We start from the raw sequence: 144,179 nt of genomic DNA, 5'->3' as shown, positions 1-144,179 counted from the left end.
ATATATATATATATATATATATATATATATAGATGTATTCTGATAAAGGAATACGTTGATTGAAAAACTTGTAAAGTTTTTAAGAAAGTGCTAATATATCTTAAACTCTAGTTGAGAAATTAACATTGTTTTTTTTAAAAGAAGTGTTATAAACACATATTTCTTTTCATTTTCGATGCATTACATAATTTTTTAAAATACTTGAATTATTGACTTCGTATACCATCATCTTAAATCATTTTCAAGGCACTAAGTAGCTTTTACTCAAATAAAAGAGTACATTAATTATAACAGTCACACTTTAATTAATATTTTATTTAAGTAATGGATTTTTATAATATCTTTATTTTAATTAATTGATGTTTTATTTTATTATTGATATTTTTAAGATATTTTTTTTTATGATTCTTGATTTGGTTTAAGATCTAAAATCTTAAATAAATATGAAAAATTATTTAAAATTTAAGATCTTAATTTTTATATTATATTAATAAATTTTAATAAAAAAAGTCTCATAAAATGTAATGTTAAACTCACAAAAATTAAATTATTTATTGAATATAGACTTGCATATAATCATATAGTAATCTGCACTAATAAACTTATTCATAAATATATTTTTATTGATATTATAGACTTTAATCTAATTTTTTCTTAGAGATATTTATTAATAGGTATATGTTATGTACCGTTTTTGTTAATATATAAGTTTTGTTCTAATTTCTTCATATTTTCTTCTTCTTTTAATAATACTATATTTTCATGTAATAGCAGATGATTATTGTTATTTGAAGTTTATTATTGTTATTAACTTAGTTGAAATGTCAAATTTTACAATAATATGTATAACATAAAGGTTTTTATATTAATAAAATTACAAAGTTCTTAGTTATTTTATATTTAAATTATTTTATTTTTATATATAAACTTTACATTGAATTAAATTTTTGATTTATTTTCGGTTATAATATGATAGGTTTGTAAAGGCATCATTACTTGAAAGAATAAGTATGATGGTAAATGGTTAATGTTGTGGGGGAAGCTAGCTGCTGTGTGGGGTCAGTGGGAAACACTTTTTAATTTGGGGATAGAACATCTATTCCTTGAATGTGATTGGATGAAAAAGAAGGCATGAGGAACGTGGCAAGGTGCTATTGGTGATCTAGGATCTTAGTCTGTAGTGTGTGGTGGGACCCAGAATTTGGGAATGTTAGTAACACGTGGCGGATCTTCCACCTAGTTATGCTTCTGAGGTCTACGTTTACCCAACTCACTGTCTCACGCTGTCTCGTTCACTCCCATACATTTCACGTCTCCTCACATACCCAACTCTGTCTTTTTGTCACTCACTCATTACTAGTTACACGTTTGCTTACAACTTGCATGAATTGCAAACTTTTTCTTTAAGTAATCATATATTTCCAATCCAAATTTTTTACACAATCAAATTACAATTTTTAATATTATTATTTTATTATATTATTTAATGTTGGAGATCCCACATCGACTGGAGATCCCACATCGATTAGAGATTAGAACCTTTCATGGTATATAAGTGGGTGCAATCCTCACCTCATGAGTCGGTTTTATGGGTTTGAGTTAGACTTAAAGTCCACTCTTTCTTATATGGTATCAGAGCCATTTTGAGCCTATCTTAGCAAATGCTTGTGTTGGGCCTATCGGGCCGCTATCGGACCACCCAAAATATATAGTTCCACCTAGAGATTAGAGCCTTTCATTGTATATAAGTGGGCTCAATCCTCACCTCATGAGCCGGTTTTATGGTCTTTAGTTAGACTTAAAGTCTACTTCGTAATATTTAATTCTAAATTTATCTTTTATTATATAAAATTATTTCTAAACCTATTATATCAAGAATTATATACAATTTAATTTTATAAATTGTCAAGGTATCAATTTCCTATCTATAAATTACATTTCTTTTTGTGTCCATTATGAAATAAAAACTAACATCACAAATGATTAAAAAGCTAATTATATTTTTCCGGTATAAACAATAATGTTATAAGCAGCCATTTTTTTCAATAATATCCTAATCAATGGTATTTACAATGCTACATAGTAAATTTTAAAAATTTAGTTAAATTTTTGTAATTAATTTTCTAGTGCAAAATTTCAAAAAAGACTGTACTATTTGTAAATGGATCTTGTTATGGCACCCTAAAATGTAAGATTTCATAAAAGCTTGTTTTAGGATGTTGTAGAACCCCATAGTGTATAGAACTTGAAATAAAAGTATTAATTTATTTTGTAAATGTTGATAAATTAATGCTTAAAATTAATGAAGGGATGATTGACATTGATGGTAAATTCCAGTGGAGAGAATTGGTGTCCCTCTGCATCCTATACTACTTTATTAACCCATATATGAAGAAATATTGATAAGTAATAATGATTAATTGAAGGGATAATATAAAGTGATACGGTCACCAAACAAATCCAAAATAGTTGAAAAAGACAATTCTTAAAGTAAAGCAGGCGGTTGTGAGTGGTAGTAAACTGAAAAAAACATATCTCTTCCAAACACAGAGAAACACAGAGATGTAGATGAGAAAATGAAGAAAAATGATAATTTAAATTTTTTTGTATATAATTTTTTGATGTGATGGATTTAGAAACAAACATATATAATATATAATAGAGGGTAAGTTTAGAATTAAATAATATAAAAAATATTAAAATAATAATATTATATAATAAGGATAAGTTTAGAATTAAATAATATAAAAAATATTAAAATAATAATATTGAGAATTATAACGTGATTATATAAAGATTATTAGTGAAAAGCAAATAATGAATGAAGATACGAAGATGTGAAAGAAGAGATAGGATAAGGAAGTAACTTTTTTATTTTAATGTCTCTCTGAAGAAAAAATATGGAGGTGCTGTACATGCATGTAAGTCAAGGGCGGGCACATGATTGTGCTGGTAGAAATAGAGCCAATGGGAACTTGTTTTCTGAACTAATACAAGGAGATTAAAAAGGACAGCACAAGTGAAAATGACTGCCAAAATGGAAAAGCCTCACAGAAAAGATAACAAAAGTAACATATCACATTGGTTAACATCACAAACTTGGACCACAAATCACAAATCCTCAAGTTCATCCCATGAAGATTAAATCATAATAACAACTCATCCCCTACAGTGCCCAAATTCCCTTTATAATAGCCCCCACCATGCAACCCCTTCCCACTCCCAATCTCATCTCATCAATTCCATTCCCAATCTCCTCTCATCAAATTCCATTCCCATTCTCTTCTCATCAATTCCATTCTCTTTGCCTACACCTACTTTTGTCCAATTCCCACCCACCCTCCCACAGAAGTTCATGGCGACTCCAAATAATAGGCTCTCCCTCGCCATGGAGAGAACCGGGCAATGGTAAACATACTCAACTCACTTCAACTCCATGCACCGTGCATGAATATGCTTTATACTCTACTAAATATAATTAATAACTTAACTTTTTTTTTGCAGGGTTTTCTCTCAAGACATACCAACTGATGTTATAGTTGAAGTTGGAGAAACCAGTTTCTCGCTCCACAAAGTGAGTATATTGTGATTTGAATGATTGTTACCAATTATGTGCCTACTGGTTCATGCGTGATTAAAGAAAAGGGTTTTGAATATGTTTGGTGCAGTTCATGTTGGTGGCAAAGAGCAACTACATAAGAAAACTGATACTGGAAGCAAATGAGAACGAGGTCACCAGAATCGATCTCTCTGATATACCAGGAGGTCCTGCAATCTTCGAGAAAACCGCCAAATTCTGTTACGGCGTCAACTTTGAAATAACGGTCAACAACGTCGCCGTTTTGAGATGCGCCGCGGAGTTCCTTCAGATGACGGATCAGTACTGCGAAAACAACCTCACCGGACGGACGGAGGAGTTTCTCACGCAGGTAGCATTCTTCACACTCACCGGCGCCGTCACCGTCCTGAAGTCCTGCCGCAACCTCCTCCCCTACGCCGACGACATAAACGTCGTGAAACGCTGCGTCGAGGCCGTCAGCGCCAAGGCCTGCAGCGAAGCCAATTTCCCCAGCTGTTCGCCCCCTAACTGGTGGACGGAGGAGCTAGCTGTTCTTGACATCGACTTCTTCAGCAGAGTCATCGACGCTATGAAGCAGCGTGGCGCAAGGACTCTAACCGTCGCCGCCGCGCTCATCACCTACACGGAGAGAGCGCTACGAGATCTCGTCCGCGACCACACGGGCAACGGAATCCGATCGTCAGATCCTGGAGATTCTGATTCCAGATCCAAACAACGCAAGCTTCTGGAATCAATCGTGGATCTCTTCCCTGCCGAGAAAGCAGCGTTTCCTATTCACTTCCTCTGTTGCATCCTCCGCTGTGCGATCTACCTCCGCAGCTCCACAGCCTGCAAAACGGAGCTTGAGAAGCGGATTTCCGCTATCCTCGAGCACGTGACCGTCGATGACCTCCTCGTGCTCTCGTTCACCTACGACGGCGAAAGACTATTCGATCTCGAAAGCGTGCGTAGAATAATTTCCGGATTCGCGGAAAATCAAAAAAGCAACGCGGTTTACACCACAAGCGAGTGCAAAGAGCCTTGCTCCGCGGCGATGCAGCGCGTGGCGAAAACCATCGACGCGTATCTCGCGGAGATCGCCGCACACGGCGATCTTAACATTTCGAAGTTCAACGGCATCGCTATCCTGGTTCCTAAAAGCGCGCGTAAGGTCGACGATGATATATACCGCGCCGTAGATATCTACCTCAAGGTACGTAACAGTCTATTTGCGTTCTGAAACAGTGAATCAGAGAAAACGACAGCGTGTAACGGTTTACCTTCTCTTTCTTGCAGGCGCATCCGAAGTTGGATGAGATAGAGAGAGAGAAAGTGTGCAGCGTGATGGATCCATTGAAACTTTCATACGAGGCGCGATTGCACGCGTCGCAGAACAAGCGTTTGCCGGTGCAGATTGTGCTGCATGCGCTTTACTACGACCAGTTGCGGCTGCGGAGCGGGGCGGAGGAGCGTGAAGTGGCGACAGAGAAGAATGAGCTTCATATGGATGTTTCGTTGGTGAGAGAGAACGAGGAATTGAGAACGGAGTTACTGAAGATGAAGATGTACATTTCTGATATGCAGAATAAGAACGTTAATAACGCTGAAAGCACTCATGGGAATGGAACGACGTCGTCTGGAAGCACAAAAAAGGCGACGTTCTTCTCCTCCGTTTCTAAAACGCTGGGGAGGTTGAACCCATTCAGAAACGGGTCCAAGGACACGACACATTTGGAAGATGGGAACGTTGATTTGTCCAAGCCAAGAAGAAGAAGATTTTCTATGTCTTAGAACTTACAAGTTAAATCGATTGAATTAAATTGTTATGCGAGGTGCTTCATCGTGGTTATGGTTACTTCATCTTTTTTTAGTTTTTGCAATTTCTGTGTTGCATGTGCAGAATTCATATATAGTTTTCGGGTAAATTTCACGTGGGATCATGGATCATGCCAGTTACAAATGTGTTCTCTTCTGGTTCTTGTCAACTTCTATGCGTCATATTCTGTAAACTATTTTCTTTCTTTCTTTAATGCACTCTGTATATATAGTGTTGAGGATACAAAATTTCACATTTTTGTTGGAGTGATTTTAATGTTCAAAATATACATCATATTTATTCTTATCAAAAGAATAAAGTTTGTTGACAATCTAACACTAAAAAACACTATTCTACAACTATTAAAAATATTATATTATAATAAAATAATAATTTATTTAGATTTCCACTGAATTTAATTAGAGTGAATCTATCATTATTCTAATCATAAAAAAACTATTCTACAACTATTACAAAAATTATATTATAATAAAATAATTATTTATTTAGATGTTAATTGAATTTAATTAGTGTCAATTTATAATTATTCTAATCAAAATGAGTAAGAGTTGTAACACAGAGAATAATTTCATCTAACTATTACAATCAAAGTTCTACCGATTTCTAGACAAATTTGGAGTTTTCAAAATATTCCTAATACATGAGTAGGACGTATAGAAATACAAATATTTACAATATAAAGTTCAAAAGAACATCCTAAAGCTTTCCAGGACCTCTAACACCTGTATGATGATCTGCTCATGTACACATAGTACCGTCATCACAGTTCACAACACAATAAATAAAACAATGGTAAGCTAATGAAAATAAAACTTTAAAATATACACAATTAAATTAAAAGAGAAAACGAAATTACATGGATCAATTTCTCAATTATTCAATCTTCTTGAAATCCCAACATAAAACAATCACATAAATCTCACATGGATTTACACATCTAGGATATTCAACAAACAAAATAATATCTGACGCCTTCCCGGAGACCCGTATTAAGTAAGTCCTACTAAAGACTAACACTTGATCCAAAGATTACCAGTGAATTCTACAAAAAATGATCAGGGTAAGTTCAATACATCTCATATGTCATGGTGTGCATGAACTCATTCATAAGCTTCTCACCACCTCATATCTTAGTCTATGTGACTTAGATCATCAATGAAGCTCAAAGATCTTTGTTACCACATAGACATCAATATTTAATACACATACAAACATCAGTCCATACATTATCCCAAATGTATGAATTCAATTTCATTCCATTTTCATCATACAATATCATTCAAAACACGATCTACAACATTCAAAAGTCTGTTTAACATAAAAAAAAAACAACACTTAAATACTAAACCATCAACATCTAATATTTTTAAGTTTAAATAATATATAAACAAACAACACAATATATAAATACACAACATCCCTGTAAGAGAAATTGAATATTGGGACCACGTCCCTTCCACATTTAGATCTTCTATCCTAGGGTGCTATTAAAAATTAAATTTAGCTTCCCTTACCTTAATTATTTGCTTTCCAAGCAACCTTTAGAATTTTAGCCTCTCGGATAAGCTTTAAAATATAAGGACCTAATGCAAATATCCGAACAGAACAAAAAATTAATATATAATAGAATAAGTTGAGAGAATTACTTTTCTCAACTGACTCCACTAAGACCGTTAACTAAATCATAGAGAAAAATAGAGAATAAGAGATATTTAAGAAAAAAAAATGAACTTACTCTATTTAAAAATTTAATCGGGTAGGGGGGGGGGGGGGGGGTCTGTGGCTCTGTTTCTTTATTTTTTTTATGTGCCATTACATTATATCCAACTACAAAAATTTTCGTCATCGAAAATGAACTTACCAAGAAAGAGATTAGGGTATGATGCTCGTATCACCTCTTCAATTTCCCAAGTGGAATCTCTAGAGATGAGATCCCACAATACTTTCACCATGGGAATACTTCTTCCACGAAGTTGTTTCACTTGTGAATCTAAATTTCTGATTGGCTTCACTTCAAATGACAGATTTTTTTTCACATGGATTGTGTCAGATTCTAGAATGTGGTTGGGATCAGGTATGTACTTTCTAAGCCGGAATACATGGAAAATGTTATGAATGTTCGCCAAAGGAGGAGGCAAAATAATTTCATAAGCCACATGGCCTATTCTCCTTAAAATTTAATAAGGTCCTATGAACTTAAGAGTTAATTTATTGTATTTGATTGCTCTTCCTACACCAGTGAATGGTGTAACTCTCAAAAAGACATGCTCACCAGCAGAGAATTCTTAAAGGTCTTCTTCTTTGATCTGCATAAGATTTTTGCCTCCTGAAAGATGTTTTCAATCTTTCCTGAATCATTTTGACTTTCTCATTGGTTTGTTGTATTAATTATGGTCCAATTAACACAATTTCACCATCATGAAACCAACACAGAGGTGTGCTGCAATTTCTTCCATACAATGCCTCGAAAGGAGCCATTCTTATGCTTGCTTGGTAACTGTTTTTGTAAGTAAACTCTACTAAAGGTAAAAGTTCATCCCAACTGCCCAAATGATCTAACACACAAGTCCTAAGCAAATCCTCTAAGGACTGGATAATTATCTCTGATTGTCCATCAGTTTGAGAATGGTATGTTGAACTAAGTTTAAGTTTAGTCCCCAAAGCTTCTTAAAGTGTTTGCCAAAATCTGGAGGTGAATATGGGATCTCTATCTAATATTATGCTGGAGGGTACACCATGAAATATGACTATTTCATCTATGTAAATTTGGGTCAACTTCTGCATAGAGATTCTCAAATCTATAGGTAGGAAATGTGTCGTCTTTGTCAACATGTCCACTATGACCCAAACAGAGTCATGCTTCCACAAAGTACGTGGTAAGTGGGTAACAAAATCCATTGAGATAGTGTCCCACTTTCATACTAGAATGTCTAACTAGTTAACATGCCTCCAGGTCGTTGATGTTCAATCTTTGATATCTGACAAGTCAAGCAAGCAACTACAAATTTGGCTACATCATTCTTCATGCCATGCCACCAATAATACTTATTGAGATCTTGATACATCTTGGTCATTCCTGGATGTAAACTATGTAAACTGAGTTTGCTTTTATGACTTTCAAATAAAACTATTTGCTTTAGTTCATTACACCTTCCCAAGAGATTTAAAAAAAAACTCTAAATAAATAATTATTTTTTGTAATCACTGGTTACTAAAAATAAAAATATAGAAAGTTACAAACTTCCTATATCAACATATGAACAAGTCTGTCTTTCACACATGATTCAACGTACTCCCGATTTTACCTTTCAAAGCAAAATATGCTACTAAAATTTATTTTTTAATTTCCTATGACTCGTCAAGAAAGGATGTTGATGTAAGGCATTACTAAACCCTAGGTTAGTGCAAGAATTAAAATGTAAAAAGAAGTCCAAAGTTAAGAATTTATATTTAATTGAAGAAAAAGATTCATTCATACCATATTCAGATTGTATAATTTTTTTTTAATATTAATTTTTGAATTATATAATTTAGAATATAAAAATATAAAAATATAATTATAAATTATAAAATCTAAAATTTAATCATAAATTTTTAAAAAAGACAATTGAATTAGATAATCTAAAATATTACTTTAGAAAAATATATTATGAATTTCATAACACGAAAACTATTTGTAAATTTGAAAAACTTTCAAACTATAATCTAGAATATATTTTTAAAAATTGTTTTCAAATTCTACATTTCCAAAGAACACTTCTAATTTAAAAATGACTATGTAATCTTAATATTTTTTAAAAAAATAAAAAAATGAGAAACACTCAAATAAATGATAAATCAGTGCAAGAAAAAGTGAAATGCAACTAAAAAATTAACATTTTCCACCAAAAACCACAAATAGACTATCCCAGATTCCCAAATTGTATTAAGTAAAAAATCTTTAACCGTTTTGAGTTAATTTACTTTTTTCTTAAGGACAAAAATGTATTTTCCTGATTGTTATTGGGCTGCCGCAAGAACGTATGAAGTCTAGGAAGAAGCAGCCGTAATAAGACTTCAGAGTCAAGGCCCAAGTCCAATACAAGAATTTGTTTTCTTCGCTGACACGCCAACGAGGTCCTTTTGGTCATTACACGTTTTTCCCATTAAATATCATGAAAACCCAAAAAGGGAAAAACAACAGCAGCAAATAGAAACAATTTCATTCCATTTCATTCCGTTCCATTCGATTCCTATTTCCCACTCCAAACCCTATTCCCAAAAGTCTCATCAATGGGTTCCTCCGCGATGGTATTGGACCCAAAGCCCTCATCGGAGCCACCGCCATCGTTCCCGGCGACAAAATCCGACTACCTCCAGGGCAGCTTTGGTGGCGGTGAAACAGACGAGGATGACCTTTACAGCCGCCTTAAGTCCCTCCAGCGCCAGCTCGAGTTCATCGACATTCAGGAGGAGTACGTCAAGGATGAGCAAAAGAATCTGAAGCGCGAGCTGCTGCGGGCGCAGGAGGAGGTGAAGCGGATCCAGTCGGTGCCGCTAGTGATTGGCCAGTTCATGGAGATGGTGGACCAGAACAACGGCATCGTCGGATCCACAACCGGATCCAACTACTACGTACGGATCCTCAGCACGATCAACCGCGAGCTGCTCAAACCCTCGGCCTCCGTTGCGCTTCACCGTCACTCCAACGCGCTCGTCGACGTCCTCCCACCGGAGGCTGATTCCAGTATTTCGCTCCTCAGCCAGTCCGAGAAGCCCGACGTCACTTATAATGTCAGTTTCCTTACGTTTTGTCATTTTCACTTGCTGATTTTAGGTGGATGATGATACCTAGGGTTTTTGGTTAGTGCTGGATCGGTTTCTATTTATTTTTGATTTTCCGTTGCGGTTTGGTTAGGGTTTGTTGCGGCTACGTCACTCCTTATTGCTAAATTGGGTTATTTTGGGGTTAATTTCGTTTGTTTCTTGATTATGGTTTGTTGCGTTTAATGAGAGTTTGGGTTGATTGGAAATTTTTAAAGTGATTTTTAAGTTAGGGATTGGTTAAATTTTTTTACAGCTAAATGAATACCTAGGTTTTGTATATGTGGAGAGGAAATTGTTTTTAGTTTAAATGTTATTAAGGTTTTAAATTGCTGTTGGCGGTTTCTTGATAATCTGAGCATTTTCTTGATAGTGGGAAATTGCAGGCAGTTTCGATAGTTTCTTGAAATTGTGGAACATGGTATTGCGGGTTGTTTGGATAGTTTGATTAAATTGTGGGACTTGATAATGTGAATAGTTTCTTGATAGTGGTAAATTGCGGGTAGTAATGATAGTTTCCAGATATTGTTGGACTTGGTATTGTGGGTAATTTCTATAGTTTCTTGATATTGTGGACAAATGTGGCTGTTAAGGTAACGGTTGCAGCAGCAGCAGACACCCTCGGTACCTTGATCTTGCGAACGAAATTGTTATTTTAAAACCTTGAAGATAATAGTGTTGTATGATGGATGATTTGCTGAAGATAACAATAGATAGATTTGTGCTATGGTTTTTATGTTTTAAGTGGAGGTTGATTTCTGTATGTCGTGAAATTTAATGGTGGTGTTCTGGATTGAATGTGATTTAAAATGCAATGGCTGAAGCATATGGGGTTTGATTTACTAGTTGTAGTGAGTGTTGCTCTACTAATAAACTTCTAGAAAGCTACTTGGCCTCTTTAAGGATGTTGATGGTTTCTGAGAGTGAGTGTTGCTCTATTATTAAACATCTTAAATAGAACGCTTTAACACTTGAAAAATGAAAAGTCTTGAGTTTTTAGATGAATTGAAGTGTTTTGTTTAGTCATTGCAATTTAAGATAAAAAAAATGTTCTTAAATATGCAGCATGGATTTAATGTGATTTAAAATGGAATGGCTGGAGCATATGGGGTTTACTTACTACTGTTACTATTCTGTATGAAGCACGGACATGGCTCTTCAATGACATGTCCCCAAGTTCAACATCGGCATGTGCCATACACTTAGTTAAAGTGTCAAATTTAAAAATGTTATTTTTTGCCACTCCAGAACAACTCTGACACAGTGTTAATTAGGGTATACACGATGTTTTTTTGTTATTGTGTAAGTTTCTCTTATAATTGTAGAAACAAGCAGCAGATTCTAAATAATCAGAAGTATCTAGATATGTATTATTAGGAACTGAGGGTTTCTCTATCATTAAACATCTAGAGAGCTACTTGGCTGCTTGAAGGTTTTAACTGGAATCCTTTTAGAGGAATCAAAATGTCTTGCAATTTAAGATTAAAAAAAATTCATACTTCCAGACTTAATGGGACCCATTAATACACTTCGGGGTGTTTCTTAAATATGCAGCTTTGATTATAGGAATCTGATGTTATATGTTAAACATGTGGATGATTAGATGCTTGTTAAATTATGTGCTGTATTTAGTCTCAGAGGTTCCAAGGTGGTAACATTGACACTGAAAATTTTGGTCCATCATTCTGTTTTTAGGACATTGGAGGATGTGATATCCAGAAACAGGAAATCCGTGAGGCGGTGGAGCTACCCCTTACACATCATGAACTGTACAAACAAATTGGTATTGACCCTCCTCGTGGTGTTTTACTTTATGGACCTCCTGGCACTGGCAAAACAATGCTTGCTAAGGCTGTTGCGAATCACACCACTGCTGCCTTCATCAGGGTTGTGGGATCTGAATTCGTGCAGAAGTATCTTGGTGAGGTATGATTTTTAAGTCATCTTGCATTTGGATGTGATGTTGACAATGTTGTAACTTACTTTTCTATCTTAGTTTCTTTTTGAAAATGATGGTTTTCCAATTAGTAACTACTGATGCTATTCAGTTATTTTGCTATATATATCCAGTTATGCTTCAAATTTGGGGATTATATGTTTTTATTGGCGTTTTGTTGCAGGCCAATGTTTTTAATTAATGTTGTTCATCAAGTTTCCCGAGTTTCAAGTTCATGAATTGTACATGTTTTTTTTATCAACGGCTTACTGCAATTTCTTCAAATCTTCCCTTATATTTATATTTCAGGGTCCACGAATGGTTCGCGATGTATTTCGTCTTGCAAAAGAGAATGCTCCTGCAATTATATTTATTGATGAGGTTGATGCAATAGCCACTGCCAGATTTGATGCCCAAACTGGAGCTGACAGAGAAGTACAGCGTATCCTTATGGAACTTTTGAATCAGGTATCTATGAAATGATATTTCTGTAAGGTGTTGTGTGTATGTTGTGTACTAGTATTGGTAGTCACTAGGAGGTTGTGACTGTTGGCGAATTAATTTTTGTTTATCTCTTGACCTGTGGCTATTTGGCTTGACTACATTCTCTTTGTGTTCAGATCTTCACTGAAGTTTTGGTTTAATTACCCCTGTTTTTTCTTCAGATGGATGGTTTTGATCAAACAGTTAATGTTAAAGTCATAATGGCAACTAACAGAGCAGACACTTTGGACCCTGCTCTGTTGCGTCCTGGAAGGCTTGATCGTAAAATTGAGTTCCCTTTGCCTGATCGACGCCAGAAGAGACTTGTATTTCAGGCAAGCATTTTTGGTTATTTTATATACCTTTCTTTCCTACTCTGAAAGTATTCATGCTTATTGAAAGTTTTATATTATAAGTGGGAAATTTCATTTTGTCTTGCAGTATCTGAAAAGTTTTAATTTATTTATTTTCAGCTGTTTGCTAACCATATTATTTGATGGTTTCATCAGGTTTGCACAGCCAAAATGAACTTGGGTGACGAGGTAGATCTGGAGGATTATGTTTCCCGTCCTGACAAAATCAGTGCTGCTGAGGTTTGTTCCTGTTGTATAATTTTTGTGCCAATATTTATGTAGGGATGCTTGTTATTTTATGATCATTTGTCTAACTATTTAGTTTTTATTGTTTGTTCACATTCATCATCCATCTTAATTGGAAGGCTTGAACCAAATGTTAAGAAACACAAGGGTTTGATTGGCGGCTTCTTTTAAAACCATATCAAATAGCTAACTTCGTTTAACCGATTCACTCAAACTGAAAAGTAATGTTTTTTTAATGAAAAAATATCAAATGTTGAGAAACACAAGGGTTTAGAACCATATCAAATAGCTAACTTCCTTTAACTGGTTCACTCAAACTGAAAAGTTATGTTTTTTTTTTATGAAAATGTCATATCACATCTTTATTTAATGTTTGTTTATATTAATTGACCATCCCACTGGCATCATTCTATGGGGAAATTGTGGAACAGAGGTTAAGGTACTAACTAGTTATCAATTTTCAAAATAAAATGTGTAAGAAAGGAGAACTATGAGAGAGAACAATTGTTATCACCGTGAGAAAGATTATGTTGTGGAGGACCTATTCTTCAAGCTTAAAAGCTATTTAATTGAAGAATAATATTCCATGTTTGGATTAAAGTTGACAAACTTATTATTTGATGATTGTTGGTGCCTGCAGATAGCAGCTATTTGTCAAGAAGCTGGAATGCATGCTGTTCGTAAGAATAGATATGTCATACTGCCAAAGGACTTTGAGAAGGGTTATAGGACAAACGTGAAGAAACCTGATACTGACTTTGAATTTTACAAGTGATGATGTAGCTTTTAGATTGGTTTGTGCTTGTTAAGTTCATATACAGGGTACATTTCTAGAGGAATCATGAGTCATATATTCACGAGAAATGACGCATTGTTTATGTTTCTTGTGGACCTTGCATCTTATTATGAAATTTAGATGATTTAATTTACGAAATATATTAATTGTGGCAGCTTAATATTCATTACGTACTGCATGTCTCTGATTACTAAGCACCCTGAAGCATTGAGATGTCCTCACTTTGATGCTTTGATGAATGATTGCCTAAGGCGCAAATGTTTCTGATTAAAATCTGTTCTTCAGAGCACATCTGAAATTACAGTAATACTTAGTAGACTTGAAATATTTATCAATTATTCAAAATCTAACATCTATCTCTTTCTCAGAAGGTTAAAGTGTCTCCAGAATATTTGTTGACTAGATGAACATGCATAGTTTCTCTTGTAATCCCATGCATTTGAAAGTTCGTAATGAATGAATCTATAACAATGAAGATAAGCTATTCCCAGTTGTTTGTGCCTCCAGCAGCAATTTGTCTAGCAGTATTGAGTGCTACTGGTAAAAACGAAAAGTTGTAACACGTGAACTCTCTTGGACCAAAATAATTGGGGCCAAAACATCAACAGATAACAGTTGAGAGGCAATTTCTCCCAGCACCATATAATATATGATATGCACCTGACTTAACTTTTTAAATTCAAAACATATACTTACGGTCCGTAAGTCATATATTTGTTTATGGATATTGCTATCCAGAAGTGTCAACTTTATGATATTGGTATCTGGAATGATATTGGTATCTGGAATTGTTAGCTTTCTCTACATTGGTTAGTGCGACGCGTACTGTGCTTGGTTGCTGAGTGCTGGATGCACTAAGTGTAACTTATTTTCCACTTGATTAAAGGTGTTTTTAGTCATTTTACATGAACATGTTGGTGCCGATTCAAGGTGATATTGTGTAGGAGAATTTGCCCAGTTGAGATCTATTAATCTTGGCCATTATTAGGGTGTTGTGGGGGAAGGTTGATAGGCATTTTGGTCCCCAACAACAGGGAAATAAACAAGGAAGACACTTAGGGTTAAGTAACAAGTGATGAATATATACAAGGGGACCATTTGGGGGACCATGAAAGAAGGCATTTAAAGGATTTGGAGGAACAGTGCCCGTGGGCTCAACTCATTAAATTTTCCAATATAGCTAGATTGGATGAAGCAGAGCAGATTCAAATATGGATTCATGCTTAAATGCTCATACGATATAAGAACCATTCTTTTCCTAATTTTATCAGAGTTGGTATTCTCTTAAGTTATTATCAACCTTTTACTTGCTAGTTTTGGAATCCTTTCACTTTATAACCCACAGACATAATCCTTATTGTCATTATTATGGCATTTACCTTTTTATTCCACCCTTGTTTAATTAGATGGTTGATTACAGCTTCAGACAATGAATGGATGGGATCATTTCCTGAAACATTTGCTTGCAGTAATTACTATAACCCCCAAGATGGAGTGTTGTCAATAAAATATAATGGACTCTTCTTCTAACTTTTTTTAGTGTACATTATAAGTTTCTTTGTAGTTTAAAGACAACAAAAACTTGCTGCTATGATAATGATTTATAATGCGGGAAGAGTTGCTTCTTTGTAGTTTGAGGACAGCAAAAACTCGTGGCTTCTTGTAATCACCACTTGTCTATTCCTTGCTTCTCCACTCAAGGCTGTTTTACATCATACTTTGTGCACTAATATATAACATTCCTTTACTAATTATCTTAAAGCATTATGAATAATACTTCATTCAAAATTACGTCAAAGTGCATTAAAAATTTGGATACGAATACGCTCTCTGTTTCTAATTATAAACACTATTTTGTATTTTTCTTGTCTTTTTTACAAAATCTTGTTTATATTTTACATTAATTATTTTTGACCAAAAAATTACCCTTAACTATTTTAGTTTATATTTCAAGATTTTAATTTTGAAAACTAAATTTCACTACTACTATTCAATCAATAGATGAATTACTTAAGGGTAAATTTAGAAAAATATTATAATTATAAACAAATTTAATTTTGTTAATAAATTAGTCAATTTTTTAATAGATGTAAAATTATTTATAATATTTTAGTGGGGATAATACGTTCCTCGATATTTATAATATTATAATTATACACAATGGATCGAAGATGTAGAAATCATATAGTCATCTATCTTGGTTGGCAATGGATCCATTTTTGTTAAAATCTCAGGATTTTGTCTTGTGAAAATTTTATCTCTCTCTGCTTTATTACTGTATTCTGATTTTTGATTTGTTGATACCCCAGGTTTATTCTCTTGCAAATTTTACTTCCACATCCTCACTTCATGTCAGCAGTGATTTTTTTCTTCCAAGATGATCCAACTTGAAAATCAGTTGCTCTCTGGACTTTAAGTGCCTAACACAAATACTCGTTAGGATAGGCTCGAACCTGGCTCTGATACCATGTTACAGAGTGGACTTTAAGTCTAACTCAACCCCATAAAACCGGCTTGATAAGGTGAGATTTGTACCCATTTATATATTATGAAATGTTCTTATCTCTAGTCGATGTGGGATCTCCAAGAACTGTTTTTTCTCCATATCAGTGTCATGTGCAAATTGAGTCATGAAAGTGCTTCTTATTTGTGTCTACTACACTGCTCAGCAATTCCCCTTCTTCAGAAGTTATTATTTGTTAATTCTACAAGTTTTGTAATCAGTAAATAGAGATGCTGGAAGGCTTTCACGTTATTCTCAATTTGGTTGTGTTTGGTGAATGTGGTTAGCAGAAATGCCAATTTTTTCACCGTTGAATTGACATAGGCATTGTCACAATTATATATGTTTTATATATATGGGATGAGAATTATACTTAAGGGATATAGCTTTTGAGTAAACTTGACCATGAGATGATATCATGTATTGGAAACCTTTCTGGATAATCATATAATTAATTAGGAATAAAGTATGATTTATGATAATCACTATATAAGAAATCTATTGTTAGAAACAACTCAATAAAATGTATATATGAAGACTTAGTTAAGATTTTAATGATGTTGAGAATTTTCATTTATTATTTTTGTTAGATTTGGAGAGTAATTTTGAAGTGATTTTTGTAAGAGGATAATAAGTTCTAGATACTTATGAGTTATTTTAAAAAAAAATGAATTTGAAACAATTCTTCCATTAGAGCATTCTGACACATGATATTTGAAGTGTTGCTTATAACTTGTTGAGTTCCTTTTATAAGTAACGATTCATAAAGAATCAAAATTAATATCTTGTTCAAGTTCATAAATGATAAAAAATATAGTTTATTAAAACTATTAATAGTATACTTCATTTAAAAAGAAATATAATTTTTTAATAATAAGATGTGACATTACAGAAATCATATTTTTTTTCAATATATAAAATGATTGTGACTTACTTCCAATACTTAAATATCTATTCCAAATCCACCTTTTAGAGTTAAACATTTCACATATATAAAATCATCTTGAAAAAAATTCTATAATATATTTCCATTTTTATCCATCAAGCTTAATCATGGATCAAAATAATTTTTTAAATCATGTAATTTCATTTATTATTTTTTAAAATAGAAAAAAATATTTAAAATTTGACGTGTGAAATAATATAAACTACGATTTTAATAAAATTTGATATAACTGAATTCGTATCTAACAAATAAGTTTAATATAAAAATTAAAATTGTAATACGATTTGAGAAATTTTAAAATAATTTTTTTCATTTCAAAACATATAAAATAAAATTATACCATTTACGAAAAAAAAAACAAAATATGTTAATGTTGACCCAACTTAAAAAAACAACATATTTTTTCCTCAATGATGCAGTTTGTATAATTGCAAACTGGTTCTCAAATATACCCTATTATATTTGTATATTTGTAAAAATGATTGACTTTTGGAAAAAAAAATGTTAAAATTAAAATGAATGATTTGATGATTGGGTGGTGGTTCCATGCACCCTCTAAATAAGGGGTTGATTTGACCTGCATGTGCTCAACCAACCAACCTTCATTCTTTATTTCCCTTCTCCACTTTAACACTGTTCTCACCCAATATTTCATGATCTTTTCTTTTGAAAACAAATGAGAAAGTTGTCACACACAACTCATATGTGAAAAAAAAATAGATTCCTTAAATAGACCCAAAGTTTGGCCAACTAGCATGCATGCAATGTAATTAATAAATATTCATAATCATGTGCCTTCTTTGTAAAGCTTCTCCCTTTCCATAACACTACTTTAATATTATTGTATAACACATAAGCTTATGAGATTTAAACACTTCTCTTAAATGACGTATTCGTGTCGGATACACATATCAGATACATACACTTATAAAATACGTATCAGTGAAATATTCAATTTAAAAAATATTTATTGAATTTATGATAATTTTAGTCCGATTCTAACATAATTTTAAACAGGAAAAATACATTAATTTTCTAAAACTCAAATTTATTGTATAAATTTATATTATGATTATAAAAATAAGGAACAACTAGTAATGAAAAATATTTTTTGTTAAAAAAAATTAAAACATACATGTGGAAATAAATTTTTATTATCAATTTATATAGTTCATAATTTTATAATATATATATATATATATATTCGTGTTCTAGACTTTAGAGATTATACATATCTCTCTGTATATGTGTCGTGTCTATATCATATCAGCATCTGTGGCAGTGTTTATGAATCAAATAAGTTATTTCAACAAAACAAAGCAAAGGATGAAGGTGCTATGTTTAAACACTTCTCATTCTTCTTTTGGAGAGACACCTATGTGACATTTAAAGAACTATATCCATTGAAGTTTTTTTTCTTTATTAGTTAAAAGTCATGTAAATATATAGTAACATAGTTAAGCAATGAGAAAGGGATATATAATCGAGTGAGAATCATCCATGATCTTTCAATGACCCCAAAAATAAGTCAAACTGTGAACTTCAAATATAATTTACATGTAATTTAAATAGCAAAAAAATTACAGCCACTTTGTATTAGGATTTAAGAAACTGTAATTCTTTAAAAGAAGAGAATAGCATAAAAGATAACTAAGGAGTACTCTGTATATTTATTTGTAAGAATTAAGTTATAATAGGAAGGATTTTGATAATTTTACATCCAAATTTTTTTCACAATAATATTATTATTTTAATAATTTTTATATTATTTAATTATAAAATTATTTTTTATTATATATATATTTTAAATTATCAGTTATATACAATTTTAAGCTGATATATAAAGTATATTTTTTTTAACTATGGAGCTCCACATGTCAGATCACTTATAGTAAATAGAATTGTCCAATATTTTTATATATCATTTGATAAACTAAATTGTCTTGATTTAGTCATGTTCTTTCATTGTACTTAGTGGTTCAACTATTTCTTGAAACAAAATGTTAACGGTAACATTAATAACTTTAATAATAATAATATATAATAATAATAATTATATATCTTTTGATAAATAATTATGATTTGGTATTTAGAAATCTATCTCACAATGTAGTATTAATCAAAGTAATTATTATATAGTGAATCATTTTATTTTATATGGCAGTTTACAAATAAATAATAATAACTTAAAAGTCTTTCTAATTTGTATTCTAATGAAATTCATATTAAGAAAATTACACTTGGACACCTTAAAGTTGTATTGTAAAAAAATAGAATATATATATAATTTATCATTCTAAATATGCCATATTTAGAAAAAGTAATCTATTGTCATGGTAAAATAGATTCACATGTGTTGTAGTGGTTGGAATAGTAAAAATAATTGTAATAGGTTCGGTAATATGGATGTTGGTGGTTCTTTGGTAATGTCAACAAAGATGATCTTTGTTCTCTTAAAATCATTGTATTAATGTGTGTGTCCATATTCCACTACAATTCTAGGAATGTAACATTTATCACTAACAACGAGATTTATCAATTTCACAAAATGACAAACTTTTGCATAAAAGACAAGATTAGAAGAACAAATGAATGACAAAATTAAAATCCGAAGTAATATTCAAACTATAACTAAAATACCAATATTGTCTCAATTATGTTTCCTCGGAAAATTGTTAGTTTCTTAAATTTTTTCTGACATTTTAAAACATTCTTACTTTTATAATAGAACACTAGTAAACAAATCGCAGTTAACCTCAGGGTATGTTTTTTTCACCTTTCGTTAAAATTGTGTGAGACAAAAAAATCATCTATTAATTGAATAAATAAATAAAATTCAAAATTTAGTTAATTTTCATTTTTTAGTAAATTGACCGGATACTTTTTTTTTTATCTTACCACAAATATATTACATCATATTTAATCTCACTTACATGAAAAGATGATTAAACGCATTTTTCCCGTTATTACGGGAACCATCCATTTTTAACCAACAAATTTTAATCATTTTAACGTTGAGAAGAAAACCCAAAAGTTCTACAATATGCTATTTATATCTATTTTATTTAGAGAAATAAATAAATAAAGAATGTGTTTCTGTTATTTGATAATAATATCAAGCATAATTAAATATAGGGTCCCTCCTATGTTCTCCTTTGTGATAAAGTTCCATAAATTAAAGCACACTTCTTTATGCAAATTACCAAATTTGTTAAATATGGAATTAGAAAATGAATCATAAACAATATATTTTTATCATTTTTCCATAGCTCTTTTAAGTTTCTCTCTCTTATCATCATGGTGATGAAATGTTGAAATTATGGATCAGGACTTCCACAAATTTGGTGACCACCATTTGTTTTTTGGCTAAAGTTGAGACATAATGATACATGGAGTTGAAGCTTCTTATTCAATTGATTTATTGTTTATTGTTTAGTGACCATGGTAGTTCTATAGTTCACTTCATTCAGATTTTGAACAAAACTACCCTAAATTCATGTTTTTTTTCCATATTCCATCATCATTGTTGCTGGCCATTCCAATACTTAATTTCCTAGAATTTCTGTCTGCTCCTGCCTTCTCCTTTTTACCGCAGTTTAATTTTGTTTGAAATTTCACAAAAAAAAAATTATAAAATAAATCCTAAAAATAATTAGTTACTATAGTAATTAAATTAAAAATTATTTTAAAAATTAAAAAAAAATATATTCTAAATTAGTTTCTATTATTTTTAAATAGTTTCTAAATTGGTATCTAATTAACTATCAATGTTTTAACTACCAATTATTTCTAATTTAGTCGCTATAACAACTAATTATTTTTTTCATGATTTTCTTGTAGTGATCCCTCTTAAATATTAATTGAAAATGTTACCTATTAATTGATTTGACCTCAAGTTTCTTCATCATTAGAGTTAATCGCCATATTCGAGTTATATCTTGAAGGGACGTATTGGAACAACCAAGCCTCAGTCGAGGTTTAAGCTAACAAATTCTCACATACGACATCAATAATGTTTCGATCTCAAGTTCATTGAGATAATATTACTAGGATCAATCACCGAATTCAAAGTATTATTGACTTTGAAGTTCGAAGTTTCGTCACGATTTTATCTTAAGAGAAGGTGTATTTGAAGTGTTATTGAATTGGACTCCTAATATTATAAGAAAATAATTAAATATAAACCAATTATAAAGACAATTTAGTTATTTATTGACTAAATTAGATATTATTTTAAAAACTAAAAAAATTATTGATATATGAATTAATTTATATTATTAATAAATACCAACTTTAGAATCTAAATAAGTCGTAGCTAAATTCTTTGATAACTAATTAAATATTAATTTAAAAATTATTTATCAATGAAAAATTAATTTAAATATAATAATTTTTTTAGTCTTTAAAATATAATAACTAATTATATTTTATATTGATGTGTGTTTAATGAATTTTCTATTAATTAATGTAAGCAATTTGAAACAATTGAATTGAGTGTACCATACATTCATGCATAGTAATATTGTTAACTTAAAACAATATAAATACTATTTAATTTTCATTAATTTTATAAAATTGAATTACAAATAAGTTGAAATTTAATTAATTTTATGAAGTTATTTGTTAGCATATTCCATTGCAATAGTTGTAAGTTGGTTCGTGGATATATTGTTTGTCTTTTATCTTGGTTTTAACAGTGTATACAGTCTTAGCATAATTGAGTTATTTTTTGATATCCATTTGTGCATTCTTTAATATTCTCTTAGTTGGAGTCTGTTTGAGAAGTTTGTATTTATAAATTAAAGAGATCCAGATGGATCCAGCAAAACCTAAAAAAGTGGTTGAAAAATAGAAAGGCACATTAGTTGGATGTGGATTTTGTTCTCATGCTCTCTCCCCAAACACGTCACAAATAAATATCATTATCAAACTTCTAATTGTGTTTTATATTACTTAACCAATCACTCTAACTCCCTCTAAAAACAAAATAATGCATTAATATTTATATCACACAGTTAATTATGCTATTACCTGCCTTTGACTATTTTTACCACATAAATTATTTTGAAATATATTTGGCAGCTTACAAGAGAAAAATATAGATTTTTTTAATATATATTAATCCACAAACCTTCAAATTCAATTGCATTACTAAAAATTATTTTACTAAATCAAATTTAATTTATGATGGAAGGGGAACTACATAAATCTCTCACTTCTAAATGCTCCTAAAATTAGCTCTGTTTTGCCTTTGAAAATGCATTGCTTATTGTTTATGATGTTAAATATGATATATTATCAATGTGTTTTTTCATTGTAAATTTCTTTCAATGAAATTGGTTGTAACATTCTTCCATGGTTGATCATGATTTCATTGTAATTAATTATGTATTTCAAGATATTTGATTTTTATATTAATTTTATATATCATTATTATTATTAAAAAAAATATTAAATAGAAACTAATCTTATAAACCAAAAATAATTAGTTAAACTGAAAATTTATTGGTATCTAAATTAGTTTCTACGAATAATTTTTAAATTGATATCTAATTAGTTATCAAGATTTTAGTTATCAATTATTTAAATTTTAAATTAGTAGTTAACTAGATATATATTTAAAATTTATTTATTAATAATATAAACTAATTAGATATTAATAAAAAAATTTAGTCTCTAAAGATTTAATTTTTATTTAATGATTTTTCAGTATATGACTAGTTATCATGTTTCCAATAAAATTTAATTTTAGATTTTGTTTATTTAAAAGGAAAATACAAAAATGAAAATATAAAATAAAAATAAATTTGTTAAATTATGTTTTTCTCTCTTTTCTTTCCAACCAAATGCATAAATATTTTATTTTTCATTATTTTTTCTCTCTTTCCAATCTACTTTACTTCAACTAAACAATTTTATTTTACATTTACTTTTCCTTTTTCTTTCACTCAATTTCTTCCATCACAACCAAACAAATGCTTAGTGTCTTTTTTATTGTCTTCTCTTTTACACTTTAGGTAGGATGATGATGAAAAGCAAGAGAATATAAAGAGAAATAAAGAAAGAAAATTTTGAATAAAAAATAAGATTGTGTGAATTAAGTAAAAGATATTGAGAAAATGAATGAAAAAACTGTAAGGAAATGTTTTTTTTTAAAAACATAATAATAATAATAATAATTTCTTATATAACGAGTATACCACTACAAGAAAATCATAAAATAAAAACTAATTTTAGAGAAAAATAATAATTAGTTGCTATAGTAATTAAATTAGAGAACATTTTACAAACTAAATTTTTTTTTGGTTTATAAATTAATAACTAAATTAGATTTTTGTTACCAAATTTAAAATCTAAATAATTGGTAGTTAAAACACTGGTAACTAATTAGATACCAATTTATAAACTATTTAATAATAATATAAACTAATTTAGAAACCAAAAATATTTTTAGTATTTAAAATGATTTCTAATTTAGTCATTATAGCAATTAATTATTTTTTATTTCTAAAATTAATTTTTATTTTATGATTTTTTTTTAGTGTACTGTCATTACAGAAAAATACAAAGATAATATAAAAATACATACAAAGAAGAGACAATCCATTATTGGATTAACATAATGAAGTATGTAAAAAAATATATAGTTGATTATGTGAGAGAGATGATGAAATTTTAAAGACATATTTTATTATAAAAATACACGTCTACATCCAAAAACTCTAAAATAATATAAAAGATTAGTTTAAAGACATGTACTTGAAAGATTTATATATTCCTTATCTGGGAATCAAATTCCAAACATGTACTTAAAAGAAAAAAAAAAATAGTAATTAAGTTCCACTTGTGTGCATGACTTAATTCTGTCATTCTGTATTGTTAATGGTTAGTCTTTGTCTTTGTCTATAATATTCCCTGCACTACAACTAAAGACAAATTGTGACTAAAAACAATTTCTAAATTTCAAAAAGTTCCCTTTCTTTTTCAATCAATATTCTTCCAAAATGTAGCTAAAGACAATTTTAGTGTGCAATTTCAATTTCTGTGGAGATATTATTCCATTGACTCATTTCAATCTCCACAAAGTGCATAATTTCAAATTAAGAGCATAATAAGATGCAGACTCATTGATTTGATGTTATCAAATGAATTGACAGAATGACAAAACATTTTATTTTGGACATTATCTTTGTAGAAAAAGAGAGAGAAATTGTTAATAATTTTGGCACGTGTAATAAAAAGGTGTTATTCAAATACTTTTATTTTATAATTTTATTAGTAATAAATTATTATTACATATTTTATTTTATAAATATACTTTTTTTAGGACCATAGCTAGTTTGATATTAAATTAAAATTTTCTTTTTAACATTTAATTTATAATGATCTTTAATTAAATTAAGTTTGATAATTTTTAATTTATAATGATCTTTTAAGTTAAAAGAAAAAAAAAGACAAGTTGTAACGACACTTTTTTTTATAAAAAGCAGAAACAGTGTGCCCACTATCACTTTCTTCTTCATTCTTCCAAACCACTTTCTCTCTCTCTCCAATTCTCTTCTCTCCCTCTCTCTTAATTTCTCTCCCAATCTTCATCTATTTTAGAATCTGATCATACCACGCTGTAGCAGAGGAGTTAAGGAACATTTCTACCCGATCAGATTTTCAAACAGAGTAAGTTCATTTTTACTCTAAATATCCTGTGTTCTCTGTTTTTCCTTAGGATTTAGTCATCAATTTTGGTGGGGTCAGTTGAGAAGTTTAATCCTCTCAACTTATTCTATTATATACTGAAATTTTGTTCTGTTTGGATAATTTGCATTAGGCCCGTAAATCTTGAAGCTTATCCAAACGGTGGGGAATAAAATTCTAAAAGTTGTTTGGAAAAGCAATTGAGGTAAGGGAAACTAATTTAATTTTTAATAGCACCCTAGGATAGAAGATCTGAATGCGGAAGGGACGTGGTCCCAATATTGAATTTCTCTTACAGGGGTGTTATTTGTTTATATATTGTGTGTTTGTTTATATATTATTTAAATTTGTGGAAATATTGGGTTTTGATGATTTAGTATTAAAGTGTATTTTTTTTATGTCAAATAAACTTTTGAATATTGTGGATAACTTTTGAAATAATATTGTATGACGAAATGGTATGAAATTGAATTCATACATTTGGGATAATGTATGGACTGATGTTTGTTGTGTATTAAGTATTGATGCCTATGTGGTAACAGAGATCTCCGAGCTTCACTGATGATCTAAGTCACATAGACTAAGATATCAGGTGGTGAGAAGCTGATGGGGGAGTTCATGCACACCGTGACATATGAGATGCACGACTTGGGTTGTATTGAACTTACCCTGATCCTTTTTGTTGGATTCGCTGGTAATCTTTGGATCAGGTGTTAGTCTCTGGTAGGACTTACTTAATACGGGTCTTCCGGAAGATGTTGTTTGTTGAATATTCTGGATGTGTAGATCCATGTGAGATCTATGTGATTGTTTTAATGTTGGGATTTGAAGAAGATTGTGTAATTTGAGAAATTGATCATGTAACTTGGTTTTCTCTTTGGATTTAAGTGTGTATATTATAAAATTCTATTTTCAGTAGCTTACCCTTGCTTTTCTTGCTGTGTTTGAACTGCGATGACTGTACTATGTACACGAGCAGATGACCATACAGGTGCAGGAGAGCCTTAGAGGTTACAGAGTTTTATTTTGAGCTGTGGATATGTAAATATTTGTATTTCTATAAATCCTAATCATGTATTAGGAATGTTTTGAAAAACTCCAAGTTTGTATAGAAACTGGTAGAACTTTTATTGTAATAGTTATATGTAAATTATGGGTGTTACACAAGTAATTTGTATTTTGTTAAAGTTCTTAATTGTATCTACCTACTGAACTTAAAGATAACTTTTAAGTAGTAAAATGTAAATTATACTTGCAATAAACCATTACCCTATGAAAAAACCATAAACTGTCATATACAATGATATTAATTACTTAAAAGTCATGTATATGATAATTTATAAATCTTTAGCTAAAAAATGTCTTTCTATGTGCATTAATTGATGAATAAAATATTTATGAATATTTTTCTCATAATAGAACCATTACACTGTCGATTTCTTGATGAAAGAATACCGATAGTAAATAGGAAATCATAGATTTTTATTTTAGTGTAATTATTATATAATAAAAGTGATTTTTATAATAAAAGAAAGTCATGACAAGTAATTTTTTATTGCATTTTTTGTGTGAGTATGGAGAAATTTATTAAATATTACTCTGAGTTTTTTGAAGTTCAGACTGCTCTGGTTGTTGAGTTTTATGGGGCTATACATATTGTGAGCGAAACTTAAAAGATGGGGCTTACTAATGTCTGACTGAAATGTAATTTTGCTTTGGTTTGTTTTGCGTTTAATGTTAGGATCAATGTTCTTTGGATGCTTCGTAATCGACGAAATACTTGTTTTAATAACTATGGGAAAATCAGGTTTATGTTTACTCATATATTTCGTGAAGGGAATGTGTGTGTGTTGATAAGTTGACTAATTTATGATTTATTCATATAGAATCTTTTCATTTGGTATAATAGGCTATCATCTAATATGTTATTATAATTTTTTATGAATATGTATAGTATACATATGTATCGTTTTTGTTAACATATAGGTTTTGGTCTAGTTCCTCATATTTTTGTATTTTCTTTCTTAATAATACTTTTTTTCTGTGATAAATAATTGTTGTTATTTAAGATGTCAACATAACTGAAATGTCAATTTGCATAATGATATCTATGAAAACTTTTATTTAAAAGAAATAATTTTTTTATTACTGACCAACTATAAATTAATAACTTTGACAAAAGTACTCACTAATTATCACATCATACACCCCTTCAAAAGGTGTTTTTTTGTTGAACTAAAAAATACAAGGAAATAGACAATTAATTTAACTCACAAGAGATTGACATAATGAAGTAAACATTATGAATGGTAGACAAAACATGAGAAAGAATGAAGCTTTTATTTTTTTCTTCTAATTCACATTTTCATGATTAGATAGAGATCTAAAAATGCGGAAAGTTGATATTAATATTATAATGCTAAACTTTACGACTTCAAATTATTCATTGCTTTAATTGGTTTCCTCTTAGCTTCATTTTATTTTAGTTGTAAAGTTTAATTTTAGTCAACTGCGAGATCTTTCTTTTCTTTTATATGAAAATATTTTTTTTTTCTGATTTCTCACCAAAAATCTGCATAAAAATATTCTTATTCAAAATATGACGGACAATAAAGAAGGCAAAATTTTAATATATTATTTTATTATTATTAATTTAGTCTATCTATTTATTTGATAATTACATATATTTTTATTATTATTAAATATTTTAATTTAGTCCCTTATTTATTAAAATTGATGTAACAATCATTTCCATCCCATTTCAAAAAATAACGTATTGCGAAAACTAACGGTAATTATTTGTATACATAAAATAAAATGACAAGTTTACAAATTTAAACCGTGTTAATGAAAAGAATAACATTTTAAAAATTAAGAGAGGCAATTAATTATTTATAATAAAAGAAAAAACAAATTAATTAATTATATATATAGACACCAAATAAGTATTGTAACATTAATTCTTCCTACAATAAATTTATTACTTATTAAATAAAAAAGTATTAAAAATTATATTTTTAGCACAATAATTTATTACCTGATACATTTTCTTATAACGTATTTACAAAAACTATTCCGATCAAACAATTCACTCTAACACAACTAAGTAAACTAGACAAAGGTTTATTTGTATATATTAGTTATTTTTTTAAGAAAAAAATGTTTATTTTTATCGCTCATTTTTTTTATAATTTCAATATAATATTCCGTTTCAATTATATCTTTATTTTTCTTATAAATTGTTTGAAGAGAAAAATCTGAAAAAATATAATAATTAGTTTAACATTATATTAAACATATACTAATTAAACACTTTTCTTCGTTTGAGTAAAAGAAACTGGATAAAATACATCTATAAATTTTCTTCACTTGTTTTTTTTATTTGTATAATTTTTTTTTAGATAATCTACAATATTTAATCAAATTTACCTAAATCTAATTAAGATTGGTTAATTTTTATATTGATGCCGACAAAAAATACTTAAATTGAATTACCAGGAATGTGTGTACTAATTTAAAAGAGAATATTAGGAGAACTAAAAATGAAAAAGAATAATATGAAAATTAAAATTAATCCTCTTGAAATATTGATTACTTTTTACCTAATAAATATATGAATAAAGATTATTATTAAAATAAATTCTTAATAACTATTAAGATGTGTCAATAAATGAAATGGTATTGAAGTGTGAAAGAAACATAGGAAATAATGAAATGTGTTGGTCACTTGAAGCATGTGATTTGGTGATAAATTATTTTGTAGGATTGTAATAAAGACATTCACAACCTTTAGTTAGGATCCAAACTCATTAATTGAGAGTAGTAAAGATGAAAAGGAAGAAAGAAGAACATGAAAGTGAAAGCAAAGTTCGAAACTTTTCATGTTTCCAAACTCCATTTTTTTACCAAGAAAAAAGGGATGTTCTGGATTTTAATTTTGGTTCTGGGTAATGAAAATTAAATTACCTTGTTTAAAGTATTTTTTTTATATATAATTAGAACAAATTATTATTTTTATTGATACAAATTATACTTGATCCGTGAAGTTAACGTAAGTGCCGACCAAGTTTACACACTAATTAAAGGTGGTCCTTACGTAACAGGAAATAATTTTTGTAGACTTTTTCAAATCTTGCTTTTTTTAGTGTAAGTGTCATGAGTATAGAAATAAAAGAAAATAAAAAATAAAAAAATGAAATATAAATAAAATATAATTACAAAATTACAAGCATAAAGATATAACTAGCAAAGGGGTGTCATATATAGTAATATAATGTTTTATTTTCTTCATTTTAAAATAACTTCAATTTTAACTTCTCTAAAATTTTAAAACTAATTGATACTTTCAGTTTTTAATAAAATGATATTTTTTTTATTCTCACGTGTAATAGATAAAAATATTGTATTTATGATATTTTAATAAAATTGTTTTAATAAGTGATAAATTTATTATTATTTGTAATTTGCATAAAAAAATCAAATTAACGTTATTTTAGAATAAAGTATAAGTGATATTTCATCTGTCTTTTTAATTGTCAGCTTTTTAAAAATATTTTCTTTCATTTGTTATTTTTAAAATTTCAAGATAATATTTTTTTCAGTTATATTCTTAATTTAATTAATATAAAGAAAGAGAGAGAGAGAGACTATAGTTATAAATAACAAAAAATATAATACATAAATGCCCATTGAAATAAGAAAACAGCAAATAATAAATAACTCTTTTATGCTATATTAAAAATAGGAAGTTAAATCTTTTTTAATCTTAAACTGCTATTATTATAAAAAAAAAGAAAAAAGAGTAAACAATCATGTCATTTTAATATATTCTTAAATTTATATGTAAAATGATTCTCTCACATCATTAATATTATAAGAAAAATGATATGATGAGAAGTAGTAAATAATTTTTGATGTAACTGTTTAAATATATAATAAAGAATATATTTGTAATTAAATAATATAAAAAAGTATTAAAATATCTATATTAAGGTTTGTAACGTAAGTGTGAAGAAAAGAAGAGAGTTGTTGAGGATCAAAATCCATGTGACAAATTGAAGTATGAATTTTTTAAAGAGATATTAAAATTTAATACTCCACATGATTGAACAAAACTATCTTTAAAAATATATATATATGTAAAAAGGAAAAATGTTTATTTAGAAAAATTAAAATTTTAAATAAATATTGAAAATTTGAAGATTTAGTTTCTAGTTTCTGGATAGCTTAGAAAAAAATGGTTGGAAAATATAATGAAGAAGAGAAAACGAGAAGAAAGTCACAAAAAAAAAGAAGCATAAAACTGTTTTCTCTATTTTGATGTTGCAGTTTCCATGTTATTGATTTAAGGTTTTGGCAAAAACATAGAAGTGAAGTGATGTAAGACATAAAAGAGTTTTCCATCTTTGCCGTTGAAGAAGTCGTCATCATAGTACGTGTGCACTGTCTTTTCTCTCTCTCTTCTCACTCCACTCGTCTCAAGTCTCAAACTTTCAGTTCCAATAATAAATGATTAAATGAAGAATTGAAGAAAGTCTCAAACTTTCTCTTTCTCTCTCTCTGGGTCTGGGGTAGGTCAAGAAAGAGAAGGATAGTGTCCATTCTGCATTGCCTTGCTGTGCTGTCAATTTTATTCTTTAATCTTTATTTTTGTTTCTTCTTTCTCTATTTTATCAGCAAAAACAAAAAATTAAGTCACTTTCTCCAATCCTTTTTCCCTTTTTATGAAGCTTCTGCATTCTGTACCTTGCTGCTGTTTCTGCTGCTACCATTCTCTTTTAGCTTAAAATGCTCCTCAATTTCATCCAAATTCTCTGGCTTTATGGGTTCTCAGTGTGCTACATGCTACATGCTCTTCCCAGTGAAACCCACTTCCAGATTTTGATATGAATGCTTTTATTCTAACAAGTTGCTACCGACAAGAACTTGAGAACCGAAGCTCAAGCACCCCACCAACTTCAATTTCAGTGCTACTTCATTTGTTGTTTCATTTCTCTGAATTAGTGAATTCTCAGACTAGCACATCCTTCTGAACTCTCCCATGCTTCCTTTCAGGTAATTGCTCACTGAAAAACCTGTCCTCTCTCTCTCTCTCTCTCTCTCTCTCTCTCTCTCTCTCTATACTCCTAATTTAGCATGCAAATCTGAGTTATTTTGAGTTTTTTTTTCTCAACATTGACAGTGGAATGTGTTAAAAAGCAGTTTTTGGTTTCTTCTTGTTGATAATTCTAGTGTTTTGAACACTTGGTTTTGGTTTTTTGGGATCTGAAGGTGCGTGAGGATTTTTTTTTTTTTACTTTTCACATTATTGTAAATTTTGTGATTGAACCTCTTTGACCTTTTCTGATCTTGTGATTTCCGTCACAATCCATCAAAAGGGGTGTGTTTTTGAAGAAAAAATCAATTCTCTGTGCAGTCATTTGTTTCAAAATTCAAGTCATTCCTCTTACTTTCTGGGAGGCCAAAAAGGGGGAAAATTGGACGGAATTGCGTTGGCTGTGGTCGGCTAGAAAATTATGTGTTTCTGAGAATAAAGAGCAGAAATCTTTGTTGTAGTTATCACAGAGCTAAACAAGCCTACTCCTAACTTCTTAGAGCCCAAGTTAATTTTATAGTAAATGTTGTCCTTTCCTTAACTTCTCCCTCATTTTTCTTTTTTTGCCAAAATCTTGAGAAAATTCTTTTTGTTTTTCATGAATCATATTCTTCTTATAGCAACAGACAAATTTCACTCGCTTTATAACTTGATCTCTCTTTGTGTTGTCTAGTACAATCTTATGCGTGTAAAAAATTAGAAGGGATTGGTTAGTTTGATAAACAGAACAATGTTCACTTCCTCTCCTTCCAAATCTTTCTTCACATATTGTCTTCACTGCTGTTTATTCTTTGTAATTGCTCAATAATTTGGGATGGACATATTGTAAATAGGGATTATGACTCTTGTAAATGATAAGCTCAAAGTTATCGAAATTAAATTATTGTTCTTCTAGTGTAACTTTATAAAAATGAAGCTAAAGTGAACTCTGCTTAAACCTTTTCAATATGAGTCTGCAGTTTTAGGGGATTTAATTGTCTAGAGAAGACACTTACAGGTTCAATGTGATGATCTTCTGGAAATAAATTTTCTTTTTATCTGTATTTAATTGTCTGCTGATGCAGTATATCTCTTGATAGAGGTAAAACTACAGTGTCATTTCGATTTTGTTTTATTCATGGAAAGTGCATTCCCTCACTGTCTCTCTCTCTTGATGGTGAAGATCTTACAAGTAAGCAAAAAGAGACTGCAAAAGTTTACCCTTGGCTTGCAATTTTTTGTCTGTTTGGTGATCCTCAATCAAGATGCTTCCTTTTTATTAATCATGAATGGTTATGTTTCGGCTTTTTGTTTTCTGAAATGTTGTCATTTCTAATACCTAGTATATTGTTAATTTCATCATGCTACTGGATCTTAACTTTTTCATTTATGGTTATGGTACTAATACAGGAACATATGATGACTGACAAAGTTTACTCCAAATTCAATTGCCAATATATTATTCCATCCAGAAAACAGCTCTCCATGAAGTTCCTTTCTACTTCAGTCACTTCTTTTCTTTTTGTCATAGTGATTCTTTTCCCTTTGGTTATTGGTGATCTAAGTTCAGATAAGCAAGCCCTTCTTGATTTTGCTAATGCTATCCCCCACCGCCGAAACCTTATGTGGAATCCATCCACCTCAGTCTGTGAATCTTGGGTAGGCATCACTTGCAATGAAAATAGAACTCGTGTTGTTAATGTTCGGCTTCCTGGAGTTGGACTAGTTGGCACCATCCCATCCAATATACTTGGCAAGCTTGATGCTGTGAAAATTATTAGCCTTCGCTCCAACCTACTCAGTGGAAATCTCCCTGCTGACATTGCTTCTCTTCCTTCTCTTCAGTATCTCTACCTCCAGCATAACAACCTTTCTGGTGACATACCTGCCTCATTGTCTCCCCAACTTGTTGTACTTGATTTGTCATATAATTCCTTCTCTGGTGGCATTCCAGAGACATTTCAAAATTTTTCAGAATTAACTAGTTTGAATCTCCAAAACAACTCTCTATCCGGACAGATACCTAATCTCAATGTAACTCAGCTCAGGCTTTTGAATTTAAGCTACAACCATTTGAATGGCTCTATTCCTAAAGCTCTTCATATTTTTCCAAATTCTTCCTTTGAAGGAAACTCACTTTTATGCGGACCCCCTCTAAAGCCATGCTCTGGGGTTCCTCCTACACCTTCTCCTGCCTTGACTCCACCTCCATCATCAACTCCAGGGAGACAAAACTCAAAATACAAGTTGAGTAAAATAGCTATCATTGCAATTGGTGTTGGGGGAGCTGTGGTGTTATTCTTTATTGCTCTTGTTATTGTTATTTGCTGTTTAAAGAACGACGGCAGAGGCTCCAATGTGATTAAAGGGAAGGGCTCTAGTGGTGGCAGGGGTGAGAAGCCAAAAGAACAGTTTGGGAGTGGGGTTCAAGAACCTGAGAAGAACAAGTTGGTTTTCTTTGAGGGCAGTTCTTATAATTTTGATCTTGAGGATTTGCTGAGAGCTTCAGCTGAAGTCCTGGGAAAGGGTAGTTATGGTACTGCCTATAAGGCCATACTAGAGGAGTCAATGACTGTTGTGGTGAAAAGATTGAAAGAAGTTGTGGTAGGGAAGAAGGACTTTGAACAGCAGATGGACTTTATCGGAAGAGTTGGACAACACACAAATGTGGTGCCCCTTCGCGCTTATTATTATTCAAAAGATGAAAAGCTTTTGGTTTATGACTATATCCCTGCTGGCAACCTGCACACACTCTTGCACGGTATGCATTTCTTTTTCTTAGTTTCTATCAAATCTTCTAAAATTAAGCTCTCTTTTTTTCATTTTTTCTTGAGTGATGATATGTTAACAACCATGCACCAAATTATAACTCAAAATAGAAACAACCTTCTGCTGAAATGGAGCAATTTTGAAATTGTATTGGTCAAATCGCAGATGCATTTTAATTTGCAGTTGTCTAAGTAACATTTTCATTTTTTTCTTAGAAAACATGTTTTTTGCTGACCCTTGTGTGGCCTTGTTTTATTTCTTTATAGATCATTCATTCATTTGGATGTTTTCTTTCCCCTACAGCTGTAATTGTTCATATTATTGTATCTACCAACACCAACTGAAATGCTTCACTTCACCTTAAACTGGATCTGAATTTCATTACAGGTGGAAGGACAGGTGGAAGAACTCCCTTAGACTGGGAGTCCCGAATAAAAATATCCCTTGGAAGTGCCAAAGGACTAGCCCACATTCATTCTGTTGGTGGTTCTAAATTCACACATGGAAACATTAAGTCCTCAAATGTCCTCCTTAACCAAGATAACGATGGCTGCATTTCTGATTTTGGCCTCGCCTCCCTTATGAACGTTCCTGCTACCCCTTCTAGAGCTGCGGGTTATCGTGCTCCAGAGGTGGTTGAAACCCGTAAACACTCTCATAAATCAGATGTGTACAGCTTCGGTGTCCTCCTTCTTGAGATGCTTACTGGGAAGGCTCCTCTCCAATCTCCTGGACGTGATGACATGGTTGATCTCCCTAGGTGGGTTCAGTCTGTTGTTAGGGAAGAATGGACTGCCGAAGTTTTTGATGTTGAGCTTATGAGGTACCAAAACATTGAAGAAGAAATGGTGCAGATGTTGCAGATAGCCATGGCCTGTGTGGCAAAGATGCCAGATATGAGACCTAGTATGGATGAAGTAGTAAGACTGATCGAAGAGATCCGGCAATCTGACTCAGAGAACCGACCATCTTCTGAAGAAAATAAATCTAAGGACTCAAATGTTCAGACTCCATAGATTAACTGTGCTTAGTGACGATATAAGAGTGAATGTTTTGTCAAGGTTTCTCAAGCTGTGTTCTAATCTTTCTGTCCATTTCTTTAATATTTCTCACAGATGTTGTTTCTTGAGTTATTTTCTCTTGTAGGTAGGTTGCTTTCCCTGAATTCTTATGTATTAACATCATCATTCAATTAATGATCTTCATTCAAGAACATTTTCCTAAGAAAAATTGAATATCCAGCATTCCAACCTTGTGAAAAAAAGGTTACCATGTGACCATGTCACTATACTGTGCTGCTAGATCATTGTGTCGCCCCCAAAGCAATGCCCCATCTGCAAATTTGGTCATGTGTTAAAATTGTACCATTTTTTTATACCAAATCTGACTTTTTTGTTATAGAAATATATTCTATACTAAAAGAATCAGTTAAAGAATTAAAATACTTTTGACAGAAAATAATTAAAATCTTATGTAATAATAATGTAGCATTCCTACTTCTATTTACCCTTCTTCACCTTTCCTCTGTTTTTTTACATTTCCACTGTAATCAATGCTGAGCTTAATTTGTATTTTGAAATGAACCATCTATAATAATTTTGTACTTTTAATGATTGAAATTGTGTAGGTAGAATATGGATAAAAGATTAGTATCTGCATAATATATGTTTAAGATAAAAAAAAAACTTTGACGCAGCCTAAGGTATTATCTGCATAATATATGCTTAAGGAAAGTTTCTTTGTATGATTATTTTAATGTTAACAACAATGAACATTGATTTTCTATTTAAAGGTTGTTGACACGGCATTTTGCTGTGTAACATACTCTCTGTTACTCAATTGTATTTGTCCAATAATCTCTCTTTCTCTTCCCTAATCGGTTAAAAAAATTGCATTACATTTCTATTATAATAACTAAGTATATTTAACTATACAATCCTCCGAGAACCTCTATTTGTTTATCCTCCAACCTTGATTTACCACAAATAGCTTTGTGCCTTTGTGGTGACAATAACTTAGTAAAAAAAGCCATAATACAAATAACCCACCATCTAGGTTAATCATGTGAAACCAAGTAACGTTCATTGGACATAGGGGTGTGTTTGCTTTCCATTGAGGGTGGTGGTGACGTTGATGGAGGCAGCACCGAGCAACTCCGCCTTGGAGAAGGATCGGAGCAGCCAGGGGCACGTGGCCGTCATTGTGCCCTCTGACCACCACAGAAGCTCCACCCTCAATGATTCCTCCATTGACCACCTTGACAAGGGACGTCACCACCCATATTGGTTTGTATGTTGTGCATGGTCATGCCTTCTTCTGTTCTTCCTCGTCATAGCCTTTCTCTTTGCATGCATCACCTACTTGGCATTCCTCAAGTCAGGAATGCCATTAGTTTACGTGAGAGCCTTCAACATAACCGGTTTTCAAGTTGATGAAGGGTCACAAAAGATGGATGCAGTTATAGGGCTAAAGCTATTGTTCTCTAACAAGAATGATAAACTTCAGCTGTTGTATGGACCACTTTCTATTGATGTCACAAGCGAGAATATCTTGTTGGGGAAGAACAAAGTTGATGCCTTCACTCAGATGCCCTTGAATGACACCAATTTGGACATGATTATGACAGTGAACAATGCTGATGTCAACCCTTATGCTGCTGAAGACTTGAAAGCAGACATCAAAGCCAATGAAATGGTGTTTGATGTTTATGCTGGAGGGCACATTGGTTTTAAGGTTGGGAGTTTAGAGATGAACAATGTGCCATTTGTAGCTTGTTGTCATGAAATCAATTTGATGGATGTGGATTTTGGAAGAAGACCTTCATGTGATGTTAAACTCTTTTCTGGCAGGTAACATTAGTTAGCTAAATGTGTATGTTTCTGTTTGGAATTGGATGCATAATTTTTTGTGGTTAACAAGGAGGTATGGTTTAAGAGAATGCTATGTTTGCTTTTTAAATTTTGATGTGCTAATTTCTGTCTCCAGAAAGTTTGTATAGAAGCAATGTTAAATGATTTTTTGTATGGTATGTGACACATTTTATTTGGAGGAACAAGAAGTGATGTGAAATAGACACACAGATTATTTTAATCTTCTAATAAAAAAATATATTTTTGTGATTATTTGTTTGAAGCTTTAAAAAAATAGAAACTAATTTGTGTTTGTTCATAATTATAAAAACCACTTTTTAAAAAAGTAGTTAATGTTGTAAAAAAATATTCAAAAAAAATGTTTTTCCTATCAAAATTTAAAATATTAGAAGCAAACAAATTAGTATATTAAATAGAAATCAGTAATAAAAAATAATTAATTATTATATTGATTAAATTAAATATTATTTTAAATATTAATAATTTTTAAATTGGTATTTAATTAAAACTAATTATTATCAATTTTTTTAGTTTTAAAGTTAATAATTAAAACTTTAAAATATTGATAATTAAAATTTTGATATCTGAAACTTTAATAACTAATTATATATTAATTTAAAAATTATTTATTAATAATATAAATTAATTTAAATACCAATAATTTTTTAATTTTTTTAAAATAATATATAATTTAATCAATATAATAATAATAATTTTTAATTTTTAAATTAATTTTCATTTAATAATTTTCTATTATAATAACTAATTTATATTTGTTGATGGCTGTACAATCTTGGTGCAGGCCTGCAACAATTTGAAGAAAGCAACTACAAAAAAGGTTAGCTAAGCAACATTTTATCACATCCTTGAGGACAAGTAATTTATTGATAGAGATTTGTGAGTTTCAGAAAATAGCAAGTTTATTCACAAATCATTAGAGACACAAACATCTTTAAGCTTTTTCATTCTAGATAAACTTCTGCATTGTTCATTGTGAACATGTATATGGGTTTTTTCTTTTCTGAAACTAATGTAATTTTATTTTAAATTTTTAAAATGGATAATTTTTTTTTATTATTGAAATGGTAAAATCGTCAATTCAAATATGTTTTTATAAGACAAAATTGTCATACGATTTTAAAAAAAAATTAAAAAATATTTTACGTATACGTATTTAATATTATAACATATTTTAATATATTAAATTTTTTTAAAAATGTATATGTAAAATAATCGTATTTCCCAATTACGTTTTAAATATTATAATATATAAAATTTTAAAAATGTATATAATATATAGAAATACGTTTTGAATATTTTAATATATAATAATTTTAATATACATTTTTATAATATTTAAAATAATAGAAAATTAGTTAAATTTAATTTACTATTTCAACTTTATTTTATATATAATTAAAGAAATTTAAATTTTAGTATTTAAAATAAAAATAAAAATAATAAAAAATTAGATGAATTTAATTTATTATTATAATTTTTTATGTAATTAAAAAAATATCTATAATAAAACATTAATTTTAACACTAAGATTTATCTAATTTTCAATTATTTTTATATTTATTTTAAATACTAAAATATAATTTTCTTTAATTATATATAAAATAAAGTTATAATAGTAAATTAAATTTATCCAATTTTTTATTATTTTTATTTTATTTTAAATATTAAAAAATTGTATACAAAAATTATTATATATTAAAATATTTAAAATATATTTCTATATATTATATATTTAAGTTTTATATAGTATTAATGGAAATACAGGCAACAAACCCTCTCTATATTTTTTTTTTTTACTCAACTTTTACGATGATAATAATAATATGTAAAAGAAAAATGATAAATTGATTAAACAACTTTTTTTTTCTTCTCCGATGTGAGTCTCTCTTCTTCTTCTTCTTCTTCAAGTTCTTTCTCTTCTTCCATTGATAGTTTTGGGATTAGAGAGTATAATGATGTTAACGTTAAAAGTTAGGATTCACTTGATGGTAAATACAAAAGAATAATGGTTTTTGAGTGAAGAGAGTGATTGAAAATGAAAATTATTTTATTTAATATGTGAGATTTGGTGTAAAAACGTGTGAGATGATGCTCTCTCTTTCTTCGTGTTGTCACCTTAAAAGTTAGTTTACGCATAAAATGAGATATATTAAATAAGAGTAGAATTGAAAGAAATTTGTATAAAAAAAACCGGTTATACGGTTATAGTAAGAAATCCTTTTTATATATAAGAATAGATTATATATTATAATATTTAAAACTTATTTGTGAAATCTTATTTTACACATTAGATTTATTTTCTTATATCTAATTAAATTAAAGTGTACACCATTTGTCTATTTTAAAAATAAAAAAATTACACTACAAGTTACAACAGTATATATAATGTTTGAGCAACAAAAAATTAACTAAAAATGAGATCTTGGTAGCCAACTTTTTACTCAGGATCTTCAAACTAATAGTGTAATTAATCAGTCTCAAGACCAATTTTAGTTTCCTAACCCACAAAATGTTGGATTGCTTTAAGTGATTATCTCATAATCCTATTGTCATCACTAAAAACATGAGAATAAATTGATTTGGAAATGAGTTATCAAATACATGATTAATGCAAAAAAAAATAACCAAAAAAACAGAATACAAGGGATGCATGAGAAGAGAATTCAGTAAAGTAGCTATGAAATTTAATGTGTATGAAACTCATTATTTTAAAGACACTAAGGATGTAAGAATGTTATTCAGATCCTAAATTTAAAATTTAGATTTCATTAAAAATTTATTACACTATATTAATGTGGAATGAGAGAATATAAATTTAAAATATTAAACAAAACTGATCTAGCATAATGAGACACACAGGAAGAAAAACAAGACCTCATGATATAACATTTATATTAAAAATGAGTTGATACTTTATACCAACTAAAAAAAAACATATACAAATCTATTAAAGGAATAGTAAAATTTTATTGATGTTGTCTAATTAGAATTAAAATTTTACTCTGTAATATAAATGTAAACTATTTTTATATATCACTAAAATTAAACTTTAATTCTAATTAAATAACATTTAAAAAACTCAATATAAGTTTTCTCTTCACTTAACCTTCCATATCATTAGAGGAAAAATCAAAATTATAAACTAACAAAAATGTGTTGAAAAAAAAATATTTAGGGTAGTTGTTAAAAACATAAAAATAACTTTTTTTTTATTGAAATATATCTAAAATGTATATTTTAATATATATATTTCTAAGGAGTTAGAAGGATGAAACCTTTCAGATGTGGGACTTTGGTCCTATGCAAACATAGAAAACTAACACAGGAACCTTTTAGAATCCAAGGCACCTTCTCTATATCTCTGTATCCGTCTCTTCATTTTCTCTTTCATTTCTTGCACAATCAATGAATACCCTTTGAATTTGAACCCTATCTCTTGTTTTGGGTCTTTCCATTTCCAAGTTTCGGTTGTGCCATCGAAATGCATAGTCAAGGAGCTAAAAGAATTTGCAGAAGGATCCTCATACGTCCTGCAGTGCAGGTGACAACTCTTTTCTCTTTCATCATAAACTATGATTTTAAAGCTTCGAGTCCACTTTCAATTATCCAACCCTTCATGTTGTTGTCTCTGCAGGCATGATCTACCTTTTTGGAACCATTCGTATTTTGATTCTGGTGTTTTGTTACTTTTTTTTTACACTCGTGTTACTGGACTGATTAAACAAAACAAAACCTAAATCGTTGTTTGCTTTTGTATGGTATGGTTCTTGCGTCTACTTTTTATTTTACTTAGCCAGATGTGGTTATACTGATATTGTAAGTGATTTTTAAGAATTTGTTGTCCAAAATGGCTTGAGGATGATTTGGGGGTAGAAGTGAATTTGAGTCTGATGGACAAATGTGGATGACTCTGATTTTAGGGAATATGCAGAAATACTAAATTTAATGGAACATTCCATAAAGTATTATAATTTTGAGGGTTTCTAGTGTGTGCGTTTGGACCTTGTTGAAGTAATAGGCTATTATTCTTTGATGGGAATGAGCTTGAAGCCCACTAAGATGGTGACTCTAAATCTTGGTTGGGGATTTTTTTTAAAACCTTTGAGTAGGAGTTTACATGAGCCTTCAGGGTTTCCTAATATTGAAGTTATTGGTTTACGAAGATAGTTATTGTGATATTTTTCTTGTGTTAATTTGAGAATTTGATGTTGTCTAAATTTGTTAGATCCCGTAGTTGAAGTATTCCTTCTATAAATGTTCATCTGATGTTGTAAACATGTTGAGATTTGTTCGATGTATGTTCATATTGCTTGGAAATAAGTCTGCATCATCCCACTTTGTTGTACTATTTGAATTAATTTTTTATTTTTATTTATAAGTTTTAATTATATAAATGTATTTTGCATGACAAGATCAGAGTGTGAAAACTAAGTGAGGAATGGTGTCTCATTCTGAAATTTTTGTTGCGTTTTTTTATTTCTTCTATGTTTTATTATTATTAGTATATAAGCTTTTATTTCATCATTCTACTTTAAAAAGCGTGCATTGTTAGTTTATAAGTTTTTACTCTATCAACTAATCAGAAGAAATCGTCACCCTTGGTATGACTTTTAAAGTAGTTATTTTACAAGTCCAAATATTATGGGGCCAAATATTAAAGTAGTTATTTGAAGACATGACATCGAAGGCCAAAAAATAGTATGGGGCCTAATATTATCTATTAGGGAAGAGTTGGTTAGAGGTTCTTTTATGTTGGGATTGGGGAATCGTTTGTGAGGGGATGATATCAAATTTTGGAAATAAAAATTGGAGGCAAGGGAACTTTACTCTGATTTTGGGGAATATTGCTCTCATTCCATTACCTATTTTTCTTTCTGTTGTTTTTTTTTTTTGTTTTTCTGCAGTACCTCTGATGATGCAAATTATATTACCTTTCATTTTCTTGCACATTTAGTACAAAATGGTGTTGGAAAGCATTGGTAGTAGCAAAATTAAGTTGTTGGACGTTATTGATGAGAACCACTCCCTTGATTTTTCTGATGTTAAGAATTTTCTTGTTCTTTTCTTCTTGATATGGTGACCGATAATCTAAGCACCCATGCTGGCTGCTAGTTAAGTTTGTTAATATCTTGAACATCTGTCAAGTGTAATAGTTTAGAGATGTTGAATTTAGCATCTTTTAAGTACTGCTGGTTGCATCTAGGACTAAGGTATTCCACCCAAACATCAACAGTAATGGAAGTATATGCCTTGACATTCTAAAAGAACACTGGAGTCCGACCCTGACCATTTATAAGGTGTGATATTACTTGTGTTTCTTGATATTTAATGATTTTGCTTTGCAAAAGGTTTCAGCATTTGTCACTTACTATTCATATCTAGCTGTAATTTCTGTGTTACCTTGAACATTTAGAAAATTTAAGTAAAGACTTGCTTACTGTTTAGATTTTAGAATTATATTGAAAAGGCTGTGAACCTTATTAGAAAGAGTGATGTTATTCCTTTCCTCTTAACATTATCGTGTCACTTTTTGTACGGTAAGGAGGGCAGTGTGGAACAAGTTGAGTGATGTAATGGAAGATGTTGAAAACAATGTTCTGAAGTGAGATTGTGGAAATAACATTACTCAACTTTTGGAAATTTATTCATTTTATAAGAAGAATTCATTGTAGTAATCTAGTGGAAAGAAATAGATGAAATATATTTCTGAGATATCTTACAAATGTGATTACAATCTCTATTTATAGACTGTTTTACAACCTAATTAAAGAAAGAAATAATAGACAATGAAAGCCAGAAATAATGAGTGTTTAAAGCTGTACAAATCAAATAAAATCAAATCACTACCAAATCTGTCCTAATAAATATAAAATGGAATCTGCACTTAATTATAACATAATTCTCCTGATTATGCAACACTCCCCCTCAAGTTGGTGAATGTATATCTATCATTCCCAACTTGCAAGTAAGATCTTCGAATTGTTTTGTGGAAAGTCCCTTAGTAAACATATCTGCCAATTGGAGTCTTGAAGGGATGTACTCAGTGGCTATAAGACCATCATCCAACTTCTCTTTAATAAAGTGTCGGTCTATCTCTACGTGCTTTGTTCGATCATGTTGAACCGGATTGTGTGCAATACTGATAGCGGACTTATTATCACATGCCAAACCCATAGGAGCTTCATATTTTATTTTTAGGTCGTCAAGTATAATCTTCATCCATAAGAGTTCACACACCCCTTGAGCCATGGCTCTAAATTCTGCCTCTGCACTTGATCTTGCAACTACATTTTGCTTCTTGCTCCTCCATGTCACCAGATTTCCACCCAAGAACATGCAGTACCCTGTGGTGGATCTCCTATCAACAATCGATCCTGCATAGTCAGCATCAGTATATACTTTCATGGATAAGTTTTCCCCCTTTTTGAATAGCAATCCTTTTCCTGGAGAGGCTTTTAAGTACTGAATAATTTTATCTACTGCCTGCAAGTGTCTTTCTCTTGGATCATGCATAAATTGACTAACCACACTAACTGCATAGGCTATATCTGGCCTAGTGTGTGAAAGATAAATGAGTTTTCCCACAAGTCTTTGATATTGTGTCTTCTCCACTTTTGGGTTTTCCTCATCATTCCCAATCCTATGATTTTGCTCTATTGGCACTCCAGTGGGCTTACAACCCAACTTACCAATCTCTTTGAGAAGATCAAGGATGTATTTCCTTTGAGAAATAAAGATGCCCTGTCTCGAGTAAGCAACCTCTATCCCAAGGAAGTACTTCAGCTTCCCAAGATCCTTCATTTCAAATTGAGCAGCTAGTCTCTCCCTCAAATTTTGTTTTTCAATCTCATCATCACCTGTAATAATCATATCATCTACATAGACCAAAAGTAGAGTGAGTTTACCATTCTGAGAATGTTTTATAAACAGAGTATGGTCACCTTGGCTTTGTCGGTACCCCAAAGATACCATAGCTTGAGTAAACCTTCCAAACCAAGCACGAGGTGATTGTTTAAGACCATATAGGGCCTTCTTAAGTCTGCACGCCTTATTCCCTTCATTAACAATACCATAACCAGGTGGAATCTCCATGTATACTTCTTCCTCCAAGCTTCCATGCAAGAAGGCATTTTTAACATCAAATTGATGCATTGCCCAACCAAAGTGTGCTGCCAGGGAGAGAATAATCCTGACGGTATTCATTTTTGCCACTGGAGCAAAAGTCTCCTCATAATCGATCCCATAGGTTTGAGTGTACCCTTTTGCAACCAACCTTGCTTTATACCGATCGAGTGTGCCATCAGACTTATACTTAACTGTGTATATCCACCTACAACCCACTGCTTTCTTATCTTTTGGTCTCTCTACAATCTCCCAAGTCTCATTCCTTTCTAACGCGCTCATTTCTTCATTCATGGCTCGAATCCAGTTCTCATCTTTTAAGGCTTCTTGTACCGATGAAGGGATTTTGATAGAATCAATAGCTGAAAGAAAACTCTGGTGCTGCATAGAAAGTTTTTCTGTAGACACAAATTGGGATATAGGATATTTGGCACAAGATCTTTTTTCTTTTCTCAAGGCAATAGGTAAATCATTTAGGTTAGGTTCAAAAGCAGTATTTAAGGTGTCCTCAAGAGTCTCACTGGTATGAGTTCTTACCTCCGGTTCAGACAATTGAAGTTGTTGTTCGACCAGGACGGGTTCTTGTTGCCTTCGCTGATATTGTTTTCCAAAATATTTGTCTTCATTATTCTTCTCTGGTAATGATGTTGGTGCAGGGTCTTTGTCATCCTCCCTAAGAACGAAATCCTGCAACAAAGGAAAAGGTGGCAACTCAAGGTCCTCAGCTTCTTGAATACTCTCCCCCTGAAGCTGAGAACTAGGAAAGAAAGACTCTGTTTCATGGAAGGTGACATTTTTGGAAATATACACTTTACGACTTTGAGGATGATAACATTTGTACCCCTTTTTGTTGGGGGCATAACCGATGAAGACACATTTGATGGCACGAGGATCTAACTTACCCCGATAAGGACTATGAACATGGACAAAAGCAGGACAACCAAAGACACGATTCTGAAGACTATTCAACATGGGAATAGAAGGATAGAATGTGGTCATAACCTGAATAGGAGTAACACCCTCTAAAACCCGAGAGGGTAATCTATTAATCAAATAAGTGGCAGTCAGGACTGCTTCCCCCAGTAAGATCTAGGAACAGATGTTTGGAAAAGTAAAGCTCGAGTAACCTCAAGGAGATGACGATTTTTCCTTTCAGCAACCCCATTTTGTTGAGGAGTGTCCACACAGGTTAATTCATGAACAACTCCATTTTCCTCAAGGAACTTGGAAAGGTTTTGGTTCACATATTCTCTTCCATTATCATAACGCAATCTCTTAATTGGACTTTCAAATTGTGTTTGAATCATTCTGTAAAACTTTACAAACAAGTGAAAAACTTCAGACTTATCTTTCATGAGGAATATCCAAGTAACTCGAGTACAATCATCAATAAATGAAACAAACCATTTTGCACCCGAGATATTAGGAATAGGTGAAGGTCCCCCCATACATCTGAATGAATAAGATCAAAAGGTTTAGAACTTTTATTACCATTGGGAGGAAAAGTTGTCCGATGGTGTTTAGCAAACTGACAAACATCACAATGAAATGACTCAGCAGACACTTTTGTAAATAAAACAGGAAATAAGGACTTTAGGGTACTAAATGGAGGATGACCAAGACGTCTGTGTTGAAGCCATATTTGAGAGGATGACCAAGATTCACGACCTTGCTGAAAATTAGAAGTGTGTGCCTGTAGTCTAGCACCCTTTTTACTTTCTTCATGTTGTAAATAATATAACCCGCCCTGCTCTTTAGCAATTCCAATAGTCTTCCCCGTGGCAAGATCCTGAAAAACACAATGGGAAGGGAAAAATACCACTGCACAATTTAAATCTTGGGTAATCTTTTGAATAGACAAGAGGTTATTGGATAGTTTGGGAACATGAAGCACATTTTTTAAAGGAAATGAAGGTTGAAGGTGAATGTTACCACAACCATTAATGGGGGTAGTGGAACCATTAGCAACAGTAATATATGGCTTACCGGATAAAGTAGTGTAGGATGAAAAAAAAGAGGAATGAGGTGTCATATGATCAGTAGCACCAGAGTCTATAATCCAGATATTTTCAGTACTAGAAGCATTAAAGGATAAAAAACTAGAACTCTTACCACTCATAGTAAAGGAACAATAGCTAGATGGCTTACTAAGGGAGTCCATGAGAGTTCAAAACCAACTTTTTTCAGATTGGCAAAATTTGATCCTGTTCACGCACAAAAAAAAAATCCGCCGGAAAAATTTTCCGGTGGCGGTTTCCAGCGAGCAGTGGCAGTTCTGGCGAGCGACGGAAGTGGTGGTCGGTGGTGGTGGTCGACGGTGGTCAATGGTGGTGGCAGTAACGGTCAATGGTGCAAGGTGGTGGTGGTGATCAATGGAGAAAGGATAAGGAAAATAAAAAGTTGCAGCAATGAAGGCTGTCCAACAAAAAAAATAATTGCAGCAATGAAGGCTGTCAAGAAAAATGATTACAGCAATGAAGGCCGGAAAATGATTACAGCAATGAAGGCTAAAAAAAAAATTGCGGAAGCAGAGTCTCCTAGATCAGGAGCTCTGATACCAAGTGGAAAGAAATAGATGATGAAATATATTTCTGAGATATCTTACAAATGTGATTACAGTCTCTATTTATAGACTGTTTTACAACCTAATTAAAAGAAAGAAATAATAGACAATGAAAGCCAGAAATAATGAGTGTTTAAAGCTGTACAAATCAAATAAAATCAAATCACTACCAAATCTGTCCTAATAAATATAAAATGGAATCTGCACTTAATTATAACATAATTCTCCTGATTATGCAACAAATCTTTTAGTACATAAGTAGCCTAAAATAGACGTTTATTCGTTTATTCCTTCTGTTGACTGGATATATAATTTTCAAGCCACCTTGATGAGATGAATATATGATTCATAGATGTTTAACTTCTTTAATTGATCTGCAGATGGAATAATATCAACCTTAGATACGACATTGTTGTTATAGTGATGTTTCAAAACTTGAAAAAACTGACATCCACTATTAATATCAACCTTTTGTCTATTTGCTCACTTATGCATGAAATTGCACACATCTAAAAGACCGACAAGGCTAAGTATAAAGCCACTGTTCACAGCTGGACACAGGAATATGTTATGGGATGATCATGTTCCTCCTGTAGCTTCTCAATCATGTTTTATGAAGAAACAAAAGATACTTTTTATGTGAATTAAGTATCACTTGTGAATATTTCTTTGGAAGACATTGCTCATGGATGAAATTGTATGATAATGTCGCACAAACTTTTTACTTGTAGACATGCTATTCTAAATGAGTGGTAATTAAAGAAATTATAGTTTTCTTTTTTTTTCTTTTTTGGGTAGAAACAAAAGAAATTTGGAGTGCAGTTATAGAATCATTAAATCGACATGATAGACTTGTATTGTATTTTGTTATCGCTCAGACCTTGAGCTCATTGTCCAAACAAACCAAGAGAAACATTGTATTTTATATTTTTTTTTTCTCAAGAACAATTCAGATTTTGATAGTACCGACTTATCATCATGAGATTGAACATTATCTGACAAAAGTTAATCATGATTTGTGAGAAAAGAATAGTCCTTCTGCAAACTGGAAAATTAAAGGACTGGGCAAGTAAATTAAAGGATCTCTTCCACCAAGGAAAATACTCCTATTCTTGTTCCAAATTTTTGCAAATGAAATGAAAAGATACTGACACACTGTTGTACGATATTGGGTTTGACCTCTGAATTTAATATGTTTAGTACAAAAACATGCCTACTGGAAACTACTAGACATGCTGCACGATAGAGGTCATCACAAGTAGCTTCAGTTGAAGTCAATGCTAAATAATATAATAATAGCAGTGCTGATAAAAGCAATGAGAGGACTAATCACCATTATATGGCTAATGGCTAATTAGAAGAGTCATCACTTAGTTTACAAGCAACAAGTAAAGAAGGGGTGATTCATCAGTACATGAAATACAACTTGTGATTACCTAGCATGCTTACTTGTCTTTGCTTCCTCTTCAAGTCAAAACCTAACCTAACCTAATTAAACTTTTTCAGCAAATTCCTCCTCCCTACAATACTTGACCCTTCTTATGATGTTAACCTTTTTTTTTATGTTGTTTAATTCATTCTTAGCTATTGTGCCTCTTTCCTCATGTGATGATGATCAGAACTAACAAAAAAAGGTACCCATTTCTCTTTATCTTTTTTGGTAATGTCTCTAGTCAAATTTATAATCTCTTTAATACATCCACCCATATGGAAATTCCCCTTATTAGTTTACAATTTCATATCATTTGGGTGCTAGAAAATATGTTCAAACAAATTTGAATAAAAAGTGTAAGTTGAGGTCACAGGATCAGAGCTGCATGTGTAGCATTACACTTTGTGTCCCTAAATTACGTGACAATATTTTGCCTTGTAGTCACACAAAAGTAACATTACACATCAAAAAATAAAAGAAACCTTGACCTTGATTGATATTTCAACTCAGTGAGGTACTGTTAATTAAGTATCCCGTCCAACAGTATCACACACCGAATAGACAAACTCTGCAAAATATTGTACTGAAAAGATATTACTGCCATCTGCAAGATCATCATGGGTTGGATAACCCCAATGCTCAACGGTATACTATACTTTCTCACTCACCCATTTCTCCCTTTTCTTTTTTATCTTCTTTTATGGATTTTATTTTTCTTTTATTCATTCATGGCTTTAAAAAATAAACTATAAAAAGTCACGTCAATTTCCCAGTTTCGAGGTCATTGCTTCGCCTCCTTCTACCACCCACTCTTTCCTAAAATCATTTTTCAATTCCTCATATAAACCTTCTTCTATTGTAAACATTCAACAAACATCTATACATAATATTAACCACGTTTTCAATAATATTTATCAAAATACCACATAGAAATACAAATTTTGAATATTTGATCAGTAATATCTACCATAATTATATTGTTTTTAATAACTGTGAAACATAAAAAATTGAAAATGGTTTTGATAAAAGAGTGTTTTTAATAACTGTGAAACATAAAAAATTGAAAATGGTTTTGATAAAAGAGTGAGATTAAAGTTTAGTTAAGAGAAATGGAGACATAAAAGAGGAGAAGAGGTGAAAGGATTTTTTGTATTGCCGACAGCGACATGAATGTAGACACAACACACAGAGAGTGATTCATCACACTCACTCACTCACTTCATTTTCCCTCTAATCTTCTCTCTCTTTCACGAGAAAAATATTTGGTTCATCCCCCAATGGGACACACCCCGTGGTGCACCATAAATACCCTTTAATCCTACCCTCTTCTTCTCTTTCCCGCCAACCTCACTCACCAACAACATCTCTCTCTCTCTTCCTTACCCTTTTGAATAACCACCCAAAGCCTCTCTCTTTCCTTTTCCCTCTTCCTTCATGCAATTAAAACCTTCACCTTTTTCCCTTTCTTCATCATTCTCTTTGTTCAGATGACTCACACATACCAACCTTTCATCTCCCTCCAACCAACCATGAACCTCCACCACCCCTTTAACCCACCCACCTCAACCACAAAATTTTACACCCACCCACCTCGCAAAACCCCCCAAAAACCCCAACCACGCCACAACAAGCTCCTCCGGGTCATCCTCACCGACCACGACGCCACCGACTCCGACTCCTCCGGCGACGATGACACTCCAAAAAACCCTTCAAAACACAAAAAAGTCAAAAGAGAAATCACCCACATCACCATAAGCTTTCCCTTTATCCCACAACCCCCAACACCAACCCCAACTGTAACACCTCCTTCTTTTTCCACTAACCCGACCCCTTTAACACAACCCGAGAAACGACCCGCCGCCCCTCGCTGCCGGAACAAGTTTCGAGGTGTCCGCCAGAGACCGTGGGGACGGTGGACCGCCGAGATCCGTGACCCGATCCAAAGAAAACGGGTCTGGCTCGGCACCTTCTACACGGCGGAGGAAGCCGCCGCCGTGTACGACGAGGCCGCAGTGAAGCTCAAGGGCCCTGACGCCGTCACCAACTTCCCCCAAGTCGCCACCGTTAAAAGAGAACTCAAAGTTTCGCCGCCGGAGGCCACCTGCTCCGGCGAGGGTTTCTCGTCGCCGACGTCCGTCCTTGCCTTCTGCGACGGTGACTCCACGCCGTTCGACGGTTTCCGTTACGGTGAGGTCGATGCGTTCGGGTTTGACATCGAAGCGCCGTTTAGTATGACAGACGTTAACTTGGGCGTGGTGAGTCAGCGCTTCGCGAAGGAAGAGTTCGGCGAGTTTGACCCGGACGAGTTCCTGACGTGGCCAAGTTAAGGACTATTAAGTCTTTTTCGCGAAAAACTCAAGGACTGTTTAGTAATTCTACTAAGTTTTTGTCGTATTCGGTGTTTAGTGGAATTCCGAAACTACCCTCGTAACTAAGTTTTTGTGCAGCTTAGAAGAGTGTAGAATGCTAGAACAATAGTAGTGAGCATTTTGGTAATCTAGTTAGATAATTTTGTCCTGTGCTAGCTAATTTGTGTAACTAATTTCAATCTTATGAAGAAAAAGAAAAAAGAGAGTGAAGAGTGAGTGAATATGATGGAAAATATTATATATATTTATAAAGTAAAGTGTTGTCAAACATTATTACATTTTGCTACCATACATGATTAATGTTTTGTTATTCTAATTCTTTGTTTGGTAATGATTGGGTTTTTATTTGGAAGATTTTGGTCCTATGATTGGTCTTTTGGGATTCTTTAGGTGGTTGGAGGGTATCAGAATCATATGCCTAATATTATAATTATTTGGATAAAGAATTTCCAATGTACAATCCTTCAGATATTTTGCCAAAAAAATAGGATGGAGTATAAGTACTACAACTTATAAATTTATAACGGTGTAATTGGTTAAAAATAAAATGAATTTATAGTATATAAGGATATCTAAATCTTATTTTAATCAACCATAACATTAAGTTAAATTTAATTAGTTTAAAAAGTATTAGAAGCATTTATCTTACTTTAACAAAATCTTCCACAGTATGTGGAACAGATATCTCTAGTGAGGGTTTGCTTCCTCAGAGGTGGCCTTTCACTTGTAATTATACTTTATTCTCATTTCCATAAAATCGACACAAATTAAAATTAATGTTTTATTTTTATTTATTTTATTATTATAATTGTCATTTTTTTGGTATATTTTCTCAACTGTTTTTAAGTCATAATTAGATTAATTTAAAGATTTTTTTTTCTTAGTGAATCAAATTATAAATACCTATCATGTACTTTCTTTTCCGTACTCTTAAAAATCTACATAAGATCACGGCTTCAATAATTTAGACATAACATATCTCTTTACGAGATCTGGGCCATTCATTTAAAATGGAAAATTACCATATTATCATATTTTAGAAATAATTGTATTGCGTGTATAAACTGGATATGAATATAAGAGAAATGTTTAAATTAGCAGGATAAGAATATAAGTATACAGTAAAATTTAATTTCTTAATTTGGTATTAAAACGGAAATAAGTATGTATATATTTTCTGAATTTTATTTTTCATTTTAAATTAATAAATTACTATAATTTAGTTTAAAATTTATGTAATTATTTTTTTATTTAACATTGAAACAAATAAAATATTATATTAAGTTTTTGACAATTATAAAAAATTTGTTCAAAAAATACTTGGATGAATACGAACATATATAGGAAATAAAATATGAATATAAATCTTTACTTCACTTCAATACAAATATAATCAAACTTATATAATTGTTATACATACATAAATTATAAAACAAATAGAATCACATTCTCCACTAAAAAAAATCATTAAAAAATAAATAAATTAGTTTAAAAAAATATAATTAATCACTTAAGTAAATTAAATACTAATTTAAAGATTAAAATTTATTTATGTTTAAAGTAGTTTTTATTATTAATAAAAATTTATAAAATGATTTTTAAATTTGTATCTAAATTAACTAGTAAGTTTTAGTTACTAATATTTTAAATTTTTAATTAATCTCTAAAAAACTAATAGAAACTAATTTAAAATATAAAGTAATAATTAGCTAAAACTTAATTAATGACTACATATAATTTAAAAACTATTTTATTTAAAATGAGGAAACTAATTTAATTGTAGTATTTATTCATAAAGTTTATAAAAATAGAAATTATTAGCTAAGATGGTCCTATGCTTGGTCATAAAACACTGTCAAGAGAAAAAAAAAACCCAAATAGACAATTTTTAAAATATTATAAGTAAATGGGGAAGAAAAATAAAAAAATTATGTGATTATCAAAAGAGGGAAATATAAATTATGCAAGGCACTCTGTAAAAATAAATGTATTATACATTTAATTAGTGTCTAATACTATATATATTTATATTTATAGATGATTTAATAATTAACAGATAATCTAATAAATTCTTGTTAAAATAAATTATAAATAATTCTGATATTATATTAAAAAATGAAATTTAAAATAATTTAATTTTATACAACTGAAGTTTATATATATATATATGAAACTAATATATGAAATATTATTCATATTACTGGTTGAGTTGTATCTCCAACTATGTCATTAATTATAATACCGTGATGACAACCCAAATGCAGAAATTTTGCAACAATGCTGAGACATTGTTTAGGTCCATTTCAATATTCATAAGTTCATAGAATTTGTGCAGCTTGCAGTTGAAGATAAGATTAAGAAGAGACACATAAGAAATAGAGAAAGTGGCATTGGCTCATTGGGTGCCTCTGTTTGTCTCCTACTTCACTCATTGGATCCATTCTCCACTACAAGACAAACTCACCAAAAAACCTCATTCATTCTAACCATTTTCAACTTTGCATGCTTCAATCAATAATCCACCAAACCACATCTACTGCTGCACATGTCACATAATTACAATTTCAATTACATGTTTCTATGTTTTCCTATATGTGCTTTCATTGATGGGAGACAAAGCAAAAAAATGGTAATTAAATGTTAATTTACTGGGTTCATAGGCCACCCTAAGATATAGCAATGACAAGTGAGGAACATATTCATGGAGAAACCATCATCTAATTAATACCACAAACCTATTTTTCTTTCACAATTACCATGCAATTTATTTCTTTATTTTTAAATTTCACACTTATTAAAGAAAGACTAAATGATGATTATTAAATTTATGTAGAATCATCATTTCACTTGGAAGAAACCATTACTGTGGTCTCCCTGGTTTGAACTATTGAAGACTCAGGAAGTTATGTCTAACCCAAATTATCATTATTCAATAGTATTAGCTTTTGTCTAAAGTATAATTTGTATCTTATAAACTATAAGTCAAAAGTATAATTTGTATATTATAAACTAAAAAGTCAAAAGTGTATATTATAAACTAAAAATATGATTTAGAGAAGAGATTCTACTTAAAAAATAATGAGTTAATTTTTGAATAAAAAAATATAGAAAAAGATCAATGAATATTCCTAGCTAGTATTATTAAAAAAACTTTAAAAAATCAAATTTTTAGACAAATATGATATGACATTAAGGATATTGATTGAATGATGGAAGAATAGAAAGTAATAAGAAAGCATTTGTGCCTTACTAATGCTATGGAGGAAGCTCAAAAAATGGGACTTACTAATGTCTAGTTTGAATGTGATTCTGCCTTGGTTTGTGCTGCGTTTACTGCTAGGGACTAATGTTCCGTGGATGCTTTAAAATCGATGGAATACTTGTCTTAATTTTTGTGGGACAATCAGGTTTAGGGTACCTCATATTTTTCGTGAAGGGAATGCGTGTGCTGATAAGTTGGCTAATTTATGATTTATTCATAGAGAATCTTTTCATTGGTATAATAGACTCTCAGCTAGTTTGTTCTTAGAATTCTTTATGAATAGGTATAATCTACCTATGTATCGTTTGTGTTAACATATGGGTTTTGGTCTAGTCCCCCCATATTTTTGTATTTTCTTTCTTTTTTCTTTTTTTTTAATAATATTTTTTTTTTCATGTGATGACAGATGATCGTTGTTACTTGAGGTGTCAGCTTAGCTGAGATGTCAAGTTGCATAGTGATGTCTAAAATGAAAACTTTATAAAAGAAAAAAAGAAAAAAAGAAGAAAGCATTTGAGTCCCCGCATAAGCAAAATAATGAAAAAATATATGAAGTCTAATTAACATAGTTAGTCTTTGATGAAATGATGAATAAAATTCAATTTTCTATGAAAAGAGGTGCTTATATTGAATACACACTTTCTTTGGCTTTGAAGGAAATTGCATAAGATACACGTGAAAGAAAGAAAAAAACTAAATGTTGAAAAGTGCAGTATATTTAGTAGGAAATTTCAGGAAAAGTGAATGAGAATAGTGGCAGCACATGGTGAGAGAAAAAATGAAATGGTTGGTAACAAGAACAAGTACATAAAAACAACCAAAATAATGTTAAGGAGACATTTGATAAAAACCAAAAATCCAAAACTCTACCTTCCAAGAAACCTCCCAACACTTTTGTTTCCATTTCTGATTCAGACCCTTCCTTCCAATTTTCAATTCTTTCATTTCAAACGACCTCACTCCTCCCACCATTCAAATTTCAAACAACAACATTTGGAAAGTGTACATAATGAACCGAGACTCTAAAATAAAACGAATATTGAGTTTAACTCAATTTTACAAAATCGACTCATAATAAGGTTTACATTCACTATTCTAACACACTTCCTACTCACACTCTCCAAGTCATACATAAGAGTATATATTGATGTGTGATTTAATAAATCAAACAAACTTTCGCTAAAATAAATTCTAAATGATTTTGATATCATTTTAAAAATTAAATTTTAAATCTAATTAACTTAATTTTACAAAACTAAATCATAAATATATTGTGAAATGTTTTTTTTCAATGTAAAATCTTAAACAATACAAATTATCGTATTTTTTAATATTAAAGTATGATTTTTTTATAGTGATCTTTTACTGTGACATTCTAACTAATAATATGTACTAGATTATATCATACTTAGATTACTAATTCTGTAATAAAATAATTGAAGCACTTAATCAATATCCATTCACAAAATATTTAGAATATATTTTTTTACTCAAGTTAAGATAACCTCCAGTAATAAATAAACAAAACAGTTTTTTTAATATTTTTTTGTTGTTCCTGCGTTTTCTTACATTCCCTCTCTTGTGCCCTCTCAATTAAAAAAATCTAATTGAAACAAAAATTTCTCTGTTCTAAGTTTTTTTTACCCTCGTCTCTCTGTTTTTAACAAAACAAAATTCACATTTTGTGCTTTTCTTATGCGACCTCATCCATAGTTGTTAAATTTCTTATCACGTGATAAAATATATTTTATTCATTAATTACAGTCATTATATACACAGTTCTAACAATTTCAGCATTAGAATGTCTTCATATACATACTCACCTTCCATTCAAGTGAAAAAGGTAAATCTAGAATAAGTTATTTTGTGTTTTAGAAATTATATGAAATAGAATTGAAAATTTGAAAAATGTGAAATACAAATAATATATTCGGGAAAATAAAATTTAGAAACATATTTTACAAAAACTATTTTGCAAAACCTAATTCAGAAAGATATTTCAGAAACTTAAATTTGAAATTGTATTCCAAAATACATTTTCACGACACCATTACTTTTATTTAAAAATTAAAAATATATTTTCATCATTTTAAATTATTGGATCAAAGAAAGCAAAAGGCAATAATAATTGTTTAGCATGTGAGAATGGAAGGGTTCACATTTAATTTGTCTATGGGTTGACAAATGATGGTTTGTGTATGGGCTATGAACACTCAAATGCCAAAGTCTTGTAGTGAAGAAAACATCAACCCACAATGAACAAATTCAAAGTATCTAAATCACATCTTCAAATTAGTCACATCAATTGCTCCCAAAAGTATAATATTAAAGCATTTGGAGTAGAAAAAAAAACTCAGCTGATATTCCTTCGAAAAAATAAATAGAAACTAATTTTAGAGACAAAAAATAATTAGTTACTATAGTAACTAAATTAGATACCATTTTTAGAGACTAAAAAATTTTTTGTTTCTAAATTAGTTTATATTATTGTTTAATTGTTTCTAAATTGGTATCTAATTAAAAACCAAAGTTTTTCTACCAAATTTATAATCTAAATAATTGGTAGTTGAAACATTGGTTTCTTGGAAACATTGGTTTCCAAGAAGATATCAAGTACATCTCATTATTAGAATGTTGAGTAAAGAACAAAATAACAATCAATAGTGCATTTAATGCATCATTCACATTTGTTTAGGTTAAGAGGGATTATAGGGATTTCCTTCTTACCTAGTAAGTTTGTGTGCATATAGATGTTTGTGTGTCCCATCTAGCCTAAAGCCCCTTATATTTATTTTTCAAAAAGGTTTGGAGAGACTCTTAGGTACTAAGAAAACAGCATAGTGCAAATCCGGAAATGAAAGATAAGAGATTGTTTTGTCTTATTTTGATAACAGAATAAAGATCCAAAATTCTCACTAGTCGCCTAGGTTGGCCTTCAAGTGATCGAGGCAGTTTTAGACTAAATTTTATATTATCGACTTATTGTTGATCTTACGGGTACTTTAACCGATCTATGACCACTTCGATTTTTGAGTAGGAACTTTCATGACAGTACAACATTCAAGCTCGTCAAACACAAAAAAGACATTCAAGTAAGTAAAACTACTCAAAGGCCAGAAATGGATTGACAACAAATATTCTTCTTTTTAAAGTCATCCATCGAAAAGAATAGCAAGAGGCCTCGTTGGATACTATTAAAACATTAGAAGTCTCATAGAAGAACATTGTTCATGTTCACTTAAGAAACTAGAAGAGAGAGCATAAACCTTGTTACATAAAAAAATATTATCCATCTCTAGTGAGCAACCCAGTTATTTGTGGATCATTGATTAGATCATTTCTTTGTTGTAATCAGAAATGACTATTTGGCAAAGAATACTCAGTTATTAGTCAAGAGTGGTTGTTGTTAAAAGAATACTCTTAAACGGGTTAGTCACCACTAGTTACATTTTGGAATAATACTTAGTTTTAGTTAAAAGTGATTGTGTATCAAACAATACTCGTTTTAGTTAAGAGTGATTGTATTTCAAACAATACTTGTTTTAACTAGAAGTAGTTGTGTTAAAAAAATACTCAATTTTAGTCCAAAGTACTTGTATTTCAAACAACATATATACCTTATTAAATTAAAAAAAAATACAAATACTTGTCTACATCTTACTGTCATCCTTGTGTATTACTTGTACATACTTCTTAATTAAGCTAAGAATGTTCTTAAGATGATTTTCAATAATGTTAAAACCCAAATTTAATTTTGTAGAACGTTATTCATTTTTATTTTCTCTGTAATGGTTTTTTTTTTATAATTTCAACATTACAATCACTATACTATTAATTATTTTCGTCACAATTTATAAAAATGTCATTGCTAGCTCTATTCATTTAATGATAATGATAGGTGTAACTAAAAAATGTCTCAAATATCTATGATTATTCAAATTCAAGTCAAAGAGTTTAAATGAATAAAACATTGCAAAGAAGAAATATTTATAATTACAAAAAAAGTTTGAATAATTAATTTCCGCACAATCTAAATTAAAAAATACATTAAAAGAAAAAAATATTCTAAATTGTAAAATGGTAAGTTTGAAAGTTCAGTCAATAGAAAATTAACTATACATACGTTAAAGTTGAAATTTTAATTCATGATTAATATTTTTAGATGTATTTATATATAAAAAAGTTAAAGTAACACTCAGAATATTAAATTGTATAAAAAATAAAAATACTTTTCTATTCATTAATGATTTTTCAATATAAGTAAGTTTGACTAAATGGTTAATTTAAAAATATGGCAATTTTAAAAATAATTCTCAAGAATATGTATATTTTTTAAAAATTCGTTTTTTATTAAGTTTTTCACTGATTTTTTTTCCTATGTTAATATTTTAGACATGTGAACATGACATTTCCAAAAGAAAAAACATTATTCTTAGAAATAAAATAAAAATATTTTGTATATCAAACACTCCTTACATTTAAGGATATAAAAAAACAATATCTATGAAGTTTTCCTTTCTTTTATTTAAGTCTCTTAATGTGAAGATGATGTTTTAGTCACTGAACATAAATATGTGTTAATATTATCAATTGTTTGAACTTTTTCTCTTAAGACTATTTTGTGCCCTTTTTTTTATTCTTCTTAGTTTCCATATTTAATTAGAAGCATTACAATAAAGAGGGATAGATGTTGGAGAGAAAGCAAGGTAAATACTACAAACACTAATCCTTTGGATATATCCCTACATATCTTATTCTCCATTTTCATCAAAAGTTTTACACACAACAAAACACAAAGTCTAAAGTTTAGAAACGGGTATTTCTTTCTCATTTTTAAATTTTGATTCTTTTTTCATCATTTTTATTTATTTTCTTCTATTCTTATTTTATTTTCTTTGTATATGATGGATTCTTAGGCTTCACCTCGTGCTATTTTAATTCATTTTGTTTCATTTTCAGTCCATTTAATTTAGAGAAACGTAATCATTCTTACTGTTAAATTCATTTAATGTAGGTGCAATTTGGTTGCTTTCATTTTTATTATAAGTTAACTCGTGTGTGGAACTATACAACAGATAGTCTGATAATAAGTGGTCTCATAAATCCAACAAATTCTTAGTATAATAGACTCTGAATGACTCTTGTATCATATTAAGAAGTTAAGAAGTGAATTTTAAGTCTAACTCAACCTTATAAAACTGACTGAGATTTGCATACACCTATATAATATGAGGTGTTCTTATCAGGTGGGTCTCCAACAATAACTTATATTTTATCAATAATAATGGATTTATCTCTAAATTTTATTGCAAAAAAAAAACATTTTATCATACAAATTTTTAGTGGCTGGTTCTATATTTCAAAAGTAAAAAAGAAAAATATTTTAAAACATTTATTCTATATTATTAATTTGTGTCTGTAAAATGTCAAATATTCTTAAGTCAAATCTTGTATGAAAGTTTTCTTATTGAAAAAAAAAATTAAGGATGAAGCCACGCATCGATATTGTTAAGAGTAAAGACTTTATACTATTGCATGATAGCATTCTTTGATTTTTAACATTTGTAGACCATTTTTTTAAATGTTAAAAACTTTCACCTCATCATGCATTCAACGATATCATTAATTACATTAATAATATTATTGATAATAACATAAAAAAATTAACATTTTCAAAATCAGTTTGATAGCTAAATTAGGACAGTTATTAAAGATGAATAATGTAATTGTCATTATGGTAGATCAAACAATAAATTACATAATATTATTTTAATGATAATATAATATATTGTTATTTCATAATAAATAAATAATAAATGTACTTTCAATCCTTCAAATTTTGAGTTATTATATTTTAATCTCCTAAATTTAAATTTGACTCTTTTTTAGTTTCTATAATGAGAAAAAAAAACGTTTGTTTTAATTCTTCACATCAAGTATCGTCAAAAAAACTTATTTATATAACCAGTAATTACAAAAAAAAAAATATTTCATAACTTACTCCAAGTTTACATTACTGTTGTTATCAAACACCCTACTACATATAATTTTCTTTTCATATTTTCACAACGTTTACAAAGGATCTGAAATAACTTTTTTTTTTCAAAATTACAGAAACCAAAAAATTAATTTTATATTTAAAGAAAAAACTGAAATCATATTCAAGTCTAACTACAATTAAACTTCACTTGCAAATGTCAGAACCTCTAACAGTCAAAATTAATCATGAAACTAAATTTCATAACACTTAAGGCCACAAACACAAAATAACATTTATTAAAAATAAGCTAAATCAATATAATTGACATAATTATTTATCATCACAGTCTATTGAGTTAAAGTTATATAAATGATTATAATGTTTTTAAATAATAAAAAAAATCCCACAAACAAACTAGATTTTGGCCCATTACTTAATTTTGAACCAATTCAAACTAGTTTTAGTGATTTTTAACAATAAAATTTTCAAGGTTAAATCAATCATCTAGTGACCAATTCCCAATTCAACCAGCTCAAGCAACTAATTTGACCCAAAACTGTAAAAAACATGTTATCACTCTTAAGATGGTATAATCTAGGTGCTTCTTCCTGCACCTCCATAGATTTTCATATTTTAAAAAATGTCAATATTTCGGATTACACAATCTGAAAGTCATTTTTTAAATTTGTTATTAGCTTCTGGATTATATAATCTGGAAGTCTTTTTTTAAATGTGTTTTTGGATTACATAATCCGAAAGTTATTCTATGGGGTAGCACAAGAAGGATAAAAATATATTTTCATGTTGTGTATGGAGGTGACATAAGAAGATATGGAGGTGCAGGAAGAAACAGTCTATAATCTAATGTTCAAAAATTTTAAAAAAAAGAAATCAAGTTCAGATAAAAATATGAAGCAGGATACAATAACATGTGTTTTTCTTTTAATTTTATTTTCAGATTGATTCCAACAAATTAATAAAAGGATGGAATCAAAAAAGTTGCAGTCTTGGATGTGGGGCAGACTCATCAAATCCAAGACTTCTAAGTGGCATTCAGAAAATCTTAGAAGTATGTAAAGCAAATTACAATTAGAATAATCTTGTGATCTGCTTTTCTTATCATTGTCAAAAGCAAAAAAAAATAATGATTCAGCTTTTACTAAATATATTTAAAATAAATATAATTATAACTATATTAAATATCACTTAATTAAGTTCTATATTTAAAACTTGACCACACCCATATTAGTTGTTGACAGGATTTTGACCTTTTACTACATTAATATAGTTATAATGATGAATAAATTCATTTAAATATTTTAATTACTAAAAAAACATTAAATAATTTTAATAAAAATTGCATGATTTTGTTTCCTGAGTGTTATATTGTTATTTTTTATGATAAGGAAGAAAGTGAAATATTTTGGTTAATTTATTATTAATATTGAAGTCCATGAAGATGAGAAGAAGTATTAAGAGGTTGTTGTGAGAAAAGTAGCAGTGGAAATCCTTAATTAAATCCATCTGTATTATGTGAAAATTAAGAAACGAAAAGGTTCTTGTTACCAACAAAGCCATGTATCTTCTGTTCTTCCAAACCGACATTTGTAGCTAGCTTTAACAAGGTTAAGGACACTTCTACATTCTAAACAAGGAAAAGATAAAACAAGAAAACAAAAAATAACGTTGGTGTCATGTTATGACCTATTGTTTCAATACTCTTCCTCACAAAACATACTGGAAAAAAAAGGATTCACCCTTCTTAACTTTGAAGTTGGGAAGGGTTGTTGGAATCTCGTTTTTTTTCCTAGTTTTGTTTTTGGTTTCTCATCCAAACCTCAAAGCAACATAATCATATTCCATAATCATTTATATATATATATATATACGTACATTCCACCTTGCTGATGATCATCAAGAAAATGACAAAACGATCCTTAACCACAGAGATGGAACGCAACGTGAGGCAAATGCAGAAGCTGATTGAAGATGACGGAGATTCCTTTGCCAAAAAGGCTGAGATGTATTACAAGAAGAGGCCAGAGTTGATATCTCTTGTTGAAGAGTTCTACCGTGGCTACAAATCTTTGGTTGAACGTTATGATCACATCACCACACCTTGTGATCTTCAATCGCAAGCTTCTGGTGTTTCAGATTATGGTTCTGAGCCACCTTCTAGCATGCCTTCTCCCTCTCCTAGGAAGATGGGGCGTCGCATATCCCCCAACCGTGCTGCAGGGTTCGATGTCTTTCTTGGTTCTGGTGGGAACGTGAATAGTTTTGATGCATGTCAAAAGGATGGAGATGGTTCTTCTACTTTGACAGAATCTGATGAGGATTATTATGATGATAGCTCGTCTATGAACAGTTTTTCAGGCTTCTTTGGGAATGGAAATGATCAGAATAGTGTCAACAGAAGGGTGATGGAATTGGATGTTGAGATACCACCTGATGGGAAAGAAAAGCTGTGCAATGAGGAGGAACGTGTGAAAAATGCTGAGGATTTTCGTGCTAAGATCAATGCCTATGAACAGGAACTAAGGAATGTGAATGAGAAGTTGAGGCTTTCTGAAGGGGAGATTAGTAAGCTGAAGATTGAGCTTGAAATATACAGATCAAAGGAATCGACGAATTTGAAGGGTGGCTTTGGATTATCTTCAACTGTAGAAGGGGTCAGGATGGGAGGGGAATCCTTGGAGTTGAAGAAACTTGGGGAGGAGCTAAGGTTGACCAATGAAAAACTTGAGTCTGCAGAAATGCAAGTTGTTTCTTTGAAATTTGGGGCTACTAGAACATTTGAAACTATTCAGCAATTGCAGGAACAGCTTGACTTGGCTCAGAAAGACATTTCTTCTTGGAAAATAAAGTTCAACTCCCAGAAAAGAGAAAACTCAAAACTCCAAGAAAGGCATGCAAAGATGAGAACTAATTTAGCAGACCGGGATCATGAGGTCAGGGATTTAAAGACCCTTCTATCTGATGTAGAACAGAAAATGTTCTTTGAGAGATCAAATTTGAAGTCTGAAATAACCAAGTTGTTGGGAGAAAAGACTCTTTCAGAGAAGAAGATCAAAGAATGGGAATGTCAATGGCAATCTTTGGAAGTAGATATAAAAAGAATCCACTCTGAAAAAAGAGAGAGGGAAGAGACCCTCAAAGGAGAAATGGAGCGGTTAAAGAAAGACACTGAGGACAGAAATAAGTCTGCAAAATATGTCAATGAAAGTCATGAGGCTTTGAAATTAGAGAGAGATAACTTGAATGCAGAAGTTGGTTCACTTAAGAAAGTGATAGATTCAAGAGATAATGAGATTGAAGAGGCTCATAAACAAGTGGAGGAACTAACATCAACAGGTAAGATGCTAGAGGAAGAGATTGAGAGGCAAAGGGTTGAGATCTTAGGAGGAGCTGAAGAGAAACGTGAGGCCATAAGGCAGCTATGCTTCTCACTTGAGCATTACAGAAATAGGTATAATATACTTCGGCAGGCTTTCAGAGGAAACAAGAGACTTCCTCTTTGGGCCATCTGATATGTCAACATGCTTGCCTCACTTGCATGTAAACTTGTACAATACCACCCTTCCTTCCTGTTCTGTATTTATTCTCTTCATGTTTCTGTGTCTGTGATGTATTTCTTATACTTTGTGGTGTGATGTATATCACCCAAGGTTACGAGAAGGTAGAACTTAGAAGTCGCAGTCATGTTTCATGGTTTGTAATATTTTGGTTTGTTTTCATATGTTGGTTCTAAGTGTCATCAGGTTCAGTTAGGAAGCTCTGCAGGACCATCTCTTCTTGAGAAGGAGGCCCGTTAGAAGATTACTCGAAAATTGGTTAGGTTCATATGCTCCCCTTCTTTCTGTTGAGTCGGAAGTTGGTTGTGTTGCATAAATGAGAAATTGTGTAGTCCGTTCGGTTTAAAACAATATATGATCATATCTCATTACCATACGAGTTGTTATTCTTATAATTTTATGATGTTTTTTACGATTCTAATTTATTTTATCAGTTTACTCAAAGGGAAAATGACGTCTTTTGTCCCTGCATTCCCCAGAGACTAAAATTTATAATACAAAATGTTTAGTATCAAATTCTAATGTTATATTTTGTACACTTTTCGTACATGGACAAAATAACATCCCCCACAATCAGCAACTAGGCAGTAGCGTCGTGATGTTCAGAGACCCCCCAAAATTCATGGTGTATGCAGCGAGAAAGAGGTACAATTTCCCAAATGTGTTATGAACTAAATATTCATATTTCTAGTCTCATTTGACGTGGTGATTGTGATAAACAATCAAAGGTGAAAGATGGATCCCTACCATGGCGTCTAAGTATGGATCTAATTTAAAACCACTGCTCTCTCATAATTGCTTCGTTAATCTCGAGCACACTATTGTCATCTTTTAACCAATACAAACATTTGAATCCTTTTATTTTTTATACAACATTTTGCGTAGAACATCTAATATTTAAGTCGAAGAGACGTTGCGTCAAGTCCTCTTTACGTTTATTTGAGTGGCATGATCAAAATTGGAAGGTTTCAGTCAATACATATTTCGCGGGTAGTATGAAGGCTCAGAAACAGAGAAACATAGTTGCGAAATGCAGCAAGCAGGATATATATACATTTCATGACGATGATGAAATATCTATGCGAATAGAGGAATATTTTTGACGCAAAACAAAATTTAAAAAAAAACTTGAAGATTTCTACGCTTACAAAAGTGCACTACCTATATGACTACTCTACAAACCACCTAGGCGTCTAGCAAGCTACTTGTTACTAGTGTGCTAGCTACCTATCACAAAGAAGCGAAAACAAACGTAGCGTAGACTTGGAAACTTAACTAGAAACTTCTCCATCTTCGTCCTGTTAGAAGCAACTAACCTATAAATGCACTTCGTCTAAAGAGCACATCATATCAATAATGCACCAGAACTGCAAAACAAACAATATGCACAGGGAAACCATTAGATAGGGTGGAGAGAAAAAATAATTGTAGCAAATGCAGAGACAGACCACGGAGAAGATGAAAACAACCCCGTCCCAAAACAAATAAATGTCATATTACCCACCTTAAGGGCTTTATCAGTTGTCATCAATCAAATATGGGAAGCCCCCCATACACCACATTAATCATCCCAGGCACTATCTGCTGCGCCCTCTCTTTTAATGTTTGCGGCAGCAATCATAAATTTATATTTATCTTCGATGTTAATTGAAGCAGCTCCCAATCCTAACTGTTTGGAAAAAGCAATATTTGCCTCTTTTTGTGCAGCTGCTGCTTCTTTCTCCTTCCGTCTAGCAACCTACAAGTACGGATAGAAAGTCAGCCGTGACATACAAGGTTAAATATAATACATTCACAATGAAATTTTTTTGGGAGAAATTGAGCATCTTGGTGGACCGTCAGACCCAAACCTCCAACACGTATGTATACTAATTAATCAAGGTATAAAGTCAATATAGATGTACAACAGTCAAACACAAGCCCACTTCAGTAAAACTACTAACACCGTAAGACTTCTAAAACACTAGTTATCTGTTTAGTATATCTTTTAATATATGGGTAAAATCTCAGTTCTTGAATTTTTACCCTCAATTTTAACGGTGCACCAAATGGACTCCAAGAATCTTAATATTATAGCAGAATAAATATACTACCTTTCCGGTTGCAAATGTCAATGTGTTCCCAGATTCAGCATCAGCTATTGCCTTCCTTATATTTGCAACAAGGAACTAAAGAGCAGAAACATATTAATGTTAAAATCTAAAAAAATAATACAGTTCACTTTTTTTACTGAGAAAAAGGAGGGTAGCAAGCACCATGTCACGATCAGTGTAAAATGAAGTTGCTAAGCCAGTTGATCCTGCACGCCCTGTCCTTCCAATCCGGTGTACATAATCTTCCATGGTCTATAAGTGAGGCAGCCATAACGGAGGCTTCAGGTATGCATTTGTCAAGAAATTAAAATTAAATTTGACTGAAAAATACCAGGCAAATGAGATGCCAACATAGCAGTAGCAGAATGGCAATCCACAAACAGTGGAAAATACCTGTACGCTGTCTGATAATCTTTTCCTAGTGAACTACAGATAAAATTCAGTCCTCAATCATTTAGTATTTGCTTGAAGCAGAAATACCTTAGGAAGATCTAGATTGATGACATGGGACACTCCAGTGACATCCAAGCCACGAGATGCAACATCAGTGGCAACCTGAATCGTACAATATGGTTAGCAGATAAAAAATACCTATCTTTTTTTATGTAATTAATTATGCATAATTGCTAAGATTTCAATATTTTAACAAGAATTATCTAAAGGAAAAAGTAATGCACATGGATATCATAGGTGGGTCCACATATTAATCATGCATAAAATACAACGCATGGTACCTTAATGGGTTCACTAAATTAAACAGAAATTATATATTTTTTATCATAACAGTAACAACTTTGACCTTAACATTTTCTTCTTTCTCCGTTTGGTACACCAAGAAATTTCCTTTAGCAAACAGGGAATAAAACAAGCCAAAGATGCCTTCATTATAATTAGACAAGCCACAGCATGGTTATTTCCAACAATATTTTCATTACTACTAAATATTGTAGAGAAGATCAGAATTTATACGTGAAGAATAGCTAAAAGTTGGCAAAGTAATGTACTATAAAATTGAGTAATGTGCTTTCGTAGGAGAGATTACCAAAATGTTGGTAGAGCCACTCCGAAAATCCTGCAAGGCAGCCTCTCTTTCATTCTGACTGCGACCACCATGAAGAGAAACTGCAGATAATCCTTGAGCTACCAATGCTTCAGCAACTTCATCGCACCTTGTCTATGTACAGATTAAAAACAAATAATAAGAAACATGTAGACATCAATTTGCAAACAATCTAATCAGATTAGACCATAAAACAAAAACTTCATGTATGAACCTGTACCAAAACTATCCATGATTTCCAATTTTTGGAACTAATCCACTTAAATCTTCAATATCTAGACTTAAGACTGGAAAATATGAAAAAATATCATGTGACAAGATACAAGCCCAATGTCATAAAGAATGCAATGCAATTCTCAAGTTCCTTCTTCACATTTGCAAATGGTGGAAGAAGCTCATTAAAATCATGCAAGGAAGCATAAAGCCGCCCAAGATAAACAGACATAGGACCCTCAAAATGTCGTGGAACAAAAAGTGTCAAGGCACATGCCATACAGACATTGTGTGTAATTGGTATAAATGGCACAAGCCTCACTCCAAAATGATGCACATGTCTCGTGGGGACAAAAAATAGGTTTGAGTGAGGTGTAAATAGTGGATTCAATAACACTACAGAGTTGAGCATCAATCTTTATCCATTCTTCATGATGTTTTGTAGGAACGAACTCAGTAATGGTAGTGAGATGGGTTTTGTAACCCAACCCACTTAACCATAACCCAATTTCAAAAGCCTGAGTGGAACAGTTAGACCCGTCTATCTTCTCAATACTGACAATATGGATAGAAAAGATAGGAGAATCTATTTTGGAGGTTGATGTGTTGTTGGAAGACATTTTTTTCTTGAAATTTGGAGGGGGAAAAAACTAATGAGGGAAAAGTAGATCAAACCACCAATTGAACTCTAATGAAGCTACCACCATTGGGTAGGAGTGCACGGAGTAGGTGACATGGGCGAAGGTTGATTAGTCCGCCACAAGTGCCGGTTGAAGTTACGGTTGTTGCGAAAGGAAAATTGTCAATGAAAGCACATGGATACATGGCTTACGAAAGCGTTTAGACAATGGGATAGATTAGCACGACACAATCCAAAGAGTGGTCATGGATTGGATTTTGGGTAATCCAATCCAAATCCAAATATTTGGATCAGATTTATAATCAAAATCCATAATTTTTATAAAAACAATTTGGATTGAGTTTTAAATCCAGAGAGAGAGAGAGAGAAACATTAAGGTAGAACCACATGTCTCTAAGAAAACAGGGGGGCTGTTTAAATATTGAGAAAAAGAAATTAATACGATAACTAGAGAAGATTTGATATTCTTTAATAATAATAATAATATGATCCGGGAATAAATTGAAATGTTCTTAATAATACATATATAATCTAGACATTCCTAATTATATAGGATTAGCTCCTTGTTTCTATAATCATAACAACAATAGAAATGTAGATATGATATTGATGCACCACAGGGACACAAAACAAAGCATACCTTCCTCTCAACGAACACAATTGTTAATGGAAATGGATGACCACATTTTTCAGCCTGTGATGCATCCTCTACAAGTAAATCTAGAAGCCGGTCAATCTACAAGAACAATGTAAGATTTCAGAACAGAAACCAAAAGAAAGAGAAAATAAAGATAAAAGTATCAAGGAAAATGACCATGCACATAACATGGGGTCAAAAATGCAACTAAACAAGATAATTTGTTCACTATCCTCAATTTTCTTCACTCGTATTACTATAACTTTGCTAACTCACATCTCATTCTCCCAACACTCCCTTAATTTTATGCACATGTGTACCTCATGGCAAGTATTTAAGAACTTGTGTGCAACAACAATTTTCAGTAAAAACAGTCCCCCTCCAGAAACATGGATAATAAAAACAGAACTTAACATTAAAAAAAACATTTGAAATCAATGACTGTCTGCCTTCTAGGAGGCATTAGACTAAACTTATAGCTTCTAGTCCAACTATTCACCAGTATATTTCCTTTTGAAAGTAAATAACACACCTTCTCGTTTTCAGAAATTTTCACAAGCGTTTGCGAAACATTAGTTGTTGGACTACTCACTTTCCCCACCTTCACTTGCACTGGGCTAGCCAAGTACTCCTGAAATTAAACAAATTATTGGTGAAATCCAAAATTATTCCTTCCAACGGAGCATACAAAGAAATATATTGCTGAAATATAATATTCTTCAAAAGAATGTCTTTTGGGGCAATATTTAATTTTAAGAAAGAGAATCATGGAAGAAAAAGACAAAATAGAAAACCCTAAAAAGAATAACTATACTTCAATTACTACACATCTAATGGGCTATATGTTATGATTAAGTATCAAGGCTGCTTACAATGTTATGTGAAAAGCAAATAACGAATGATAGAATTATTGTTTGTCTAAGCATTATTTCAAATCAGAATCACACTTCATTATTTTAGGATTTGTTTAAAGGCAAAAATAACAACGTTGAAAAATTCCTGTCAAGAATGAAGGAAACCTGACCTTTGCTAATGCTTCAATCTCCACAGGCATTGTCGCACTAAAAAGCAATGTTTGATGCTTCTCTGGAAGACTTCTCATTACCTGAGGATAACATTAGAATTATCGCTGATAACCCATTCAATTGGGACCATAATATATATGCAAATATAACATACACAAATTTCAAGCATGGTCATAGCAGCTAGATCACAGAAATCAAACTAAGGTACAGACTAAATAACAGTTGTAGAAGCTTAAATTGGAGAATGAAAATGAAGTTTCTGTCCAAAACAGGCAACATTTTCATTGCTAATTTTTCTTTAAAAAGTGTAACCTTATAACCTCTCTATGCTTTCTAATTGAAGGACGTCTTCTCCAGTTAAATGCTTAAAGAAGTGAAACTCAATATAACTAGTTCTAGCTTTATTGGCTCGACTTCAAAGTTCAATAACGGCACCAGTTTAAATAGAGGGAAAAAGTTATATAAGGAAACAACTGTTTTGAAAACACTGTAAAGAAAGCACAAACACCACAATGAGGTCACACTAGTTATCTTACATTAGGCATGAAACCGTCAAGAAAATAAAGGAAAGCCTCAAATATAAGCAAAAAACTCAAAATACAGACCTCTCTTATCTGTGGTTCAAAACCCATATCCAGCATTCTATCTGCCTCGTCTAGAACAACAAAAGAAATTCTAGAGAGGGAAGTATTGCCTTGTTGTAAGTGATCAATGAATCTTCCAGGTGTGGCAACTGCTATTTCAACCCCGGCTCTAAGTTCCGACCTCTGCCATAGAGACCAGAAAGAGAACACACAGAAATCTATGTTACCTTCAAGAAGTGGAGTTGAAATAAACTTCAAATAAAATTTGTTACAAGACTCCTTGTAGCAGAAACCTTTACTTTGTTGGACACTATTTACAAAGTGCTCAGTACCAGCTCTCAAACTAGCGTCCAATCTATGAAACACAGTGATACATGCATTTCCTCCAAATACAAACATCAAATAGCATCCACTAACACTATTCAGGGATACTATCTAGTTTTACAGATTGCCAACTACATCATATCTTTATTTTAATGTTGCATTTGCAGAATTATAATTGTATATTTGTTATCTTTTATAAATTTTATTAAAACATAACTCTATATGTATCCTGCATGTGTTGTATCCTTATATATTTTAAGAATAGTTGTATCACAACATTGGAAACACATAATATAAGTGCATCATATAAATAACTTAAATATCAGTACATCAGGAGAACTAGCTGCGCAAAATTGAATACACAGCTTTAACTCATCTCCAAGTTTCCAAGGAAAAACATAAAAATAAAAAAGACATTAATTATTACAAAAGCTTAATAATTAACATACAAAGATTTTTATGATGCTCTCAGATCATACTTAACACAATAGCAACAGAACAAATAATACAATCATCTTTGTACAAAATTTTAAAACACCAGGCAAAATAGCTAAGAAATAAAGATTATGTCAACATTTAATTACCTGCTTTTCAATGTTAGTTCCGCCCACAACTATAGCAGTTTTTAATGACTCGAGGGATCTGCTAAAAGCTTTAACCTACCAAAAATCAAAACAACAATGAAAAGAAAAGCTGATAGTTGTAGAAAGAAAAAATATTAATTATGAAATGACCTGGCGTAGAACATGTTTTCGGGCATCATACGAGAGATGTCAATCTCAAAACAAAACAACATATAATTCAAAAGTAAGATAGCAAAAATCTTCTACTACTACCGACAATATTTATAAAGATCCAAATGTCAAAAAAGGCAATAAACACAGAGAATAGACAATCTGTGAACCTAGGTATATGAAAACTATTAGGAGATAGTTTAAAAATCATTACTTGATTGGAGAAATAAACAATAAATTTCTCCCCAAATTACCCATTATCCATCCACATTAAAAACAAATGCATATATCACCTCTTTTTCTATTTGTTGAGCAAGTTCTCTGGTAGGAGCCAAAACTAATGCCAAAGGACCATCATTGCGCCGAATTGAAGGTTGGGCCAAGCAATGCTGATAAAAAAAATGAAATCACAACTAAAAGGTTGATCATTTAAATTTGGTTTGTTTTTCACAAATATGCAGTATCAAAAGATGAGTTTAGTCGAATATGCCATGTCTAATCAGTTCAGACCTGTATCATAGGAATTGTGAAAGCTGCGGTCTTTCCACTACCAGTTTCAGCACAACCCAATAGATCCCTTCCACTGAGAGCAATTGGCATGGCCTGTGCCTGGATTGAAGTTGGCCTGGTGTATTCATGGAAAGCAATATCCTTCATGATACTTGAGTCCAAACACTAAGAACAAGAAGTTCACGATTGCAAACACATTTGCAATAAATCAAATAACAGTTCCAAAAAAATTCGGTACAAATAGCTTCATAATTACCCAGAAAAATATGAATATGATTAAATATTAACAAAATTAAATACCATATCAGTAAACGATTCTATTGGTGCAGGTGCGGGAGGAGAATCAGATGCAACAGTAACGTCAAGATTAAGCCGGGAACGGACCTCTTCGATCTGGACATGACAAGCACTGGAATTTCAGTAACCAATATTTGTTTGTCTAGTTACAAAAAAGACAAATCAGGAAGAAAGCCAAACATCAAGATATAATAACAAGACGATAAATAACAACTCTATTAAAGATATCGGAAAAGAGTACAAATTGAGACTCTCAAATCAAAAACACATGAAAGAGGGAAAGATTATTGGGGCAAAGTAAAAAGGAGAAGGACAAGCAAAAGGAAAAACTCATCAGCGTTCAGTACACTGAAGAAGAAGAAGAAACTCTGTAATAGTAATCGATCAACCACAAAGTAGAAGCAAACTTCAATACAACTTTTTTCCCGACATAAATCCTACCTTGGATACAATCCCGTACCAGCCACAGTTAGATACTAAATGTGGACAACCTTCCAACACTGATTTGAACCTTAATTAGTCATCTTCAGCTAGACCAAAAAAACCCTTACTCTGTTACAATACAACACTGCCGTACAGTTTCAAAATAAAAATAAAAAAGCCTTTAACTGTATAAAAGTAGTTAAAAATAACTCGGATTCTCATCGTTACAAGCAAAGCAATGCATTTTACTATAAGCCTCGCTCAGATCAATCCGAACCCTCAGTCCTCATAATCAGCTTCGTGAACTGACAAGCAAATTAGCAATTCCCCCAAACACGCACACGCTTCAATCGAAACACAATCGAGATTCAAGAAAAACCCTAACCACGCGAATTGGAACAGAAACTCACATTCCTCAAAAAAAATATCGAAATCAAGACATTACACGCAAAGGTCAATAGAGAGAGAACCACGTGAGATACGAGACTGAACAGAAAAGACGGGAAAACAGAGATTGGATTGGGACCTGCTCCGGAGTCATACGCGAAGCGCGTTCTGAGGGTTGCCATTGCGGGAAGACGGGGTCAGGGGTGGCGAATATCCGCGGCGACGGAGGCGCGGCGGAGCTCCGGCGAGAGGCATTGTGGAAGGAGGGGAGCGAGGGAGAGCAATTGGCGTTGGTGTTGTTATTGGAGGCGAATGCGAGCTTGTGGTGGTTGTTATTGTGGTGGTGGTGGTTGTTGTTATCTAGGGTTACGGAGGGGGTTCTGGCGGTGGCGACGGTGGCGGAGCTGTTATTTCTGAGGTGCGGAGGCACATACGACATCGTTTGGCGTAATCTTGTTGTTGTTGTTCCTCTTGGTGAGAAGAAAAAAGGGTGAAGGGAGTGAAGTGAATATGATAACGATGATAACGAAAGAAAGAACGATGATGAGTGTGGAAGAATTGGTGAGCCTAAATCCTCACTCTCTCTATGGGCTTACAAGCTTACATCCAAACCCAATCTACAAACAAATATTCCTTATAACCTAATGCATAAAACCACATGTGAAATTATAAAAACAATATTTTATTTTAATCTAAATTTACAAAATCGAAAAACCTTTCTTCAAATTACATAGTTAAATATTTTCAAAATCAATATTAAATAAAATTAGGACTTATTAACAATTAAAAACTAAAATCGAAGAGAACAATTTATGAACCAAATTTGAGGCTTTTGTAAAATATAAAAACTAAATTGAAAAAAAAAAATGTTTTTGTGTGTTTTGTGTGTTTTGTGTTATACTAGAGTATCAATATTATCTTTGTTTGTCTAATTATTAAATTTGAAAATGTTAATAGGAATGCAAGCATTCGAATAGGTCAATATCTAAATTTGGACTCTACTCATGCACTTTTTTAGTAAATTACAACAAAATGATATAATAGTAAATATTGTACTTCTTGTAGTATGCATTGATCAATAAATGAAGTACAAAAAACTTACTTTTTTTCGTGTGTTTATTCTTCTCCAATACCACATTATACACCAAATATAGCATTAAAGTTGGTATATGTATGTTACATTGATTTATTTAAAATTAATATTTTTGTCTAATATTTTATGGTTGCTCCAACATGGTCCACAAAATAAATAAGTTAAGATATCTTAATGTGATTGTCCATAGTTAAAAAATTCAGTATGATTCAATAAATGTCCATTTCTATTTGTTCATTTTTGCATGAGTTTAAATTTATTATTTTCTTTTTCTTTTATGTATATCACGATTAAATGGATCAATCTACACTAAAAAAAAAATTTAAAAAAATGTAAGAATATATTTTTTTTAATTGATTATTTAATTTCCAATTAGAACCATCAAATATGCAACTTGTATTGCAAATATAATATCATGATCAAGTTGATCTATTTAAAATTAATATTTTTTTTGTCCATTTCTGTATTATTAGTCTAACATGGTCCATATAATAAATAAGTTAAATATATTACTATAGTTGTCCAAAATTAAATAATTCAATGTGATTCATTTGCATTTGTTCATGGGTCAAAATAATAAATGAGTTGAAATTTATTAATTTGTTTTGCTTTTATGTATCTCACGATTAAATGGATCAATCTACATTAAAATTGGATCATTTATTTTCAAGTACAACCATCAAATATGAAGGTTATATATTGTTTAACAAATATAAAATTTCATAAAAATTATGATACCATGATCAATAGTTAATATTTTTTTTTGTCTATTTTTGTATTGTTAGTCCAACATAGTCTATACTATAAATAAGTTCAAATATATTAGTATGATGGTTCAAAATAAATTATTCAATGTAATTTAATAACTGTATGTGTTGTATTTGTTCACTTTTATATGAGTGAACATAATAAACAGATTGAAATTTATTATTTTGTTTTTCTTTTATATATCTCATGATTAAATACATCCATCTACATTAAAAAATATATATAAATAAATATATTTTTTTCAATTGATTTTTTATTTTAAATAAAATATTTCATGTTAGACATCACTATGCAACTTAAGATCTCAGCTAGGCTGACACCTCAAGTAACAACAATCATTTGTCATCACATGAAAAAATATTATTAAAAAAATAAATAAATAAAAGACGGGGATTAGACCAAAACTCATATGTTAACAAAAACGATACATAAAATATTATTAAAAAAATACAAAAAAATACAAAAATACGGAGATTAGACCAAAACTCGTATGTTAACAAAAACGATACATAGGTAGACTATACTTATTCATAAAGAATTCTAAGAACAGACAAGATGAAATCTTATTATACCAATAAAAAGATTCTCTAAGAATAAATCATAAATTAGCCAACTTATCAACACACGCATTTCCTTCACGAAAGATATGAGTAATCCTAAACCTAGTTTTTCGACATAATTAAGACAAGTATTTTATACGAAACATCCAAAGAACATTTGTTCTAGCAATAAACGCAACACAAACCAAAACATAAACACATTTCAACCAGACATTAGTAAGCCTCCTATCTTTTGAGTTTCCTCCATAACATGTATAACCCTATAAAACTCAGCAACTAAAGCAATCTGAACTTCAAGAAACGCAAAAAAAGCTCAAATAAATCCCTCCATACTCCCACAAAAAATACCTCCACAAGTAGCAAGACCAGGATATCCCCTAGCATCCCCCTCAATGTTAATTTTAACCAAGCCTGGTGAAGGAAACTCCCATCTAATAGAAAGAGGAACGTAGAACTTACTTTATCAGTACGAGTGTTAATACCAAAACACTTGAGCACATTGAAATCAAACATATCATTCTTCATTAAAGTTTTAGACGAATCACCCACTAGACAAATTAAATCTTTAATAACCAAAATAACCATAGAAACCTCAATCTTATTATAAAAACGATCATAATTCCTCATACGCCACATCACAGCTAGCTTAATCAATTTAACCAACGGAGTACCGTCACTCTTAATAAAAGAAAGAATATCATCCTTATTAGAGAAATGATAAGTAGGAAAAATGTGTCGAATCCAACTCCAAATACGTAAAGCATTAGTACATTAAAAAAATAAAAATAATGTTTATCTTCAATTACAATAATCAAATATGAAAGTTATATAATGTTTAAAAAAATATAATTTTTTTTAAAGATCATGATATTATGATCAATTCCAACACATATAAACCCAATCAATTAATTGAATCAAAGCAATAATATAAAAATATACATTTATCTTAGTAATAATATTAATTAAATTATAAAATAAACATTTAAATACTCTAAAACATGCATTAAACGAATAGGAGAATATCATTTGAGGAAAATATCCTTTAAATATTATTGTTTCAGTGATATTTTAAGAGATGAGAGAATTATAAAATTATTATGAGTATTTTCTCCTGCAAACATCATATTAATTGTTTCAACTATATGTAGCCTGTTATTAGGTGTTTAATAGGATTATGAGTAATCAAACTCTCATAATAGATAAAATAAAGCTTAATCAAACTCTAAACCCTAAAACAATATTCTCATACCATTTAAATAAGATATAAGTAAAATATATTAAATTTATAATTTATGAATTTTAGTTCAACGCTGAATTTACTATTAAATTTCTAATGGTGTAGACAAAGTGCAATTTATTTAATTACTGCTGATATTAATTAGAAATTATGTGACACTAACATGTCCACACAATTCTATTTGAAAATTGATTTTTTTTTACACAAATATAAAAACCACATTAACTATTAAACCTTTAATTCATAGCTCATGTTTAACTTTATATTAGATGGCTTTTTGCAAGTGCATCACTTTCAACTGTTTGACTGGTTTCATCATAGTTGGTCAAACTACACGACCTTCCAATATTTAAAACATGCAAACAAGAGCAATAATATCAAGTAATGAAAATTTTGTCACTTTAATAAATAATACAGAATACATCAATTCAAACTTTTTTAATCAAATACTGATAAAATTTACTTTTTGATAAATTATATGCAAGGAATCTTGTCCACTGGAACAAAAAAAATAAAATTCTTCATATTTTTTTTTTTCTAAAATATAATTTCCCTCACCAACTCCGTTTCACCTACCCCACGCACGTCACGGCCCGCCAATGGAAGTGACGCGCACCTTTCTTTTCATTCTTCCTAACAGTCAAACTTGACGACGTTAACTTCTTTCACTCTATTCCCTCACACCAGTTACGGTTGCAACAACTCTAAGAACATTATCACACTCCCATTCCTATATAAATTCCGACACCCTAACTGCATTCTTACACAATTCTTCAATTATTCACGTGTTTTGGGTAACATTATCCTAAATCAATTCATTTCATATAATTGTTTTCATTAAGATTGTCTTTAATCAAGATTACTTGATTTTGGTTTTGGAGTAAAAATATTGAATGGATCTTCTCTTCTTGGAGAAAGTTCTTACCGCACTCTTCTTTGCGGCGGTGATTGCAGTGACCGCTGCAAAGCTTCGCGGGAAGCGGTTCAGGCTTCCGCCGGGACCGTTGTCAGTACCGATATTTGGTAATTGGCTTCAGGTTGGTGATGACCTGAACCACCTTAACCTCGCCGGCATTGCGCGTCGCTTCGGCGACATATTTCTCCTTCGCATGGGGCAGCGGAATTTGGTCGTGGTGTCTTCGCCGGAACTCGCGAAGGAGGTTCTCCACACGCAGGGCGTGGAGTTCGGCTCGCGTACGCGCAACGTCGTCTTCGACATCTTCACCGGCGAAGGCCAAGACATGGTGTTCACCGTTTACGGCGAGCACTGGCGCAAGATGCGCCGCATCATGACGGTCCCGTTCTTCACCAACAAAGTCGTGCAGCAGTACCGCGTCGGGTGGGAGGACGAGGCGGCGCGAGTGGTGGAGGACGTACGCTGCAGCCCCGACGCCGCCTCCGGAGGGATCGTTCTGCGGCGGAGACTGCAACTCATGATGTATAATATCATGTATAGGATCATGTTCGATAGAAGGTTCGAGAACGAGGATGACCCGTTGTTTCAGAAGCTTAGGGTTTTGAACGGTGAGAGGAGTCGTTTGGCTCAGAGTTTTGAGTACAACTACGGTGATTTTATCCCCGTTTTGAGGCCATTTTTGCGTGGGTACTTGAAGATTTGCAAGGAGATTAAGGACACGAGGTTCAAACTCTTCAAGGACTATTTTCTTGAGGAACGAAAGTAAGTGGTTTCTTATTATTTTTTACTTTCCATTACTATGAATTTTATGTGACTTGAAGTGGTAGTTAAGTTTATCCTTTTTTTCATAAATTAAAAAAACTCGAGATCAAGATTATAGTTTATGATGATTGCATTATTTAGCCAGTGTCGTAGTTTTTTGAGTCATTATATAATTGTTTTCTCAATCAGAACTGTGACTGGATTGAATCGACCACTTTTGTTTTTGGGTTTCTCACTACTATAATTTAAACTTTTTGTTAAAGTTTAATTGTGTTCTTTAATAAGTAATTTTATTGGAAAGTTCATTTGTGTTTTGATGTTGAATTTGTTATGCTAGTTAGTTTTCACTATTTTATTGTACAACTTTGATGTTGTTATTTTAGTATTTGACAAAAAAAATTGACACTATTATATTGCTATCTCAATATATTCTGACAAGGTACTTTACATGTGAAAATGTTTTTAAAATGTTAAATTTTATATCAGAAGTTAGACCAAGACTTTTAGAAAAATCAAGTTGCAAATGGAGATGATGATAAAACTGATATCAGTAAAAACAATAATAGAATTTGTGAACTTGTAGAAATGGTTTCAGTTTGGCTTTTGGTGGTGTGTTTTGTTTGATCTGATGAAATGGAATGTGGCAGGAATCTTGAAAGTACCAAGAGAAGGGACAATGGAGGACTTAAATGCGCCATCGATCACATTTTGGATGCTCAGAAAAAAGGAGAGATTAGCGAGGATAATGTTCTTTACATCGTTGAGAATATTAACGTTGCCGGTAATTAACTTTTTTTTTTTTTTATTCAGAAGAAATATTAATGCTTATTTATGAAAGAAGGGAAAAAGAAGGCCAAGACATGATAATAACTGGAGTGCATCTAGAATACACCGATATCAAATTGAGGATAATATATTATTTAATTTAATAATTATTATTCTAAAATTTACACAAAAGAACAACAGAAAAACAGGCTTTAACTAACTTTTAAATACTGTAATCAATTATGGGAATATGATTTTCCTACTCCTATTCCCACTTCTCACAAATTCTGTCGCGGCTCGAGTGTGCTAACCCATAGTATAGGAGTTGGTATCAGGTAGTGATTGGTGGACCTAACCCATGCTTTAGATAGATGCATTTTTTTTTTAAGTGACAAAAGTTTTCTAATGTACATAATATTGAATTTGGAGCAGCAATTGAGACAACTCTGTGGACAATTGAATGGGGCATTGCTGAGCTTGTGAACCACCCAGAGATCCAAAAGAAGGTCCGGGAGGAGATTGACAGAGTTGTAGGACCAGGAAACCAAGTGACAGAGCCAGACACTCACAAGCTCCCTTACCTTCAGGCTGTGATAAAGGAAACACTTCGCCTCAGAATGGCAATTCCACTCCTTGTCCCACACATGAACCTCCAGCATGCTAAACTTGGAGGCTATGACATCCCTGCAGAGAGCAAGGTCTTGGTGAATGCATGGTGGCTTGCCAACAACCCTGCTCACTGGAAGAAACCAGAAGAATTCAGGCCTGAGAGGTTCTTGGAAGAAGAGTCCAAAGTAGAGGCCAATGGCAATGACTTCAGGTTCCTTCCCTTTGGTGTTGGGAGGAGGAGCTGCCCTGGAATTATCCTTGCACTGCCCATTCTTGGGATTACTTTGGGGCGTTTGGTCCAAAACTTTGAGCTCTTGCCTCCACCAGGACAAGACAAGCTTGATACCACTGAGAAAGGGGGCCAGTTTAGTCTGCACATACTCAAACACTCTACCATTGTCGCAAAGCCAAGGTCATGTTAGGATTAGCTTATCACGCACCACTGGTCAATCTCCTTAATATTTTGGTTATAACACTAATTGTTATTGTATTATTTTCACGTAAATCTCTCAACAGGGAATGATGGTTTTGAGAAGATTTTGGAATAGAGATTAAAGTTAAAATGTGCTTCTCCGAATTCAAGTGTCAATTTCAATTTCACATATTTGTGTAAAAGTAGACCAGAATTAATGAGAATTTTTTTAATTAATAGGGGTCATATCTTCTTGTGTCCTTCTCCACAGTGCTTACTCCTCAGCACTTTAGTTATGATATATGAACATTGTTACGAATGATATTTTAGATTAAAATCAAAATTTGATTCTTCTGAATCCAAGAAATATAATAAATATATTTTCTTTACAACTTTCTCCGGCGGTTAGAAATATTTTATTCCTTTCTCTATAAAATACTTATTTGGAGATATTATAAAAATTAAGCATATAAAGCTATCCTAACTAGATTAACTATCTAATTCATAGCAAACACCGTTTAAATGATTTCAATAATTTATAGGGTGGCAGTTTCTTCCTGCACCTCCACTTTTTTCTTCCTGCACCCCCACACTCTCATCCACGAAATCACCATTATTAGTTTTCAAAATTCCAAACATATTCCTAATATGAAAAAAGCCTAAAATGAAAGCAATTATGCATTCTTCTTTCAATCTGAAAGATCTGGTGATTTAGAGATTTAGAGTGTTTTTTACAAATAGGTAAGTAAATTTTTTTATGTTTTGGATTTACAGATCCATTTTTTCTTGTATTTATGTTTCTGTGATTAGAGTTTTCTTCACTTTTCGGATTTATAGATCCATTTTTTCTGTATTTATGTTTCTGTGATTAGAGTTTTCTTCACTTTTCGGATTTACCGATCCGTTTTTTCCATCCGTATGGATTTATGTTTGTGTTATCATTTTTTCACATTCCAAACTTATGTGGATGTGATAACATAGTTCCAGATTTATGAATCCGGTATTGGATTGAACACATGTGTTCAGAATAATGAGTTTAGTAATTGTGCAAATGCAGAACGATGCCCTTTTCAAATTTTAGGGTGCAGGGACTAAAAACGAGGGACCTACCCATCCCAATATGCAGGGACTAAAAAAAATAAAAAAATGTAGGTCGCAACCAGGCCCTCTCATCATTGTTTTCTTCAAAGAGAGCAGACAAATTGACCTAAAATATCAATTTTCGTGCACACAACCATGCTGCCTTCATCATTTTAATCCAGAGCATCGGCTTATTGTGCACGAATTCACCTTAAGATCACATAGATAGAAAATGTTCCATAAACAGAAATAAGATTTTAAGAAAAGTAAATTGTGAATTATATGTTTCGGAAATGGCTCTGCAGCGATAACCAAATCTCTCCACAAGAAAGTTTCAAAACTTGTAGCGGATGAAAACTTATTTTTTTTATTGATATTATTGTTCACAATTTTCCAAGTATCACTGCAGTTTCTGTTTCGTGACTTTTCAGCACCTTGATACATACAGACCGCAGTAGCAAAAAACAGTTTATGTACAACATTAACAAAATATTGAATTAAAAAAACACTGTAAAACTACCAACGCCCAAAAAATGGTTAAACTCATCTAACCCTAAACTTTTAGGACAATTATTCAAGGGTTAATATTTCAAGAATGTTGAAAGAAATCCATGCAACAATGACACTGAATGTAAAAACAGAATTTAAAAAATTAGAACAAAAGTGGAAAAAAAATGTAGGTCGCAACCAGGCCCTCCTATCATTGTGTTCTTCAAGGAGAGCAGACAAATTGACCTAAAACATCAATTTTCGTGCACACAACCATGCTGCCTTCATTATTTTAATCCAAAGCATCGGCTTATTGTGCACGAATTCACCTTAAGATCGCACAGATCGCAATACATTCACAAATTATCGCAAAATAGATATGCATGTCAATATGTAAATACCCAAACCTAATAAATGAAAAACCCTCGAACTTGATTCATAGCCCTAACAAAGAAAAGTAGACGAAGCGAGGCTAACTCTGCGGCTGCAACGGTGCTGTATCAATCGACGAGGCTCACAGTATGAGGTGAGACGCTATTTATAATGGGAGGGAACCGTTTAGGGTTTACTTGCGCCGTTGGATTAGAGGCTAGTTTGGTAAATTTTTCTGTGTCGTTGTCTTTTATGGGCTTCCGTATATGAGAAGCCTGGCCCAAACTTAAATGTGTATTCGCAAGAAAAGTTGGCAATTGCTTCCTGCATGATATCACGGCACCCAATTACAGGGAAAAGACAAAAGTACCCTTAAAAAAATGAAGAACATATAAAATTATATTCTAGATCTCCTTTTCCGAAATACAATAATCTTTCCGGATAAATTTTTCCATAATGTATTATTTTTAATTTCGAATTTTTTTATCTAGAATGAGATTTTGATTTTTTTTTTTCAGATTTTTATATCTGGAGCACAATAATCTCTTTCGAATCTACTTTTCTGGAATGCATTATTTTCAATTCCAAATTTTCATTTTCAGACAAAAGGTATTTTCGAAATTTTTGAAATTGTGTTGCGTGCAGGTTTAAAAATGTTGAATGCAGTAAGCAATTTTCAGAAAAAGTTTGAGATATTTGACCCAAAGTATTTTGCTCAGCTAATTGTAAATAGTTGTTGAGTTAATTTAATTTTTTTGAGCGAATTATTAGATTTTTAAGTTTTAAAAAATTATTGGTAATCTACAATATTTGTTCAGCAAAATTGTTTAGTCTCATATTAATACATATGGTAAAGGTGAAAAGTTTTTTAATAGTATAATTGAAACAATAGATTCTAGCTTTAACACTATCATTATAAAAAAACACATCGTAGTATATATATTTTCTATACTTAATGTTATGTAATAAAATATAATATTTTTAAGTATTATCTTTATTAGTTTTAACAAAGAACAGGAAAACTTTATTATTTGATCTGTAAGCATGTTTATTCACTATATTACATCATTTTCATGGAGTGCAATTTTGAAGTCCTTTGCAGCACACATGGAATGCAAACTCAAACAAATGTTAAGAGCAGAACCACATACACACAAACATGCAGGATTAAAATTTATATTACATCAATCTCATGCATTATTATTTCTCTAAAGACACAGAATTTGTTCCATTCCATCATGGATTCAGCAACAACATATCTATGTACTAAAGTCCATGTCTGTGTTTATATTGCAGGGCAAAAGCATAGATCTGTTGAGGGTGAGGGAGTGACGTGGCCACACTCTCTTTCTGCATGCACCTCTTCGTCCACGCCACAAGTTTTGGACACTCTTCCTCAATGCTTAGTTCCCCACATGTCTCAACTGTGTAAAACCAACTAGTGAAAGGAACAAGAGCCACATCCACATACCCAAACTCCTCACCACCGAAATATGGCTTCTCTCCAAGTTCAACTTCCAGGGTCTTCAAACATTCCATCAATTCTTTCTTGCACTCTTCTTGCTCTTTACCCTTCCCTGTCCATACCCTCTTTACACCATTGTATACCTACATCAAACACAATCACACAATTCTTTATCCTCCTTATAATCAATTTATAAAATATTTTCATCTTTCACAACTTATTTCAGAGTCTAGGATTGTCTCATACCCAAATTCTAAAATATTTTATCAAATTATCTGTTATTAGACTGTGCTTTGATTATGTACGCATGTTCAATCCTCTCGGTATGAAAAATTATTGTAGATTCTACATATATATGACCAGAACAATATTTACAATGAGAAAAGCTTCAATGAAGATAACTAATTTTGAATTTTTGACCAATAGTTGCAAATGCAATGTAAAACTGTGCATATAACTTACATTTTTGTCAATGTAATCGCCCCAAAACCTGGCTTGGGATCGTTTGTAAGGATCAGAGGGAAGCAGAGAAGGCTTGTGTTTCCATGCCTCATCAATGTACTGAACAATATTGAGTGATTCACAGATGGGTTTTGCATTATGAATCAAAACTGGTATCATTTTGTGAACTGGGTTCATCTCTAGAAGCAGAGAGCTTTTAGCTTCGAAGTCTTCTTGCTTGCATTCATACGAGATGCCCTTCTCAGGCAAAGCGATTTTCACTCTCATTCCATAAGAGCTTGGCCAGAAATCCAACAGAACTACATTGGTATCTGCCATTTTTGCCTTGAGAATGTGGTTGGATTAGTTTTAATTTGAGACTGAAATTGTTCATGTGGTTTAGTTGCTTCTGGGTTTGGGGTATTTATACATGTGCATTACTTGTTTGCCAAGAATGAAACATGGAAGTTTTTGCCAAAGATTGTGTCTTGCTCATGTTGGATTTGAGTTCTATCTTTGTTATGCTTCTTGGTCGTTCAACTTGGCCTTTTGATTTTTATTTCCAAAAAGATTACTTTCACACTCCTAAAAAAATGCTTTTATTTCAGGGAAATCATTATTTAATAATTTTGCAATATTTAGTCCTTTCTTTTGTAGAATAAGAGCATACACGATATATATTTGGTGCTTTGCTGGAACCACTCCGAGTGTGGAAGGAATAAATTCAAATACATTTCATATATTTTAAAAGAAATCAAATTTGACATGCTAAGTGGTGAGTACAAGGTGGGAGAAAGTTGAAGTTAACCATGTTATCAAACATTATAGATAGATGTACACGTGTATGAAAACACTAATTCAAATCTCTCTTTTCACTCGCTCTTTATCTTAGGAATTCATCGAATATTATGTGCAATTTTTGTAATCGGTAAAATGGTTTACTGTCACTTAAACCCCAAACTCAGGCTGTGGTGGATCCATCGATGAACTTAAAAATGGTTAGAACTTCAGCTTAGTGATAACAATGATGGGGACAGTAATGATTATATGGGGAGGGATATATCTTGCAGATATTTGGTGCCTTCTTGTGTTTTCCGGGGCGTAGATCCTAGTTCTAATTCTACTACCATGCGCATTTGGAAGTATCTCTTCTTTGAATTTCCCTTTTGAAGGAGTGAGATTAAGCTGTTCAGTGGGACATGGTTGCATGTATCGAGACAAATTTCTTCTCTATAAATACTAACAACTAGTGTAATTAACCTGTCTATTCCCCCCCGTAAGATGATGATGACCTGATATAGCTAAAGCTTTTCCTGCTACATCAGCTTTGTGGCAATGAAGACAACCTTTCAATGTTAGAACTTTAAAAATCACAATTTTTGTGTTGTGTAGTGACTTTTTTTCTTGACAACAACACATTGTTAGCTATATACAAGTTTTTATATATAGGAATTTTGCTTTTTAGTGTTTTTATCTTGGTATCTGGCTATATCATATTTGTCTTCTCTAAAAGCATTTCATACTATATACACACTACTTTACAGTTCTCTGTTTTGATTCGATATGGTTTTGCTAATCGATTCTCAAACAGTTGAACGACAAAACCATGAAGTATTGTTCTTCCTTTATCTACCAATTATAGGCTAGAGGATATAATTTTACAGTTGTTGGCCTCAAATAAGATCATTCAAAGTTGAGAGCATTTTATAAGTAATAGTTGATTTTCTGTTACTTTTGAATCTGAATTAGTATTATCTAATATCACAAACATATTCTCTTCTCTATTTTTCTAAAATTCGAGATAGATTTATTGAATATCTATGTAAATGATTAATATATCCTTTTTAATATTGGAGATCACATTAGCTGTACAACACTGTTAAAATAAATATTCAGTTTCTCAGATATCATGATTCATATTTTAAGAAATGTATACAAAAATATTAAGAAATTATTTAAGATCTATAAATATTACATTGTGTACCTTTACAAGAAACATTGAAAACTACAATCTATCTATGGTATCCTCTAGGAAGTACCATTCGAAGAAATACCTTCTTCTTCAATGACAAGTGCCAAATTATTGTTAAAATTTATGGTCTCACGATTCAAACTATGTATTGGCAAGGTATGTAGCCACCAAATAGAATATTTGGTTTCTTGTATGTGATTTTCCACATGTCGGAGGTAATTTTTAGCTTCCACGTTTTCGATGTAATTCTTCATTCTCAACAAAACACACAAAAAGCTGAAGAATTGAGTTGCTCAAATTTGAGAGACGAAGTGTTCTGCCACAAGTCGGCGCAAAATCTTTCCTGTGGCAGTCTTGGGCAAAGAATCAGTAAAGAAAACCTTTTTGGGGACTTTGAAGGATGCAAGATTCTTCTTGCTGTATCCTAGCAACTCTGCCTCATCAATGTGTGATCCTTCTCTTGGGATGACAGCACAATATATCTGTTAAAATGTAAAAAAAATGTGATCAATACAATATAGACACATTATTTGAGTATTATATATATATATAGCCATAAATTTCTGAACTTTTCATTTGTTTCTCTCTAAGTACACACATTCAACTTTTGATCACATTGTACACTATCTAATCAGAAAAACCGATACCTCCTCCCCATACTTGGGATCAGGCACTCCGAAAGCAACTGCTTGAGCAATGTCCTGGTGTGAAAGAAGGATAGCATCAACTTCTATTGGTGATATCTTTTCACCTAAAAACACAAAAAACCTTCATCAGTTAACAAGCAGGTTCATTGAATTTTTCTGAAAGTGAAACAGATGAGTTGGACACTGTTTAAAATAAAATTACTGCCAAAATGAATTTTGTTTCTTTTTGTGATAATAAGTGAAGATATTTTTCATATTTCTACTTTTTACCTAATATACCAAACACAATAGACTCTGTGTCGAGATAAGGAGGTTAACATTTAATACTATATAAATTAATTTATTTTAGAAAAAAAGTATCATTAAATAAAAAGAAGCGTAACTTTTTTCTTGTAAATAAGGAAGGGATACTAATTGGTTGACATTACCATATTTTATAAAATAATTAAATATTAACGTCTATTACTTTAAACATTTATCAATACGTGTAATTTCTTTAAATTATTTCTTCTTATCATATCATATCATAACACGCTTTAACAACGCAAATATTAAGAAATTTAATGGGTTCTGCATGCCGACAAATTAGGCAGCAAGAATGAAACTCACGTCATTAATGCTTAACTGAATTCAACCTAATATTTCTCTTTAAAAAAATGTATTTAAATTGTTTTTAAAATAATTAAATAATTCTTTAATTTATGAATAAAAATTATTTGTTTATAAGTAATGAATATAATATAATAAAGAAAAGTATAAGAAAGAATATGTATGTACCTCCGCGGTTGATGAGTTCCTTGATCCGACCCACGAGGTGCAAATACCCATCAGAATCAAAGTATCCAATATCACCGGTGTGAAACCAACCGAACTGAAACGACGCCGTGTTAGCTTCCGCGTTGTTTTTATATCCTTTCGTTACATTGGGTCCCCGAATACAAACCTCTCCACTAACACCAACCTCCATGACCCGGCCCGATTCATCCAATATACCCATTTCTTGGCCAACGGGCTTCCCAACCGACCCCGCCTTGTGGGGCCCATCTTGCGGCAAAGGGTTCGAAGCCATGAGATGTGAAGCTTCGGTCATTGCATAAGCCTCCAACACTGGCGCACTGAAAGCCTCCTCCAATTTACCCATAATGGCCGGTGCAAGAGACGCGCTGCAGCTTCGGATGAACCGGAGCCTCGGGTAAACCGGTTCGGGGTTGTTAGAGTGGCGATCCAGTATGATCTGGTGTATGGTAGGAACCGCGGTGTACCACGTCGCGTTGTACTTAACCATGTCCTTCCAGAATGCCGAGGCGGAGAACCTCCCCGCCGCCGGCAACGCCACCGATGCTCCAGCGCCTAAAGAACTCAGCAGCGCGGCAATCAACCCGTGCACGTGGAACAGCGGAAGCACAATCACCGTCGAGTCAGACTCAGTGAGTCGGTACACCGAGTCGATGTTCCGCACAGAAGAGAACAAGTTATGCTGAGTCAGCGGCACCCCCTTGGGACGACTCGTGGTTCCTGAGGTGTGAAGGAAAAGCGCCACGTCATCAGCATTGTTAACGAGTGACTCAACCGAGTCAAAAGAGTGGCTCAACGAGAGACTCAGCTCGACTTCTTCGTTTTCGCCTTGGATCACCGAAGCAGCGGAGTGAGGGATGTTGAGTTTAGAAGCCGCAGCTTGAGCCGGCGTGTTTCCTTCCAATGATGTTACTAGAAGCTTTGAATCTGAGTCGGATAAGTAAAACTCGAACTCTTCGGCCGTGTAAGCTGGGTTTAACGGCGCCGCTGTGGCTCGCGCTCGAATGACGGCGAGAAACATGACAACAAACTGTAACGAAACAGAAAACAAACGGTTAAGATATTTTAACTTAGTTTTAACAAGCCTATTATGGGAATTCAGTATTTATATTAGTATGGGGAAACGAACCTCGACGGTGTTGGGGAAGACGAGGGCGACGGCGTCGCCGGGTTTGATTCCGGCGGCGACCAAGCGAGCAGCGGCGGATTCTGTCAGGCTGTGGAGGCGGGAGTGGGAGAGGTCGAATTTTCCGGCGACGGAGATGGCTCGACGGTAGGGGAATTTGGCAGCAACATGTCGGATCAAGCTGGTGAGTGTCATTGGAGTTTCAATTGTGTCTTTCATCTTTTTTTTTGTTCCTTTGATCGATGATTATTGAAGCGTGGTGTTAGATAATTGGAGATTTGAGTTGTGTTAGTATATATAGGGGTAGAGATACCGTGGGTTGGGTGATATCTGGGGATGAATGGAAGATATGAAAGAGAAGACGAAGTTGGGTACGTAAATTGCACAAGAGTGGGCATGCACTCACGCACGCCGCGTACTCAAATCTGGCCACCACTCACAAGTCATCTTCTCATACCTTTCTTACCAGAATTCAGAGTAAGAAAATAATTAAATCAAGAAATAAAAAAAAATAACTATTCATGCTAATATACGCAATATTTAATTAACAATAAATTATTTATTTATTACAAAATTAAATTATCTTATCATAATATTTTAAAAAGTATATAAAATATATAATGGATTTGATATAATTATTCTCAAATGTGATTGGGTGCTCAAGTAAATGAGTATAATAAATTGCTGATTAAAAATAAAATGGGTATAATAAATATTAAAGTGGACGTAGTTTTATAAAAGCAAAGTTAAATCTATATTTTTTCTATTTCAGTCTGACCAATTAACTGCTTTAGATTTAGAATCTTTGTTTGGTACCATTTTATTGTCATTTTTTAATGGTTGGTATCTTGATCCATTTTTCGGTGAATAAAGGTTTATTTATAGAAAGAAAATATTTTCAATGAAATCTTCCTATTTTTCAAGGAGTTGATACTTAATTATAAGGGATTATAGCTAAAATCTAAGTTATGTTTTTCTTCTTTAGTTTATTTATTAGTTTTTCCTAATAATGTTTTATTTGGAAAAGTTTTTATTTCGATAAAAAAAACTTTAATAAGAAGCTTAACACGAATATATATTTATATAAAGTTAACTATACAAAATTATCGCAATTTTAAAAAATTACAACTCAAATATATTTTTTATTTTATAAAACGACTACTTTTAATTTTATTTTTTTTAAATCGAAAATTATAATATGAGCTATGAAACTCGAACACTCCTCTTAAATAGCGTGTCGGTGTCCGATACAAGTATCGGATACTGACACTCGTATGACACCTGTAGGACACGTATCGTGAAGTGTCAAATTCAAAAAGTATTTATTAGATTTCTGACAATTCTGGTATAGTTCTAACACAATTTAAAAAAAAAATACATTAATTTTATAAAAAATAAACTTTATTGTATAAATTGTTATTATGATTATAAAAATAAGAAATAAATCTTTGTGGAACCCGTTATGAAAAACATTTTTCTTCTCCAAAAAAAAATCTGGAACATACTTATGCACGCAAATCTTTATTATCAATTTATATAATTCATAATTATATAATATATAGATTTGTGTCTCCGTGTTGTACATTTTTGAGATTTTATGTTTCTTATGTATCTCTGTGTCCGTGTCGTATCCGTGTTCGTGTTAGTGTCTGTACAGTAATTATTATTCATGTGTTTTTTATGCCACTAGTTATATATCTATATTTAATTATTAGTCGAGTTAAAAAAAAAAAGAATGAAATCAAATAATATTAATATGCACGACTACACGATGTAGCCTCTCTTGTAAACAAAAATATGAAGTGAAATTATGATAATCAATAAACGATCTAAATCTTTAAAATTACATTCATGTTATTTTATCTTCAAATTTTAATATTTAACAGTAAACATATGATTAGACTTATTTATGTGACCACAAGTTTCAATATCAACTAATTTGTCTCATTAGAATGGATTTATATATTTTTAACCCATCTAATAAAAGAGCATACAAATTTCCAACTTACACATTTAAACTTACTATGCAGTTAGAGTTAGGGTCTTAAGCTGGATTAGTGCACAAGCTATAATTATTTTAATTTTTTTCAAAAAATATTTCAATTCATAAAATTATATTTCAACACTAGTACAACATAAACTCATTTTTTATTCAATGTCATGAAATATTTGATGTGATTTGATTGAGATACTTTTTCACTTTACCTTAAAACATGTTGTGCTTAGTCATAATGACAATTTATTTTTTTAGTTTTTAGTAAAAATCTTGTGGTTGTGATTGGTCTGCCAAGTACATCTTTCAACCTTTATGATATTTATTCTTTAATCGATCAATATATCTTATGCTTAATCTTAGCAGATCTTTATTTTTAGTTGACACATCTTTATTTTTCATTTAGTCCAAGCCAATTTCCATCTAATTAAGCTCGAGGCACGTTCAATTCATATTCGACAACAACAATTTTGATTCAAAATCAACCAAACCATCTTTGATTTGATCTTAAATAAGACAATTTTGTATTAGTCTTTCAACCAAGTTCCTCTATCAGTCAGCTTTAAGACAACATCATCTGGTATATATAAATCAAATTACATTTCAATATTTATTTGCTTTGGTATTTTTTTTTTCATTTTAAATTTTATATAATTTTAGACAAAAGCAAATTAGCCAAATTAATGTGCCGACAAAGCACGGAACACTTAACAAATTTGGATTGGATTAGGTTCATTAATTTTTGCACCTTTTTAAGTGTTAAGTTGAGCCTCCAAAATAACAGATTTTTTTTTCTATATTTATTATAAAAAGTCAGTTTTAACCTTTTAAATTTTTTAAATAATTATACATAAAGTATAATTTTACATTTTTAAATAAACTCAATTTCAAAAACAAGAGGAGAACATCATTTGAGTTAGTGTATGTGAAAGAAGATTGAAAAAAAATCATTATATTGAGAATATGATTTTTTTTTTAGTTTTGTAGTCTATTTTTGTAATTTATTAGTGTTTTTATCAAATTGTATGTTTTTCAAAAAATATTAAAAAACAAACAAAAACGCAGTTACTATTAATAAAGTCATCACAAAACTTATCTTAATCATTAACTTTCATTACAAACGACTACAATCACTTAAAAATAAAGAAAAAAATATCAATTAAATTAAAAAATTATTGTTGAAATTAAAAAAAGAAAACATCAGTTAAATCAGAAGATTATTGTTGAAATTAAAAAAAAATAAAAAATATAGAATTGCATGAGTATGGAGGTGTTGGGAAAATCTCCCTTTTAATTGCAATATTTTTAAATGAAAACTATAAGAAGAATGAACATCATTCAGCCCTTCAGGCTTTCTTGCTTTTGACCCTAACTTCCGTAATTTCACAGTTCTACATTTCACATATCAGTACACTAGTAACATACATTACAAAGTTTACACAGAAAATGGGAACATACATTACAAAGTTTACGCAGCAAAACTTACGATAAAACAAGTAAAACTTTAGGTAGCATTTGAAATTTTAATATATAAACTCGCTACTAAAAAAACTTCTTTATATTGCCCCTGGGTTCATTTTTTTCCCGCGGTGGCATTGGAGTTGAAAATTTCAGTTTCCGCAGAAACGAAGGGTTCTTCAGCTCCACCTTTCAACGATCATCTTCTCTTCTCTACGTTCCGAAGCAGAATTTCAGATCTCGATTCGCCATTATAGGTATCATTCTTCTCTTCTGTAATTGAAAATTCTCTATCTGAGATGACGCTCGCTTTTAGAATTTCACTTGATGATAATGCTGATTGTTTAGAACTATTTTTCAATCGAAATTCCGAACGCGATTGTTTGAACGTCGCGTCCTGCTTTGTTTCGTGTTAGGTTGTAGACCGCATCCTGCACGATGTTGCAATGGATGGGAGGATCCATGCGGAAAGTCGCTACTGTGAGTGGGAGTTTTTGCTGATATTTGAATGAGCTAGTTGCATACTGCAATATATTTTCAATCGAATTGAGTTATTCTGTAAAACTAGTAAGAAGCAAAATCTGTGTATTATTTGAAGGATTAACAGTATCCTATAGAACCACTGAATTTTTGCATTAGTAGATGTTTTTGGAAATCACAAGGTTTTCTGAATAAAAAATGAAACTAAAAAATATTAGTCATTGCCTCTGGTGCATATTCAAAATTTGATTTTCATGTTATGCAAGCTGACAGTTCGTATGACGTGCCATTCCAAATTGCAAATTGTTTGGAAAAAGAAATTGAATTATGTTAATTTTTGTTCTGATGTCCAAACATTCCATCTAATTGATGCATGATAATCACTGGCGCTGGGATGGGAGATTTTCAGTCAAGGAAGTCTACACAGAAGAGGTAAAAGTTAGATGTTATGTAAGTTACACACTTAAATGGAGTTTGGTTGGTTGAGGCTGGGAAGAGTGGTTCTGCTGAAATTTGGAGGTTATATTGTGGAATTGTAATGAACTCCTTATTTCCACCAGGCAGAAGCAATACTTTGAACAAAGAAAGCGTAAACAACAAAATTTGCAGATGATGGGATCAGATAACTGTTATGATAGTCCAGGAATAAGTGGACAAAACCCCAAGGAACATCGGTCTCTGGACATTCTTAATTTGCTTAACTTGTCAACAAAAGCTCAGCAATGCAATCTATTTTGCCCGGAGGGTAAGCATCGAATATTCTTTCTGCATAACAGGTTTGCTGCTGCTCTTTCTTTACAGACTTGAAAAATGATCTCTCTCTCTTTATATATATAACACTATTGGTAAAGTACTTTCCCTGTCTTGTCATGTTTGAATCATTCGGGTAGGTCGGACTATTCACTCATTTTTTTTTGTTTCCCATGTTTGATGTGTCAGTAATTAGCTAAAAGGAAATTGTTACACTGTATTAAAACCTAGCTGCTAATTCCTAACTTTTGGTGAGGTAGTACAACCATGTTGGCAGGGAAAAGGACAGCCAGCTAACACTGCTTCTTTTTTTGTTTGCTTTGTCCTGATGACTCTGTTTCTTTTCTTGCCTATGTCTTGTTTACTAAAATTATCAATTTGCCCCCATATTAACTGTACAACAATGAAAGAGAGGGACGATGGAGAAATCAATATTTCTACCGTGCCAGTCATGGTCTCCACAGATCAACCAACAATGTTTACCAATATGGATACTACCGTAAATTCTCAGATTCGAAGAGGCAAGTGCGTGATCTAGTACATTAGTCAATGCAAAAACTGTCAAGTCTGTTTGGTTCAATTTAAATGCAATTTGGAACAAAGATGTGAAATATATAATGAAATTGTACAGAAGCAGGGACACCTTTGTGCTGCCAGATTGAAACATCACCGAAGTGAGTTATACTTTTAAATTGTTATTGAGCCATCTACTATATTATTATATTGGTTAATCTTAAAGCAATTGAATGGAACCAAGGGGTCTTATGAGGTTGGAGAAGGACTGCATTGCCTACTTGTATGCATTGTTTCACTTGTTTCGTCTTAACTTATTGCTCCACATAGTAATACATCCATGACTAGCAATACAAAAGGTGTTTTCAAAGAAGCTAGAAGGAAATGTGAAAACATTACATTCACTGTTTTTTTCTGATTTCATTATGTCTTTTTCTTTCCTTTCACGGGTATGCAGGAGTTGGATTGGCATGGATCAAAAGCTTTTAACCTTTATTAATCGAGTTGGTTCAGTCTGTAGACATTTTCAGAACTCTATATGAAACTAGTCAAAACAAATTTAAAGGCAAACCAAATGACAGAATTTGAAACTGAACCGAACTTTTCATTCATTTGCTTTGCTGTGGTTGTTTGACAATTTTCTTCTAGACCTTTCTCACTTCTTTCTATTTTTCCCTTCTCTTTTGAGAGTTGGACAAATATAGAAAAAAATACAAGGGGATTCTCTCTAAATGTTTGGCTTGGTAATTCTTAGGCTAACCTGCAACCAATACTTATTTGTTTCAAATAACACCACTTATTTCTCAGCGTTCGAAAATACCTTTTTTTTTCACTTGACAGGAGTTCTCCCGATCACCAGAATACTGCCTTTAATGGACCCCCGAATCAATGGAAGACAGTAACTGATCAATGTAAGTAGCATATTAAACATATGTTGGGTTTAGGGTTTAGGATTGGAAATGTGTTTCTTGCTCTAGTAAATTTTAGAATATATCTTCGCATTTTTTGCTTTCGAGGCCATTAAGATGGAATTTATTTAACATTTATCTTTACGTTCAAATTCAGTACCCTGCCCTTCATCCTCCTTGCTTTCTTCCTCTCACCTATTGGTTTGTCCTTGTTCTCAGACTCGGAATTTTCTGTTATTGATTTGGTGTGTGATGATGAACCTAATGCCACTGCAGAAAAGTTTCCAACCTGCGAAGATCATGTTTCTTTTTCACTCAAAGGTATATATTTCTTTTCATTCGTCTTGGTTCGCCTCCCGTTTCATATTTTAATATTCTTAGGATCACTGTGACTATCGTTATTTACTCGTCAACTAAAATGTAAGGATAGTTCCCTTTTAATTCAGTTGGAAGCTAAGGTGATGACTGGATTCGTGTCTTATGAACAGATTTATCGCAGTGGATGTAAAAAAATTATGATGATAGTTTAATTTGTGATATTCAAATATAGCAAAGAAACCAAAATTTTTACTGTCAGTTTTTTTCTCCGGAATTTGATATCTTATAGCATTCTGGTTTTGTTTTTGTTGCCCAAATTAATTTGTGGTATTCACAGTTTACATATTTCAATACATCTCTGCTCCTATAAGTTTTGTTTCTTAGATGATTGCACGATGTGCTTCTACATTAAGATAAAGTGAAACTTTATATATAACAATTTTATCAAATTGTTTTTTACTCTGTCATTTTCCCCCATATATATATAATGTTAATTGAATCCTACTAGGCTTGGGTAAAGTTGGGACAGAGACGCCAGTTCATTCGCCAGAGCAACGCTTTAGGTACTTAAATTGATGCTTTTTGAATAATTCTTTCTTTTGTTTCTTCCCTCTGCAAGAAGAACCCTTTAACCTTAAATACCACCGTGTGATTGGTGCAACTTTGGCAATTGAATGACTTTATGGCTAAATATCTTCCTTTAATTACAATTTCGAAAATTTCTTCAGTTCACATTATCACCATATCATCTCACTCGCATTTATGAAAATTTTAGTTAAGCATATGTTTAGCATTTGTCATTTTATACATGATCTGTTACTATTTAATATTCATCAAGGCATGTTTAATTGTTTTCGAATAATGATGCACATTTTTTATTGTTTAGTTAGTCTTTTCTTTAACAAATACTACAAAGGTAGATTCTATTGCTACCAGTCGCCTGTTTGTAATAAAAAAACAATGGTCCATTGTTGTCTGAGAGAAGGATGGTGTTTGCTATCTGATAGTCGACCTTTTGATTTAACTTGTATCCTATTTTTCAGTGTTTAAAAATGCATAATAAAAGCCTTATATTTCATAACAACAACAGGTATTAACTATAGTTGGTGTTCTTTTAAACTCCATATCTTATGCCACTTGTAAGTTTTAAATATTTGGGGCTATCGTCCCTTCAGTTTCATGAAAGGTAGGCTTAATCATAAATTTTTTATTTTAAATGAACAACATAACCTCACTTGTTCTTTAAAAAAACGACAGTAGCATTCAAGAATTTCTCTGGCTGTCACAGATTGAATTTTTTTTTGTGTTTTGGAATTTTTTCTTTGCAGAATTCCATATCGTTACTCTCCATTGCAGAAGGATAAAAGTAAATCAAAATTGAAGAAACTTAACCATGAGCTGGATGACATTGAACTTGAAGTGGTGAAGCAAAAAATAATCTTTCCACACACATGCCATCTTTCATATTCCTATCTGCATCTTCTATAGCTATATGTTCTTTGGCAATCATTAATGATACCTGAACTGATATACATCTTTTATATTTTGTTTTATCATGAAAAATCATCAAGTTCTTTTTTTATTAAAGTGATGTCATAATTATATCTTATTTTCTTTTATTCCTCTTCCATGGAATAAAATTCAGTCTGCAATTAATGACCATTGATTGGCAGGATACCATGATGTAATTGTATGACGTTGTGTTCGTAAAGTTATTGAGCACTGATATAACTCGAGCCATAAATTAGTCCATGATCTTCTGTTATAATATGTTTATGCACAATATTGAGATATCTGCTTTGGAAAAGTCAGATTAGTGTGTGTATATATTGGTTCTTGGAGAGAAACTTTTGAGAGATTTGGTAATAATGAACCATGACCTAATGAGAGTTGACTTAATGAATCATCACTTAGTTATTGTATTTTATTTAGAAACAATCATGATTAAGGCGACAGATCTATCGGTTAAGCAGAGATGACTTAGTAATTACTAATTACTGGTATCGATAATATGATTAAAGATATTAAGGAAAATTTCACACCCTCTACCGTTTCACCCTTTTTCAAGTTATATTCTCATTTTTTTTTTCTATTATCTCTTAATCACCTCAATAAAAGTTGCCTATATCTCTTGGATACCAGGCAACAACCTTACCATGGCCCATGCCACTTATCTTACTCAGAATACCTTAGAAATTTTGAGGGGGTTGTTAAATTTTTACTGCTGTTAATGTTAATCTTTTATTCTATTTTGCCTCTTTTGATTTGATCACAGCTGGAGTTGGACATATAATATTGTTCCCCTGATTGATAGACTTGCAATAATTTCATTATATTCTGCCTAATTGAATTCAAAATGAGTTATGTTGGTTGATTATGCTATTATACATTGTGACACACTACTTATAGGATACAATGGTGCAAGATATCAAGGTCTCGCCTATCAGTTCTTCGGACTTTCCATTTAACAAATTAAGGCGAAGTTCAGCTATTGTTGGAAACGGCAATCTTTTTTATGACATTGATAACAGAAATGGCTCTTCCGATAGGGAAGAATTCTTCTACAAGACTGAAAACAGTGATGGAGACTTGTGGAATGGTTAGCTATGCCTAATTTTTTCTTTCTTTCTTATTTGTTATATCTAATTTTTGTTCAATGTCTTTGTTCTCTAACACGTTGCTAAAATGCATTTGAAATAACTTCAACCGATTTCTTGTAAACATGGTAACTATTTGTCATTTATCAAGATCTATGACATGTAGCAGTGACAGATGAAAAAAACATAAAAAATGAAGAACTTTAAAATAAGCAAATGAATGAAAAAACCGTGAAATACATATAACTTTTAAACTTCAGAAATGACCACATTATTTGAGATTGGATAATTTATATTTAAGCACTGGATAAATTGACTATTTCATCATTTGCTTAATGTATTCCGTGAATCGCGACATTCATATATAACATGATATGTTCCTGGGTCAGTGATTCAATTAAAGCCTATCAGGACCAACCACATTTGTCTAGGTTTTATCCTTTCTTAATGTGATAAAGATTAGAGCTGGTCATTGGTCACATATTTAGGCTTTGCAGTAAATGACATGACTATCACTTTTCAGATATTGAAAAACTGTTTCTCCGCCTTTTATGGAATATAGCAGGTTCAGTTTTCCTTGATGAGACTTTTGACAACGAGATGGGATATGATACCTCGTGTAAGCAGACTTTTCAAATGGGTTCTAAATCTCCTGAATTATTGAAAAGTGGAACCTACAAAATGGAAAATTATGCTTTTGAAGACCTACTGCCAAAGAAATGGTATTTGCTGTACTAGAGGCTAGAGTGCACCTTTCCTTGTTTCCTATAATGATATTTTTGACTTAAAGATGGTTGTATGTATGGCTGTGCAGGTCTTCAGCTAAAGCGATGAAAGAGATGGATATGCGCGGTACAATTTGCTTCCTTAAACTACCAAATATAATCTTAAATGTTTTAAAAACTATTCTTAGAATGGAACACCAATGATACTCAAGATAATTTAATTTTTGTGGTTTTACCTATTTTAGTAATTCGCTATCTGTGACTGTAAGTTTGGGTTCTTCTGGTATGCCATGCACCCAAAATTTATAAATACCTGGTCATTTTACACTTTATGAACATATTGGGAACTTTCTGTCCTATTTTCTTAAGAATGACAGTACATACAATTGTTAGCTAAAATCATCTTGAGCTACAATTATGCACGTGTGGTCACAATTAACGTTAATTTGTTGACCAATAGTATCTCAACCCTTTACTACCAGCACGTTGTAAATGCTAAGCATCTTATCGGGAGAGAAACTACATCTACTACAGGACTTAACTATTTAGGTAATATGTAACTGTTTTTTCAAACACAATGACCTCATGACAGTTTTTGTGGTTGTTTTGTACTTGAATGTTAGTGTTGGGCACAAACTATTTGACACCTAGCGAAAGAAAGAGAAACCTAAGTATGATAGTAGATATATGTTATAAAAAGGATGGAAAATGATGAGATGTTTAGAATCATTAAGTGTCTATCAATTATTACTCATTTTCTTATTTGCATTCCAAGCTTACCAGTTTTAACTGCTCATTGGTCAAAATTTCGTCTGCTAGATTGATGGTTAATGAGATTCACTTATTCATAGATCTGATGTTTTGTAATGAGCATCTTGCATGTATGATAGGAGTTTGAGTCTAAATACGCGAAATATTGGTTTGAGTCGAAAACATATTTGACGCAAGTAACGATTTATATATCACTCCAATATGGTGTTTTTACTCTTTTATGCTCCTTTTCTTAATCTTCAGAACCACGGTCTTCATTTTCTAAAGACGAATTAGAGAAAGATTTTGACTTTTATGTTCCTAGCAGGTCAAGGTATGAACATTATTCTCAGAAGCTCTGTAGTGAGATGAGCATTTTCTTATGTTTTTCTGCTGTCGTTAATGTTATAGATTAGATGGGAACTTCAATGCTCAAAATTTCATTCCAGAAGATGTAAGGGATAATTCGAGCTTGCTGAGGTAAAACCAGAATAATCTTGTGTTCCATGATAATTTTTTTTTCTGTTCCTTTATATTGTCACCTTGTCTGACTTTCTGTGTACTTTCTGTCAGCGAAGAGTCGAGCTCATGCACTGCCGGTAATATCTTGACTCCCAAAAGCACACTCATTAGGGTTATGCATATGATTAGTAGTTCTATTTGATACATAAGGCATATGTGCTATTCTTAATTGGAATGTCTGCATTTGGTGTCAGTGAGGGGTGAGTCCACTGCACATTCACCAGCAATAATGTTGACAGGAGAGAACAGAAGAAAGCATAGAAATGCTTTAGCAAGCCCTAGAAAACATAGAAATGCTTTTGCAAGCCCTAGAAAACATAGAAATGCTTTTTCTAGCTCTAGAAATAAGTACAGTACCAAGGACGAAAAGTGCAGAAGCATGCCAAACTCATCAAAGCGAGTACCATCTCATTATTCAAACTGTATTCCACAGGAAGAGTTGGGGGCACGTAACAGTTGGCACTTGGAAGAAAGAAATCCTTCACTTGATAAGAGTTCTATTGCCGCCTCATTCTGTCTAGATTTAGAGGCAGATTTTGCAGTCTTCGGATCCAAGAAAAGAAATGAAGATCCTTTTAGCGTCTTTTCTACCCTCGAAAGTAACATGGCCAGTCCTTCCTTTGGTGGATTTAAAAAAACTGCACCTCCTACAGATTCACCTCCTTGCAGTTTTACCTCTCAAAAGTTTGCATTTGATTCTTCTGCCGCATTCCCTAATGTTGGTTCCTGGCCAACGAGCCCCAGTTTATCTCCAGATTTTCATTTCAGAGGAAAGTCTGCTGAAGGTTTTCATTGTGCGACTTCATCTACTGATATGTCAGGAGGACAGGGAAGTGTTAGCAAAAGCGAGAGACAAGTGAAACTGCAAAAAGAAAGACACAATTTTTTTGATGAAGAAAATATTTTCATGGGAGATGATGAATTGTCCTCTGAAAAGAAACTAACAGAAGATGCCCCATCTTCCAAGAATCATGAGCAAGAATGTGAAGGCACAGAGGACACAAATCCAAAAGCATCAGCAACAGAGTGTCTTGTAACAGCTGACTCTTCGGGTCATGTGGAGGAGATATCATCATTACTGAAGAAACCTGACAAACAAGAAAGCCAAGTAGATAAAAGAAAGTATGTCTATTCTTAATTCTCTACATATATATTTTTTCTCTTGCCTTGGTGGCTGGGTCAACGCTCTCATAATACTTCTTACATGAGATATATACTGAGGAAACTGAAATTTTCACCAGGAGCAATTGTGATGCTGAAACTCCTCTTAAATGTGAAACTTCAAACGAAGGTATGTGATTCATTTTCTTTATCCATCTAATTTCTTTGCTTTTGAAATGAACTCAGTTCACATTTACTTGTGAGGCTGTCATGCTTTGAATTTCTAAAAACTTAATACATGACAAGTCTAAATTCAATAAAATAGTTGAATTTGAAATCCAAAAATTAAATGGATTTGGATTTTCTCTTCAATTTAATTTAGATTCATGTCTATTAATTTTGAATAAAATTGATATTAAAATTGAAACTATTATATTTTATAAAATCAAATTGAGTTTATTTGAATTAATAAAGGTTAAAAATGATAATAAAAGTATTTAATGATTCTAATTGAAACTTTTACTATTTTCCTTTTAAGTATAGTTCAATTATTTTTTCTTCTAAAACTTTCTTTTATTTTTTGACATGAGATAATATAAGTATTTTTATATGTTCTATGTGTCTCTATTTTTAATATAATATAATGATTATTTTTCTTGAATTTTTATTTTCTTTAATATTAATATTTAGAAAACAAAACTAATTTATATGAATAACAATATCCTTTGTCCTTGTTAGGTTTAATAACCTATTTAAGTTTATTGATTTGTTTGTAGGCCTTTCATAAATCAAACTACAAATAAGACTATTAAGTTGTTAGACTTCTAAACATTTAAATAAGTCACATTTAGATTTAAAAACAAATTTATCATTGGTAAATAGGTCAATAATATCTTAATTGAAGTTGTGCTAAGATGTTTAAGAGGAGACCAAACCAATAAAGTTTCGATTGAGCCCTAATTGATAACTTTTAAATCTAGGTTGTGTTAAATGATATTTTAGTCAAATGTTGAGTTAAAAGTGATCTAGACAAGGTAGGGACAATAATATCCATGCAAGACCGAGTCAACAATGTCCTTTCATTCGAATATGAAGAAACATTTTACAAATCGAATAAGAAATCTCTAATTCAGAATTAACAAAGAAAAATTATCCCCAGCAAAAAAATTCTTAAAAATAACATTAGCTTTTATTTTATTTTTATTAAAAATCCAATTAAATTAATTAAAAAATAAAAATATACGAATTTAAATATGAAAGGAATTGATTAAAATGAGTCAGTGTAATTATGGATTTAATTTAAATATTTAAATTTTTTTGCACACCTTCCCTTATGTGATATAGATGCCATGCTACTTTGTTTTTACAGAGAAGAGACTTTGCTTGGGCGAAGAAAGAAAGACGAGTGAAAAACATAACATTGATAAAATTAGCTTGTCAGGTCAGGTGATGTTTGAAAGCTTCGTCTTTCAGCTTCTGCGTGTTCAGAAGGTATTGAAGGAGGCAAGTACATGAAGTAATAACACCTTCCTTCAACATATATAGTAGTACCAATAGACTTTCTCTTCACATGCCTCATCAACAAACCAACATTAAACCATTTTGTTTCTCCCTCTCTCGCCACCATTCTTAATATAGATCATTTTCTCGTTATTTTCTTCACACTTTATATTCCTGAAATTAATTTAACTATACATCTCAACTATATTTAATACTTTAAACTAATTTGATCAAACTTTTAACTCTACGTATGATTCGTAAAAAAAGTACTGAACAAAACTCTATGTATTCCTCTAAACACATTTTCTCTCTCTGGTATTCTACGTTTTGTTGAAAATGATTTATTAGCAACATAAAATTAAATTTTATTATATATACTGCAGTATTTATGAAAATTAACATTTTTATTAAAACATTATACTAAAGAGTATTGCTTGTGACAGTATTCCGTGTTTTTGTTAAAAACAAAAATAATGACATTTAAAATTTCTCTATTATCATGAACTTTAACTATATTTTTATTTTCATTATATTTAACAAAATGTGGGTGGTAATAATTTGACATCTTCAAAAAGAACACCTGCTTAATCAATATATTAATATTTTAATTATTTTTTAACTTCAATTGCCAATATATATTATTGTATTATTAAAACGAATTATAAATTTTTAAGGGTGTCAAACTATATCTATATTAAAATATATAATTTATCATAAAAATTATATAATTTTTTTCAAAAAAAGTTCGTTAGCTTGATGCACCATGGGTCAACCTACATCGAACTAAAAAAATATTCCAAATCTAGTTGAGTAAAAACTAATTTCAAGTCTAAATTTGATTAACTAATTCCATGTCATATAAATGAAGTCAAATAATTAAGATCCATTTCAACACCTGTATAATAATAGTAACTATTATTGTCATAGAACTTGTGTGTTCACAATGCTTGAGCAACTCGTGAGGTTGCACATTAATTCTTGACCACTATTTGGTCTTCATTATTGTAAATAACTGCAATCGATTCTTCATCACATTTCTCTCCATAAGTGAACCCAAAGCGAAACAACTCTAACTAGTTTGGGCCAAGTTCTATTTATACCCAAGTTCAATTTTTTTATATATATTTCATGAAAATATACAAAATACAAAATTCTAGAAGGATAATAGAATAAAAAAATTGAGGCAAGGCTTAACTCACGAATCAGTCCTAAGAAATAGTAGAAAATATCTTCAAAGAAAAGACAATACTTGAAGAGGAGCTTGTAATTTGAAAGAACCCAAAAAGGAATGAGCAGCAATGAAATGAGTGATGTTGAAAGAACGAAGATAAAAAAAAGAAACAAAATTGAGAGGTCAAATTATGAATGACAAAAAGATTGATTGAAAAGTGAACACAATTAAAATAAATATGTAGATACCGAAGTCTTTAATTAATTTTATATTTAATTTATAAGACTCGATATCCACGCCTTATTATTTTGTTTGTTTATTTCATGAAGTGATTGAATTGCCCCAAAATAACCTCATTCTCGAGTTCAACGAATTCCAATTCATCATCTATACGTGTACGCTCCCAATTCGTCTAACCCTAATAAAACCAAATCTTATTCTAAATATGGAATTTCAATTCTATGAAGGCCAAAAATTTCATTCATTTCTCTTAAATAAAATCACAATTATATCACTTATAGTTTTTAAAACATATACATCTTTCTTGATTTTTTTATTATATTTTTAATAAAGTGAAATCTCACATTCTTTATCCCATTAAAAATAATATATTGGTTAACTTTAAAATATTTTTTTTCTTCTAAAGTTAAATATTTTTTATTAATAAAAAATAAATGATTTTTTGCATTCATATTTAGTTTTAAATAAATATTTAGTGCTCTCATGTTATTAATAAAATAACACTCATATACTTTAGTTTTATTTATGTTTATATATATACATATAGTTTTAATAACATGTTTGTAATTGTATAAAAATATCCCATTTAAATATAATAATTTAATAGATCCAATTCAATATTTTGTAACTATATATTACTTGTATATCAAAACATGTTTTCTTTAATTTATTTGAAAGACCATTTAATTTATAAATGAACCACATTAAAATTTTACATGTATTTTTAATATATAATAATTAAATCGATCAATTTTTGTATACATATATTTATATTTCATATTTTAAAATTTAATATTTTTTATTTAAATTTAAGTTAATATATGATTTTTAAAATAAATTGTTATCAGACTTTTTAAAATAAAATGAAATAGGTAAGTATCACTTTGAGGAAAATATTTTATTAAAAATATAAAAGATGTCAATACTTTTTAAAAATTAGAAGAATATAAGTTTTTTTAAAACACAAAAAAAGTGAATCTTTATTTTAAAACTGGAGGGAATGTAAATGTTATTTTTTATGAAATATAATTGTAGTTTTTATTTTAATATTTATGATTTTAAAATTTTCAATTGCAGCATATGTTCATAAATACTTAATTATTTATTTTTTTCTTTACAATAGTAGCCGTTATGAAAACGCAAAGCCAAAAAAAATAAAAACATTATCCAATATGGATGTTGGCACCGCCAGTGGTCATTCCTGTCATCTTATTCTTATCCAATTATTTTCACAGTAACTGTTCACAACAATGCTACCTTTTTATTATGCTATTTATATATATATATATATATATATATATATATATAAAGATTAAAAACATAAAATGATATATATGAGTGTATATACAATTTTTAAAAAACATAAAAAATATTATTTTTAAATTTAGAGAAAAGAACTTTATATTATTGTATAAACTAAATGGCTAATTAAACTTAAAATTTGTATATGATTATGAAACGGTTAATTCGTTAGGTAATTAAATATTTTAAAATAAGATTTGAAATTGAAGTTTTGTCATAAAAAAGGTTAATTAGTAAGTGATTCTAACATGCTTTTAAAAAAAGTGATTATTTCTACTAGCTTTTTTTTAAGTGTCTATTTCTTAACTCTTCATTATCCTTTTATTTTATACTTATTTTCTTTAATCCAAGTAATTCAATTTTTTCTTTTCTTTTTCATTCTTTCATTTTTACTCTTCAATTCAAACAATTAATTTTCATTTATTCAAAAGATATAAACTTCCTATTTTTTCTTCCCATTAAACACCATTTTTCTGTTTTTTTTATTATTTACAGAAATATCTTTTACAACTTAGAAGGGTGTACAAAAAAAGTTACACGTACAAAGATTAAGATATCATTTTAATATTTTAAATAAATACTTTAAGTTAATTAATATTTCTATAAGTCTATTAAACAGAATTAAGATTATTACATCTAAAATTATTATTTATTTTTAAAATCATATTAAGTTGCGTGAAGAGTTTCTCTTAAAAATGTACTTCTATAGTTTAAGAAATAAAAATCTATATAAATTAGATTTTTTTTCTAATTAGTACATATGACAATAAAAATTTCTTATAAAACACATTTTTATTTATTTATAGTAATAATTACTACATAAGAGTTATGTATTATATATACTGACACAAATACTTATACGATATAAATATGGGTACAAAGATACGTATAATCTCTAAGACATGAGAAAACGAGGACACTGATTTATATATGATATAATTATGAATGATATAAATTGACAATAAAAATTTATGTGCACAAGTATGTTTCAGTATTTGTTTTAGCAGAAATATGTTTCTTATAACTAGTTCAAAACATTTTTCATTTTTTAACATTGTATTCGAACCGTGCTAGAATTGTCAGAAATCCAACAAATATTTTTTGAATTGGATGTTTCACCGATATGAATCGTACAAGTGTTCTACGAGTATCAGTATCCGATACGTGTGTCAGTATCCGATACGTGTGTCTAACACAGACACCCATCTTAGAGGCGTGTCTGATCCTCATAGCATAAAAGTCAGAATTTAGTTTTTAAAAAATCAAATTTGATTTTTTCCAAAATTAACCGTGCTATTATAATAAATAAATAAAAAATGTGCTGTATGGAGAATTTTTATCGACATGTCTGCTAATTGGAAAAAAGTCACAAATTATTTCAAATTTTATATTTACAAATCAGTTAACAAGTAATTTTTTTAATATATATACACGTGTAATTTACAGCATTAATAATTGGAGTTATAGCGTTCACGCAGTTCGGTGAGAATAAATAATATTATAGTGAGTGGTCCTCACTGGTGTAAAGAACTGCTATTATTCACCAGAAACACTTTATACACGAACTAAAGGGTAAGAAAAAAATATAATTTTATATTTCTTTCTATATTTTAAATAATCTCACATAATTTGAAAATTAAGATTCAGAATAATTTAAATATTAATGTTTTTCTTAATATTTTAAGATGTCTTAGAATAAGATTATATATGTTAAATTAAATTATATCTACAGTCAATTTTTTTATTAAATTAAATAACTAATATATAAAATTAAGATAAAACACGTGGTTTCATAATGATACTTTTCAAAAATATTTTCTTTAAAATTACGTGCTAAAATATTTATTCAACACAATAATTCAAATTATTAAATAGAAGTACCCATATTTTGTATTATGTTTGTATGATATTCAATTCAACTCTTTTAAATAATTTAAATAAGGTGTCTTGAATTTTAAATTTTGTGCACAATCAATAAAGATAAAAAATTCTGGCTTTAATAAAATAAAATAAAATAAAATATATGATGATAATTTTGTGATGGTTGTTGGAACTAATTAATACTTTAACCTACATAACCTCATCATATCACTTTTGCAAAGATTTCCCTCTTTATGATGTAATCACTTTCAGAGCTTAATTCTCATAATGTGAAATCTTGTTTGAACATTTGAATTTCATATTTGTTTGATATCACTTATTTTTATTCAAATAATTTTGTTTTTTAAGGTTTTAAAGGGAATTATTTGATTAGTGTATGAAGTCAATTTATTTTCTTTGTATAACACAATAATATTATTTTCAATGTAGAATAACATTATTTAGAGGCGTGTACTATATTTGTTTGGGTATTTTTAATATAAAAAGTTATTTTAAAGTTAAAGAATGAAACAAAATTTCGAAAATATAGTAAAAGTTTGATAAAGAAAAGTGAATAGAAAACAAAATGAAAAAAAGTATAAAAAGAAAACAAACACTAAAATAATAATAAAAGAGAAAGATAAATTTTCTTCGGTGTTTTTAGCATATCCGATACGTTAAAGTGAATAGTAAAAGTTGTATAATTAAAGTGACACTTGAATATTTTATTATTAAAGTAAAAAATATATATAAAAAGAAAAATCAATTATTCAGGTTTTATTTTAAAATAATCATCATTCAATGTCTTTCTTTCTCTTCTCATTGGAGTTTTTTTCACAAAGAATTGTCGTGGTAAAGAAGATGGGGAACAAGCACACTTGGAGAGCGAAGTACAATGGATAGTTGTATGTTGCCTTCGTGAAGGATGAATCGCTCCCGAAAAACAATCTATACAAACTTCGTTTTTTTTTTCTCTTTTGTTTTTTCTCTAAGATTTTGACCACCTCATTCATTAGATTGATGATCAGAGGCCACTAAAGATTCCTCATAGTGAATAGAACAAAGTCACTCGATCAAAATTTTAGTTAAAGTAAGTTCATGTTTGCTTCTTTTTCCTTTGAGTCAGTTTTTAGTTTCAGTATTTGTTTGGTTAGAAGAGTTTGCATGTGGTGGTTATAGTTTCATGATTAGTATTTGTTAGTGCAGAGTCCTAGTGATATGTTTGGATTATTGATCGAGACTTTGTTGTGCAGGTTAAGTTGTCCTTGTTTTTTTTAAGAATTTGAGTTATTTGTAAGCACGTCTACTTCTAATCAAGTAAGAAACTAGTTTTACTTTTCAATAGAACAATATGTTAGAAGATATGGATGTGAAGTTGACGTGAAGTGTAAACATTGATGAATGTTGATTGTTTGATTTGAAATTTGAATAAATTTGGTTAAGAAATCATGAATGTATAAAATTGATTACCTTGCTCTCGAGTCCATTTTCGCTCAAATGAGGGAATTATCGCTCAAGCAAAAATGGAGTAAAAATTTGACTTGCTCTTAGGTTTATTTGACTCAAGCGAAGAGATTCTCAATTAAACAAAAATAGTATAGAAAATTTACCAGAAAAATATAAATTTTTTAGTACTATACAAATCTAAATCACTTAAAAAAAACTAAAAAAAAAAACTCTTTAGATATACATTGTTATTACAATTGATCAAACTTTAGTAATTTTTTTAAAATCAGCAAGGCCAACATTCTAAATCTACTTAATATAACTTAACATACATTCTCTCAATCTAAATCTATCTATCTATAGAACCATAAACATAAAATACATTATCTAAAAATAACATTTAGGTTAAAAAATATATAATATTTACCTATATTCCAAAACTTATATAAATAAAGCCGTTACCTAATATCTAAAGCTGTAATGTTATTTTCTCATACTAAATAAATCGTCGTAACTAAATAGTTAATTTAAAAAATAGTTAAAATAATTAATAATTTAACATAAAATCATTCATAATGTAAAATATGTTAATATAACGTGACACTTGTTCATTGTTGTTTTAATTATTCAATACTTAAAAAAAATATCCTTTTATTGAGAAATGATAAATATTTTTAATTACAGCAAAGAATAAAATTTCACACAAATATTATTTGAAATTTAATTTATATAAAAAATTAGATTACAAATCTAAAGTAAAATAGAAATGTATAATTACTTAATATTAATATTTCATTAATAATTAATCGTGTTTTATCTTTCATTTCTAGAACTTTTGATTAGTTGATTAGTCATTTTATTAAACATTTTTATTCTAACTTTCCAGTTTTACCTAGCTTTTTTTAAATAATTTTACCAAACATAGCAAAGCATACTCATATTTCACTCGTATTTTAGATTAATAAAGAAAAAAATGATGGAAAAATATTTTGAATATTTCTACACAACCACACAAATATGGATATTAATAGTTGAGTTAAAGATATATATTATTGTCCATGTTACAACTAACCTAACACAAACATAATTTCTTAATGCAACCTTTCATGTTCCAACCAAACATTTTCAAAATTAAATTTTGCTTTTATATGATCTAATTCATCCAGGTAAGCAAGCCAAAATTAATTTCAATTTCTGAAAAGTCTAATCCATTGAATATTGTTTAATATGAGCAACCATAGAAATGTTCTAAGTTCAAATAAAAACTCAGTTCCATGCATAGACCATGGATACATGCATACTTGTGGAGATGGTGATGTGTTTTTTTTAACCATATCATATGAAAAAGTCAACATAAATATTTCTATTATTAATTGCCGACTAAAAAATTCTCCATCAATTTGGTTTCAATGCATTTTAAATGTTCAATTAATTAATTGATGGGTTTGGTTAGTCAATGGTAATGGGTGTGCATTAGAAAGTGTTTCCATAAGTAAAAGGATTTTCAATTTACCACCAAAAGAAAAATTAGGATTTTATTTACTTTTGTTGTAGTTTCTTATTTAAGTGTTTTAAATTAAAATATTTGTTATTAGTATTTTCTCTTTTTTTTTATAAGTATGTATATACAATATTTAAAAATGAAGTGAAAATAAGGATATTATTAAAAATGTCTTAATATTTTAGGAAACGATCTAGTTATTATTTGGAAGTGACATGACATGTTAGTAACTATTAGAAAGTGTTATATTTTATTTTTCAAGAATTTTATTTAAATAAAACTTAAAAGTGTGGTTACTTTATTAATAAGTAGTGATATATATATATATATATATATATAATATAATATAATGTAGTTTTACAAAAAAAATAAATTTAAAAGTAAAATATTAAAAAAAATTATAAATAAATTCAAAATAATTCATTTTCACTTATTTTAAATTTTATCTTTCTAAATATTTAAATACTTTATTTTTCTTTAATATTATTAGTTGATAATTTTTTTACAATAAAATTATATTATTGAAGATGTAACATTTAACGAATCAAGATTAGAGTTAGGAAATTTTGAGTTATGCAATCATATTTGATTATTATTTTTTTATGTATTTCACTTTGGTGTTAACTTGTCATTAAGTGATCATAATGATTATTTGCATCGATCATTATCGCATAAATATTATCGTTGCTTCTTAAGCGACAATGACTATCGCTTAAGCCATTGCTTGAGGTTGGAATAAGAGAGATATCAAAGTCATTTTCTCTCTTATAAAACTTTAAATGCTCAAACAATGTAAAATCAAAGTTTTTGGTAGTTTTATAGAATTGGGTGGCTTATGCAATAAGGCACATAATTTAAGCAATGATGTGACACTTGAAAATACATAATAAATTATAATTGAATCACTTCTATCAAAGAATACATGAATGTATATTGATGAAACAATGTAATTTGTAATAGTTGACACCTTTCAGAAGACTCATAGTGAACATGTCCCACTAGAGATTAATACTTGAACAATTCCAAGCTTTTTTGAAATGCAAACCTCAACTCCATGACATTAAGGTAGTTATTTGCACAAACACTAACACCATAGTGCAATAACTTCCTTCATTTTCTCACCATCTAATCTATTGATCTACATGATTTAGATTATCAATGAAACAATACAATCTCCTTTCCTTAATGAATTATTGTACACAATAATATAAACGTTATGACCATAATGTCATCCCATGTATCCCTTACTATACATCCATAAAGGGCCAAAACATATCCGTCAACACACCTATAAAGGGCAACAACTAATAAAAGGATCATCATACCATACAAATATCACATACAATATATAACTCAATGTATATTATACACATGCTTGCATCTAATCATCATCATCATCATCAATATCATACATGCATATAAACTTATCAATCTCACATATATAAATATCACCACTTGCTCATCATCAACACCATCTTACCATCAAGTAAATGTGAACTTCTCTTACTTTAGTGACTTTGCTTTTTTAAATAAATGAAGACTTCCTTTACTAGTACAAACTCTAGAGGAGTGAGAATAGGTACGACATCTCTTTCTCTCTTAAGGAACCTCTTGTCACTTAAGTAATCATCTCCAAAGAAGATAGAGTTGGTTTGACCTCTCACTTACTCAAACTCTCATTCAACATTTGAGTAACCATTGATTGAAAAACATCATCTTAATGATTAAATGATGATACTTATTAGTATAGTTCAAAAAGTGCCAAAAACACTAAGCACAATGTTCACACACCTCATAACTTGTAGAAACCCATGCATCACTCCCATTCATCAATGTTTGAGCGACCTATTGTTACTTGAACGTCACTTGTTCCAGAAGAGAAAAAATTATCTCAATCTCTTTCTCACTCAAGCCTTAAGCCATTGTTTGAGTGATATACTTTATCACTTGAGCTTCTATGTTGGCGCTTGAACAATACTGGGTTGTGTATGCAATGATCACTACTTAGACATTGTTTGAACAATAGTCTACCACTTAAGCAATATGAATCCAAAAAACAAACAAACCAAGAATACACAACAAGCCAATTCCAACACATGTAACATGTTTACAATCACTTGAAAAAGAAACCAATTTTGAATACCCAAATTAATTATATAATTTTCTTTATTTTAAAATCTCAAATCAAACTTTCAACAACCGCAAACATACATGCATTAACATGCTTAAGTATATACTTCCATGCCACCACATTATAGTTCATTTCTTTATTTTAATATCTAATTAGAATAGATACTAAAATTAACTCTCCTTAATCAAAATCTTCTTTATACACTTTCAAATTTTTCTAAAATGTCTTTTGGAATTCAATATAAGACTTATACTGACTTCATCTTTCTTTAAACCACAATATCAAGATTGATCCAAATACTCAGATTTACAAACGAACCTAAGAATAATGAATCATGGTAAGTTCATTATAACTCAAGTCACACATCTACATATGTTATAATATGCAATAACTCTTCTCTCAATTTTTCACCACTTGATATCTTAGTTTACGTAATTTATATTATCCATGAAACATGAGCATCTCTATAATAGCATAAGTATTTTTACTTAATACACAACTCAAACAACAATTCACATGCTATCCATATATGACATTATATTCATATAATTTAACAATCTTCGTAATTTTTACATGCAAAAATCTATTGACCATGTCAATATCTCAACAATGATGTTGAAAATTTAATTAAATCGGTACATCCAATCTATTACTGTTATTTAGTATTTTAAGATTGTAATTTTTAACCATTATTAATAAATTAATTATATTTGTATCCTTAAAACCATATTTTTTTAATGGCATAATAACATTTATTTCAATATATTTATTCACTAATATATTATATTATAATTGACCACTTAATTTATTTTGTCTTTAATATATATATATATATATATATATATATAATCAAGTTATTATATAATCAATAGTCTGATTATGGTTAACAACACGAATAAATTTAAGTTAAGCTAGACACATATCGCGTACACATGCATGCTTATAGATTATAGTAATACCATTATATTTAATGAGTAAAATCAAACTTCCTATAACAATAATAAAATAAGACAGAGGAAAGGATGCACCAATATTAACTTTCACATGCATTTCCCATATAAAATATTTTTATTCATTGTCTATCATTAATAATTTCCGATTTCAATGTTTTTGAATCCTTCAACCAAATAATCCAGAATTAATAATAATAAATTTAATACTGCTAACATAAAACCTTTTTTAGAAACAGTAAAAATTTAAATATTAGTTTTTTAAAAACTAAGAAAGTTCAAATACATTTAAAATTTTGTTAGGTTTTCAGTTAACTAAGTAATTTTTTATTTTATTTTGATTTTTATGAGATATGGTTATTATTAATCATTCAAATTTTTAAATTAAGAATGAAAATAAAAAGTTAATTTAAAAAACTTAAAATTATTATTTTTATATATAATAATAAGATACACGTCGAGGGCATGATACATGTTTCACCAAGAGGGATACACCGAGGGGTGAGAGAAGCGAGTCCAAGTCACAGTCATAGCGAGACAGCCCCGTGAAGTGCGGGTGAGAATATCAGTGTCCCCAAAGTGAAAACAGAGTGAAAAAGAAAAGAAAATAAACGACTTGTGTGCGTTAAGGTTAGCGGTGGTGTGTATGTGTTATGTCTTCAAGTGTCCTGCATGCATTTTATGCATATGTTGCTTTGCATGCACACACACTCTCTCTCCTCTTTCTCTCTCTTCACTTTCTCTCTCTACACAGATACACACATCCTCGGTTTCTCTCTCTGTAAAAATTCAGGTCAATTTCCATTGCCTTATGCTGATTTCAGTGCTTTCACTCTGTTTTTCTTCGCTGCTCTGCCCATCTTCTTCCCCAGCTAAGTGTTGATGTAACAGATGATGTGTGTGGTTGTTAAGATTTGAGGAGATAGATTGATAGATAGAGATAGCTAGCACTGCGAAGTTGGGTTCTTTTTCGTTCATGTGAATGACCCATTGGTTGGCTATCACTTGGGGTGGGACAAAGGTTTGTTTTTTCGTCTTGGGGTTCTGTTTTGTTATAACCCCTTTTTGAATCTTGAAGCTTTGTGCATGGGTGTATATGGAGTCTGAAAAAAATTGTGAGGATGGGTCAATAGTTTTTTTTTTATTGTTTTGGTTTTTAGGGTTTTTGATTTTGATTTGAGTTTTGGATTGTGTTTCTTTGGCAGTGGAATTTTGGATTTTGTATTAATGGGTTCTGATATTTGCGTCGTTAATGGTTCGTGCACTCATGAATGGAGAAAGGGGTGGCCTCTGCGATCTGGTGGATTCGCCCAACTGTGCTGCAAGTGCGGGTAAATTTGTGTCCTTTTCCTTTGAATTTCATCTATTCGTCAATAATGGGGGGAGTGGCTGATGCAAGGGTATTTTTGGGGATACGATTTTTGGGACTCGTTCATGTTGATGTTGTTTGAAAAATCAGAGATGTTTTTGGGTTTTTGATTTTGGTGTAATTAGTCTCGTGAGGATTGCAATTGTATTTGTGAGGTTTGGTTTGGTCTTATTTTTATTTGCCCTTCCCGGGATTTTCTGGTTTTAAGTGTGTGTCTGTTATATATCAAGAAACTATCGCATTGATGTGAATAAGAAAATCAAATTAAGTGCTCAACTCAGAGAAGAATATTTATACCATGCAATGCTATTTACTCTTCTGATGACAATATGAAGTTGTTGTTGATGAAGGGCGGGGATCAGTGCTGCTAATTTGGGAAATATTTCTAGAGAATGACTTGGTGAGGGTGTTCTGGTCATAATGATTGTGAAATAAAAATTCTTAATTGTTATATTAAAAAATAGATTATGCATATTTTATTTCATTATATATATTTTGTTGACTAATGTTGGCTTATATCTGTAATGTTAGATTTATGGAGGAGTGGAAGGGTGACATCCTTGAGCCATTGTAAGTGTCATAATGTGGTGATTGTATATATGCCAATCTGGCAAATATATTGTTTTTTCTTTGATGTGAATGCAGTAAATGCATGATTAGTTCATTTTCAATATTTTAGTGTAGTTCTACTATTCTAACCAAGGTTTAAAATTGTGGTTTCTTTGCAATCCGTGACATTGCGAGAAATTGCAGGTATATGTGACTGATATGGCAGCTATAGTTGCAGACTGTTTTTTAAAACCAGGATTCCAGCATAACTTTTTAATTTGGTGATTGCTGTCATAGGCGTTACTACTTATTGCAAAAAAAAACATTTATTTTATCCTTCATTATGATAAGGAAATTTTAGTTCAAGTGATGCACTAGTACTTATGTATATGTGTCTAACTGAATCTATTTAATTTTTAAATAAATGTTACTTACAGTTTTTTCTTCTTCTGTTAGATAGTTTCATAAAATTCTACCCGGTTGCCTTAATTCTAGTGCCATGGTTCTTGTTTATCTTGGAAAGTACTTTTCTTTATATAACGAAGTATCTTGCTCCTTGCTAGTGTAGGGTGTGTTAAAAAGAGTTGATTGCATATGGGAATCAATAATTGAAAATAAGAATGGATCTTAGGTCTAGTTTTCTTATTGAAGTTTTGTCTTGGTAATGTAATATTTTCTCCCTCTGCACATATCGTCCCTCAGTCATATCTTTGGTAGTTTTGCCCTGCATTTTTATTATTAATAATTCATTTACTGATTCTTTATATTTCCAACTTGGAAATCCTTAATATGTCAGATCCACATACGAGAATTCAGTTTTCTGCAGCAAATTCCACCACCAACAAACTGGTTGGAGGGAGTGTAACTTTTGCAACAAGGTAAAATGGTAACCTATTTTTATGTAACTATTTAGGCATTCCCTTTGTTCCGTGGTCATTGAAGTCAATTTGTTTTGGTTTGGCAGCCTATCCACTGCGGATGCATGGTATCTAGATCTTTGTTCGAGCATCTTGACTATGGTGGTATAGGATGTGTTAGCTGTGTAAATACTAGCCAACTTAGTACGGTGAGTTTATCTGGAGTTTTTCCGGGATAACTTATTTTATTGTTATTTTCTATTTAATGCAACATGTCTCATTTATTGCTAAATCTTGAATCTGGGATCTCACTTGTACTCCTTGTTGTCTAATTTTCTTTACATTGTCTAGTACAATATTGGTTTCTAGTATTAATTTGTAATTAAAATGGTTGCTAGCTATTTAAATATTTAGCTTTTTTTTTTGCATGGCTTTTAAATGTGTGGGCTGGGTATCAATACTCAAGTAGGGACGTTACTTTAGCAATGTTTAATTAGTTGTGGGTTGTCTTTTATTGTGCAAGAACGCATGTTTGACATCATTCTTTTGCCCCATCATCTATGTGGAATGGATGCATATGCTTTGGATTTGGATAACTCCTATATAAAAGAGACCATTGGAAGACCTCAAGCTTGTGCTATAGAATATCTTCTAATTATGTTCAGCACGTTGTTTGCTTGCTGGTTTCCTTTAGTGATCTTGTGTCTTGTTATTCTGTCACTGCTCTTTTTGACACAAATAGTTGGCCAAGATTTTGAAGAGAGTCGAGTTAGGTGTATTTTGTTTTTTATCCTCTGACAAAATTTCACTGGTTCCTTCTATTTGTTGTTTTTCTGCAGATGAGGAATATTGAAAATCCAAATGGGCCTGTTTCATTGATAAAAAATAATGCAAGTGACCGGCCTTCTTCTCATTCTGAGGGAAGACTGTTTGCACGTGGTGTTGATGAAGGAAAACTTATGCAATTCTGCAAAATTATTGAAGCTAGTGAATCCAGCCGATGGAATAATGCTCAAAGAGATGGCATCATTTCACGTCATGGGCACAACAACCAAGAAGCCAAGTGTTCATTTGGGGAAGGAGACATTGGTTTTTCAAATGTGATGAAGCCATCTGTTCAGTCATTAACATTTGCTACACTAGAAAATAATAGGTCACCATGGGAGATTAAAAACATCCATGAAGCGAATGTGCAGCCATCATTGAGTATGTACCTGGGAAATGCATCAGGGAACAACTCTGTCCTGCCCTCTGCTGGAGAGGCAGTGGAAGGAAGACTAGAGGGAAAACCATCTCCTCCCTTTCATCAAGGGCAAAGGTCTCGCCCTATATTTCCCAAACCGTTGAAGAGTGGACTTACCATGAATGTGGAAATAGATAAAGGTACAATTTCTCAATCACGTGTTGCTCGGCCACCTGCAGATGGCAGAGGAAAAAATCAGTTACTTCCTCGATACTGGCCGAGGATTACTGATCAAGAGTTGGAGCGACTGTCTGGAGAGTATCCTTTATATTTTTATTTGGTTGTTTTGAACATATATTATAGACTCTTAGTATAAACCTGGTTTATCAGTAGTTTCCCTTAATGTATGATAACAGTTTGAAATCCACCGTTGTGCCATTATTTGAGAAGGTATTGAGTGCCAGTGATGCAGGTCGAATTGGCCGTCTTGTTCTTCCAAAAGCCTGCGCTGAGGTATTTTTGGACTTTTATTTCCTTTGTTTCCTTATTTTCTGTGCTTGCTTTGTTATCTCTGTATGAGTCTATGGAACACTGTTTATGCAGTTTTTTTTTTGTTTTATAAATTTTGGAATATCTCTTTACCCTGTAATGGCTGAACATCATACACAAACTGACTTACGATTTGCAGGCATATTTCCCTTCTATTTCACAATCTGAGGGTGTTCCTTTGCGAATGCAAGATGTGAAGGGGAATGAGTGGACATTTCAGTTCAGATTTTGGCCAAATAACAATAGTAGAATGTATGTATTGGAGGGTGTGACCCCTTGCATACAGGCGATGCAATTACGTGCTGGTGATACTGGTAAGAATAAAATAAAGCCAGGGAACAAGCCTTGCACATGCCTATTACACTAAAGTTTTTTACTTGGATTTAAGTCAAATTTTATATGAAATACTTGTGTTTTTGTAGTAATAGATCCTTTAATAATTTCAATTACAATTTTTTTTTTTGCGTTTTTAATTGTAATTTCTTTGCAATCATTGTTGCATAAGACCCTTAGATAGGCTAGCTGTGTGTGAGAAATATTATTCCAGTATTCTTTTCAAGACAAATAGAAGAATTCAATGCCTTGAAGAATTATTCTCTTGTGCATAATTTATTGGTTAGTATGTGGGATATCAAGCCTCAAATATTCTTTGTGGCTAATGTGTTGCAAATCTGAAATTTTTATTCTTTTGTATGATGCTTTTGTGCAGTAACATTTAGTCGGATAGATCCTGGAGGCAAACTTGTAATGGGTTTCAGAAGGGCATCAAATTCTGCAGATACACAGGTTGGGATACAGTTTCCATCAGTGTCTGGCCTCTTCTTGGAATAATACATCTCTATTATTATTAATTTTTCTGTTGTTGAATATGATAAATGACTATCGTCAAACAGGATACCTCCACATCTGCACAATCTAATTCAGCAAAGGGAACCACCTCTGCTGGAACTGAGAATCTGCCATCAGGAAGTAGTCATGCCAATCTTCTCCTTTCAATGAAGGGGGGGAATGTGGAACCTCACTTAAATGGACAAAGAGAACATCTACATTTGGGTACTGGAACTTCCGAGTTGCTTATAACTGAAAATAATGGGATGACAAACAATAGTTCAGTACAACAAAAATTTTTGTCTTTAGAGAAGAAGAAGACTCGTAATATAGGGCCTAAAAGTAAAAGGTTGCTTATTGACAATGAAGATGCTAGGGAGTTAAAACTTACATGGGAAGAAGCACAGGATTTACTTCGTCCTCCTCCTAGTGTCAAGCCAAGCATTGTCACAATTGAGGACCAAGTATTTGAAGAATACGATGTAAGTCCAACAGTGTCAAATGAGTCCCTATATTTTTATTTTGTAGGTTAGCTATTGCGAGGTGAATCTGATGGACTGATGTAGTTTTGAATAATTCTATTCAAATTTCTTTGCCCTGGCTAATTTATGTGATGTATGTATTTCATTTCATTCAGGAACCCCCAGTTTTTGGAAAGAGAACTATATTCAGTACTTGTTCTTCTGGGTAAGAATCCAGCCTTCTTGCATATTTGGCATTGTATTTGGTATATTGGAAAGTCTTAACTGTAAGAATCCAACTTCTTGCATATTTGGCATTGTATTTGGTATATTCGAAATTCTTAACCGGTCTCTACCTTTTTATCACTCAGATTTAATCTTACCTATGGATTTGTTCATCCAGCTGACAACTGTTTGGTATTTTTTCCGAATTCATGTCTGCTGTGGCAATAGTTATATTAGAATTAGGCATTGCATCTTAATTATTCTCCACTAGAGCATTTGGACCTGTTATATTGATGTGAGCAAATTTTCAGCTTGTGCTTGATTATGTTAACTATGTCATGCAGCGTGAAGGAACAATGGGCTCAATGTGATGATTGTTCTAAATGGCGAAAGGTTCCAATTGATGCTCTTCTTCCTGCCAATTGGACATGTTTTGACAATGCTTGGGATTCAATAAGGTGTTCCATTATTATTTATTTTAAGACTACTTTATATATGATGGTGATAAAATGATCTAAAATTCTTTATTGTGATTTTTTTTTTCAGATGTTCATGCACTGTACCTGAAGAGCTAAGTTCAGGGGAATTAGAAAATCTTTTGAAAACCGACAAAGGTGTGATTCTGATATCTGTAGTTTGGATATACCCTGTCTGTCATGTTTGAGATTGGGTTGAGGTTGACGTTTCTGTCTCTTATATTTGATTGAATGTTCAAATCAAAAGATGCAGCATGCAAGTTCTGCATTCAGCACATTATATTGACGTTTTGAATGATGCCAGTGTTAATATAATACTTGTCAAATTATATTCTTGGACTCAGTCTCGGGTTTAACATGCAAATTGCTATGCTTTTATAACTGTGTATGTTTTGAGGAAAGTCTTTCACCCCATGTTTGTAGTGCCACTTAGACTGCAATTTTTACTTCCGAAACCAAAATGAGTCCTCCTTTGATCTAGCAGATTGGGTTACACCTGTTGTATTCTTGTTCCTGAAAGGTTAACACAACAATTCCTAAATCTTTGTGCTGTGCTGAATGCTTTGCAGATTTTAAGAAGCGACGAAGTGATGAAAAGAGCAAGTCAATCCAAGAACACGAGGCATCTGGCTTGGAAGCTCTTGCCTGTGCAGCAGCCCTGGGAGAAAATCTTGTTGACACTGCCGAATCATCAGCTGGAGCCACCACCAAGCATCCTAGACACCGCCCTGGCTGCTCTTGCATTGTGTGCATCCAGCCCCCAAGTGGCAAGGGGAGACACAAGCCGACATGCACATGCAACGTCTGCTTGACCGTGAAGCGCCGGTTCAAAACCCTCATGCTTCGAAAGAAAAAACGGCAATCTGAACGCGAAGCAGAAGCTGCCCAGAAAGATCAAGTTCTCCAGAAAGAGGAGTCAGATACCAATGAGACATCAAGAGATGACGCAACTCAGTTGGAGAAAGAGGTAGTAGGACTAAGCAGAAGTCAAGCTGAAGGGGGTGAGTCCAGTGCTGCTGGACAAATTGATCTGAATTCTCATCCCAACCGTGAAGACATGCAAGTGGATATCACTGGAGTTATGTTTTGCGAAACAGACCCTTCTACAGTACGGGAATATATGAACCAAAATGGTCCAAGAAGCTATAACAATGAATTGCAGAATGGTGAAAATTCTTCTTTGCACACTTCTCAATCCAATGTTGAAGGTCAGAGACACTTCTCTGATCTAAGAAGCTTTGCATCCATTATGTGGAACCAAGAAAGAAGAGATGAGGAAGACAGTGAACCCAACCAAAGCCAAAACAATCTTTGTTAACAATTTCTTTATTCTTACATTCAACCATGTTATATTTATCCTTACTTGCACTCACAGTACAGTTTTTGGTTTCTTTTACAGAGGGGTGGTCCAAGATAGTTCTTCATATAAAAAATAATGTATTTTGTTGTAGTTTATCTTTCAAGTTTTTTTTTCGTGGTAGTGGGGTCGTGCACACATTTCTTTTTTCGACAATGATTTTGTTAATTTGTTTGTTGGTTATATGAATGAAACATAGGAAAAGGTTTACGTGTTCTGTCTGAATCTCTGCATATGTTGATGATTATATTAAGGATGTGTTTATTTATATATAATCGAGGTGTATAAATTACTTTTACTAATAGTTATATTATTAAGTTTTTATTAATGTATATTCTATATTATAATAAATAAAATAAATTAAAATAATAAAAATTAATTTAACATTTTACTAATATACCTTTTATATTATAAAAATAAATAATTAAAATAAAAATGAAATAATAAATGAACTAAATAATTTAATATTTTATTAATAATTATATTTTATATTATACTATACATATAATTAAAATAGTAAATAAAATAAAATAATTTAAATTCTTATTTTTTAAATTAATTTATTTTAATAGATTCTTATTTTAAAATATAACTTTGTAGTTTTTATTTTAACTCTAATTTATATTTTTAAAATTAATTTTTCATATCAAATTATTTAAAAAAATTATTTTACAAATTATTTTCTAAATATATTAGTATAAAAAATAAATTTATTACATTAAGTGCACAAAAATTTCTCGATTTCCACTATTTTTCTTCAATTTAAACAGCTCAATTTAATTTTTCTTTTTCGTTTTCTCTATCATTAAAATAAAAGAGAGGAGGCAATAACAAACATCTATGTAACATGTGGTTTTTGCATTAATTATAATTGTCTTGGAATAGATAACTATATTGGTGTTTTTTATGATTGTGTATATAAGGATTTAGTTAATAATCGGATCTAATTATATAGTACCAATTTTTTTTTCTAAAAGTGTACTTATAATTTGTTTTGGTACTTTGGAAGTGACTAATCCTTTCTTTCCAACCTCATTTAAAAGAAGGGCACAGAAAATGCAGTTTAGAAGAGATTAACCCTAATTTTCCTAGTAAAATTTAAAAAGATTTACATAAAAACTGACATAATTAATTAATATAATTAATATTTAATAAATTATATCATAAACATTTTGTTAATATTTCTATTATTATTTTAGTAATAGTATTTTATTTATATTTTACTCTATTAAATTAAAATAGTTTTATTATATAATCTCATTAACTTAAAAATAATTATTAAATTCTTATTTTTTATTATATATTAAATATTTTAATAAATTTTAGTTCCTAGTAAATTTAGGTATTTTTAATTGAGTTTCTATTTTTCTATTAAGTACTTTAATTTTTATATTTTTCAATTGTTTTTTTATTTATTAATTTCTTAATGTGATTGTTATTGTTAAGAAACAAGTCTCATTTTAACTCATCCTCACAATGTGTAAAGTGAGAATTACCCTTATTTATATTAGTTTTATATCTAATTTATGTAAGATTTTTAATTGTTAACTTACCTCATTAATTTGCTTACTTATATTTCTTGATTTATAAAGGTGAGGTTTTTGTTGTTAATATAAAATAATAATGTAAAGTAATAAATGAAATTTATTTTTTTATTCAAAATGTGTTAGATAACAAGCGTCGCTTGTCACCTACACCAATAACCAGGATGATAAAGTGAAAGTTATTGGAAAACATAACAATGTTGTTACTCAACACAATTTTAATAAAAATAATAAAATTTACTTATCGTTTTATATTAATAAAAATATTATTTTATATTAATATAAAATTTCATATTTTTTAACGCATAAAGACAAGTAAAATGACAAAACTCACTTTTTGACCTCATTTTTTTTAGCTATAAAGTCATTTTAATAAAATTAGCACTAAATAATTAACTTTATTTTTCTGGTAATAAGGGATACAGGAAAAACACAAGATATTTTTTTTTCTTTTAATGAAAGTTTGGTGAAAAAAGACTTCTAATTTTTTTTTAATAAATAATTTAAGATCCATTTGAAGAAAAATGTATATCATCTATCAAAATGTTATTTAAACAAGTTTTACTTAAATTTTAAATATTTTATAAAAAAATTAAATATTTTCAATTGATTTCTTATTAAAAAAATTTGTTTCAATACACATACTACATACTACAAGGAAATTATTAAATAATAACCAAATTTATAGATAAAAAATAATTACTCACCTTGCTAACCAACTTAGAAACCATTTTTATAAATTTTTATTGATAATAAAAAGTATTTTAGATATTAATAATTTTTTTAATTTATAAAATAATTTTTAATTTAATCAAATAGTAATTAATTATTTTGATTTACAAAATTAGTTTATCTTTAATGATTTTTTTTATAGTAATATAAATGTCTTATATTTTTAACTGATTTGTCATTTAGTTTTTTGGTAAATTATTTACTCTTATTTTTCATACTTCTCATTATAAAGTGATTACCTACTTATCTTCTCATGAAAAACAATTATGCAATTAAGTTTTAATTTTTTCATAAATTTAGATATTTTAAGTTAAGTTTTTATTAAGAATTTTCATTCTATTTAATATATATATATATATATATATATATTATATCGAGTCTTTTGTAATTTGATTTTGCTATAAAGTGAAATAAGGTAATAGTTTAATTTTGTAGTATCAAGTACAATACTATAAACTTAGATAGCAATAAAAAAATCTTTAAAATCCTATTATGTTTATAAAAATGACTTGTTTTATTTTTTAAATTAAATATTAAAACAAAAATGAAATCAACTGTATGAAAACATAAAATAATATTCTTTAATGAAAATAGTTAAAATTTCATATTTTCATTTTTATAAGCTCGAGACTATAAAATTAAATGATCATATTACTTCAATGAATAATACATACTCAATTAATAAATATAATGATTTTTGACAATTAAATATAATATTTTTTAATAAAAATTCAATTAAGAATACATAAATTTATAATTTAACTTTGAGAGTGGTTGTATTTATTGAAAGCCTGGTTCAGAAAAATGTCGATGTACTGTAAGTGTTGGGTTATCAGCATTCATTGCGAGGGATCTCTCTGTTTAGAAGATGACCAAGACGTGATATATATAACCTGCTTCTCAACCAAATTTATTTTGCTTAAACATATTCATTTAATAATAAATGAAAATAAATTGAAATTAAATATTTTTGTTCTATTATAAATTAAATAATTCAGTTAAGAAACTTGTTTGAAAAAATAAATAAAATAACACAATTTTTATATTTTCAAATCTTAGGTGAATATAGTGTTATTATTATGGAAATTTAAAACTTGTCTTGTTTGGTAACAATAACCATCATCAATCATATATGCACTAAATGAATGTGGACCTTTAACAAGACACATTTATTATGGTTTCTTGTATAATTAGTTGTGATAAAACACATAATTAATTACAATCTTACCTATAATATCTTACCTTTAATGAATGATGTGATGAATGATGTGAGGAGACAAGTAGGGTTAAGAAAGTAATAATTTTTGACAATTTCAAAACTAAATTCATTGGAGGTAGAGAACATCAATGTAAAGTTAGATAATATTGATTGCCCTACCTTATCTCAAGTGATAATGAATTTTTAATTGCTGAAATCACGGATGACATTATAAGGGTTATAATTTTTATTTTCTCAAGAAAAATTAGGGTATCTGTGTCAAGACATTATAAGAGTTAAATGCTTTTACTGTATAGACAAGTGGCCAAAAGGAACCAACAACTCTTTTATGTGGCTCATACCTAAAATAGAAAATCCATAAAAGTTGGAACAATATAAACCTATTTCACTGGTAGGATACGTATATAAAATAATTTCTAAAGTGTTGACAAAAAGGTTGCAATTTTTTTTTTCACAAGGTTATCGACTTTAAGCAATCTGCTTTTTAGAAGGGAGAGACATCCTAGATAGTGTGATAGTGGCCAATGAGACCATTGATGAGGTTAGAAGAAGGAATGTATAATATTGAAAATGGACTTTGAAAAGGCATATGACTTAGTTAATTGAGATTTTCTAATATATATGATGAGTAGATTAAGCTTTTGTGCTAAATGGATTAGATGAATAAATGGATATTTGGAATCATCACATGTGTCCATTCTAGTTAATGGAAGTCATACAAAGGAAATTAGATTAGAAAACGGTTTGAGACAAGGGGACCCTTTAACGCCTTCTTGTTCTTAACTATAGAAGAAGGTCTAGCCGGGACTGTAAGGCATACAAAGAGAAATAATATGTTTCTTGGTCTAAATGTAGGTCATAACAATATCAAAATCAGTATGCTTCAATTTGTTGACGACACTCTCTTTATATGTAAACTTCTTTTGGAAAATATATTGGTAATAAAAAGCATGCTTAGATGTTTTGAACTCGATTATGGTTTGAAGGTTAATTTCATGAAAACTAAGTTAGGAGGGATCGATATACAACATCCACATTTGCTGAAATATTGAACTGTAGTACCATGAGTTTACCCTTTAACTATCTTGGCCTACTAGTAGGTGGTAATTGATGACTTTTTACGACAAATACACCGTGTTTTCAGAAGTAATAATTTGTCTCTAAGGACGAATATCGAATCCACAAGGAACAATTGAATAGTCAAGTAAAAGATTCACTAAATAAAAAATAGAATAATAAGTTTGTTGGAGTTTGTTATGGATTGCAATGATTAATAAGAAAACAAGTCAAAGAGTTTGTTGCTTCAATTGAGAAAATAGGGTTTGGGGTTCATCTTTCTCACTCTTTTGTATTTGGATTAACATGACAATATTGTGTCCTTTGATAGATATTGATGTTTATATAAAAATTATTTATATCGATTCGTTGCATATAAAATTATTAAGATGCTTCTTAAATATTGATTCCTCGCATATTTATATTTCTTATAAATAAGATCAGACTTTGATAACAATTAACATTTCAAATCTATTCCTAACATTCAAATATGTTAAGCATTATCGTTTGGGTTAGAAACTTAGAAGTACTTTCCAGTCAAATCTAAATTTCGAGATCATGGTAAACCAAACATTACAAACAAAACAATAATATCAATCATCAATCAAGAACAAAATATTATGTTTAGATATCACCTCAATACATTTGATTTTGAACATATTACTCACAATCCAAAAGGTAGAATTAGCCACACATGATGGTTGTTGATGAGCATATATTTATTCACACTCAATAACTTTAATCATAGATTATTGGACTAAATAATAAATAAATCCATTGTTTTAATTAATATTCTTCTAATTGAGTTTATTTGGGCCTTAATTATTATTTTTGTTAATTTTGTATTTTTAACCTAAGTTGTTTCTTTTGGATCAAAATAGGAAACAAAATCTGAAATAAAGAATTAGAGAATTAAATCTGCAATATCGCTCATAGCAATGTTGGAATCAATTACGATCAATGCACAAATTTGAAGAAAATTGGAAACAATATTTATGGAAGAGAAGTAAGAATAAAATTTGAGACTATTTGGGAATGAATATATATGTTTAATAATTTGAAATATGAAGCATCTGATAATTGAAAAACAATATCATAAGGTAGATTTTAATTTGATTTTTTGCAAGGAAAAGAAGATTATAAAAGAGACTTCAGAGGAAGGAAGAGGGAGCTTAAAAGGGTTTTCTTAGTTTCTTTTCTTCTTTGTATTTCTTTTTGTTTTGCCTTTGCATGAAAGGCTAAACCTTTTTGGTTGTTTCCTTTGTAATTCAACCGCTTTTAATTGCTATTTTAATATTTTTTATATTTTCTACACACATATCTGACCACAATTATACTATCATCTCTCTAATGTTAGACAAGTCTACACTAGAATCATATTAATTTGACAACAAAACAACAACTATCAGTTGTTACAAGCAGGGAGAGTAAGAAAAGAAGATCCATGATGTTTCTCCTTGACGAGCTGCCTTCTCTAGGATTTCTAACACCTCCTACTCTCTCATTTGGATTACAATTCACTCAATGGTGTTTTCCTCTCAATCTTGCACGTCCAGGGTTGTGCTTCAAGCCTCCTATTTAACATAATTTGTGTGGACTAAGTGTCTTCTCGCTTGGGCGTTATTTTGCTTGCCTGGGCGAGAAGCACGTAAAAATGCCCAACGTTAATGGAGCAATCTTGCTTGGGAGAGATTCTCTGATGGCGTGGCGTCTAACTTAGGCGAGTTTGAACGAGCTTTGGTGAGTGTTTGGTGTGTTCCATTTTTCCCTTTTAGCTTTGTATATTCTCCTTTTGCCCAATCATCTCCATTTTTCCTTAGAATCCTGAAATTAACACAAATTTGGGAATAAATCGTTCTTATTCAAATAAAAATCACAAAATATGTAAAAATGTATAAATTCATAAATCAAGAGTTATTTTATGTTTATTTTACCAATTAATATCCATAAGTGTCTGTATTTTAATATAAAATATTACTGAAATTTGACACTTATCAGTAATCAGAGAAGAAGGTTTTTCTAGAATGATATTATTTCTAAAATAAAAAAGAGACTAGCAAAATGGAAAGATAAACATGTATCCTTAGCGGACAAAGTTACTCTGATAAATTTGTGCTATCTGCTTTACCGCTTTACTACTTATCTTTATTCAAAATGCCAGTCTCCGTACTAAAAGAAATCATAAGCATACAAAGAGAATTCTTGTGGGGATGGGGTCATTATGGTAGGAAAAAAGCAGTGGGTGAGTTGGGACATCATTTGTAAGCCTAAAAGAAATGGAGGTTTGAGTTTAAAAGATCTGCCCTATTTTAATAATGCATTACTAGGGAAGTGGACCTGGAGGTTGGGTGATGACTTTTTACGGCAAGTGCACCGCTTTGTCAGAAGTAATAATTGTCCCTAAGGACGGATATCGATCCCACAAGGAACAGTGAATTATCAAGTACAATAATCGCTAAATATAGAACAAAACAATTAAAAGTGTATTGAAAGTGGTTGTGTTGACGATGATCAATAAGAAAACAGACAAAGAATTAATTATTTCAATTGGAAAAATAGGGATTAGGTTTCATCTCTCTCATTCTCATGTATTTTGATTAGCATGTCAATATTAAGTTCTTTAATTGAAATTGATGCCCGTATAAAAATCATTTATATCGATTCCTCGCATATAAAATTCTTAAGAATGTTCCCTAACTATCGATCCCTCGCATAATTATAAGAACAACTTAGAACGAAGCTCAGACGTTAATAGCAATTAACATTTCAAGTCTATTCCTAGCACTTAAATATGTTAAGTATTGTTGTTTAGGTCCGAACCCTAAAAATACCTCCCGGTCAGATTTAAGATTCTCAATTTGTCACGGAAAATTAAAAGTAAAACAACAATACCAATAATCAATCAAGAACTGAATATTAATATATAAGATATCACCTCAATACATAAGAGTTTGAGCAGATTACTCCCAATCCCAAAGGGTAGAATTAGCCACGCATATTTCTATCACCTTCCATTCTCCCAATTGGGTTACAATTCACTCTATGGTGTTTTCCTCTCAATCTGGCACACTAAGGTTGAGCCTCTAGTCCTCTATTTATCCTAGTTTTCTAGGGTTAGGTTGTTTATTGTGTCGCGCTAATGGGCTAAATGATAAAACATAAAAAAGGCCCAATCTTTCTTTGCATCTTTTCCATTCTGGGACCTTCTATCTTTATCTTTTTAGCTCAAATCATTCATCTTTAATCCAAATCTCCAATCTTCCTTAGAAATCTGCAATTAACACCAAATTTGGGAATAAAATACTCTTATTCAAATAAAGATCATAAAAAATGTAAAAAGGTATAAATTCATAAATTAGGGATTATTTTATATGTAAATTAGCAATAAATCCTCACAAGTGCCTATATTTTAATATGAAATATTACTGAAATTAAACACTTATCATTGGGCAAAGAGGAAAAAGGTCTTTGGGTGGATATTGTGAAGTCAAAATATGGTTCGTGGTGGTCTCTAGAGTAAGGATAATCGAGATGAATCTATTTGGTGGAGAAACCTTAGGAAAGTCTGTGGACGAAGTGTTAATGCAAACTGGTTCATGGATAACATTCTATGGAAGGTAGGGAACGAAAATAGAATTCTTTTTGGGAAGATTTGTGGTTAGGTAATACATATTTAGTCTTGAACTATCGGAGATTGTATGCTAATTCTGAACAAAAAGGCTTAACTGTGGGGGATTTTGGTGGCTGGCACGATAACCAAGTGTTGGAATTTTAATTGGAGGAGACAATGGTTTGAGTGGGAGAAACATATGGTAGCAAATTTGAATTTGCATCTTTCGAATGTCTGCGTAAAATATCAACAAGAAGATGAATGGTCATGGAGGTTGGATGTAAATGGTAGTTTAATGTGGAATTTGTATATAGTTTGTTACAAAATTCAATAGTGGGGTTAGTTAATGTTTTTCCTTTAAAACTTTGTGGAGTTCAAAAAGCGTTACCTTCAACTTTGCTATTTGTTTGGAGACTATTCCACAAAAAATAGTCACCCTTGACAATATTTTGAAAAGAAACGTTCATATTGCTAGTCTTAACTGTGTTATGTGTGATAGCAAGCAAAAATTCATTAGCCATCTATATTTTACATACAATATAGCTAATCAAATTTGGAATTTGTATGACAATTGACTATGTCTTATCTTAGTGCACCACAAGGACACAATCCTTCATTTTCGAGGTTATGGACATTTTGGTCTAATAAGGAAACACAATCAAATTTGCAAAACTGTTTGGATAGTCACAGTTTGGACTATCTGGACCCATAGAAATGAGATTATTTTCAAAAATAAAAAACCCGACGATTTACAAATTTTCGCTTTGATCTAGATAAAATCTTGGGCTTGGATTACAAATAATTATATGAAAGCTTTCTTCTCATACTCTGATTGGTGTTTGTCTCCAATTACGTGCATCAACTCTTTGGCTCTTTGATTTCTTTTTAGTTGAATTTGAAATGTGGTAACTTGAATCAGGCTATTAAGCCTATATAAAGTGTTCTTTTCAGGGTTTTCAAAATTAATTTGATAGGTGTTTCCAACCCAAAAGCTGAGGCATCTCTCCTTCCTACATGAGGTGTGATGAGAACACAATGAAGGCTTTGAATATGGAATTAAGCAAAAGTCTAAGGCGGGACAACAACGAGGATAAAAATAAAAATGGTGACAAGCTGTCATAAATTGAGAGGGGTAGGAAGACGTTTTTCTTTTGTTCATGAAGAGGTAATGCAGAGTTGGTTAAGACAAACACTAGTATTTATTGTGGGGATAAGTGGACAAGCTTTCCCCTACTAATGTGGAACATGGTTTCATAGATAGGTATGTAGTGTGCTATGTTGATGCGAGTGTAGAGATGTTTTTTCTGCACTATCTTTTTATTTTTTATAAAACGATTGGATCACCCTTAAAATGTTTTATATTTATTTATTCTTATTGCTGATTAAAAAAATATTAAATGTGTCACCATAACCAATTATACATGAAATCATAATGAGTTATGGTGACTCAATATGCACCAACACCATAATGACTATTCAAGTAAAAGGTATAATATTTTAATATAAATGTATAATCACTTTTTCAAACTTTATACTTTAATATTTTTTTATTAACTTTCTTCACAATTATACACTAAAACATAATCTTTTGAAACCTACATGATTAGAAGCCCTTACCACCATATGTCAAATTTCCTCAATAGTGTCCCAAACATGAAGTTCTCCCACAATTGCTCACATGCATGTAATTTATAACTACATCAATTGAAACTTAGATACAGGAAGAACACATGATAAAATATTTAAACTCACTCCAATTTCTCTTCTTTACTTCAGGTATGAAAGGGGACACTACTCCTCCCCTCTCCTATTTCCACTAAAACCCACACATTCAAACATGAAAAAGTATAACATCTTTCTCTACTACTCCCTTAATGCAGAGAGAGTAAGTCGATAACATTTTAGAACTAAGGCAAACAACAATTTAAGTACTCTCAAGCAAATTTCTAGCAAACCTTTTGTATTGCTTCTCATTTGTAATCGATTTTAATATATATATATATATATAATAGTTTAATAGCATGTGACTGATAAAACAAATTATCGTTAAATTTTAAATTACTTTTATACTATATTTGAACTTTAAGCCTAATTCAACTTTATAAAACTTCCTCATAAGATTTGCCTCCACTTTTATTTATTTATAAAGCTATTACAATTTAAAAAAGTTATGTCTATTATAAAATGAACATTAATTACTAAATTATATTTTGATTTAAATAATTAAATAAAAACTAATGATACATTTTGTTATTTTTTACCTTTCCTTTAATTTATCTATATAAAATAAGATATTTTTTCAATTTTTATTATAATATTTGTCTAAATAATACCTTTTAACTTTCGTTTATTTTTATTTTCCTTATTATCTCTCTCATTTTCTTTTTTTTTCCTCATCTACAACAAGTATTAAGGAATGTCATACTTTAAATAAATAAAAACTAAAATAAATTTTAGATGTATACTATTCTAATATATAATTATTCATTTCCATTTTATCCTTTCATTTTAAAAATATTCTCAATGTGAGTAAATTTTAATTTTTATGTTCTATCATATTAAAAACTGTTATATCATGAGTTTTAAAATAATATTTATGAAATCAATAATTTTTTAAACATAAAATTTATTATTGAATGTTCGTAAAAAAATTACACTATCAGTATTGTATATAAATTAATTCCATTTAAATAATAATTAAGTTTTACGTTAACAATATCACAATACTATTAAAAAAATATTTTCTCAGAAATATTAAATTATGTAGAAAACCACCTTTTTTAATGTATATTTATTATAAAATACTAAAGATACTATTGGTACTTATTATTGCTTATTGAAATTATATTTTTAAAATGAAGATCACTTTAAATCTTGTTTAAAACATTCTACTATAAAATGGACTATGTAAATTAGTTATATTGTTTATCAAAAGTTTGTTGGATCATATTCCATTTTTTTTTCCATTTAATTGTTGGATATCCTACACCAATTAGATATTAAAGCCTTTCATTATATATAAGTGGATGCAGATTTTAATCTTATGATCGATTTTATGGAATTGAATTAGATTTAAAGTACACTTCCTAATATGGTTAATATGATATATCGGGATGAGGAGAATTATATCAAACATCAATATACTTTTCCAAGGAATTAATACGTCAACAACCAATTTCTTCCAACTTTTTCATTTCATTTATTTTATGTTTTGAAACAAATTAAATCAATTTAAAAGAAAATTCTTTAAGTTAAAAATGAATAGCAGAGTTCACATAATAAATGCAAAGATGTCTTCCTGTACTACCTGCAATATTTCCAACCGTCATCTCTATCAAGGTCAAGAGAAACTGCTCACCAAATTAATTAAACCCCATCAATCTGAATCAATATGATTTCATATACTCAAATTAGTCTCAGATTATGCTATTTATTTCCATCCATAATTTCACTGGACCACCAAGTCTTTTCTGCTTCCTTGTTTTCAAAATAATAGATTGCAAATTAAATCTTTCAGCACATAATTTTATTAAAATTAATGATAGATGCATTTCTTTACTATTATTATAAAGGTTTTAATAAATTAATATAGAATAAAATTGAAATATTCAAAGATTAAAATTATGAATACAAAAGTATTTTTTTCTATTTAAATAAAAAATTATTAATATATAAATAAATAAATAAAAGAGTAATTGAATACTCCAACTCTTTTACAAATAGTCAACCATATATATATATAAAGAAGATCACAAAAATGTTCATTCAAAATCACCATAAACATAAATATCTTCTCCTCACATTTCACTATTTAGCACTAAAGATATAGATAAAATAAAGTCACCCAACTTATTGACAAAAAAAAAAAAAACTAAAAAAACATCTTTTCTATAATTAGTTAAAATAATTTTATTATTAATAAAAATTTATAAATTAATTTATAAATTAGTATCTATCTTTTTCTTTTAATACTAAAATTTTAGTTACTAATTATTATAAATTCTAAATTAGTCATTATCACCTTTACTAAGAAGAATTTATAATGTTGAAATCTTCTTCTAAATTATTCATTATCACCTTTACTAAGAAGAATTTATAATGTTGAAATCTTCCTCAAACTTTATTTTTTCCATAAAAAGTAAAGCAGACATACAACTATATTTCATTTGCATGGATTTACTCACTCATTAATTATTTATATGTAATACAACTCTGGTGCTAATCTTGGTTTGGCTTCTAACACAAGTGGCTCAGCAAGCATACCACCATTACCAGACTTAACAATGTTGATACTTGATACATTTGGAGGTGCACTCCAAGAAAAGGCATGAATCAACCTGGCCAATAACATCACAGTCATGGTGGACCCAAGTATCACTGCAGGACAACCTCTCCTTCCTGTGCCAAATGTTATGAACTTCAAATCTGGCTCTGACAAAGCAACCATGGATCCATCATTCATTTCATGACGTTCAGGTTTGAACTTGTGAGGTTCATTCCACACTCTAGGGTTTCGTCCAAGTCCATGTCTGCTTAGTAGTACATGGCTACCCTTTGGAATAAAATAGTTTCCCACCATTGTGTCATTGCTTGAGACATGGGGAGGATTAAAAGGCACCACTGGATGAAGGCGAAAAGCTTCTCTAACACAAGCCTTTACGTAATTGAGCTTTGGAATATCTGATTCTTGCACCATCCTTTGCTTACCTACAATCTTGTCTACTTCTTCAGTGGCTTGCTGAAGTATGTGCGGCTCATTTATCATTTCTGCAAGTGCACATTCAACTGCATTGGATGGATTGTCTGCTCCTCCAAACATAAGTTCCTGCATATTATTCCGTTTTTTTTATCAGCAATAAATTAAAAAGTGACATTTCAGCATGTTTCAACTTTTTTACAAGTATCAAGAGGCGTTCATCCCTATAGACTTAGGCTTCTTAATCTTACCTTCTCTGAATCAACAAAACAGAATGCCATAGACCCTTTACAGCAACCCAAACCAAACTGCTCACAGATATCATGACAGTAGCTATAAAACATTCCTAGCATCTTTCCTAATAAATATAACCATAGATCACTACCACCTATAAAATACAAACAGAGTTGGCATGAATTTGGCCTATGCTGCATCAGAATTGGCCGAAGAAGCACATAACAGGCACACACAAAATCATAATAAAAAACTGCATAACATTGCAATCTTCATGAACAGAGAACACTTTGTGACAGTGCATCTACTGCAGCTTCAGTTTCATTGATCCGCCACCGCTTGACTGCAATCCAACACACAGCTCCAACAACGTTATGCAGTAAAAACTGCATAAATTTCAGCAATGTTGCACATTCCACTCGTGACAGCCAATTCAATCTTCATGATGACCTTCTCCTGAAACCGTCTTGTTCCCTTGCACCTAACCAAGTAATTTACTACCTATGTTTGTTCACTGACTTGCCATCTTTGCTTATAACATGCCTGACTTCTCCTCTTTCATCAGAGCAGACCTCTCTACCTCTACTTGTTCCTTTACATCATTCTGACCTTCCTCCATTCATCTCCTTGTCATTCACATTCTCCTTCATCTTTAGCCCCCTCTACCAATTCTGCTTTCTATTCCACTGCAGGGGTGAGATGAATACATGGTTCTAAAGGCAGATATGGTTGCTGGAAAAATTTCACAGCAGATGCTCTGATGAACCTTTGCATTGGAGCAGGATTATCATTGCAGCTGTTCCCAACACAAAGCGCTTGATCCCAGCCTTTAGGCTTCCTAACTCCTCACTCACCTTCTCATAACCATAACACCCTTTGTTTCGCTGCATTAGGAACAGTCAGCAAGGGTCTTCAGCTTCCTCTAACCATTCACATTGCATATTATTCCGTTAATGCATACATTTATGGTTTGTATTTGTATTGCGAAATTGTTGATTCATGTAGAACAGAAAGAAAACAAAAGATGTGACTATAGTTTGTGCCTTAAATTTGGACAGTGTTAAGATTGTTTTATTTTGGAAAAGATTTGTTCTACAACTCCCTTTTTCTCTCACATACACTGTCTAACTGTTTTTATTAATAAAATATTATATTAAAATAATATTAATAATTAATAGAAAGATAATATATATATATATATATATAGAGAGAGAGAGAGGGAGAGAGAGAGAGATGGTATAATTAAGAGTAGATTTACAGTTTATCTTAATATTAATGATTAAGAGTTTTAAAAACGAACAATTATTAAATAGTATTTTTTATTACTTGAAAAAATCCTTGTTTTGTTTCTCTAAATTAAGCATATACAATAAAAATTAAATAATATTTTTTTTATAAGGTATAGTTTTTTTTATACATGGGGAGGTGATGTGAGGGAGCTCAGGTTTGGAGTATTTCTTTAAAATACTCTTATTTATTTATTTTATTATTTATTGATAAAAAAATAAGTAAATCTCATTTTATAAATCTGTTTTTAAGATTAAGTTAGATCTAGACTCTTAATATCAGGATTATTTAATTTTTTTCTAAAAGTTTGTTAGATCTATTATGCTTCAGTTATGTTGTTATTGGACCATCACCAATTTTTGTAAAATTGAATTAGATTTTAAAGTCTTTTTTAAAATAAGTAAATTAGACAAATATATATAAAACTAAATATGTTTATTTTATTAAAATAAAGCACTTTTAGAAAAAGTAATAAGGAGTGATGCATTACTATAGTAAGCGCCTTGATTTCCTTGACGGTCAAAGTAGGAGTATGATTGTCATCTTTGAGTGAGATGAGAACATCAAGCAAGTCTTCTTCAACGCTCTTTGATCCATCGTTCCATTGCTTCATTCTCTCTTCAACCAATGGATCGTGATACTTCTCCATCGTCCTCATTCCTTTCTTCACCATCCTCTTGTGCCCATCCAAGTCAAAAACCCTCAACCACGGCACATAATCAGAAGCAGAGAATGCATAAACGTGCTTAAGCAATGTGAAAATAGCATTCACTTGTTCTACTTCCTCTGATCCAGGACCTCCGTCCATCCTACCCTTTCCAAAGTACCTTGTATCAAAAATCAGTTTCCTCGTCACATTGCAACAATAGTGTTGTGAAACTTCTCTCACATTCACATTGTTGCGTTTGTTGTAGACGTAAAACATAATGTTATCAGCTTCTTCGTTCCTTTTGTCCTGAAACCAGTGGTGCCTGAGAGGGGAGAACAAGTCGTTGACGAAGATTCTCCTCATTTTCTTCCATTGCTCCCCAAAGGGTACAATAGCTATGGTCACATAGCCACTAGACATGATATCAGTGGCCATGGTTAGTGGTCTTGATGCAAACTCAGCATCATGCTTTCTCAAAAACTCACAAGCAATGGAGGGACATGTCACTGGGATTACATGGACATTTCCTAGGCGAACACATGCAATTTCAGTGTTCATTTCTTGCATGAGATCGTGTATCCATCGAAACACAGGTTTGTTGGAAAGCATTTGAGGAAGGCTACCAACTATAGGCCAGGGTTTAGGACCAGGAGGCAGTTTAGGCTTCTCAAGTAGGTCATATCTCAAGGCTTTCATGATAGTAAAGCCACAAATCACAAGAAACAAAGAAATTACAAGGGGTTGAAGGTGCAGGCATAAAATATCGGGGGCGTAATCCATAGGTGCTGGGAATTAACAAGGGCATTGAAAGGAAGAAAATGTTAGGTTTAAAATGGTATGAGTTGCGAGTTAATCAGGTGCTTATTTATAAAGATTGCTAAAAGTTAAGAGTTATACCCCAATATAAAAAGAGAGATAAATATAGCTTTTTTCAATCAACATCAAAAAAAATAATTAACAAAAATATTTAAGATATATTTCAACCCAAAGTTCCAAACAACAAAATATATAAAAAATCATATATTAATTCAACCTATAACTAATCTGAGAAACTTACTCCATACGCTTTATACAGAACTCATAACCATGTGTCAAGGTATTATTTGTTAATAGACATATCTCTGTTACACCTTCACCGTTTGATTTTAAAACAACCTTCCCATGATTCCACAGTCAAATATATTCACAAGGAAAAATCTATGCACCTGTACAGTAACTGTCAAATGGCCATTAAGTATCAATTTTCTGTATTCTATAGTTATATCAAAATTTATTTGCTGATAAAAAAATATGTTCAGATATAATTTTAAATGTCATCATATCAACAATTTTAAAGGAAGGTTGCATATGTGATGTGAAAGTTGTCAATTATGAGGACTACCAAACATGATTTCAATTTGATGTAAGGTCTGAAAGGGTGTAAGGTTTTTCTGGTGGATGGGTAGCTTATGTAGTTTATGTTGGAGGGTTCTGGTTTTAAGCAAGTTATATGGTCGTTGTCACTGTGGAGGGTGAGAGCCTTGATTTTTAAGTGAACTGATGCCAAAGGAATGTCAATGATAGTGGCTTGGCATGGTGTTCTTATAGTAGATTACTAGTGACAGGGTGCTTTTTGGTGCTGTTTTTGTCTGCATTTTATGCAGCAAAAAGCCTGCATCTTTTTGTTTCTGGTTTGTTATTGTTAATCCGAAGATCTTGATTTTTGGGTTATGTATAAGGTTTGGAATAACCGAAATATCCCATTTAATTTAATTTAATTTTTTATTGATAAAAAATAATGATTTTAATTTGATTTTCTTTGTCCCGTTCTTCGAAATCAATTTACCCACAAGATTAATGAAATGAGACTTGTGAGAAAATTCACCCCATGTTCACTCATTAATGATCGGGACAACATGCTCGCTCATTAATGATTGGAGAAAGTCACAAGAAATGTTGCTGTGAAGAATATTATCAGTTTTTAGAAATTTAACCACAATAAAGAGCATGTTAACAACTGTTTGTTTGATTACTAGTTTATGTGGGCCAATCACACTCGAATTCAAACCTTATGCACATAAAGGGTATGAATATATAATTAGAAAGCCATTGATCGAAAATGCAGAAAATGGCATGTAAATTATTAGAGTATGAGATATTGGAAGTTTTTAATATATTTTAAAATGTTATGCTGCCATAATATGGATTAATAGTAATAGCTTATTCTCAGGCTCAGCTAGTAGGATACAACAGTCAATATCTTTAACACGAGCAACCAAGGCCATAATCATTAGCCTCCAGCACAATGAATATCTTGCAATGAATCTGTTATTATGTCAAAGAATTGAATACACTCCTTTAAAAAGGAGAAATATCAGATGAAGAAGTGCATGGATTTTGGAATGATGAAACATGAATTTAAGGATATAACACGATGCAAAGTTAATGACTTCATACCAGTAATATGTAGTTAAACCACCACCTTTTAGGTGAATACTTCATATTTCTTGTTCTATTTTTTATATTAAAATATCATTACTTAAACTGTTTTATTATGAGGGTTGTATTAGTGATAACAGAGCTATGTGTACCGCTGAATGAAAGGAGATTACCCTAAAGAAACATTAAAATCCATGAGAAAGAGCAGTTACAGATACATCAGCCAAAATGGCCAAAGATAATTCTAGCATACCTTCCTCTGTTTGGATATGGATATTGATTGATCAACCAAAGAGTTACTGAAGTACACCAAGATCACCGACACTGCAATGCAGTAAATGCACGTATAACATTAGTCTCTTTGTATTTTTGTTCTTACAGGTTTATGTTCTTACACAGTAATATAAAATATAATATATATATATATATATATATATGTATGTATATGTGTATATGTGTGTGTAGGTTTGAAAACTGAGCACTCGCAGCAGCCAGCGGGTGATTGGAAGTCATGATTAATGTTATTTATGGTAAGTAGTTGGCCCAATTGCCAATGGTCATTCATTATTTATTGAGAGCCTTGTCAGCATACAAAGATAAAAAAGGAAAGATCAACATAAAAATTCAAAATAATAAAATAAATATAAAGAAATTTAAATCTAAGTTAAAGCGGTTTTTTTAAAAATTGATAAACAAATTAAAAGAATATGATGTAATAAATTAGGATATGAAAATGTTAAGTTATATTTCATAAAACCACCCCCATTGAAATGACTTAAAATTAAACCTATTTTGATAATCTAGTTATATTTATTTATATTTTAATATTAAAATTTGTATTTCGTGCAAAGTATAATCAATTAATTAATTTTGTTGAACAAAAGTTTTAAAAGATACTTAATTAAAACCATTTTTCATATTGCTTAATCAAATATTTTTTCTCAACTAAATTTTAATTATTTTATCTCATACTTTTAACCAATCATCAAAATTATTTTATTTATTATAAAAAATAAACTAAAAGATAAAAAATTAAACAATAAAAATCTAACAATTTAGAATCTCTGTTTCGTTATAATTTTTTTTTATCAAACACCCTAAAGTTAGAATTTTAATTGTCTTTAAAAAAAAGAAACTTCTATAAATGAATATATCATTTAAACAAAATTATTTACATTTTTCAAAACAAAAACATTTACATTTTTCGAAAAAACTTAAATGGTAACATTATTCTTTCTTTAAAAAATTAACAAATATTACTATTAGCTCATACAAATATATGACTACTTTCTCACCAAAATGTATCATTCAAAGACTTATCAGATAAGTACTTTTTATTATTATCAACAGATAGACAAGTACTTTTATCTTAATGAACATTAAAACCCTATAAACAAATTTGATCTTCATCTCTCATAATATTTCAGAAAATTTTGATGCAAGTATTACCTAATTCTAATTAAAACACTGAAAACAAATGAGCAAAAATAAATTTATTTTGTTTGAAAATCTAATTAGGTAGAAATGTTCCTTAACTTGCCAGCTACAACGTGATCCAATAAGATTATAAAATAGATGAAGATTGGAAAAGAAATTAAGAAAAAGAAAATTTAGAAAGAGAAAAAAAAGATAAGAAAGAAAGAAAAATAATGCGTCCAAGGAGTCTATTTGTTTAAAAAAAACGCTTTTACATATACACATATAATTTTAACTACTTTAAACATTAATATTTTTATATTTATTTATTTATTAGCTATTATAATGTTGACCACTTTGATATATTCAACATTTTTCCTTTATTTTTGGTATTTTTAGTATTTGAATTCACCAATGGGTTTCTATTTCCTAAGGTATGAGAAACAATTTTGTTTTTTCATGAGGGAAACACGTTTTAAAATAAAATATTATCTGATAGGCTTAAATGGGTAACAAAGAATAATATATATATATATATATATATATATATATATATATTAAAATAAACAATGTCTTAATCCGTTCCTCACACGAAATATATATACAATAATGCAATTAAATAAATTAAAGAAAATTATTTATTTGATGAACAACATAACACTCAAATATGGAATTATTCAACTTATCTACCTTGTTTTAAATGCTCACCTTCTAAAAACAGAAAGTCATCACAAAGAAAATCATGCTTCAAAATAACTTTTGAATAAATTCTTATGTTCAGACAATATGAAATTTTTTATAATTTTTTAAAAGAGAAAAAAATATGAATAATATGAAGAGAAGAAAACAAACCAATAAAACAAAACCTAATCAACTCTATTAATTTCCTCCTTGGCCGGTTGTTAATTAGTCTCATAGCCAAACTAGTCATGAAGACTAAAAGATATTGATATATTGGTCCCATAGCTCATTATGTTAATAAATCTGTATTGTATTGCAACAAACACGTTTTTTTAAACATAAAAGAGTCTACATGTTCACTTACAAGCAATTAATTAAACAAATTTTTTATTTATACTTGTATAGACAAAGTGAGTTTAAATAGTATTTGAGATTGACGGTAACTATTATTGTTGGTGTCGGTCCTCTTTCTTTGTGTTCATGTACTTCAGTGCCTCACTCCCTCATATTTTAACACTTCCTCTTCTTAGCTCCTTAGTGTTCGGTTAGGAGTTAACCTGCAAAGGTTCTCCAATGATCAAGTAAGTACTATGATAAGAGTATATATGATGTATTTGATAAAACACTACAAGAAAATCATGAAATAGAAACCAATTTTTAGAGACCAAAATAATTAGTTACAATAGGAACTAAAATAGAAACCATTTTAGAAACTAAAAAAAAATTTGGTTTATAAAGTAGTTTCTATTATTTTCTATTATTGTTAAATAGTTTCTAAATAGGTATCTAATTAGCAACTAAGGTTTTAGATACCAATTATTTAGTTTCTAAATTTAGTCTCTAAAACCTTGGTTGCTAATTAGATACCAATTTATAAACTATTTAACAATAATAGAAAATAATAGAAAATAATTTAGAAACCAAATTTCTTTTTAGTTTCTAAAATTGTCTCTAATTTAGTTACTATTGCAACTAATTATTTTGGTTTCTAGAAATTAGTTTCTATTTCATGATTTTCTTGTAGTGAAAGCGTACCTTACTCTTGTGTATCAATGCTTATTTATAGTGGTTTATTTCATTTATGGATCGTATCTAATACGTATTTTTAATAAAACAATATTATCTGATTTATGGCATGGTTACCGAATTTACAAGATATTACTTGATTTATCGTGTATCTCTTTATTTTCTATTTGATATAACTAATTCATCTGGTATGTCAGTTACTCGATGCTGAGTGACGTGGCTCGTTCGGCTTCGACCAATACACTTTCACCCCAGACTCAAGGGAGAACCTTCCACAAGAGCCTAAATGTGATCATTTGGTGTCTCGAGGTTGGAAGTGACAGTTTTGATCATCAATGGTTTGCCAACCACCATTTTTGATTTGTGTTTTTTTTTTCATAACTATGAATTTTGATTGCTTGCTTTACCTTGTGTTTTTCTTGTTTGATAATCAGACCATGTAGGAGTGGTTAAAAACCTTTTTTTAGGTAAGTTGTAGGGAGGGATTGTCGTTTGAGATAAAACTTCCTTACCCGAGCTAATTATTTGGTTTATCACTATTCGAGAGGGATTGTCATTTGAGACAAAACTTCCTTAACGAAGCTAACTATTTGGTTTATCACTATTCGAGAGGGATTGTCGTTTGAGACAAAGATTCCTTACCCGAGATAACTATTTGGTTTATCACTAGCTTTGTGGTACCTTAACACTTTTCAGACATTCACAAAAACTTGGTTTTTCCTTCTTCGACAAAGTTTAACACGTTGCAGGCAAGTATGTAGTTTACCAACTTCGCGCGGTTTCAATTCCTCTCATATTCATCTCAATCAAATCCAGACGTGCATGTTGGAGATCTCACATTGACTAGAGATGAGAATATTTCATTGTATATAAGTGGGTGCAAACCTCACCTCATGAGCCAATTTTATAGGGTTGAATTAGACTTAAAATCCACATGAATTTCTTCTCTTCCCAATTAATTTCAGATAACACTATGGTGGCAGAGAAGGATAGAATCATACAAAAAAAAAAAAAATCTATATACAAAATATTTGTAGTAATAATACCAATTTGGATTTTAACGAAGAACAGAGTATTCCCACGCACTGATGAGATATGTTTTCGAGAAATATTTTATAAATGATTTTAGAAGAATAAAATAATCTAAAACTTATATAAGTTAATTTTAACCTACAAAAATTCATTTCTTTTCTCTTCTAGAAATATTTGAGAAGTCATGTTTTTATAACCACGGTGTCTACTTGCTATACTAAGATTATTAGTTTTATTATTTATGATAGATAAGGTTATATAAGTTTTAAGTGAAATTGGATTTCCCTTACACAATGTTATAATAAATGATACTGACATTTCTTTAGTTTTAAAATAAATATAAAAATTTATATCTTTATAATGAAATATAATTAAAACTAGTTTTAGTCATTAAATAAACAACACTATTTTTTATTATATTTTTATAACAATATTAACAAAAATAATAATATCAATATTTATTAATATTATTATTAATAAACTAATAATAATAATAATGTTACTAATATTTTTAATATTATTCACGGATATAGATTCATAGATATTATTTATATATATGTGAATAATATTAATAATAATAATAATACTAATATTGTTAAAATAACCATAATAATATTAGTAATAACATTATTAAAAATAATACTGATAATATTAAATTTATTAATATTATTATTAATAAATATTAAGAAGGGATTTTTAATTCTAACATAACTTTATTTATTTACAATGCATAAATCCAATAAAATCGCTAGCAAAATATCTCTAACTAGACTAACAATTGTTTTTTTACAATTAAAAACGAGCACCACCAACCATGCAACAAACAAAACCCCAAAACCATAACAAATAAACTTACATCTTTTACAATTAAAAATAGATAAGTCCAACTATAGATAGCTTGCGTGAATTTCAAAGAGACCTGCAACATGCTTATATCGGTTTAAAGCGAAACAAAACTTTATAAAATCGGTTTAAAATTCATTTCTTAATATAATATTATAGTCATTTAGAATATAGTATAACAATTATATTTTGGGATTATCAGACCACCCGTTATCAATTTACTATTGGATCATCCATAATATATAGTATCACGCATGAATTGACAGTCTTGTTGTGAAAGGGATGTCGGAAATCCGACTAGTTATAAAAATATTTTATAGTATATAAGTGAGTGCAAACTTTACATTATAGATCTATGTGATATAATTTAGTTATATTTAAAGTTATTTTTTAATAATAATAATAATAATAATAATAATAATAATAATATTTTAATATTATTCACATATTTAGATCTCTAACATATGAGTGTATACATAGATAATATCTATGAATCTATATTGATAAATAATATTAATAATAATAATAATATTAATAAAAATATTAATATTATTATTAACCATATCAATAACATTATTGATATTAATAACAGTATTAATATTAATAATATTATTAATATTATCATTGCTTTTATGGTTAATATTATTATTAATATTATTGTTATTAATTAGTGGGTAATAATTTGTATGTAGTAATTTACTTATAAATATAGATTTCTGAGTATTAGTTTATATGTAATATTAAATTTACCTATAGATAAAAACTCAAAAATAATAATATATATAAATTATCTTAAATTTATTTATGAATATAGATAATTAGATAATAATTTGTATATAATGTTAACTTGTTTACTATCTAGCTCCCTAATAATTATTTGTAGATAATTTTGATTTTTTTTACAGGTGGCATTCGTTGTAAAACATTGGTTACAACATATCTATGATTACTTTTCTCATCACTATGCCTGGCAGAGTACGTCCTTAACAATTGACTACTTTGTTAGTCACAGCTTTGGGTCACAACATGTTGCAACTTCTTCCAACACTACTACTCACTACTCAGAATATATGAAAATCTTGTTTTGTAACTTTCTTGTTATCCATTCCCATGTTTTAATTTGGAGATAGACACTTTCACGGCATCAGATTTTATGTTATTTGAAAAATTCAAGACTTTTAACTTTTGGTATGATTTCTTTAATATTGAAATGAAAATTTGAATTAATTTATTTTATGTGAATTAGAGGAATATAAAATTTAATGTACCTAAATTACATGTATGAAACATGTCCTTGAAGCCTACGTAAAAGAAATAAAGATGTTAGATTAAGTAATAATATTGAAGTACGTTGACTATTCTTCAAATTCTTAATAATTATTTTTTTGTTCAATCAAGCAAAATGCTTGAATATATTGAATATATATCACCACAACAAGTCTTCTTAAGTTTTGTACAACAAGTTTTGAGATTCACACGGCTTTTCTATAGTAGCCCATTATGATTTTCGATCCATAAAAACATCACTTCCATAATCTCACCATCCTTCGCATTCAGTCCAGTATTTTAATGCATTATTATCGGTTTACAATTCCTTCACATGGGTCTCATATTCCACCTAACCACAACTAATCGTAATGTAGTGATGATAGTCCAAGGTAATGCATACCTTGTTTACTCAATAAAATAATATAATACCATATTATACATACTAATTAATCCTACAACAAAGTTTATTAAATAATTCATTAAAATATTGTAAAACCAAGTGCTAAATAATTTTTTGATACATCAATTTTTTACTTCATATACTATACTGTTACACCCAACTTTTAAATAATACTTAGTTTAACTTATTAAATTAAATTTAGACATTCATTTAACTAGCAGAGACTAGTAAAAGAAATAAACCAGTATTTAGTACATCATTTGTCAACTTCATATATTATTACACATATTTTAAATAAATTATTATTTTTTATCGGCTTAATTATTACTTAATTTTACTTACTAAATATTCACTCTTAATTAACACAAATA

General features: G+C 30.7%; 13 protein-coding genes, 1 long non-coding RNA gene and 2 other non-coding genes across 30 annotated transcripts; 10 read left to right on the top strand and 6 right to left on the bottom strand.

Annotated features, from left to right (window-relative positions):
* The first annotated feature begins 3,173 nt into the window (after positions 1 to 3,173).
* Positions 3,174 to 5,645, top strand: RPT2 (Phototropic-responsive NPH3 family protein). The gene is made up of 4 exons (XM_068639314.2): positions 3,174 to 3,408; positions 3,505 to 3,574; positions 3,669 to 4,772; positions 4,856 to 5,645. Exons 1-4 carry the CDS (start codon positions 3,356 to 3,358, stop codon positions 5,348 to 5,350), a joined length of 1,722 nt encoding a protein of 573 aa, XP_068495415.1. The 5' UTR covers positions 3,174 to 3,355; the 3' UTR covers positions 5,351 to 5,645.
* A 3,875-nt stretch (positions 5,646 to 9,520) lies between these two features.
* Positions 9,521 to 14,179, top strand: RPT3 (regulatory particle triple-A ATPase 3). The gene is made up of 6 exons (XM_068639313.2): positions 9,521 to 10,169; positions 11,895 to 12,125; positions 12,445 to 12,603; positions 12,801 to 12,953; positions 13,128 to 13,211; positions 13,858 to 14,179. Exons 1-6 carry the CDS (start codon positions 9,669 to 9,671, stop codon positions 13,990 to 13,992), a joined length of 1,263 nt encoding a protein of 420 aa, XP_068495414.1. The 5' UTR covers positions 9,521 to 9,668; the 3' UTR covers positions 13,993 to 14,179.
* A 16,266-nt stretch (positions 14,180 to 30,445) lies between these two features.
* Positions 30,446 to 35,226, top strand: LOC137831577 (putative inactive receptor kinase At5g58300). 2 transcript variants are annotated; one of them, XM_068639311.2, is made up of 3 exons: positions 30,446 to 31,208; positions 32,638 to 33,988; positions 34,384 to 35,226. In XM_068639311.2, exons 2-3 carry the CDS (start codon positions 32,644 to 32,646, stop codon positions 35,010 to 35,012), a joined length of 1,974 nt encoding a protein of 657 aa, XP_068495412.1. In that variant the 5' UTR covers positions 30,446 to 31,208; positions 32,638 to 32,643; the 3' UTR covers positions 35,013 to 35,226. The 2 variants fall into 2 exon arrangements, with proteins under 2 accessions (XP_068495412.1, XP_068495413.2); XM_068639312.2 differs by lacking the exon at positions 30,446 to 31,208 and having other exon boundaries at positions 32,602 to 33,988.
* Positions 35,227 to 36,060: 834 nt separating this feature from the next.
* LOC137833100 (Late embryogenesis abundant (LEA) hydroxyproline-rich glycoprotein family) lies at positions 36,061 to 37,944 on the top strand. Its single transcript, XM_068641473.2, has 2 exons — positions 36,061 to 36,845; positions 37,669 to 37,944. Exons 1-2 carry the CDS (start codon positions 36,130 to 36,132, stop codon positions 37,682 to 37,684), a joined length of 732 nt encoding a protein of 243 aa, XP_068497574.1. The 5' UTR covers positions 36,061 to 36,129; the 3' UTR covers positions 37,685 to 37,944.
* Positions 37,945 to 40,157: 2,213 nt separating this feature from the next.
* On the top strand, positions 40,158 to 47,348 carry LOC150027316 (uncharacterized). 3 transcript variants are annotated; one of them, XR_016521542.1, is made up of 3 exons: positions 40,158 to 40,428; positions 40,522 to 42,184; positions 47,089 to 47,348. It is a non-coding gene; the product is annotated as an uncharacterized LOC150027316 (long non-coding RNA). The 3 variants fall into 3 exon arrangements; XR_016521540.1 differs by having other exon boundaries at positions 46,953 to 47,348; XR_016521541.1 differs by having other exon boundaries at positions 40,169 to 40,428; positions 42,091 to 42,184; positions 46,953 to 47,348.
* A 57-nt stretch (positions 47,349 to 47,405) lies between these two features.
* Positions 47,406 to 50,641, top strand: LOC137831575 (pathogenesis-related genes transcriptional activator PTI6-like). Its single transcript, XM_090303507.1, has one exon. The coding sequence runs from the start codon at positions 49,492 to 49,494 to the stop codon at positions 50,329 to 50,331; it is 840 nt and encodes a 279-aa protein (XP_090159633.1). The 5' UTR covers positions 47,406 to 49,491; the 3' UTR covers positions 50,332 to 50,641.
* Positions 50,642 to 61,326: 10,685 nt separating this feature from the next.
* Positions 61,327 to 63,559, top strand: LOC137831573 (protein NETWORKED 4A). The gene has a single exon (XM_068639306.2). It carries the CDS (start codon positions 61,523 to 61,525, stop codon positions 63,143 to 63,145), a length of 1,623 nt encoding a protein of 540 aa, XP_068495407.2. The 5' UTR covers positions 61,327 to 61,522; the 3' UTR covers positions 63,146 to 63,559.
* Positions 63,560 to 64,213: 654 nt separating this feature from the next.
* LOC137831572 (ATP-dependent RNA helicase DBP2) lies at positions 64,214 to 72,760 on the bottom strand. Of its 9 annotated transcripts, none has more exons than XM_068639304.1 (15): positions 72,257 to 72,760; positions 71,311 to 71,403; positions 71,011 to 71,175; positions 70,794 to 70,889; positions 70,351 to 70,425; positions 69,464 to 69,625; positions 68,858 to 68,938; positions 68,366 to 68,464; positions 67,837 to 67,932; positions 66,326 to 66,457; positions 65,677 to 65,838; positions 65,446 to 65,562; positions 65,284 to 65,358; positions 64,695 to 64,928; positions 64,214 to 64,557 (listed from the first exon to the last, which is right to left on the bottom strand). In XM_068639304.1, exons 1-11 carry the CDS (start codon positions 72,554 to 72,556, stop codon positions 65,734 to 65,736), a joined length of 1,404 nt encoding a protein of 467 aa, XP_068495405.1. In that variant the 5' UTR covers positions 72,557 to 72,760; the 3' UTR covers positions 64,214 to 64,557; positions 64,695 to 64,928; positions 65,284 to 65,358; positions 65,446 to 65,562; positions 65,677 to 65,733. The 9 variants fall into 9 exon arrangements, with proteins under 9 accessions (XP_068495405.1, XP_068495406.1, XP_068495404.1 ...); XM_068639305.1 differs by having other exon boundaries at positions 65,764 to 65,838; XM_068639303.1 differs by having other exon boundaries at positions 65,446 to 65,535; positions 65,764 to 65,838.
* Positions 72,761 to 76,470: 3,710 nt separating this feature from the next.
* C4H (cinnamate-4-hydroxylase) lies at positions 76,471 to 79,476 on the top strand. Its single transcript, XM_068639308.1, has 3 exons — positions 76,471 to 77,453; positions 78,101 to 78,234; positions 78,651 to 79,476. Exons 1-3 carry the CDS (start codon positions 76,669 to 76,671, stop codon positions 79,247 to 79,249), a joined length of 1,518 nt encoding a protein of 505 aa, XP_068495409.1. The 5' UTR covers positions 76,471 to 76,668; the 3' UTR covers positions 79,250 to 79,476.
* A 907-nt stretch (positions 79,477 to 80,383) lies between these two features.
* LOC137833794 (small nucleolar RNA snoR100) lies at positions 80,384 to 80,490 on the bottom strand. Its single transcript, XR_011084842.1, has one exon. It is a non-coding gene; the product is annotated as a small nucleolar RNA snoR100 (small nucleolar RNA).
* Positions 80,491 to 80,991: 501 nt separating this feature from the next.
* Positions 80,992 to 81,098, bottom strand: LOC137833796 (small nucleolar RNA snoR100). Its single transcript, XR_011084844.1, has one exon. It is a non-coding gene; the product is annotated as a small nucleolar RNA snoR100 (small nucleolar RNA).
* Positions 81,099 to 82,181: 1,083 nt separating this feature from the next.
* On the bottom strand, positions 82,182 to 83,487 carry LOC137831571 (putative glutathione S-transferase parA). Its single transcript, XM_068639302.2, has 2 exons — positions 83,108 to 83,487; positions 82,182 to 82,788 (listed from the first exon to the last, which is right to left on the bottom strand). Exons 1-2 carry the CDS (start codon positions 83,423 to 83,425, stop codon positions 82,447 to 82,449), a joined length of 660 nt encoding a protein of 219 aa, XP_068495403.1. The 5' UTR covers positions 83,426 to 83,487; the 3' UTR covers positions 82,182 to 82,446.
* A 1,528-nt stretch (positions 83,488 to 85,015) lies between these two features.
* Positions 85,016 to 88,060, bottom strand: LOC137831570 (oxalate--CoA ligase). Its single transcript, XM_068639301.2, has 4 exons — positions 87,630 to 88,060; positions 86,483 to 87,530; positions 85,706 to 85,809; positions 85,016 to 85,540 (listed from the first exon to the last, which is right to left on the bottom strand). The coding sequence occupies exons 1-4, from the start codon at positions 87,843 to 87,845 to the stop codon at positions 85,352 to 85,354; spliced, it is 1,557 nt and encodes a 518-aa protein (XP_068495402.2). The 5' UTR covers positions 87,846 to 88,060; the 3' UTR covers positions 85,016 to 85,351.
* Positions 88,061 to 91,195: 3,135 nt separating this feature from the next.
* LOC137831569 (uncharacterized) lies at positions 91,196 to 101,464 on the top strand. The gene is given in 20 exon segments (XM_068639298.2): positions 91,196 to 91,334; positions 91,494 to 91,557; positions 91,967 to 91,989; positions 92,118 to 92,302; positions 92,718 to 92,814; positions 92,816 to 92,832; positions 92,939 to 92,981; positions 93,661 to 93,731; positions 93,948 to 94,049; positions 94,555 to 94,609; positions 95,375 to 95,468; positions 96,456 to 96,645; positions 97,206 to 97,365; positions 97,458 to 97,495; positions 98,383 to 98,452; positions 98,530 to 98,598; positions 98,692 to 98,717; positions 98,835 to 99,762; positions 99,882 to 99,931; positions 101,111 to 101,464. Coding segments are annotated over 19 exon segments (2,406 nt in total). The 5' UTR covers positions 91,196 to 91,334; positions 91,494 to 91,515; the 3' UTR covers positions 101,257 to 101,464.
* Positions 101,465 to 112,462: 10,998 nt separating this feature from the next.
* LOC137831568 (B3 domain-containing transcription repressor VAL1) lies at positions 112,463 to 119,913 on the top strand. Of its 3 annotated transcripts, XM_068639293.1 has the most exons (15): positions 112,476 to 112,635; positions 112,734 to 112,863; positions 113,048 to 113,173; positions 113,743 to 113,781; positions 114,557 to 114,638; positions 114,725 to 114,826; positions 115,457 to 116,118; positions 116,217 to 116,313; positions 116,489 to 116,663; positions 117,059 to 117,135; positions 117,243 to 117,659; positions 117,815 to 117,864; positions 118,208 to 118,321; positions 118,410 to 118,477; positions 118,909 to 119,913. In XM_068639293.1, exons 3-15 carry the CDS (start codon positions 113,070 to 113,072, stop codon positions 119,655 to 119,657), a joined length of 2,736 nt encoding a protein of 911 aa, XP_068495394.1. In that variant the 5' UTR covers positions 112,476 to 112,635; positions 112,734 to 112,863; positions 113,048 to 113,069; the 3' UTR covers positions 119,658 to 119,913. The 3 variants fall into 3 exon arrangements, with proteins under 3 accessions (XP_068495396.1, XP_090159526.1, XP_068495394.1); XM_068639295.1 differs by lacking the exon at positions 112,734 to 112,863 and having other exon boundaries at positions 112,463 to 112,635; XM_090303400.1 differs by having other exon boundaries at positions 112,463 to 112,863.
* A 12,058-nt stretch (positions 119,914 to 131,971) lies between these two features.
* Positions 131,972 to 135,564, bottom strand: LOC137831567 (isoleucine N-monooxygenase 1). Of its 2 annotated transcripts, none has more exons than XM_068639292.2 (2): positions 134,565 to 135,564; positions 131,972 to 132,682 (listed from the first exon to the last, which is right to left on the bottom strand). In XM_068639292.2, the coding sequence occupies exons 1-2, from the start codon at positions 135,501 to 135,503 to the stop codon at positions 132,053 to 132,055; spliced, it is 1,569 nt and encodes a 522-aa protein (XP_068495393.2). In that variant the 5' UTR covers positions 135,504 to 135,564; the 3' UTR covers positions 131,972 to 132,052. The 2 variants fall into 2 exon arrangements, with proteins under 2 accessions (XP_068495393.2, XP_090159121.1); XM_090302995.1 differs by lacking the exon at positions 134,565 to 135,564 and adding an exon at positions 132,805 to 133,891.
* Between the last annotated feature and the right edge of the window lie 8,615 nt (positions 135,565 to 144,179).

Source organism: Phaseolus vulgaris, chromosome 6 (genome assembly GCF_051622355.1).
Source record: "Phaseolus vulgaris cultivar YP4 chromosome 6, ASM5162235v1, whole genome shotgun sequence".
Classification (NCBI taxonomy): Eukaryota; Viridiplantae; Streptophyta; class Magnoliopsida; order Fabales; family Fabaceae; genus Phaseolus; species Phaseolus vulgaris.
The sequence above is the reverse complement of the archived record's forward strand: the minus strand, read 5'-3'. Positions and strand labels throughout refer to the sequence as shown.

What these genes read in the sequence shown, in the direction of transcription:
- LOC137831570 (XM_068639301.2), bottom strand. Translation starts at nt 87,845, where the DNA reads ATGAAAGACACAATTGAAACTCCAATGACACTCACCAGCTTGATCCGA. An exon ending in TCTTCCCCAACACCGTCGAG is followed by an intron (nt 87,531 to 87,629) that starts GTTCGTTTCCCC and finishes GTTTCGTTACAG; the next exon opens with TTTGTTGTCATGTTTCTCGC. An exon ending in ATCCCAAGTATGGGGAGGAG is followed by an intron (nt 85,541 to 85,705) that starts GTATCGGTTTTT and finishes ACATTTTAACAG; the next exon opens with ATATATTGTGCTGTCATCCC.
- C4H (XM_068639308.1), top strand. Translation starts at nt 76,669, where the DNA reads ATGGATCTTCTCTTCTTGGAGAAAGTTCTTACCGCACTCTTCTTTGCG. An exon ending in TATTTTCTTGAGGAACGAAA is followed by an intron (nt 77,454 to 78,100) that starts GTAAGTGGTTTC and finishes GGAATGTGGCAG; the next exon opens with GAATCTTGAAAGTACCAAGA. An exon ending in TGAGAATATTAACGTTGCCG is followed by an intron (nt 78,235 to 78,650) that starts GTAATTAACTTT and finishes AATTTGGAGCAG; the next exon opens with CAATTGAGACAACTCTGTGG.
- LOC137831575 (XM_090303507.1), top strand. Translation starts at nt 49,492, where the DNA reads ATGACTCACACATACCAACCTTTCATCTCCCTCCAACCAACCATGAAC.
- LOC137831573 (XM_068639306.2), top strand. Translation starts at nt 61,523, where the DNA reads ATGATCATCAAGAAAATGACAAAACGATCCTTAACCACAGAGATGGAA.
- RPT3 (XM_068639313.2), top strand. Translation starts at nt 9,669, where the DNA reads ATGGGTTCCTCCGCGATGGTATTGGACCCAAAGCCCTCATCGGAGCCA. An exon ending in TGCAGAAGTATCTTGGTGAG is followed by an intron (nt 12,126 to 12,444) that starts GTATGATTTTTA and finishes TTTATATTTCAG; the next exon opens with GGTCCACGAATGGTTCGCGA. An exon ending in AGAAGAGACTTGTATTTCAG is followed by an intron (nt 12,954 to 13,127) that starts GCAAGCATTTTT and finishes TGGTTTCATCAG; the next exon opens with GTTTGCACAGCCAAAATGAA.
- LOC137831568 (XM_068639295.1), top strand. Translation starts at nt 113,070, where the DNA reads ATGGGTTCTGATATTTGCGTCGTTAATGGTTCGTGCACTCATGAATGG. An exon ending in CAAATTCTGCAGATACACAG is followed by an intron (nt 117,136 to 117,242) that starts GTTGGGATACAG and finishes ATCGTCAAACAG; the next exon opens with GATACCTCCACATCTGCACA. An exon ending in AAGTATTTGAAGAATACGAT is followed by an intron (nt 117,660 to 117,814) that starts GTAAGTCCAACA and finishes CATTTCATTCAG; the next exon opens with GAACCCCCAGTTTTTGGAAA.
- LOC137831572 (XM_068639303.1), bottom strand. Translation starts at nt 72,556, where the DNA reads ATGTCGTATGTGCCTCCGCACCTCAGAAATAACAGCTCCGCCACCGTC. An exon ending in AGATTGAAGCATTAGCAAAG is followed by an intron (nt 68,465 to 68,857) that starts GTCAGGTTTCCT and finishes GTTTAATTTCAG; the next exon opens with GAGTACTTGGCTAGCCCAGT. An exon ending in TTTACACTGATCGTGACATG is followed by an intron (nt 65,359 to 65,445) that starts GTGCTTGCTACC and finishes TCTGCTCTTTAG; the next exon opens with TTCCTTGTTGCAAATATAAG.
- LOC137831567 (XM_068639292.2), bottom strand. Translation starts at nt 135,503, where the DNA reads ATGGATTACGCCCCCGATATTTTATGCCTGCACCTTCAACCCCTTGTA. An exon ending in AAATCAAGGCGCTTACTATA is followed by an intron (nt 132,683 to 134,564) that starts GTAATGCATCAC and finishes AATAATATGCAG; the next exon opens with GAACTTATGTTTGGAGGAGC.
- LOC137831571 (XM_068639302.2), bottom strand. Translation starts at nt 83,425, where the DNA reads ATGGCAGATACCAATGTAGTTCTGTTGGATTTCTGGCCAAGCTCTTAT. An exon ending in GCGATTACATTGACAAAAAT is followed by an intron (nt 82,789 to 83,107) that starts GTAAGTTATATG and finishes TGTTTGATGTAG; the next exon opens with GTATACAATGGTGTAAAGAG.
- LOC137831577 (XM_068639312.2), top strand. Translation starts at nt 32,617, where the DNA reads ATGGTTATGGTACTAATACAGGAACATATGATGACTGACAAAGTTTAC. An exon ending in CCTGCACACACTCTTGCACG is followed by an intron (nt 33,989 to 34,383) that starts GTATGCATTTCT and finishes ATTTCATTACAG; the next exon opens with GTGGAAGGACAGGTGGAAGA.
- LOC137833100 (XM_068641473.2), top strand. Translation starts at nt 36,130, where the DNA reads ATGGAGGCAGCACCGAGCAACTCCGCCTTGGAGAAGGATCGGAGCAGC.
- RPT2 (XM_068639314.2), top strand. Translation starts at nt 3,356, where the DNA reads ATGGCGACTCCAAATAATAGGCTCTCCCTCGCCATGGAGAGAACCGGG. An exon ending in ATGGAGAGAACCGGGCAATG is followed by an intron (nt 3,409 to 3,504) that starts GTAAACATACTC and finishes TTTTTTTTGCAG; the next exon opens with GGTTTTCTCTCAAGACATAC. An exon ending in CCGTAGATATCTACCTCAAG is followed by an intron (nt 4,773 to 4,855) that starts GTACGTAACAGT and finishes TCTTTCTTGCAG; the next exon opens with GCGCATCCGAAGTTGGATGA.